The sequence below is a fragment of the Eretmochelys imbricata genome, chromosome 2 (genome assembly GCF_965152235.1).
Source record: "Eretmochelys imbricata isolate rEreImb1 chromosome 2, rEreImb1.hap1, whole genome shotgun sequence".
NCBI classification, from domain to species: domain Eukaryota; kingdom Metazoa; phylum Chordata; order Testudines; family Cheloniidae; genus Eretmochelys; species Eretmochelys imbricata.
The window spans coordinates 145,066,572-145,210,750 of NC_135573.1; the positions used below are offsets into that span (position 1 = coordinate 145,066,572).

The 144,179-nt window shown below is 43.5% G+C and overlaps 1 protein-coding gene across 5 annotated transcripts; it reads right to left on the reverse strand.

Annotated features, from left to right (window-relative positions):
* Positions 1-13,999: 13,999 nt before the first annotated feature.
* On the reverse strand, positions 14,000-110,736 carry TENT4A (terminal nucleotidyltransferase 4A). Of its 5 annotated transcripts, none has more exons than XM_077810813.1 (13): positions 110,538-110,736; positions 91,354-91,477; positions 88,533-88,579; positions 87,307-87,427; positions 84,373-84,480; positions 58,567-58,695; positions 56,611-56,824; positions 54,431-54,557; positions 46,124-46,224; positions 45,371-45,540; positions 32,538-32,696; positions 26,201-26,365; positions 14,000-16,258 (listed from the first exon to the last, which is right to left on the reverse strand). In XM_077810813.1, exons 2-13 carry the CDS (start codon positions 91,441-91,443, stop codon positions 16,073-16,075), a joined length of 1,617 nt encoding a protein of 538 aa, XP_077666939.1. In that variant the 5' UTR covers positions 91,444-91,477; positions 110,538-110,736; the 3' UTR covers positions 14,000-16,072. The 5 variants fall into 5 exon arrangements, with proteins under 5 accessions (XP_077666939.1, XP_077666936.1, XP_077666935.1 ...); XM_077810810.1 differs by having other exon boundaries at positions 14,000-16,255; positions 109,736-110,674; XM_077810809.1 differs by having other exon boundaries at positions 109,736-110,674.
* Positions 110,737-144,179: the final 33,443 nt, after the last annotated feature.

A 144,179-nucleotide genomic window follows, 5' to 3' on the forward strand; every position in this document is an offset into this window, starting at 1 on the left:
CGTAGCAGTGAGCGGACTTCCTCCTCTAGGAGATGCTCGTGAGAGGGGTCTTTGAAGAGGGAAGGGGGGGGTGGAGGCAAACTGCAGCGAGTACCCATTCCGCACCGTGCGTAAGACCCAACGGTCCGACATAATGGTGGACCACGCACAGGAGAAACGGGACAGGTGGTTCATGAAACAAAGGGATGGATCCAGTGACTGGTCTGGTATGCTGTCCCCAAGTGCATCTTCAAAAGCCTGGCTTAGTGCCCAGATGGGGTTTGTGCTGGCGTTGGTTCTGGCCCGGCGCATTATTGCTATTGTTGTTGCCCCGTCGCCTGTTATCCCTGCCTTGCCTATGGTAAGGCTTATGCCTATGGTGAGGCTGGTACTGGCGTTGAGGGGGAGGGTGCAGCTTAAAGGGCTTCCTCTGGGTCGCTGGGGTGTGCATACCCAGCGACTTGAGCATAGCCCGCGAGTCTTTGAGGCTATGCAGCCTCGTGTCTGTCTGATCCGAGAAGAGTGTGGACCCTTCGAAGAGGAGGTCCTGGAGCGTATTCTGGACCTCGGGGGACAGGCCTGACTCCTGTAGCCATGCCAAGCACCTCATGACCACCCCTGACACGATTGTTCTAGCCGCCGCATCTGCCGAATCCAAGGAGGCCTGGAGAGAGGTCTTGGCTACTGCCTTGCCCTCGTCCACCAGGGCCATGAACTCCTGTTGGGAACCTTGAGGGAGGTTGTCCTTAAACTTCCCCACCGCTGCCCAGGAGTTGAAATTGTGCCTGTTGAGGATGGCCTGCTGGTTAGCAATCCTCAACTGAAGGCCCCCAGATGAGTACACCTTTCTACCAAAAAGGTCCAGGCGTTTTGCCTCCTTGGCCTTAGGGGCCGGGGCCTGCTATCCATGGCGCTCCCTTTCATTCACCACCAAAACCATTAGGGAGCATGGACTCAGGTGGCAGAATAGGAACTCATAGCCCTTAGATGGGTCAAAGTATTTACGCTCCACTCCTTTAGCTGTTGGAATGCTGAAGGCCGGGGTCTGCCATATAGTCTTATAGTTAGACTGAATAGTCTTAATAAGCGGGAGCGTATTCTGGATGGCCCTTCGGGGCTCAAAATGTCCACCATGGGGTCCTCCTGCTCAACAGTCTCCTCGGCCTGCAAGCCCAAATTTTGGGCAACTCTGCACAGCAGTTCCTGGTGGGCTCTATGGTCTATTGGCAAAGGGCCGGATACCTCTGTACCCGCCACCGCCTCATCGGGGGAAGAGGAGGAGGTTAGCTGCTGCTTGACCCCCTCTGGTTGGTCCTCCTGCTCCCCATCTCCTGTGGCCGGGACGGGACGGGAGTCCATGGGATGGCACCAGACTCGGTGCCGGACTCTCCAGTCTAAGCTGGAGAGATGCTGGAGGCCTGGATACTGTTGCCTCTGGCACCATCTGGCGTTGGTGCAGGGACCGGGACCGCTGCACCGAGTAACTTGCCCTGGAAAGGGCCCCTTGGTGCTCCTGATAGGCCCAGAGGGTCTAGAAGGGCCAATGGCCTGGCAGCCCCCATTGAGGTTGCCAGCTCCACTGAAGGTCCCTACTGTCCAGGCCCCGGTGCAGGTAGCTATAGTGGCCGGAGCTGGCGCCGGACTGTGGCCAAGCCGATCACGAAGGCTATGGCAGTGCCAATGATCTGCGCTGGCGGGAGAATGAGCGGCTCCTAGCTGAGTGGGACCGGGAGCAGTACCGGAACCCCTGGGACTGGGACCGGGATCAGCTTTCCCTGGACCGGGACCATCTGCGGGAGACCTCTGGTGAGGGCCGTCTCAACTCCTCCCGGTGCTGGTCTCTGGGCAGTGCCAGAGAGGGGTGTGCCCTTCCTGGCGCTTCTTCACATTGACCCGCTGCTGGTGCCGCAACCTCCTTCTGGGCCGCTGGCAAGTGCGAGTCTGTGGAGTCGGAGCTCGAACGGGACCAACTCTGGGAGCGGTGCCGGGACGGTGTCTTCAAGCAGCACACCATTGTCGGCTTACCCATTGACGGCGCCCAAGGCATGGGTGCCGGAGGGCTCTCCCCATACAGGAGGGGGCTTGCCGCCGACAGCTCAATGAGGTCCTTTGCGGCCTCAAATGTGCCAGGTGTAGAGGGCTGATCTGTTATGCCCTCAAGCCCATCGTCCGCACTGAGCTCACTTAGGTCTGGGCTCAGTGGGGCTTGTGCCGCTGGGACTGCCTGTGTCAGCACCGGTACCGTGGCCTTCCCGCTCTTGTCGTTGCTTGGTGCCTTGGGAGGCGCCAGCCTCCTGTGTGGGGAACAACGACACCTTCCCTTAGGCTGCACCGGGGGCCGCACCGGGGAGGACGATCAGTGCCGGGGCCTCGCCTAGTGCTCCGGGGCCAACAGTTTACAGTGCTTCGCCAGTGCTGGGTCTGCCGATGGCTCCAGGGCACTACACACCAAGGTAACCTGAGCTGGCATTGGACGCTCCGGGCCCAGTGGCTGCAATGCGGCCTCCATCAACTGTTGCTTTAGGCAAAAGTCTTTCTCTCATTGTCCTTGGCTTGAACACCTTGCAAATCCTACACTTTTCAGTTTGATGTCCATCCCCCAGGCAACGTAGACACAAGTCGTGGGAGTCACTAACTGTCATAGGTTTGCGGCACATGGCGCAAGCCTTGAAGCTGTGGGCCTGCAGCATGCCCCGCGGCCCGGGGCCGGTGCTGGAGGCCTCCAAGGACTTAATCACTTAAGTGTTCACAATCTATATGTAAACGAACTGATAACAGCTACTCTAAGGCTAAGGGACTGCTCTTCTACGAGAGAGAGAGAGAGAGTTGTTCCAACGCTGCCACGGACGGTAAGAAGGAACTGGAGTGGGTCAGACTGGTGGGGGTATATATGTAGGGCACAGTGGCGCCATTCGGCGGGCCCGCCAGGAACTGCTAAGGGAAAAAGTTTCCGACACTCGTGTACATGGCGCGCGCACAGCTAAAGTGGAATGGAAGAGAACAAGCACTCAAAGAAGAAAACTAGGTTGAGGTCCAACTGGGGAACCAGATCCCAGACCAGCGGAAAAAGCCTTTCAAGGCCCTTAAGAAACCAGATAGTCAGTCATGTCATGCGAGAATGGCATTGTCTGATGGCAAACAGGTCCACTTGAGGAGTATCCCACCTCTTGAAGATCATTCTGACGACGTCCGAGTGAAGGGACTACTCGTGGTGAAAAAAGAATGACCTGCTGAGGCAATCCACCACCGTGTTTCGGATGCTGGGGAGATGTAGGGTTTCGATGTGTGTGGCGTGCCGGACACTGAAGTCCCACAGTCAGAAGGCTTTTTGACAGAGGGCCGAGGACTGTGCTCCTCATCTGTTCAAATGGAACATGGAGGTTGTACAGTCCAACACCTGTACCACCTGATGGGATAGTTGCAGAAGGAACACTACGCAGGCCAAATGAATGGCTCTGTGCTCCCTGATGTTGATGTGAAGTGCCAGCTCTTTCTGGGACCACAGCCTCTGGGTCTTGAGTGATCAGAGCTGGGCTCCCCATCCCAGGTCAGACATGTGACATTAGAACCATTGTGGGTTTTGGGATCACAGAAGGTATTCCTTTGAGCATACTGGGTTGGACCACCATTCCAGAGTGATAAGTACTTGCGGCAGAATTGTGAGGACTCTGCCTGGCTAGGGTATAGACCGACACCAGCCACATCTGTAGGGGCCTGAGATGTAGTCATGCATATTGAACTACATAAGTGCACACCGCCATATGCCCTAGCAGCCTGAAGCATACTCTGGCTGTGGTGACAGAATGGTGGGTGAGTTGGGCAATGAGACCTGCCATTGCTTTGAATCTGGGTCCTGGGAAAAAGGCCCTAGCTCAGGTAGAGTCCAGAACTGCCCCCGATGAACTCTGCTAGGACCGTGGATTTTTGTTCGTTTATCAAAAAACCCAGTGCTTGACGTGTAGTTTGCACCAACCAGATACTGCACGGGACTTGTGTCCACAAACGACTCGATGAGCCAAACGTCTAGGTCTGGTTAGATTTGAACACCCTGACACTTCAGGCAGGCTGCGACCCCTGCCATGCATTTCATGAATACCCTTGGCGCTGTAGCCAAGCCGAATGGAAGCACTGCGAACTGGAAGTGGGTTTGTCCCACTACAAGTGCAGGAACTTTGTGTGTCTATGGAAAATGGAAATATTAAAATATGCGTCCTTCTACTTGAGAACGGCATACCAGTCTCCAGGGAAGGGATAATGGAGGCCTGGGAGACCATACGGGACTTCAACTTCTTGAGATATTTGTTGAGGCCTCACAGGTCCAATATGGGGTGCAGACCACTCTTGCTATTCGGTATCAAAGTACCAAGAGTAAAATCCTTTCCCCTTTAGATAGAATCATAGAACTGGAAGGAACCTCAAGAGGTCATCTTGTTCAGTCCCCTGCACTCAAGACAGGACTAACTATGATCTGGATCATCCCTTGCAGGTGTTTGTCCAACCTGCTCTTAAAAATCCCCAATGATGGAGATTCCACAGCCTCTCTAAGCAATTTATTCCAGTGCATAACCACTCTGACATTTAGGAAGTTTTTCCTAATGTCCAATCTAAACCGCCCTTGCTGCGACATAAGCCCATTGCTTCTTGTCCTAACTTCAGAGGTCAAGAAGCACAATTTATCTTCCTTGCAACAACCTTTTACGTACTTAAACAGTTATGTCCCCTCTCAGTCTTCTCTTCTCCACACTAAACAAACCCATTTTTTTTCAAATCTTTCTTCATAGGTCATGTTTTTTTAGACCGCTAATCATTTTTGTTTGCTCTTCTCTGGACTTTCTCCAATTTGTCCACATCTTTCCTGAAATATGGCACCCAGAACTGGACACAATACTTCAGCTGAGGCCTAATCAGCATGGAGTAGAGCAGAAGAATTACTTCTCATGCTGTCTTACAATACTCCTGCTAATACATCCCAGAATGTTTGCTTTTTTGCAACAGTGTTACACTGTTGACTCATATTTAGCTTGTGATCCACTATGATCACCAGATCCCTTTCCACACTAATCCTTCATAGGCAGCCATTTCCCATTTTGAATGTGTGCAACTGATTGTTCCTTCCTAAGTGGAGTACTTTGTATTTGTCCTTATTGAATTTCATCCTATTTACTTCAGGCCATTTCTCCAGTTTGTCCAGATCATTCAGAATTCTAATCCTGTCCTCCGAAGCACTTGAAACCCCTCCCAGCTTGCTATCGTCCGCAAACTTTATAAGTGTACTCTCTACGCCATTATCTAATGTATGGGAGACTTCCTGTACGGCCCTTACTCGCAGGAAGGCTTGCACCTGTTGGGTGAGAAGTTGCTTGTGAGAAGGGTCCCTGTAGAGCAGAGGTATGTAGAAAATGTAGGGATAAAGTGAGACAGGCTAAAAGCCAAGTAGAGTTGGACCTTGCAAAGGGAATTAAAACCAATAGTAAAGGCTTCTATAGCCATATAAATAAGAAGAAAACAAAGAAAGAAGAAATGGGACCACTAAACACTGAGGATGGAGTGGAGGTTAAGGATAATCTAAGCATGGCCCAAGATCTAAACAAATACTTTGCCTCAGTCTTTAATAAGGCTAATGAGGATCTTAAGGATAATGGTAGCATGACAAATGGGAATGAGGATATGGAGGTAGATATTACCATATCTGAGGTAGAAGCGAAACTCAAACAGCTTAATGGGACTAAATCTGGGGGGGTGGGGCAGTTAACCTTCATCCAAGAATATTAAAGGAATTGGCACATGAAATTGCAAGCCCATCAGCAAGAATTTTTAATGAATCAGTGAACTCAGGGATTGTACCGTATGACTGGAGAATTGCTAACATAGTTCCTATTTTTAAGAAACGGAAAAAAAGTGATCCGGGTAACTACAGGCCTGTTAGTTTGACATCTGTAGTATGCAAGGTCTTGGAAAAAATTTTGAAGGAGAAAGTAGTGAAGGACACCGAGGTCAATGGTAAATGGGACAAAATACAACATGGTTTTACAAAAGGTAGATCATGCCAAACCAACCTGATCTCCTTCTTTGAGAAAGTAACAGATTTTTTAGACAAAGGAAATGCAGTGGATCTAATTTACCTAGATTTCAGTAAGCGTTTGATACCGTGCCACACGGGGAATTATTAGTTAAGTTTGAAAAGATGGTGATCAGTATGAAAATTGAAAAGTGGATAAGGAATTGGTTAAAAGGGAGACTACAGCAGGTCATACTGAAAGGTGAACTGTCAGACTGGAGGGAGATTACCAGTGGAGTTCCTCAGGGATCAGTTTGGGGACCAATCTTATTTATTCTTTTTATTACTGACCTCGGCACAAAAAGTGGGAGTGTGCTAATAAAGTTTGCAGATGATACAAAGCTGGGAGGTATTGCCAATTTAGAGAAGGACTGGGATATCAGACAGGAGGATCTGGATGACCTTGTAAACTGGAGTAATAGTAATAGGATGAAATTTAATAGTGAGAAGTGCAAGGTCATGCATTTAGGCATTAATAACAAGAATTTTAGTTATAAACTGGGGACGCATCAATTAGAAGTAACAGAGGAGGAGAAGGACCTTGGAGTATTGGTTGACCACAGGATGACTATGAGCCACCAATGTGATATGGCCGTGAAAAAAGCTAATGCGGTCTTGGGATGCATCAGGAGAGGTATTTTCAGTTGAGATAAGGAGGTGTTAGTACCGTTATACAAGGCACTGGTGAGACATCACCTGGAATACTGTGTGCAGTTCTGGTCCCCCATGTTTAAGAAGGATGAATTCAAACTGGAACAGGTACAGAGAAGGGCTACTAGGATGATCCGAGGAATGGAAAACCTGTCTTATGAAAGGAGACTCAAGGAGCTTGGCTTGTTTAGCCTAACCAAAAGAAGGTTGAGGGGAGATATGATTGCTCTCTATAAATGTGTCAGAGGGATAAATACCAGAGAGGGAGAGGAATTATTTAAGCTCAGTACCAATGTGGACACAAGAACAAATGGATATAAACTGGCCATTGGGAAGTTTAGACTTGAAATTAGACGAAGGTTTCTAACCATCAGAGGAGTAAAGTTCTGGAATAGCCTTCCAAGGAAAGCAGTGGGGGCAAACAAGACAGGTCTGGCTTCAAGATTAAACTGAGTAAGTTTATGGAGATGGTATGATGGGACAATATGATTTTGGCAATTAATTGATCTTTAAATATTCAAGGTAAATAGGCCCAATGGCCTGTGATGGGATGTTAGATGGGGTGGGATCTGAGTTACTACAGAGAATTCTTTCCTGGGTATCTGGCTGGTGACTCTTGCCCACATGCTCAGGGTTCAGCTGATTGCCATATTTGGGGTTGGGAAGGAATTTTCCTCCAGGGCAGATTGGAAGAGGCCCTGGGGGTTTTTCGCCTTCCTCTGTAGCATGGGGCACAGGTCACTTGCTGGAGGATTCTCTGCACCTTGATGTCTTTAAACCATGATTTGAGGACTTCGGTAGCTCAGACTAAGTGATAGGTTTATTGCAGGAGTGGATGGGTGAGATTCTGTGGCCTCCATTGCGCAGGAGGTCAGACTAGATGATCATAATTGTCCCTTCTGACCTTAATATCTATGAATCTAGGTAGGCAAACTACAGTCCGTGGGCCCTATCTGCTCCATGGGACCGTCCTGTCCGGCTCTTGAGCTCCCAACTGGGGAGGCTAGCCCCCGGCCCCTCCCCTACTGTCCCTCCTCCCCTGCAGCCTCAGCTTGCCTTGCCGACAGCGCTCTGGGTAGCACGGCTCTGTCCTGCTGCTCTGAGCTGCATGGGAAGGGGCAAGGGAGCAGGGGGATTGGATAAGGGGCAGGGAGTCCCAGGGGGCAGTCGGGGTGGTTGGATGGGGCAGAGGTTTTGGGGGGGCACGGTCTGGGGATAGGGAACAGGGGATGTTGGATAGGCGTGGGAGTCCCAGGGGGCCTGTCAGGGGACGGGGGCAGTTCGATAGGTGTGGGAGTCCTGGGGGGCCTATTGAGGAGCAGTGGTGTGGATGGGGTCAGGGGGGTTTGGATAGGGGGTGGGGTCCTGGGGGAGGCAGTTAGGAGCGGGGTTTCCCGGGAAGGGGTGGTCAGGGGACAAGGAGTAGGGGTGGTGTCCCATGAGGGGGCAGTCAGGGGACAAGGAGCGGGGGGAGGGAGGTGTTTTTTTTTTTTTTTTTTTTTGATAGGTTGGGAGTTCTGAGGGGGGCAGTCGGGGGCAGGCTGTTTGGGCAGGCACAGCCTTCCCTACCCAGCCCTCCATATAGTTTGGGAACCCTGATGTGGCCCTCAGGCCAAAAAGTTTGCCCACCCCTGCTGTAGAGGGACAGGGAAGGCGGGGTCGGGGGGGGGGCAAAGAAATAAACTGCAGGATATAGCAGCCCAAGTAGGGAGGAAAGCAAAAAGGCGGTTTGAAAACAAGAGGCGTGCAGGGTCCTGGCTGCAGATTGGGAGGTCACCCTTTGGTGCATCCTCAAAATGCCTAGTTGTTCCCAGGAGGGTAGTGAGAAGATCCCAAGTAGGAAGAAAGTAGGAAAGCAGACTTCGACTCCCTCAGGGAACGGATGGCCAGGAGCCCTTGGGGGACTAACTTGAAGGGGAAAGGAGTCCAGGAGAGCTGGCTGTATTTCAAGGAATCCCTGTTAAGGTTACAGGGACAAACCATCCCAATGAGTCGAAAGAATAGTAAATATGGCAGGCGACCAGCTTGGCTTAATGGTGAAATCCTAGCAGATCTTAAACATAAAAAAGAAGCTTACAAGAAGTGGAAGGTTGGACATATGACCAGGGAAGAGTATAAAAATATTGCTCGGGCATGTAGGAATGATATCAGGAGGGCCAAATCGCACCTGGAGTTGCAGCTAGCAAGAGATGTCAAGAGTAACAAGAAGGGTTTCTTCAGGTATGTTGGCAACAAGAAGAAAGCCAAGGAAAGTGTGGGCCCCTTACTGAATGAGGGAGGCAACCTAGTGACAGAGGATGTGGAAAAAGCTAATGTACTCAATGCTTTTTTTGCCTCTATTTTCACTAACAAGGTCAGCTCCCGGACTGCTGCGCTGGGCATCACAAAATGGGGAAGAGATGGCCAGCCCTCTGTGGAGATAGAGGTGGTTAGGGACTATTTAGAAAAGCTGGACGTGCACAAGTCCATGGGGCCGGACGAGTTGCATCCGAGAGTGCTGAAGGAATTGGCGGCTGTGATTGCAGAGCCATTGGCCATTATCTTTGAAAACTCGTGGCGAACCGGGGAAGTCCTGGATGACTGGAAAAAGGCTAATGTAGTGCCAATCTTTAAAAAAGGGAAGAAGGAGGATCCTGGAAACTACAGGCCAGTCAGCCTCACCTCAGTCCCTGGAAAAATCATGGAGCAGCTCCTCAAAGAATCAATCCTGAAGCACTTGCATGAGAGGAAAGTGATCAGGAACAGCCAGCATGGATTCACCAAGGGAAGGTCATGCCTGACTAATCTAATCGCCTTTTATGATGAGATTACTGGTTCTGTGGATGAAGGGAAAGCAGTGGATGTATTGTTTCTTGACTTTAGCAAGGCTTTTGACACGATCTCCCACAGTATTCTTGTCAGCAAATTAAGGAAGTATGGGCTGGATGAATGCACTATAAGGTGGGTAGAAAGCTGGCTAGATTGTCGGGCTCAACGGGTAGTGATCAATGGCTCCATGTCTAGTTGGCAGCCGGTATCAAGTGGAGTGCCCCAAGGGTCGGTCCTGGGGTCGGTTTTGTTCAATATCTTCATAAATGATCTGGAGGATGGTGTGGATTGCACTCTCAGCAAATTTGCGGATGATACTAAACTGGGAGGAGTGGTAGATACGCTGGAGGGGAGGGATAGGATACAGAAGGACCTAGACAAATTGGAGGATTGGGCCAAAAGAAATCTGATGAGGTTCAATAAGGATAAGTGCAGGGTCCTGCACTTAGGATGGAAGAATCCAATGCACCGCTACAGACTAGGGACCGAATGGCTAGGCAGCAGTTCTGCGGAAAAGGACCTAGGGGTGACAGTGGACGAGAAGCTGGATATGAGTCAGCAGTGTGCCCTTGTTGCCAAGAAGGCCAATGGCATTTTGGGATGTATAAGAAGGGGCATAGCGAGCAGATCGAGGGACGTGATCGTTCCCCTCTATTCGACATTGGTGAGGCCTCATCTGGAGTACTGTGTCCAGTTTTGGGCCCCACACTACAAGAAGGATGTGGAGAAATTGGAGAGAGTCCAGCGAAGGGCAAGAAAAATGATTAGGGGTCTAGAACATATGACTTATGAGGAGAGGCTGAGGGAGCTGGGATTGTTTAGCCTGGAGAAGAGAAGAATGAGGGGGGATTTGATAGCTGCTTTCAACTACCTGAAAGGGGGTTCCAAAGAGGACGGCTCTAGACTGTTCTCAATGGTAGCAGATGACAGAACGAGGAGTAATGGTCTCAAGTTGCAGTGGGGGAGGTTTAGATTGGATATTAGGAAAAACTTTTTCACTAAGAGGGTGGTGAAACACTGGAATGCGTTACCTAGAGAGGTGGTAGAATCTCCTTCCTTAGAGGTTTTTAAGGTCAGGCTTGACAAAGCCCTGGCTGGGATGATTTAACTGGGAATTGGTCCTGTTTCGAGCAGGGGGTTGGACTAGATGGCCTTCTGGGGTCCCTTCCAACCCTGATATTCTATGATTCTAAGAAGGGGCTGGTTGTTGGTCTTTATGGTGCTGATAGCCCTTGCCCTTCTTGTGGTAGGACTTTGGTCACACCTGACTGCTTGGTCTTTGATGTTGCTGCAGCTTGACCCTCCTTCTAGGAGGCGCGGGTGTATAGAGACCCCAAGGACTGAGAGTCCTTAAGCCCATGTAACCTTGTGTATGTTTGTTCTGCAAACAGGGCTGGGCCATCGAAGGGGAGGACCTGGATTGATTGTTGAGCCTCTGACAGCCAGAAAGACAGCAGCCACAATGCTCGCCTCATTGACACGGCCGTAGCAATGGATCTGGTTGCTGAGTCTGCTGTGTTGGAGGCGGCCTGAAGGGAGGCCCTTGCCACGTTTGTCCTTTCATCTAAAACAGCCAGGAACTCTTGCCTGGAATCCTCTGTCAGCGAGTCCACGAACTTGCCCACAGACTGCCACACGTTGAAATCATACCTCTTGAGTAAGGCCTGATGGTTTGCCACTCAATAGTTGGAAGCTGTCAGATGAATAATTGACAAATCAACTTTTTTGCTAAATAAATCTAGTCTCTTTCCATCTTTGTTTTTGGGAGTTGGGCTGGGTGGCCCCTGCCCATCCCTCTCGTTGGCCACAGAGACCACTGAAGAGTTTGTGGCTGGGTGGGAATATAAATATTCAAACCCCTTTGCCAGGATGTAATACTTCCTCTCTGCACACTTGGAAACAGGTGGGAGAGAGGACAGTGTCTGCCATAAGGCTTTCACCAGCTTTACTAATCCTTAGTGTACCGGGAGCACCACTCTAGACGGGGCCACTGTGGCCAGAATGTCAAATAGCGTCAGAGGGTTCTACCAACTCCAATCCTAGGTGTGCCGCCACCCGCTTTAGCATCACACACATCACATCACACACATCCTGGTGTGCCTTAGCATCGTCCTGTGGCACTGTCTGGGATGGTCCCACTACTGCCTCATTAGGTGAGGACGACGAGGAGATGAGGGCGGGGGAGGGTCTGGCTCAGCATCCCCCGCGTATGGGAGACCTCCACTGAGGCCGGAGGGTACTCTTGGGCACCTTGCTCAGACCCCTCCTCTGAGTCCGGAGCGGGATGGGAGTCTCTTGCCTGACGGCCCTGACACTAAACACTGCACCTGGCTATTCAATACCTGGGGGAACCCCCATGGGTTCCAAAAGTGCCATGGTGTAGGCCACTGGCCCTGGGGCCATGCTCTGCCTGATGGCCCTGGAGGAGCCCCTCCAGATCTGGTTGGGTGTGCCTGACCTGAGGGACCCACTATATCCTCAGCCTCAGAGACAGAGGAGGAAAATTCCTGCCTTGAGGACCACTGTGGTGCCAATGTTACGTCCATATCCCCTCCACGCCTACCATCCCGGAGTCTGCGGCTTGGCTCGGCTGGGGCTCGGGGTCCTGGTGCTGCTTGTCCAGGGACTGGGGGTGGAGCTCAGCGGATCAGCGACAGTACACCAGCGATTGACACCTAGAGCTCTGGGAATGGTGCTGGAACTCTGGCAACTGAATGAGATGGCAGAGAACACTGCCTCGACCCTGGGGATCGGTGCTGTGAGTCCAGCGATCTACGTCTTGGCATTAGGGACTGACCCGTCTCAACGTCCTCAGGATCCTGGTGAACCTCATTGCCCCGAGGAGCGATGCCTGCATTGACAACCGGTGCTATGATTCTGGAGACTGGTGGCGTACTATGGCTTTGCGCTGACCACTGGGTGAGCGATGCCATGCCACAGGGGACCAGTGCTAAGAGTCCGGCGAATGGTGCTGGGAACTCTGGTTGGTATGGGGCAGGTTGGAAGCACATCCCTGGAGATCACTGCTTCAGCGTTGACCACCGCGGTTCGAGGGAGCAATGCTGCACAGACGGAGAGCATTGCATGGGCCCCAGTGCTGGCTTCCCTCTGGAGATGACTACGTCTTGATGGTGCATCGGTAGATAGCTTAGCTGGCGATGCAGGTGCCTGGCTGGGCTCCAGAGACATGCTGCCCAGCACGGGCCTATGCTCCTCTTTGGACTTTCCTTTTCCAATATGGGATGTCAGGGAACGCCCTTTCTTGGTGTGGTTCCTCTGCTTCTTAGCAGGTACCAGGGACCGGGACCAGCATCAGGAGGGCAGTGCTGGCAGCGCACTTTGCACCAATGCTACTGTGCTCCTTGCGTAGTCTGATCTCAGCGGCTCGGAGACTGGTGGGAGGGCCAACTCCATGAGGATCACTCTTAGTCTTATGTCCAGCTCCTTTTCTATTTCTTGGCTTTAAGCTCTTGCAGATACAACACATATAGCTAACATGGGTTTCCCCCAAATACTTCAAGCAGCTTTGATGAGGGTTGCTGATCAGCATAGGCTTTTTGCAGCAATCATAATGCTTGAAGCCTAAGGATCGGGGCATGCCCCACCCCTGGGCTAAATCTCTTAGGGGACTATCTACAGTACTATTAGAAAACTATTAAGAGAACAGAAAAGCAATGTCCAAGTAGAACTGACAACTTACTTAGAAAAGAGTGTATGGCAACAAACTGACATATGGCAGGAAGAATTAACTCGAACTGCCATCATAGCTATCACTGATGCTACCACCACAAGATGGGTTGATGAGATTTACTATTACATTGTTTTCCTCCTCTCAAAAAGCATTTTCATCTGAACAGGTGATGTGATAAACTACAGCAACACCATCTCCATTAGATCAGTGGAATCTTAAGTTAACACTTTGGATGAGAAACCAAGATACCTTCCATACTTCTTCCCTAGGTGTTTCATCCTTACCTTAAGCATGCAACCTCTCTTTGACGTTTATTTTAGCCTGCCAGGACAACCCTACCCTTGCACCAGTTGCTGAGAGCAAAATGGCAAGCTAAAAAACCCCTATATGTTAGCAAGGTATTTTTCCTTCAAAATAATTCTATGCAAATGAAGTGGGACAAAGAAAACAGAGCTGAAATTTAACTGAAGATTTACTGAACAGTTTGCCAAAGTTATAATATATGGTTGCTTTAATGAAAAACCATTGTCACTACAGACACTGAAATACAACTAAGTGTTCAATGCTGTAACACACCTGTGCTAGTACATTTCAGCACCTTTGAGCCAGATCTTCCCTTCCTACTGTTCTTGGAAGGTGTATGACTTTTAAGAGACATTTAAAAGACAATAGATGTATTGTTTTATAGGAACATTTTGAAGCAGATGTTTGAAATAAAGGTTAAAATGTGGGGTTAAGAGTGAATTAAACTCTTCCATTAGATTTCTTGTGAATATCTACCTAGCTATACACACACACACAAAAACAACAACTGGTCTCCAAAGTTTATTAAAAATCAAAGAATAGAAAATTTTACATAAAAATATGTCAATTTTAGCTTCCACATTGTTGTCCACACAAAAAAAATCTAAACATGATTTTTTTTAAACCTGTAGCACATAACCACAGCAGTAGCCAGGCCAATTTATTTGGTACACCATGACTGACATGGAACATGATACCTGTTTCCTTTTAAATGTATTTTGCTTTAAAACGAACGCTAGTTAAGACACCAACTAAAGCCTCTGAAGTTTCCGTAATGTAGGTTTATGCTCAATATTGCTAGTGTGTAAAGATTAGTAGTACAGGCCTACGTATCAGCCCTTAAATATTGGTTAATGAATATGTTCACAATTTTTTAAAAATAATTTGTGGTAAATCTGGATCATTAAGTACTGCAGACAAATGTGCTACTCTACTTTGGAATGTTGCCCCCTCTTGTCTCAAGGAGATCTGTTTGCAACTGAGAGATGTAGTAACAATATGGTTTAGTCCTGCTTCAAAGGCAAACTGCACTTTATAAAGCTTCATCATGTTAGACGCCTCATTTTTATCTTAACATTCAGATATCAGTTTTAAAATATTCCACTTCTATACATTTGGATGTCATGGTAATAGAATTTTTTCAGCTTTCCCCACTAACTAGAGTTTAGATAACTAACCTGTAGTGTTCAGCAGGATTAAGAACCCTCATTTTAAAAATGGGAAGTCAGAGGGCATGTGAGATGCAACTAACCCCCAGGACAACTGTGGTGCTCTAAAAACTCAGGGTCAGGCAGGATGCATATTTCCTTGTTCAAAAAAGTTAACAAAGACAGTGGTTGTCATGGCAATACACACTTGCATAGTATACCTGTATGCATCTGTAAATTAAGTGCCAGCCACAGATTGTGTCCAACACTGGGCTGTGCTCTCCTCCAATACATTAAAAGATGCTTCTTGCAATGCTTAGAGCAGCTGAAGTACTTTATATATTTGCTCTTAACAGAACGAATGCATACTGCTATACAGATTCCTTAATGGAATCAACATATTTCCTTTCTCCACATTCTTCAAGCTGGGTACCTTTGTTTAATAATGATGTTCAGCCCCAACCATTAATGGGTTACATTACTAAATCCGACAGAAGCATATAGTTCACAATTCTTAAATTTCATGTCAGGACTTAACCCCTTTTCAACCTCAAGAGGTTACATTTCTGGCACTTTAAATGCTGGATTTGTTGTCTATTACAAGGAATAAATTAAAACCCACTGGTCAGAGCAAGACAACTGATAGAGGCCAGACAATGAGCTAAAATGCATGGTCAAAACACTTTGGAGCTTAATACCTTCATAAAACCATATGCCAAATCAGCACTTTCATTGTGAATCAAGAAGCCTCAAATAGTACCAAAAATGATGTCATGTTCGCAACACTGCTCAGACAAACTGCCAAACTATGAACCCAACTTAGATAATACAACCTGGGAAAGGATCTGTAAATTAAACAAAAAAAACCCACCTCCTCCCTTTAGATACAACTTATGTGACAAAATGAAATTAAATTAAAAATTCTGAGTTATTGCACAAATTATACTTTTTCAATATTTACAGAGCAAAAAAGTTCTGAAATTTGAAATTAAAACAGGAGGGGCAGCAAAACTATTTTATCATCAATAAAAAAAATGTCAAGGCCTGAAGCTCCTTTGCTCCTCAAACAAAAGAGCAAAACAAAATCCCCACAAAGGAACAGATGTAGCTACAGAAAAAACGCTACAGTATTTATAATGTCCTTGCAGTTCTAAGGCCAGAGCTGCTTCAGCACTGTCTGAGTATTAATGGGAAGGCAAAAAAACCAAAACAAAACAAAAAACCCCTTCCACATTTAATAAGGCTTCACAAATAAGCACAACTACTTTAAGATGGACTTCACCACCACATGAAGAAACATGCAAAAAGTCAGTTGCAGATATTTGGCAACACCCACAAACTGATGTGCTGAATGCTGGTCTCCATTCCCTCGTCTAGTATCGTTCACTCAGCTTCAGTTTGTAAAATGGGGGAAGATCATCCTGGCATTAGCCATTATCTGCTGAGACTAATAGGCAAACTGTCTCTGTGTTTTTTTCTTCGCCAGATGTTACGATTATATTGGTGGTGTCCTCTGTTGCCAACTGGCTGCCTCACACCTCCACTGCTGACTGGACTGTAGCCATTCCCTTGGTTAGGATTATGAGCTCCTTTCATAGAGAATTTCATTCCACTGTGCTGCTAAAAATACAGAAGTGTTCAGTTTAGTACTATAGTCAGCTGAAACAAAGTGCATCAATTCTCTAACCAGCTGTACTTTCTCAATGTGCTACTCATTGTCAGAACATGTATCAAAACAAGTAACAATATCTTTCTCCAATGGGGTGTTTCTTGTATATTTTAGTCAAATGTGGAAACTAGCTTGCACTACCACCATTACGGAAGGGAGTGTATTCTGAAGTATACTCCTCAAATGTAAAGGTACTAGGTCAAAGGCAAGTGTCCTAAGCACCCTTTAGTTTTGCATTAAATATACAGTTCATCTAAATATATTGACTAGCGATGTGATTAATTGGTTTCACATTTAGTTAGTTTTTTGTAGAGACTTAGTACGAATATAAATAAATGTTAAATATAGGATCAGTTACTGCTGGTGAAATGTTTACTTTTTACTAGCAGTTACCACACTGGTATCTGAGATACCACACAAAGTCCCTGTGCCTGGGATAGGTGTTAACTATGTTCTCAGATACCATGGCATAGTAACTGCTGGCAAAAGTTTTAATGGCAGCCAGTGTAAATCTGCTACCATCTCGGGTGACATGGGTATAGTCTATTCACCTATAGTAAGTTAACTGTGAACAGGTGTCCACGTTAAGTGAGATATTGCTTGAATAAGGAGGCCTTGAAACAAAATAAGGTATTACTTTTGATAATACCGTCAGCTCAAGTCAGTTTATCACAAGGCCTTGGAAATAAGTATGCTATGAAGCATGACCAGAGGCTCCTTTTCATGCAGACAAATAATTTTATAGTGCATTTGGATATCTTCAAAAGGAGGACGCTATCAATCTAAGTTATCAAATCTATTCATTACCTTTTATTACCACCTATTTTAGTTTAAGAAAATCTTCACAACAGGCTTTCATAATTGCAGAGAATTTTAACTACCAGTATAAATCACCTGCATACATGTGTGTACAGGATCTACAAGACTTAGTCCATTACTTTCTTAGAATAATTAAGTTTCTTCAACTAATTGACGACATATTTCCACATCAGTCCGAAGTAACAGCAATTGTGTAAATCTTAGAAACGGTGTCTATTTGTACAACTAAGCCTACATCAAGTTTATCTAGCTCATATTTTATTATTCAAACACCATATTAAAATAGATGAGAGGCCAACATGACTGCATCTAGTAGAAAAAGATGAAAAAAGTGAACTTACAAACCTAAGGGGAAATTAACGAGCTGCAGTTTAAAATGAGCTGCAGGGTGGCAAGAAAGCAACTGTAGCAGGAAGTACAGAGCTCATTCCATCTCCTGTTGAGGTCAATAGTAAATGGGAAGACTCCTTCAATGAGTGCACGATAGGGCTCATTAATAATGCCAACAGAAAACACATTTTTACCTAATCTAAACTAACTCATTTGGAACTAGTGTAGGACTATGGTGCAGTATGTATATTCCTGCCTTTATCCAGAAGTAGTCATTCAGACCACCGGCCTAGGTGCTATGATAATACAAAGAATAAGTCTGTGTGTCATGAAAAATTCAGGATATAAAAAAAGCGAGTCAACCTAATCAGGCAGCTAGAAAGCTTTGTTCTTGGATTTGAGACTTGGTGCTTGATATTACCATATTAGTCTCAGCCTAAGTTAGCCAAATAAAGCCTGACCTTGATAATACACCCATTATTATTTGCACAAGACATCCTGGCAATCCAGAGACTAGAAATGGTTATACTTTATTTAAAAAAATCAGGAAAGACAGGGAGATGAGACAGAACTCCTGAAGCACCAACTCTGGAGAAGACTGGAGTGTCCAAATGTTTACCCAAATATACGATCACCAAAAGATCAAGCATTTGCCAAAAGTATTACTTCATCAATCTAAGGACTGTGGCTCAAACACTGAACTTTACTAACGTACCATGTGAATTTTAGGGTTTTTTTTTTTTTTTTTTTTTAAACAGACAGCTTCTGAGACACTAAATTTTTAGTGGTTTGCTTTTGAAGCAAGAAGTCATGCTGTTCAGTGGTGTTCTCATTAGTAGCAAACTCAAGGTAATGTTTATTAGGAATTAAGCCAAAGCTCTTGGCTCCTACACAGTATATTTTCTGTTCTAAAAAAGTTTGTAAATAAATGAATCCGTTTCTTTTGTTAGTAAAGTTGCCCTCTAGACAGATCCTCAAGAAGAGAGCAGAAAGTTCATCCTGGCTCTTTAGGAAATACTTCTGATAATGAAGCACCAAGACTTGAGGCTGAAGGAAAAACCCAAAGTATATACCATAAACATAGCAATTCTGTTAGCTGGAGAGTGGAAAAATCCTACAAAAAGTTAAGACGACAACTTCTAGCTGCACTTCTTGGCCTCACTTGTACAAAGTTTGCTGCATTTACATAATGAGCTATAGATGCAAATAGATTAAAAATAGCAGTGTTTGGAGAGATCCAAGGCAGGCACAATTGTCCTTCTCACAGCATTTCCAAGATCTATATAAAACACTAGAAATCTTATCATGGATAGATGCAAAGTTAATCTAGATTTTCTGTCATAAAGAGTAATTGTATTGGGCTCTTAATCACAAAGAGCTTGCTGTCTTCAGTCAGCCTGAAGAGTAGCTTCTTACCCCTAAAAAGCAAGCCTCCTAGTGTCACAAGAGGGGCTGAAGAGTGATGGAAAACGTTAAGACTCATGTGATTAGGTACTGGCTACAGAGTGACCAGAAGTCAGGAAGTAAGTCCCTTCTTTGTAGCTTGATAAAGACAAAATATCAATTTTATCTGTAATTTTGGCATCTTTAGATTCATCGCCCTGGACAGAAATATTCATTCATGTTCACTTATCCAGTCTAATTGAGTGGAAGCAGAATTTCTCTTCTTTTAAATTAAAAGCCTGTTGGCAATATGCATGAACTGGCCACTCTCTTCCCCAGACTAATACAGCCAAAACTAAAGAGAAAACTAGAACACAATTTGAGACATTATGATAGTGCGGCATTTTAACTTCAGGCTCCATCCCCTCTTGCCACAGCTGGAAGATAATCAAATCCCATGTTAAACCAGACTTAGTATTTCATATCCTGTATGTATACATACGTCTGTCTAGTACAGTAGATTCATATGGGAGTAATCAAAATTACAGGCAAACTGTTTGTTGTTCTCCCATGATAAACTCACTGCTCTGTACAGAAGTTCATACTCATGGGAAATAGTAAACAGTAACCATAGCACACTAATCATTTAGGGACGGTAACAGTGAACATATGGTCATTACAAACAAAACAAACACCATGCATCTGACAAAGTGGGTATTCACCCATGAAAGCTTATGCTCCAATACATCTGTTAGTCTATAAGGTGCCACAGGACTCTTTGCCACAACAACAATGGCATTTATCACCAAGAAAGTTGCTATCCAGTTTCCACCAAAGAGAAACTGCAAATTGAGGAAGCGAATATAAGGCATGAATGAATGCATCAGGTCGGAGTAAGGCCCGGTCTACAGTACGTGGTTATTTTGGAATTAGCCGAGTTACTTCAAAATAAAACTGATTCCGTCCACATCACCAAACCAGTTTTTTCGATTTAAAGGGCTCTTTATTCTGATTTCTGTACTCCACCTCGACAAGTGGAGTAGCGCTAAAATAGAGATCACAGTTCCGGATTACAGGTACTGTGGACGCAATTAGACGTAATTGGCCTCCGGGAGCTCTCCCAGAATACTCCTCTGTGACTGCTCTGGACAACACTCTCAACCAACCAACCAACTATGCACTAGCCAGGTAGCCAGTAAAAGCCCCGAAAACTTTTGAATTTCCTGTTTGGTCACCATCAGCACAGGCGACCATGCAGAGTCCACCATCACAGGCGACCACACAGTCCCAGATTCGCAGATGAGCTCCAGCATGGTCCGAGCGGGAGGTACTGGATTTCATTGCATGTGGGACGGATGAATCTGTTATGGCAGAACTACGTTCCAAAAAAGAAACGCAAATACGTATGCTAAAGTCTCCAGGGCCATGACGGAAAGAGGCTACTCCAGAGACACAGAGCAGTGTCGTACAAAAATCAAAGAGCTCAGGCAAGCGTATCAAAAAGCCAGGGAGGCGGATGGGCTCTCTGGGTCACAGCCTCATACAGGCCACTTCTACCATGAGCTGCATGCAATTATGGGGGGTGACACCACCACTACCCCACCACTGTCCGTGAACACCTGCAAGGGGGGAGTAGCACAGAGAGAGGATGATGAGTTTTTGGAGGAGGAGGACGATGACAGTGCACAGGTGGCAAGTGGGGAAGCTGTTTCCCGCCCTAGCCAGGAACTATGCTTAACACTGGAGCCAATAGCCTCCCTCCACTCCCAAGGCATGCTCCCGAACCATGACCCTGGAGAAGGCACTTCTGGTGAGTGATAGCTTAATCGGAGGCATTCGGTGGGGGGAAACCCAGCCGCGCTGCGCTGTTCGTGTTTAGTTTAAAGGACTCATCCCTGCTCAGAGCCTCATCGGAGTCACGTGGTGGGTGGGTGTATGTGTTGGGAGGGTGGGGGGGGAAGGGAGAGGAGGGTGTTGTGTGAAGTGATCATCCCAGAGAGCCCACAGGCCCTCCTTTTATATGGCAAACCCACCAGGCATTGCTTGCTACGGGAAAGGGGCCGGGCAGTTTGAAAGCACTGAAATGAATGCGGAAGAAGCAGAACCCCGCATGCCCCTAGGGCTTACCATAGCTGCCTGCAAGCTGAATTCTGTTGCCCAGCTGCATGTGATGGCTTACTCACACCAAAGTGGCAAGCACTTCAGTATAAGAGGCAAAATGAGACCTTGTCCAGAAAGAACATGTGCTGTGTACTATGAATTGCCTGTTTCACTGAGAAAGAGTGTCCCCTTTGTTCTCTAAAATGTATCTTTTAAAATACTACCCTCCCTTTTTCTCCTCCCGCAGCAGGTGCAAATGTTTCAACGCGGCTCCTATCTACTCCGTGCCAGAGGCTGGTCCAGATTAGAAGGCAGAAAAAACGAACTCGGGACGACATGTTTGCTGAGCTCATGTAGTCCTCCCACATGGATAGGGCCCAGCTGAATGCGCGGTGGCAAACAATTGCGGGGTCGCGTAAACCATTACATGAATACGAAGAGAGGAGAGATGTGCATGATGAGAGCAGGCAGGATGCTATGGTCAAGCTCATGGGGGAGCAAACTGACGTGCTCCGCTGTATGGTGGATCTAATGCGGGAAAAGCAGCAAGACCACAGACTGCCGCTGCAGCCCCTGTATAACCGCCCTCCCTCCTCCCCAAGTTCCACAGCTTCCTCAACCAGACGCCCAAGAACACAAGGGTGGGGTGAGGTGGGGGGGAGAGGCTACGGGGACGCACACAGTCAACCCCAGAGGATTGCACAAGCAGCAGAAAGCTGACATATCCTAAATTTTGATTTGGTTTCTGGACCTGTCCTTCCCTCCTCCTCCACCCCCTAACACAATACCCCCCCCCCCATCTAGCTTCTGATTTTCCTCAATCTTTTGTGCAACAAATAATAAAGAACGTTTTTTGTGACAATTGTGACTTTATTTCCTTTCATATATATATAGGGGGCGGGTAACTTTAAGAGAAACAAACACAACTCTCACACCGTACCCTGGCCAGTCATGAAACTGGCTTTCAAAGTTTCTCTGATGTGCAGCGTGCCCTACTGTGCTCTTCTAATGGCCCTGTTGTCTGGCTGTGCGAAACTGACCACCAGGCGAGTTGCCTAAACCTCCCACCCCACCATAAATGTCTCCCCCTTACTCTCACAGATATTGTGGAGCACACAACAAGCAGCAATTACAATTGGAATATTGGTTATGCAGAGATCTAACCAAGTCAGTAAACTGCGCCAGCGCGCTTTCAAACATCCAAAAGCACATTCTACCACCATTCTGCACTTGCTCAGCCTATAGGTGAACTGCTCCTTACTACTGTCCAGGGTGCCTGCATACGGCTTCATGAGCCATGGCATTAAGGGGTAGGCTGGGTCCCCGAGGATAACTATAGGCATTTCAGCATCCCCAACGGTAATTTTCTGGTCTGGGAAGTAAGTTCCTTCCTGCAGCTGTTCAAACAGACCAGAGTTTCTGAAGATACCAGTGTCATGCACCTTTCCCGGCCATCCCACGTTGATGCCGGTGAAATGTCCGTTCTGATTCATCAGTGCTTGCAGCACCATGGAAAAGTACCCCTTGTGGTTTATGTACTGGCCACCCCGGTGTTCCGGGGCCAAGATAGGGATATGCGTTCTATTGCCCTGCCGCAGTTAGGGAACCCCAGCGCATTAAAGCCATCCACAATGGTCTGCACATTTCCCAAAGTCACTACCCTTGATAGCAGCTGGTGAATGATTGCATTGGCTACTTGCAGCACAGCAGCCCCCACAGTAGATTTGCCCACTCCAAACTGATTCCTGACTGATCGGTAGTTGTCGGGCGTTGCAAGCTTCCACAGGGCTATGGCCACTCGCTTCTCAACTGTGAGGGCTGCTCTCATTTTGGTGTCTTTGCGCTTCAGGGCAGGGGACAGCAAGTCACAAAGTTCCATGAAAGTGGCCCTACGCATACGAAAGTTTCTCAGCCACTGGGAATCATCCCATACCTGCAACACTACGCAGTCCCACCAATCTGTGCTTGTTTCCCGGGGCCAGAATCAGCATTCCACGGCATGAACCTGGCCCAACACCACCATCTGCACGCCAAAACGGCTTCCGGAAATTCGAATAGAATAATTTCTAAATAATTTCGCACTGTAGACGTACCCTAAGATTATGACATATTACATTGTTTTTCAAACTGGGGTCCGCAGACCCACAGGAGTACACTCGGTCCCCTAACATGCAGGAGGTGTTGGGAAGGAGGGGGAGGAGTGGGGACAGGGTGCGCTCGGGGGAGGGGAAGGACAGGGGTGGGAAGAGTTGGGGTGGGGCCTTGGGGATCTGCGAAAAATTTAAAATAAAAATGGGGGTCCTCTAGTTGCTGAAGTTTGAGAACTGCTGCCATATTAGATGGCATTTAAGACACTGGATGCCCTTGAAACTCTGATATGTTTTTACATCTTTTCCCCTTCCCTTCTGTTCTCCATGTCAGCAAAATGTAAAAGCTACTATATTAGAGTATTTGGAAAGCACCTGTCTGAAGAGGGAGAAAAACTCAGAATTAGAGTTTAAAAAATGATTTACGGAATCCCAAACCAGAAGATTCATCTTGCATTTAACAAGGTCGCCTATCAATTCAGAGTCTTTTGTAGGTCAAAGTGAAACCCTGCATTCACATGAACAAGGTGGCTGAAGGACATTGTCCTGACAAGGTATAGGAAAGTAAAGGAAACTCTAAATACTGTACAGAGGCATTTCATCCCAGATGGATGAGTGGACTAAGTTAGAAATCATATACATCTTGGTGGGCTCTGAGAGGTCTGTCTTTGCCCAACAACTTAATACCCTTGAAGAAAAAAACAAGAGTACTTCTTGACTGATGTTCACTTATTTATAAATAGGAATTCTGAAGTACTGCATGCTTTTCCAACATCTTTAAGGACAGGTATGGCCTCAACTCTCTTGGTCTTTTCAAAGGTGATGTTTTGTACAGTAGCCCACAAAACAGTCTTGACAAACATTTAACATGTCTACACCATTTGAAGAGAACGTTTTTACATGTATTCAATCCTAACCCAGATTTTAGGCCCCAATTCAAACCTATCTTCTCTGGTATCTTTGTAGGATTTTTTTTTTTTTTTAAACTCTTGTTGGGAGAAGCCCAAGAAAGACTGATGGCAATGTCCACTAAAACCTGCCTTAAGAATGGAAGAGATTGGTAAAAGTAATTCTTCTCATCCGCTTCAGACTTTATTGAACTGTTCCAGAATCATTTTATTTTATTTGGTCAGTCCTGATTTTTACTGCCAGAGTTTATCCTAGGAAAAAGCAGCAATATCACTGCTGGGCTGATGGTATGAGTAACTAGCACAATGAAGCACTGGCAGATGCCAGACAAGGCCAGAATAAATTATATGAAGAAATCAATCTGTAGTTGGTCTGCAATTATAAAAACAATTCAATTAATTACTTCAGAATCAAGCTTAAGGTATCAATTCCTCTCCCATTTTCCTTTCTTAGAGGAGGGCTCAATCAAAAGACATACTAGCAAAGTCCTTTCAAGTTTGTCTTTTCACATCATTGTATTTGGAAAGACTGAGGCAGGCCAGATGTGAATATGACAAAAATTAAGAGTTAGAGTTTTCTAATAGTCCTGCTTCCTTTCACGGTACTTTGAGTCTAAGATTTAGAAGGGACCTGTTGCTTTAAGGAAACCATGGAATCCTAGCTCACATCCAAGCACAGTCAGACAGATTCCTCCCATCTCCTCTCCTGACTAGATTAAAACTAGTCAGTAAGCTGTTGATTCAGGACAGAGCACATAGAAGGCAAGTGTATCTTGCCCTGGGGAGAGAAGGGAAATGGGCAGGAGCTGGGAATATGAGTTGTACTTGACATTGTGGTGACAACTGAGGGAGTTTTCCTCCCCTGATCTGAACATGCTTGCAGGATTTTTGCTCTGATACAGATTCCATCAGGTGATCAGAAAGACAATGTTGCTTCAGAGGCCAGTCTGCTGCTGTCCCCAACTGCACCTCCAAACTGTTTTCCAGCGAAGTGAAAGAATTAGTTGCAATAGAGGCATGACTGTGTTCCTGAGAGTGAGGTAGGCCTATGTCAGGAATAAAGCTGCCTTGCTAAATCCTTGGCATGACCCCAATCTACAAACAACAAAGCAGGAGTAGTTATGCCCCTGGTTATAAGAGGAAGTTCACCAAGGTTTTTCCAAGAGGGGGCAAATGAGACAAAAGCTCTGGTGCCAAGAAAATCTGCCCCAAGGGCAGCTGTCTTCCATTCCAAGTGCAAAGTTTCTTTTGAGTACAGGAACAGTAAACCTTTGCTGCTGCTGGAGCTTATCTACTGACAAGAGCTGGGAATCTACCCTGGGGCTTTGGTGAAGACCCTCTCCTCTACAGATGGAGGCCAAGCTATACTGAGTGGGAGAAAACTGCTGGGGGAACCCCCAAAAAATAAAGGAGTCATTTTCCACAGGAAGTATCCTTTAAAAAAAGACTCATAGAACACGAGCAAACATCTGTAGAGACATTCCCAAGTTAGTCAGTCTATATAGCTCTGAGTATCTGCGATTAATAGTCCTTGGTCACAGGTGAAAAACTGTGAATGCAAATTATTGCAGGAAATCCTTCAGATCTCAACAGAATCTAGGTAACAACTGCCCTCAAACTTCTCAATAAAGAAAAAAAAAGGCACAAAAAGTAGTCTCAGGATTTTATTGTCTGAACTGTTTCCTTATAATTAAGGCGCAAGGAGAAATTACAGATGGTTTTGAGGGGATAGCCTCATGAATACCTGAATTACTGGAAGACACTGAGGTAACTATTCATAAAATTTACAATTGTTCTTTGCAGTCTTGCACAAAATCCTCCAAGTATTTGGTAACTGAAAGATGAACTCTTGTACCCACATTTATACCACTAACTGCTCCTTTGGAAACTGGATTCAGATTTATATCCTCTGCTGGCGAGGTTAAGATGTTAATCTACTTTTATCAAAAAGAATGGTTAGGAAAAAGGCCGGCTGGATTGCAGTTTATGTATTAACCAGAATGGGCTACTTAAAATAGCTCATTTTATTTTTTTTTTATAAATAATTTACTTGATATGATCACAGGTCTTACTTTGCAGTATGGGTTATCAATTATATAGTCTAATTAAAAAGCAAAATACTTATTACATTCTTGTTAAGATATGAAGAATTCACCATCAGGAAAGTTGTTTACACAGGCTAGGACCAACACCAGATACAGCGGAGGATAGTTTAAGGAAAGAATTCATGGAATCAAATTAAAATTAAAGTAAAACAAAAACGTACCTTCTGATACAAGTGGGGGCTTGGCAGAGGATTGGGGGATGCAGAGGGAACAGCAGGAGAGGGCATGTGGTGAACAGCTTTCAGAGATGGTGCCCCTTCACTGTCAACCTGTCTGCAGGGAAGTGGAGGACCAGCGATGGTAGGTGGAGGGACAGTAAACCTTGTCTAAGTGAAAGAGGGGTGAAAAATATGTCAGTGAAGTGGCCAGAATACACTATACAGGAACTCAATGCACAGATTCTATTTAAAAAAGTATGGCATACTATATGTAATTACCCAATACTACTACTAACTACATCTCGCATTTAAACACACACATTTCTTGGCATTCATTCACAATTTCCTTTAAGGTTTCCAGTGTCTAAAGCAGGGGTAGGCAACCTATAGCACGCGTGCCAAAGGCGGAATGCGAGCTGATTTTCAGTGACACTCACACTGCCTGGGTCCTGGCTACCGGTCCAGGGGGCTCTGCATTTTAAATTTAATTTTAAATGAAGCTTCTTAAACATTTTAAAAACCTTATTTACGTTACATACAACAATAGTTTAGTTATATATTAAAGACTTATAGAAAGAGACCTTCTAAAATCATTAAAATGTATTACTGGCATGCGAAACCTTAAATTAGAGTGAATAAATGAAGACTCGGCACACCACTTCTGAAAGGTTGCCAACACCTGATCTACAGGGTTGTATGTTTCTATTTTTCAATTTGCAGAAGTGCGGACATTAGAGTTTCTGGACACATTACTAGTGAGCTTTATAACAGTCAAATTGACAGAAACAAACCTGAAAAGAGAGTTGTCCCTTAAGCTAAATACAAAACCAAAATACTCAAGCAGTCCTCCTCAAACTGAAACCAAAACAAGCCTTGCATCACACTCAGAAAATGGAGGTTACTCACCTTACACAGTAACTGTCTTTCTTCAAGATACATGTGAATCTCAAGCCCTTGATTGGAGATTTTACACTAGCCGTGTCCATTTGGACTGTGCATGTGCTCTATACAACCTCATGCTGTGCACCGAAGCTACAGGTGGTTGCATGGGCAAATTGCCTTCAGATCCTTTATCTGAATATGCAACAAAAAGCAATTCAAAGCAGAAGGCAAGGAGGGCAGGTAGTGGAGCATCCATAGGGGGACACATCTTAAAGAATCACAGTTCCTGCACAAAAGGAGTAACCTCCTCTTCTTCAAGTAGCTTCCCAATGGGTGCTCTACGTCAAGTAGCTCCCAAGCAGTACCCCAACAGGGAGGAGGGAGCTTCGGAATCAAGTCCAAGATTGAGTAAGCAGAACCAAATGCTGCATAAGATCTGATAGCATGAACCAAGGTATAGTGCTTTAGAAACAGTATGCACTACGGGCCACGTAGCAACTCTGCATCTCTTAGATATTGGAATGTTTTTGAACAAAGATGTGGAAGTGTGCTATTATCCTTTGGGAAGGTAAAACACTAGCTGCATTGTAGCAAGGAAATAACCTTTCCAACCCTTCGGGCAGACAAAATTGCTACTAGAAAGGCCTTCTTCACAGATAAGTGAAGCAAGGAGCAGGTTGCCACAGGCTCAAATGGAAGTCCCATTTAAGTACAAGGTTGAAATCCCAAGTTGGAGTAAGATCCTCAACCTGGGGAAAAAGGTTCCCAAATTAATTAATAAATCTAGATGACACAAGATAAGCAAATATAGAAAACCCCTCTAAAAGGGAATTAATTGCGGATATTGCTGCCAGATGAACCTTGAGAAATTCAGAGTTATCAGATAGCTCTGAATTTCATCAAGTTCAGCAGATAACCCAAGATATCCAAGAACGGAGACTGTTCAGGCACAAGGCGATGACAATGACGACACCAGTGGTTGAACCTTTTCCGTTTCTGAAGGTAAGCAATTAGAGCCGACTCCCTTCTACTGTTTAGTAATACCTGTTGTAAACCTGCCAAGCAGGCAGAATCTAATCCCATGGTTAGTGGTGTTGGAAGGAATACGTAGAACAGGCTCTTCATCCAAGGAAAGAAGAAAACATCTCCCAAAGAGTGATGACCTACGCTTTCTGTTGATCAGAATAAGGGATATTTCTTGTTGCTGAATGTGGCAAATAGGTCCACCTCTGGAAGTCCTCACCTTTGGAACATCCCGTGAAAAATTTGACAGTCCAAATCCTATTTGTTGTCCTGAGAGAAGCACCTGCTGAGCATATCAGATGAGACATTCTGGACTCCAGGAAGGTAAACAGCTGAGATCTGAATCTGATGGGCTATACACCAGTCCCACAATTTCATAGCTTTACCACACAGGAAGGGGTATCTTGCTTCTCCCTGTTTCATGATATAAAACATGCAAGTCATATTGTCTGTGATGATCTTGATTGATTTGCCCCTGCTAAGTGATAGGAACTGAAGGCATGTGTTCCTGACTGAGTTCCAACAGGGTAACATGGAAACAGACTTCCTGAGGTGACCATCTGCCCTGAGTTGTGAGGGTTTTGAGGTGTGCTCCACACCCCAACAGTGACATGTCCATTCTTACAGATATTTTTGGAACTAGATAGATGAAATCAACACCTGCACGGAGAGTTGATTTTTACACCAATCTAAGGAGCTCTTCATCAGAAAGGGAACTGTTTGTCCAAACTCTCTCTGGTTGAGAAATAGATCCTTCTGAACCAGTGGAGGTAGAGTGTTGCATGCTTGGTCATGAAGATGTAAGCTGCCATATGAACCAGGAGCTGCAATCACTTCCTTACTGAAGTATGAGGGATTCCCTTTAATTGTCCCCCACCAGATTCACTGAAGTTATGAATCTGTCTGTGGAAAGGAATGAAAGTCCTGGCTGCCAATTAATCCATTTATGCCCCTATTAATTGTATTCTCCGTACAGGGGACAGTGAAATCTGGTCTCCCCCCATTAAATCTGGTCTTTTGTGTGATTTTACCCTATACTATACAGATTTCACAGGGGACACCAACGTTTCTCAAATTGGGGGTCCTGATCCAAAAGGAAGGTGTGGGGGGGAGGGAGGGGGGAGGGTTTGCAAGGTTATTTTAGGCAGTTGCGATATTGCCACCTTTACTTCTAAGCTGCCTTAAGAGCTGGGTGGCTGGAGAGTGGTGGCTGTTGGCTGGACGCCCAGCTCAGAAGGAGATGCCATACCAGCAGCAGCACAGAAGTAAGGGTAACAATCCCATACCATTACATTCTTACTTCTGTGCTGCTGCTGGCGGTGGCGCCGTCTTCAGATCTGGGATCCCAGGCAGCAGGCACTGCTCTCCAGCTGCCCAGCTCTGAAGGCAGCGCCGCTGTCAGCAGCAGTGCAGAAGTAAGGGTAGCAGTATCGCAAACCCCCGCTACAAATCCTTTTTGGGTCAGGACCACTACAATTACAACACTGGCATTTCAGATTTAAATAGCTGAAAACATGAAATTTACAATTTCTTAAATCCTATGACTGTGAAATTAACAAAAATGGACAGTGAATTTGGTGGGGCCCTACTCATCTCACACGGAAGTGTCTCTGGAGTTGCAGAATTCCTGCGGTACTAAGCAGGTTGATACTAACTCAGCAGTTGAAGTAAATGGTACTACTGATCTGGAGCGCGTATGTGCCAGGTATGAAGGTATCTGGCACTTCAATTTTGCTGGTATTGACGGAGACAAGTGGAAGCAAAGGCACTGATAAGTCTGATTTAGATGTTGCCTTTCTAGAGGAGTGTATGTCCTAGGCTTTCCTGTCCTTCACAGACATCACTGGGGGTCTGCTGGAACTGTGCTTCTCTGAAATACTCCGGGATCTTTGCTGGTACCGGAAGAAGAGTCCTTCATCTCCATGGTAGCAAGTTGCCAGATCGAGGCCTCCAACATCATAGACTTGGAGGGAGATCAGGATATTTTTAGAGGCAGTTCCTTGTGGTAGGAGACTGAGCTCCTCTTCTCTGGAGCCTTCTGTAGTCCTCCCCATCTTAAGGGAGTCCTTTGCTGAGGTCGAAAGGGCACTGGATCAGCCAACAGCCAGATGTACTGACAGGTCTCCTAACCTAGCTGGTCAAAGTGAGCACTCCATCATCAGAAGCTTCAATTTGGTCTCCTGATTCTTCCATGCCCTAGATTTGAGAGCCAGGCAAAAAAAGTTACACTTTTGGGAGATATGGGCCCTCCCAAGCAACAGATACACAGTGTGTCCACTGCTGACCAGGTTAGCCTTCTGAAAAGAGAGGCAGCATTTGAAGATTGGCAAGCCAGGCATGCCCAGCCAGGCCAAATAAGCTCCCTAGGAAAAAGGGGAGGAAAAAGGAAGAAGGAAAAATCCCAAACCTCTCACTACTATCTAACTAATTCTATACTAACAACCAACACTAACTAAAAACACTGAACTAATTACAGAACAACTGCAAAACATGCTAAGGCATGCACAAGGCTGACATGATAGAGCTCCACCTCAAGCGAAGGTGGTAGAGAAGGAACAGAGCGATTTGCCCTAACAGCCCTCTACACACTCGGTGTGCAGCACAAGATTGTATAGAGCACATGCATGAACCGAACTGACACTGCTAATGGAAAGTCTCTGATCAAGGGCTAGAGAGGTGAATGCACACATGAAGTGGAGCGCCTACAGGGACACCACTCGAAGAATGTGATCTAATTACTGCCACGTGAGACCAAAAAGCAAAAGTCATTTAATTGAGAATGCCTTGACTCTGGAATGACCAAGAGTTAAAGTCTAGGGACTGCCAGCAGAATCTTTCAAGAAATGACAAAAACAAGCTCAAGAAAAGATGGTAGTTTGGCAGTTGTTCAATCTGGAACGTGTTTGAGAGAAACTGGATCACTGCATTTACTTTGGGAAATGTGCAACTATGCACAACTCTCACATTTGAGCTATGAGGGCAATGATTCATTTCACAAAGATATCTACAGCGGTCTAATCTACAGAGTACTTTCTATAGACATCACTGCCAAGCAGGTGTACTCATTAGGTCACCCGCCATTTGAAGGAAATGGTTTCAGTGTAGTTACTACAGACTTGTTATGCTCCTTCATATCTCCAAGCGACCACAGTGATATCAGCCCTGTCACCATGTGATTGCCACTGAAGAGCCATAAACATCACATAACATGTGGCATAACTGGGTGCACAAGTAGACTTGAAAGCATAACACATAGGCCATCTTCCCACCCGAGTCATACCAGACCAAGATATATTACACACCAGGGCCATGAAATACAAACCTGAACTGTCAAGATGAATCCAATTATGTCCTCAACCCTGATATAAAGTTATCCTCCGACCATAAAAATCCCACAGACAGCAGACCTCTCATCCCTGCTAGAGAGTCAAGAAACACTATCTGATGTGGTCCTGTAACTGGGACCAGGCTTCAGAGTCTAACAAAAACCAAGGGGAAAAAAACCACAAAATCCCTTCTTCCCTGAAAAGGTAACTACACAGCCAAATATACTATCCCTGAAGTTCACCACTCTGCAACAGTTTCAGATTCCTCTCTCTCAACCACTCAACCAGCTTTCAATACAACCCATAAAACTGTAAAATGTCAACTAGCCCATAACTGCAAGCATTAGAAGGGCAGTCTTCATTTCAGCTTATTAGCTCTTACTCCTTACTAGAGGGCACTGGGCTGTAGGGGAGAAATAGTATGTTTTCACATATTGTGATCGTCTGCTTGTCAGTACAACATTTTTGGCATAGATTTAATACAAACAAGAAACCGATAAGGGTTCTACCCAGAATGTGTTTTACAAATAACCCCCTGAAGAAAGAACAGTTGACAAGCATACAACTTTGCAGTCATCTTCCAAAACTTAGTATAGAAAATATGAAGTTTTTGTAGTGACCCAAAATTCTCAGGAACACCACTCAAGTCCTGGATAGAACAAGACACCAAGACTCATAGTTCTTAAGATAAGCCAAATACTAGTTTAGAAAGGTGGTATGGAGGAAGAATTGCAATTTTTAAAAACAGGAAGTTAATAAGCCTTGAAAATTTGGAGAGCTCACAGGTAATCCCAGATCTTGCAAAAAGCAATAAGAAGTTTGACACTTTCCATTTTAGTCTTATTCTTATGAAAGTCAAAGAGCATGTTGTAAGATGGGCCACACGTATTGGGACGCATCTTAAAATAATTCATTTCTTTTCATTTTGCTGTTAGAAATGCACTTTTTTGTTAACACCTTCAGCAAGCCCAACGAGTCTTTTTATGAAATGCTTCTACAGTGTTCAGAGTTCTTTAAAATCAGACTAGTACAGCACAGTGCAAATGGCCTATACTTGTGGTTTGAATACTACCTCATTAAAAAAGTTACTCCAATTAGTTGGCTCATACCTGATTACTGGCGGCCATTATCAAGGTTCTCGTAGGTGCAGACTGAGGTTTACCACTTGGCATAGGCAATGCTGGTGGTAAACTGGCCATAAGCTGAGTCGGTGCTTGCAGATTGAACTGGTAAACATTAGGAGCTGTGCAAGGTGGCGTATCAGAATCCTTTTGGCAAAGAAAAAGGGGAAAAGAAAAGCAACTTTACAGAAAGTACAGTATACACAGACTATGCATCTGTAAATGCAATGATTCAATAACTGATAGTGTAAATACTGTAAGATCTGGGTTAAAGCCAGTGTGAAATTAAATACACGCTGGCACTATATTTACTTTATGTAGCAGTTTTAAGAGTTAACTCTAAAAATCTGCATTGAGAAAAACAGTTTAACAATATCAGTGGTGATCTCAGATCAATTTCCTCTCAGCTCAGACTACAGCCATATGTGAAATTAAATTCTCTACTCTCCCAAGTTAAAAGTCATGGGGACAAAGGTAGGAAAGAAGAAAACAAGGAGAGCAGCACTGGTAGATACACAGGACCTGGAATTTTAATCGTTGGTATAGGATCAGAACTTTGAGCAGTTTGCTGATAATTCAAGTTATTTGTACTTATCTGTACAGAGAAGTTACTCACTGGTAATTGTTATAGTCTTCTCCCATCCTACCCAGCAACAGCAAAGTTAGGGCTCCACCTACCAAGAAACAAGGAGACAGACGATCTGCCAGTCATGACTAAAATACAAGAACCAAATCATCCACTTCCTTTCTGGTTAAAGTTCTCTAATCTTATCTACTACTTTCCTTTGGAAGACAATGACACTGTACTAGGGGAAGAGAGAAGCATTAAGGTTGATAGAAAGGAATACTATGACAATTACCTGTCAGTAATTTGCTTTCCATATGCCCTCTTCTCCCATCATGACCAACATCAATTACAGACAAGTGGTGAGCCAGAGGCGGTGGTCTTACTACTATGGTGCTTGGAGCACTTAACTGCCAACAAAATAAGCAGACAAGCACAGTTCCACCTATTAATATCAGATGAAGATGTGAGGAGACAGCCAGGTAGCTGTCTCAAATATTAATGATTGATTCTTCTACTTTGAGTCCAAGAAACTGTCATGCATCTTACAGAAGATTTTAGTCATTTGGACATAAAAGACTATCTTTAATCCACTGATGTCTTGACAAATGTTAAAAAGAATGAACAGGTAGTTTTTCTAAAATTGTTAATGTAAGACGGTTTAATTCAGGGCTTACTTGACATCCAGGGGAAAAAAAATCTTCCTCCATTTCAAAAGAGAAAACAAATATAGGTGCATCAGATACACCAGACTAAGTGAACAAGGCAGTGGACTCCCTCTTAACATGGGTCACTATCCAGCTGTAAACTCACATGGATGTTGTAAGAACTGAAAGGTTCCCAGACTGAAGAATCAGTCTTATAATCAGATGCTCCAGGAGTATAATGCTAACACATTTTTCTTGGAGTGAGGAGAGGATTAGCCAGAGACTCTTGGCTGACAGACATGCTTACTAAAGTGAAGACTGGTGTGTGATGATTTGCTAGGAGGCAAAAATTCCCCAGTAGTCTGTTTAAAAAGAATTCCCAACTGGAAAGTTATCAAGCGGGTCAGAGATGTATCTTCTCCAAATGATGAGAATTCCATAATCCAGATAGTGACGAATCCTCTCCTTTGATTTCTGCAGTAGAGAGGTCTGAATGACAATGCTGTCCACATAAGAATTAAGCAGTATGCTGATCCCCTTCTGACAGAGAATGGAACAAAGTTTACAGAACTAAATCAAGCATATCCCAGGGCAATATAAAGTACTGCCAATGAGCTGGGTGGACTGGGATATAAAAATAGACCTTCAAAACCCAATGTTGGGTGGCGTGGAAATAAAGATGAGAAGCCTATCAACATCCAGAACAAGAGTACAGTCATATCTTTATGAGAATGTATTGAACAAAGCACTTATCTACAAGAATGGGCTGCCACAGAAAAAGGAGTGGAAAATAGAGACACTCCCCAAGCACCTCTAAGCAGTGGGAAGAAGTTACTGTTGCAGACTTCTGAAGGCACAGAAAACCGCTATATCTTCAGGTCTGTTTGCATCTTGAGGCAAAGTGGCAGAAGGAATTCACTCATTGAAGAAAGATCTTTGCATTCCACAGGGAGATAGTTTAGTGATAAGTCAGTGCACAGATGGCTATCTACCAGATCACAGACATGGTAATGGATACCTGTCATGCAACAAATGCAGTCTGAAATTCTCAGGCAGTTTTGAACATGCAACCTATGTGATGTAGCACTATAATCCTAACGGGTAAAACAGCTAGACTATATGGATGGGTAGATGAAATTTCACACTCCCCTCTCCCCGACAATGCGTAGCTTTGGTGTTGCATTAGAGGCGGTGTGTGTGTGTGTTGGGGAGTGGAAGAATTTCAATGGACAATAAGTCCAAGCAAGGACCAGAAGCTACCATAAATCACACTAATTTAGGTAGGGAGGCAGAAGCAGCAGGTGGGAGGATGGATACTGTTGGACCTGCAACCCTTAAAAGATATGCAGAGTTTGAACTCTGTGCTATTGCAGGTTCTAGTTGCAGGCAGTGCCAGATCATTCCAAAGGGAGGACCTGAAACAAAACTCCAGGGCAGTCAACCCATCAAGTAGGAATAGTGGTGGACAGAAATAGCAGCCTGTCTCAGGACTAGAACACTCCTTTGAAATCCTTTTGAAGTCAGACAACCTCTGAGGGATGAGAGAGAGAGAGAGGAGCCAGTAGCAATGCAGGAATGCCTACTAAAAGGATACGTAGTTCCATGGCCAAAAGGGAAGTTTCCCAAATTTTGGCAGCTGTTTGGCTTACAGGAATCCAAAAAGATTGCCCCACTCTCCTGAGAGAGGCAAAAGAGACTGCAGACAACATACAGAAGAGAAGGAATATATGGAAACACAAAGCTTCCAAAAACAGAGCCACTACAGTGGGTCTTACTGGTGGCTAATGGTGGCCAAGACTCAAATCTATAGGCTCCAGAGGGGTCTAGCCAGATGAAGAGCTCTCAAGCTATCATAGCATGTTACATAGACATAAACCAGACAACGCAGAAAGATGAGGCCAAGACTCTGGAACAGTACTTTATGAATGAGAGAAGACTGATTCTGAGCAGTCAGTTTAGAGCCCAACAGGGGTTGGGGGAAGTGGAAAATAAGTATTTCCCCTTTGGTATTTGCAGGAAGGCACAGACTAAGTGTTTCAAATTGGAGGAGAGATCAGTTCAGAGGCCATTCAGAATTATCCATGGGATTCTGGGACCTGCTCACATCACTTTCAACCTCTGTGCTGAAAATAGTTATTCCAAAGCTGTATGGAAATTGTTTTAAAAGACACTGGCAACTTAACTAAATACATGGGCTGAGATCTGTAAGTTTCCTGAAGCACTTAATCTGGGTGAGACAGACTGGAGGAGAGATTGGTTCCAGGAATGAAAATTTGTCATCCCGTTTTCTTTGATCCTGACTTCTCTCCCAAACCAACATATTTGGGATGTAATAAAAGAAAGATTAGTAGGCAGAGAGAGACCAGGAGGTAAAAAGTACCCAAGCAACAAATCATCAGGCTTTAGTCATGACCACTGCTTAAAGCACCTTACTGCTCAGGATGCTTCTGCAAGGAATTAAAGTAAAGTCTGTAGCACTTTATTAGGGATTAGTGGATGACCATATAGTAGTTTAATAGGATTTCCACTGTGGCGTCCAGGCCCTTTCTGCTCAGAAGGCTGCAGTTAAGTTTGTTGAATGAGGTCTTATGGCATTTGGAATCAGTTTATCTGCAGCTGAAAAGGCTTGTGACACAGCACTTGACTCAGCGAGCTATGGAAGACTGGATATTTTCAAGCCCAGATACGCTGAACGGAAATAAAGATGTTTTAATAAAATATAGCTCTCTCATAAGACATATTTTCACTGCTTCTCATATATAGCAAGTAACATAACAGTGTGGATGTTAATTTGAACAAAAACAAGAATATTCCACATTAAGTATAGAAGCAAGAGAATCTACCTTTCACAAAGGATTCTGAAGAAGAACTACCCTGTGCTCATGAAAGATGTAGGAGGGCTTAAGTCTTCTATTGTCTAAAAAGACTGACTTCACCTTAAGATGCTAGAGTTACTCTTGAGATTCCCTTCTGGCCTTATTCTGAGATCTGGGTTCAATTCCCAGCTTTATCAGACTTCCTGTGTGACCTTGGGCAAGTCACTTTGCTTAAGCTCCTCATCTGTAAAATGGGACTATACTAAAGCTCACATAGTTGTGAAGATAAACCCATTAGTGTCAGAAGCACTCAGATATTAGGATGAAGGGCAAGAACCTAGACTGGAAGCAGAAATTTTGGGAATTCTTGCTAAAACAACTGTGACCAGGAACCATATCCTTATGCAAAGGAAGTACAGGGAGTTAGCTGACCAATTTGAAGGGAAGAGTTCTCAAACTTGTAGCACTATAGGCAGATCCAAACCAACACACTACCCTACCAGAGGCTACCACCACATGACCTACAAGGCACCTAAACAGGCCTGCACTTTTGACTCAGTTTAACAAAGGGACATAAAAAATAGTTGTGACGTGTTGTAATCCCAAGATTAGGTGATTCAGTAAGAATCTATGCTAAGAATCTAGAAGAGCTGGAGCACCCGCTTTCTAATCAATGAGCTTTTTATCTTTAAACAGAAGATGAGAAAACCCAAGCAGCAGATAGACATGTGAGCCAAAGCATCTGTTCCTTGGGGAAAAAGAATCTCACTTTTGTGGATGCAAGAATATCTGAGGTAGCCTAGCTCTGCAGGTATCTGCTAAAACAGTTAATCTTTCAAGGGCCGCTTCAAGTTTTCAGCTAAATGCAAAAAAAGTCTGGCCAAACAATGTCCCCATCCTTATATGATTGTGTTGACTATCAGCCCATGAGAAAAAAAACTCTATTGGTTCAATGTTTAAACTTCAACTTCTTGTGACCCCTTGGTGATTTATGTAAGACATGCTCATATTGTGTGATTGAATTCCCTCTCAGTTGATCCTGAGTGCCAACCTGACTACTCATCTCTAACAGAAGCTGGTCCAATGAAAGATATTACCTCATCCACCTTGTCTCTGTACTCATCACTACGAAGTTGATGTGCTGGATCCTACAGCACTGACTGCATTCCCTAGGTACTGTGTTACTTCAATTGTCTTCCTCAATCTGAAAGGCTGACATTTGTGGTCAGACTACTGGGAACTGGATTGTAGAGGGAGGATCCTATTGCATGGGCTGTCACCATTAATTGAGGGATTGAAGCTCTGAATGGTATATTCTCTTTTGTTTTACAACTCCAGCTGGGAACAGTTCTAGACACAAGCAAAATCCCTGAAGCTTTCATGTGCCATCTTGACTTGACACTAGACTAGTGTAAATAGCCTATGAGCTGCAGGTAAAGATATATGGATAATATTGTGTTGACACGTCAAATCAATGCCTAGATCTTGTCAAACCATTCCTGTGCCTGGAAGACACTGGCTCTCAAGCTTAAGTGGAGAAAAAAACCTGAGGAACTCAGTCTAACACAACTTGTGTTCCTGAAGCATGGAGAGGAGCCTTTTAAGTTGCTACTTGCAAGTTTTTTCTTGCACATCATTTGCTGTGATGAATGCAGTGTAAAAACAGGTATATACATGAGTCCCTAAACCCTCAGTCAGTTTATTAAAAAATAACACATTTATGAACACTGGTAGTCCAGAAAGTATAAAACACTACTATTTAGTCTGAGTTTTTTTTGTTGGTGAACAGAAGTTGCCAGGGACTGGGCCTGACCAGAATAGATGGATAAAACTTCTGTCAGATGGTCTACTGCAATATTAGAGTAGTTTCAGCCTGAATTTCACCTTTCATCAACCAGTTCAGCCACTTATGACTAAGCACAGGGCCCTAAGCACTTATCATCTGGAGGGACAAGTTCTATTTTGCTCTTGGCTCAAGGAAGTGTGATCTCTGATTTTTATTACTCTTGCAGTTGGAGGAAGGATCATGGAGCTCCAGAATGTATTTATTCTTAAAATGTGGTATCACTTGTCCTTGTGTCTGGACAAAGGCAAACCCTTTGTTATAGTCATACTAACTACTTTGACTAGATGGAGGGCTGAACCCTTTCCATGACAGACTTCCCTCATGTTCCAGATCTTTCCTTTATGGAAAGAGTCCCTTATCTGTAACAAGGAACAAAAAGGAGCATCTTCCCTTAAAAAAGAGTAGGGAAGACAATCTGGCTTGTCTTATCTGATATGACTGTGTCAAACTTCTTCCAGACAGGATCCCACCTGAATTCTGAGGCACATCGGATTTTCTGGAACTGGTGCCTGGCTACTGAGTTAGCTAACAGGTCTTGCAACCAGCCTCAGGAGTCCTGCTTTGACTGGCAGAAAAAGAAGGTTTTCAATTATATTAGTTTTTCAATTGTGTTAAGCTCTTGATGTTTAAGATGTAGGCTAACATGATTTTAAAAAAAGCACACTTTTCTGCCTGGTGAGATGTGGCCATGTAGTCCATAGATTCGTCCTCCACCGCCACAGTAATTAGGAAAAAAGTTTGTCCTGGTTTTGGGAGTGTAGGCATTTTAGTTTTTTTTACTGGGACCTTGCAGCTGTGCAAGTACACTGGCAGACCAAAGCAGCTTTAAAGCCCCTTCTCAGGTGCTTTTTGCATACAGCCTTCTGGGAAGGAATGCCCTCAACGGGAATTACCATGTCTCTGAAAGGGATACCACTACTACAACCACCTTGGGTAGGACAAGAAAGTTATTTGACCTAGTACCCTGCAAGACTTATGGGCTTGAGTAAGCCATCTTCTTTGGTGGGAGTGTCTCACCCTCCTGAGTAAATTCTTCAAAAGATAAATGAAGGGAGGATGGCAACTTCCGCTTCAATTTTGGATGATAGATATTTGCCTTTTGTGTTAGTCTGTTCAGCCATTCCCATCTTCTGCTAGGCTCTCAGTGGCAATCATCCACTTCCCCTCCATGGTTTAAAACAGAGAAATAGTGTCTCCTGTTTCCTTGTCTCAGTATTATGACCCAAATTTGAATGGTTTAATTTTTTCAGAGTAGCCGCCAGAACTTGGTGAAATTTTTAGCTTTTGGAGATCTTTATTCCCTTGTCTTTCAAGGGCGGGGGGGGGAGGGAAGGGGGGCTGTCTTCAGCAGAAGACTAACTTACTATCTAAAATCTGCTTTTGGGTTTTAGCCAATAGCCTAGTGAAGGGGTCCTGAATCCCAGCATTCCTCATCTAATATTTGGAGAAAAAGTTAAGAAAAACACCTGTTAAGAGCTTCAGAGGTCTTCCTGTTGAGAATGAGAGAAAGAAAGGATGCTTGAGTACTTGAAACATGATTAGAATACCCACTTAAGCCTGAAATGAGATGCTCGACCTTTAAAAGGTAGACTAGACAAATAGTTTTGAACCCAATCCTGAGAAGTCTTCAAATTGTCACGGAAAATTCTGTTTGTTGAGTCCCAAAAGATGAGGATAAATTACCATCTTGTGAAGTATCAGATGGTGTAGAAGAATACAAAATCCCCAGGAAGCTATGCAGACCAAACCTGTTCCCCTCAATATTGTGGATTTTTGTGGTCAAGAAGTTATAGCAACACTCCCCGCTTCCACAGTTCCTGAAAGGGACTCCTTGCAGATGAACTGACCTTTAGCTTGCTTTATTTCCCAAAAGGACTAAGATCTGTAAATTTTGGTCACTTAAAAGGAACTGGAGATTTCATGTGTTGCTGCTCCAAAAAAAAAATCAGCTGTAAGAGCTAACACTGCAATGTATAAAACCAGGAGTGCTGAACTGCCAAGCTGCTTGTGCTGCCAGAGGAAAATAATCTGGACTGAGGGTGAAAGGAGTATGGTCAAGCCCTTGAGTCCTGTGGACTAGATGGGACTGCCTGTTTTCAGGAAAAGGGTACAGCTCATGTGTGCACTTCAGGGAGAAGTCAGGATCCAGAAAAGAAGATATACTGGGGAAAATGGAATTTTCCTATTGATTCCCTGTAGGCCCTTTTTAGAGGCTGAATAGGTAGGAGGTCTCTGTACCAAAGGATTTTTCCTTGTTGCCCTTCTCCATTCTTTCCCCATTGCCCACATTACCCTGTGAACTGGAATTTTTCCCTCCCTCCCTCTTCCCTTATTTACAGGAGTGATAAGTAGCCAGAGAGGCCAAGTGGGAGCTAATTGAGGCATAGGGCTGCACTTCATGCTACCAGCCCAGAAAGGGGGAGGAAAAAAAAATGGAAAGAAAGCAAGCACACTGGTGTTTATATGTTAATACTTGGTTATTACATAGCATTTTTCATATCAAGAGCTCAGAGTGCTTGATAGAGGAAGGTAAGTATCACAAGGCAGCAATGTGCAGTTTTGGGCAATTTACTTCACAAGAGTTCACTGACAAGCAGGAATAGAACCTTGGTGGCCTCACTCCTAGTTCAGTGCACTAGCCACTGCATTGGATTTCTCCTTCAGATATGCTTTGAGGGATCATTTCTATGAGATATACAGGATCATCATGTCTCTTTCCTTCTTGGTAAGTGGAGCCATAACACTGTCTAATCACCACTGGAGCAAAGTGGGAAGGAGAGATACCCAAGAAAGCTTTTCTATCCACAGTAAGTTATGAGGTGTGGATTTTATGAACATATGCTATCATTAATGTTGTATGGTTTTCATTATAAATGCTTTTTAAAAAAATAAAAACAAAAACAACAACCCCCCGATTTTACAAAGCCTTCATATTTAGGACTGCAACTGTAGGTAAATTCTCTGCCTGTAGGTAAATTTCTGACAAATGGACAAGATTTTGGTCATTTTTTAAATTATGGGAAGGACCATTGTAAGAAAAAAGTACTTTGAAAAGTAGCAGGACTGGAGCAAGAGTTGGGGACTGAAATTGGTCAGTCATTGAGGATTAGTGCCTTTACTTTGTTTTTTGGTGGGTTTTTTTGGGGGGGTGGGGTGGGGGGGATTATTAAGAAGACTAAACTGAAAGTTTACTGAATATACCAAGTTGGCCACTACTAAGATTTTAAAAATATGCATAATACTCCTTTAATTTCACTGCACACTCTTCTGTCAGTTCTGAATGTGGGCTGTTAAGCTCATCTGCTGTTTTGTTGACATTCAACATATGTGAACAACCTTAATATTAGGAAAAGGAAAGATCTGCAGGCATGGAAAACAGTGCACCTCAATTTAAGGATTTCTGCAATTTGTTGCATTACACAATATTCTGTAAATATTATGCTTTAATTCAAGTAAATTATGTTTCATTGTGAAGACAGAGCCCAGAACAAACCAACAGAAAATGAATAAAGATGCCATATTCCAATATCACAGCTGTACAATTGAACTCAATTAGTTAAGTTTACAACAGGTGTTGCATGTATCACATTCTCCTTTTTCCGTTCAAGTGTTAACTTCTCAGACTCTAAGGTCAGAAGGGACCATCGTGTTCATCTAGTATCCCTCTCCTGCAAATTGCAGGCCACTGAACCTTACCCACTCCTGAAATAGATCCCTAACTTCTGGCTGAGTTAATGAAGTTCTCAAATCATGGTTTAAAGACTTCAAGTTACAGAGAATTCACCTCTACCTCCTGAATGCAAGCTTAATATTGTTTTAATGTAATGTATTTAGGTGTACATTTAGTGCAGATGCTTGCCCACCCTGAAATGGATGGTGTCCTTCTCATGTGTCCTTAATACAGGGTGGAAAAGAAGGTAGTTCTGGCATTCAGATTACCTCAAAGACACGAAGACGTCTTATAAATTAGTGAGCTCTTCACTGCAATGGTGTTGCAATAGCCCAGGATAATTCTGCTTGTTGATTAACATCCCCAGACGACAAGTGTGGTTCCCCCAACCCCTCTCCAAACCATGACTATTATTGAGTACTCAAGGTGGTTATTAGCTCAACTCCTATGGCCAGCCACATTCTTGATCTATAGTGATTGGGATGGGATTGAGGTGAGGCACTTGGATTTCTTCCATGGCCTGAAGTGGTCACTACCTTTTATTTTGAAGCTAGGTCACATCTGTGTCAGGGCAGTAAACCTATTGGAGAGTCTGCCCTCAGAGCACTCTAAAAATGCTATGGTTTAATCACCAACAGGGAGAGAGAGTTCTTTTGACAATCAATTATTTAGGTGGGCTTATAAAAAAACCCTTTTGTTCTCCATCCCCAGGAGCGCTCTTCTCAGGCTCAGTCATCACAGGTCATCTTGGATGACAAATTAATCTGCAACCAAGGAAGCTGAAGGGAAGGTGGGTGGAGCCAGGGTAGCAGAACTGTTTGAATCTGATCACAGACTTGCAGATAAGGCCAGAGATGACTGATCATACAGGAGGTCAGACTACATAAGAGGCTACAGGACTTCCCCCAAGTTAATTCCTGTGCAAAACAGAGCATGTCTTTTAGAAAAAAATCCAATTTTGATGTGAAAATATCCAGTGATCAATTGTTTAAAAGTTCTTTAAAATTCCTGTGGTTTTTTGGAAGACAAAGAGAAATATTTTGCCTTTCACCACAGCTTCTGTCAGATCTTAAAACAGATATATCTCAGGTGAACAGCTTGGTTCATTGTGGATGCCCCTGCTCATTAGCAGATTACATTACCTCCTATTTTGAAGAAAATGCCTATTATTTTGCAGAGAAAAAAAACTGATTGGGTTCAACCAGACTGTCCATGAGAAGACGAAACAAATTCTTCATTGATTTTAGTTCCAGCCAGCAGTGCTCCACAGGATTGAGGAAGTTTGGTGCTACCACCTGGATCCACAACTTTCCTGGCTGGTGTATTGCTTAGCCCATTTCTAGTGGAAACTGTCAGTGCATCCAATAATGGCAGGCTGCCAACTTCTTAAGTACATCCTATGCTGCTGCGGAATTACCTGTTTACTTGTGAATCATGTTATTTGGGGTTTTTTAAATCTCATGATCTTCTGAAGCCTTGTGAATTTTTGTTCTTATTTAAAAATGGGCTCTGACTTCAGTCTCACATTTAAAGTAACAGACTGCACTCAGGCAAGGTAAGGGAAAAGGGAAATGTGGGAGGAAACTGCAGAGGCGAGGTGAGGAGTAGGAAACTGAGGGGAAGAAGTGACTATGAAGTCATAAGGCAAGAGAATGAGAGAAAGATAGGTATAGCCCCTTCCCCAAACCCAAAATGAAAGGAATATTCCAAGCGGCCAGAGTAGGGAGATACATGTTGTGTATAAATTTAAGGTTGAATTTTGAACCTGAAATGAACACAAATCTGGGATGGGCTATTTACGCTTGAGATGAAAAAAAATGTAAAACCATGTATTAACTTTTTGAAGTTTGATTTTTTGGCATCTGCTTCTGAATGCTTGTGGTTGGCACTACTGCTGAAGGGAGCCATCCATTTGATGACAACCTGACTAACTTGCTGTGTGCTTAATCTTTCCTGTGTGATTAAGATTGATGACTGTGACAAGACAGCTGTCTTAGATGCCTTAATTTCCTTGATCTGTGTTAATCCGGACAGGATACAGAAACTACTTTAGTCTCCTAACAACATATGAAGATCAAGTATCTGCTGATATGTAGATCAGTTGCCTTTTATACAGTTGGTGACAAGGTGATGTACCTCAAGGCAGAAGGATGGTGCTGCCCTTTGTGGCTCTTACCATCTCAGAATGCCTTCTAGAATTTCTGTTTGGCAATGGTGACAAGAAGATATAGTGAAGTTAGATGAACCTCTGAGAAGTGGGGTTTGTCTGCTAGGTGTTAATTTCTTTTGCAACTTGGGAGTCTCACTAAATTCCAAATTTGTTTTAGCAGCTTTTAGGGGTAGTCAGAATAGGTGCTCTTCATTTGCTTCTGGCCAGGAGGTTGAATCATCTCTCTAGCTACAGATCTACAATGGTTCATGGTTTTGACACTTCAAGACTAGATTACTGCAATGTGTTCTATTTAAGCACTACATCTTTAATCCATTCAAAATCTGTACCTCGCCCAGAATGCTGCAGTGGGCTTGAGCGAAGCATCTCACTATGAGCATATTACAATATTGCTTTATAAGCTATACTGTCCACCTGTGGGTTTTGGTGTGGAGTTTATAGGCCGTTATTGACCTAAAGAGTCATAAAAGGATGAGGGGCTATCTAATGACAAACCATCTCTTTTCATGTCATACTGTTGCAGTTAAGTTCAGCAGCTGCACAAAATCTCCATATGAGAAGGTGCAGATAGCATGGCTATATTCATGAGGGCCCCTTGGCTTTGGAATTTACACCCCACCCCTTGGTCCAAAAATAGTAAGTTTATTCACTTTCATGGCATGCTGTGAGGCTCATCTCCTCATGTGGGGTTTTATGAGGAAGATATTGCTTGATGGGCAACATCAGGAAGTGGTACTTTCCCCACACTTTTTTGCTTTACAGTTTACTGATGGATTTGGGGTTTTATATCTGCTGACATTTTAAAGAAAACTGCAAAGAGTGCCTAGAGCTTCAGATAGTCTGTTTAATTCTTAGTTACAAAAGGGGGGAAAACAGCTTGTTACTGACTACTAGTTTATGTTTTAGTAAGTTTGATGAAGTCACAAGAACACAAATGAATATCAACTTCTTATGGCAGGTTAGAATGATATATTGAAACTTTACTTTAAAAAAAATAAAGTAGTGCACTAAGTGCTGCCATTTTAGCTAATAGACCACTGTAGCTTTGTAGAGGAACTTTCTGGTAATTTAATCTATTAAGGAAGAAAAAAAACCCAAACAACTTACAATATCACTGCCAGAGAGTGATGATACAGAAGAGGCAGACGAACCAGAGGACAACTGTTGGGTACTAGTTAATGACAAAGCCAAGTGTTGGTTGAAGGGTGATTCAGAGCCTCTGTTCTGTTGTTCTGCACTGCACGGCGTTATGTGCTCTCTTACTTTCATTCTATTGTCTGTTGATAAAAACAGGATCATCATTTAGAAGCACATGAAACCCCATCACCTTGTAGTTTAGAAAAAAGTATCTCGCAAAGTTTCATTAACTAGCTAATGTTAAAAGTTTTCAACAGCAAGAGTCTCAGGCTACGTCTATGATGCCCTGTAGTTTGGACTACATGGGAGTGAATAACTGTGCGCACAAAAGTGCTATGATAACTTCCATATGAAGACACTAAGGGAATGAACTAAAAGGTTCCTAGTTCGCATTACCACAGTCACCTTTAACAAAGGCTACAATAATGAGAACTGGAAACCTTTTAATTCATGCCTGCAGCATCCACACAGGGGAGTTTCAGTGCAGCACTGTGGTGCGCATGGCTATTCAAACCCCCATAGTCCAAATATACATAGCCACATACACAAGCTCTCCATCTTGAAATAAAATTCTGTAGTAAGGTCTCATGCACCTGAATTTCATGAATAGCTCAGTACAGAAAACATATTTACAATTGGATCAGTCTAAGAAAGTTCTTGTTCTGTGTTTCTTGGAAAGTATTTTAGTAATTTGAAGCTTCTGAGATCAACTCCTGTACTTACCAATATCAGGTGACAGACTACTTTTGCCTCCCCATGTCTTTTTAATCCATGCTCTGTAATCAATCACTTCCTGTGTCACTTTGATGATTCTACCTAATGTACTAGAAACAAAGTTATACTTGTAGACCAAAAAAAAAAAATTAGTGTGGAAATAAAGAGGTTAGATATTCAAAAACTCTATTCTACATGTACAACTACTCAAGTGAACTAGATTGATTTAAGATTTAAAGAAATAACCAAGGCATTATCTTAACTTCCATGACTTAGTTTGCTTATTATTCAGTTTAAGCACTGGAAATGCAGACTTGCTATTAAGTGAAATTTGTTGCACTTTCTACCTTTACTAGTGTTAGTGACACTATAGTTGAAATGGACTCTGTCAGAAGCACAAGTTTCAACCAAACTTGTCCGTAGTAACACCTTTAATAATTAAAATAATTGTACTAGATAATAAGAGCACCTCAGAGGTTACAAGCATTCCCTAGGGAAACTACATAATCATGGCTTCCTTTTATCCTTCACGGACTCTCAATTACACTATAAGGAATTCATGGAATAGAAACCTCAAAGTTAATACACATCTTGGTCTCAGACTGGTTTTGACACTGAAAGACCCTCAATCTTTTGCTGTAGATTTAAAAAATGGGGGAATTAAAAGATATTCAATCCCTACAAAAAATGCACAATGTTCAGCATACAGTTGCTTGGAGACATCAGGAATAGAGGAAAAAATGGTACAAGTGGTGTGGGATTGCCTGGCTACTGAACTCCAAGAAGCAGAATTATATTTCTGGCAACTATACTATTTACATTTATTAGAACGAATCTTAAATCTTTGAGATTCAGACTGCAGAGATAACATGTACAAGCTTCTCTGATGACCACGGGGATACACCAGGACCAGGACTACTTAAAGACTGAGCCCAAGGAGGGCTAGAGAGACACCACCAGAGGAGTACTGAGACCCTGGTGGACTGTATATCCCCGAAGAGGCCTGTTCTGGTTCACATGAAGACAGTGTGAGACACTCTTTTGGAGGGCTGAGTCCCTGAAAAAAACCACCTGAAAACTACTGAAAGGGGTCACCAGACCTGAAAGAATGCAGATACACTCAACCAGACGGGGCGCTCAGGAGAGGTGAGTGCCGACCCTGTTACATTTGGTACCAGCAGTGGGATTCTTCGGACCAACCCCTGATTAACAAGGGGCATGATCATGGAGTAGGTGATCCTCTTGTTGGTACAGACCAACAGACTACAGATAGCTGCAATGCAACAGCAGCAAGAACAGCAGCAGTGCACCCAGACCCTGCTGATGCATCTGATCGAGCACCTGCAGAGGCAAAGAAGGCCAAGTTTGCAACACAACAGCAGTGGTGTGAGATCCACACCAAGAAGCAGGAATGGAAAGAGAGACTTCAGCCACGTCACATCTGGTAACTTAGTGGGTTTAGCAGGCAAGAGGCCTGAAGCCCAGCCACTGAGATGTTAGGGTGTGGACAGTTGGGGAATTTAAGAAGGGCTTGCCCTGGCAGGAACTGCAAAGTTTAACTGCTTTTGTGGAGAGTTGGGCCACATAAAAAGATTTTGCCCTTTAAAGAGCTGGGCTCAATGCAAGGGGAAAGGCAAGAACCCCAGTGACAGACCAGATGAAAAGGGGATGCTGGGTGCAAATCCCTATGAGTTAGCAGTAGGTGCTCCAGAACTGACAGGGGAACCAGGCAAGGGTGACTCTGGGCAGCAGGACAGTAGGGCTATTGCAAGGGCCCCAAGAAATACACACCCCATGGCCAAAGCAAGGGAAAAGGCAGTGTGTTTTGCCTGCAGGATAGCAGGGCATTTAAAGAGATATTGCCCTCTTAGAGAAAGGAGGGGCAACAAGGGAAAAGAAGGATATCCAAGGTTGAGGCAAGACTGAGACAGTCAAAAGAGAAACTGGGTGGGTTTCTCAGCCCTCATGCAGGAGAGGCCAAGATGGCAGCCTAGGATCAGAAGGGTTTGGAACCAACTAAGTAAGGAGGCAGAGGAGCTGAGAACCAGAGGAAGAATGGCAAAAGGGGTTCAGACGGAGCCTCAAGTACAGGATAACATAGGGACCCAGACAGATTCTCAGGAACAACAGGATACAGTTGGGACCCCAACGGATTGTCAAGGTCACCAGTTATGGTGGGAACCCAAGCTGGGACCTCACAGTGAACAGTTTAGCATAGGGTCTCAGACAGGGTCGCCCCAAGGGAAAAAGGTAGAGCAGGCCAGTTCTACGAATTCCCTCCTAGGTGTTGACGAGCTAACCAAATGGCTGGAGTCAACAGGGAGTGAAATAGAGGATCTTAAGTGCCAAAGGGAGCAGCTGGCCATGGATCTCCAGTTCGCTAAGGAGGAGGAAAAGCACCTGCTCCACTTGGTATACGACCTCGAGACAGCTCGGCACACAGGGATGGACAAGCTGTGGCGTGCAGAGACCCCGAAGTCCAGGAGGCAAAGGTGAACTGAAAGGATTCTTAAATGCTCTCAGGTAAGAGAGACCTGGGAGAGTAGACCCTGACTAAAGGGGGCAAAAGGACACACAAAAACACTCTCTAGATAGAGAGGTCAGGAAGAGAGAAGACCCTGATAAAGTGGGGCAAGAGACTAGTACAACTGCCACCCAAATCCTACTGGGGAGGGGAGGGGTGAGATGGAGTAGACTAGACCAAAGGCTCCCTGCTGGAGGCCTCATGGTTCTGCCATACCCATCCCAGCAAAGGAGCAGTGGAGAAGTCCTCCAAGCAGCCTAGAGTGGTTGCAAGGAAGCAACCAATCAGAGGGGCTTCTGCAACAGCCAATCAGGGGCCAGGAGGGTCATATAAAAGGAGCAGCAGAACAGAGCAGCAGTTACTAGTTGCTGCTTGGAGCCGGAGAAGAAAGGACTGAGTGCCTGGCTGGAAGAGCAGCAGGACCACAGACAGCTAAATTGGGGCAAGGACTGGGGAAGTGAGAGGCTCCTACCTGGCTGCTAGGACTGAGCCAAAGACAATTTGCTGGCAGGGGTTGGGGGAGCAATGAAGGAGCTCCTGGCAAGCTGCTGGGACTAAGCAGGGACAGAGCATGGGGAGGGCCGCAGGAAGATAGTGTCTCTGGGGAGGAAGCCCTAGGGATATGGCCCCATACCAGGACTGTGACTACTTAAAGACTGAGCCCAGGGAGGGCTAGAGAGACACCACCAGAGGGGTGCTGAGATAGGCCCTGGTGGACTGTATACCCTGGAAGAGGCCTGATCTGGTTCTCATGCAGACAGTGTGGGAGAGACTCGGCTGGAAAGCTGAGATGCTGCAGGGGGGAAGCCACTTGAGAACCACCGAAAGGGGTCGTCACAACTGAAAGAACGCAGACACACCCAACCAGAGGGGTGCTCACAAGAGGTGGACTCTGACCCTATTACAGTAAGACTTCTATAGTAGGGGTCTGTGGGCCACAAGTTGAATTTCTAAAGGAGAGTGGATCTATTTGAAATTTTGTAGTGGTCAGCAAATAAAAAAGGTTGAAAAACCACTGTACTATACAAGAGGCTTGTCCTCCCTACTTCACACCTGCCCTCTATCCTCATACCTTTTTGTGGTAGCTTTTTCTTTTAAGTTTAGAGAAAAGGGGGAAAAATACATCTGAGTAAACAATTTTACTAAGAAGATTCAGTTACCAGCAGTCCACAGTCACTTAGCCCTCTAATTTAGAAGACTGAACAGTATTTTAGAAAAACAGACTCAAAGCATGATCTACAGCAGAACCCAAAGACAAATCTTTCCTCTAGCACTGACTCCATGTGTTGCACTGGGCAAGTCTATTCCTAAGGCTGTGTCGATGAAGTGAGCTGTAGCTCACGAAAGCTTATGCTCAAATAAATTTGTTAGTCTCTAAGGTGTCACAAGTACTCCTTTTCTTTTTCTGGATACAGATTAACATGGCTGCTACTCAGAAATCTTCAAAATTATGTTAACCTAACTTACATCAGCATACAGCCCATGCAGTTATAAAATTGTTGTGTGTGCAGACTTGGCTCCTTGTTTCTGTGATGCACGTCCTCACCAAGAGCGCTTGTATCAAGTGTATGGTCAGTGTGGGCATTGTGGGACTGCTCCTGAAAGCTAGTAACTGTTAATGTAAAAACCAGTGTATGCACTGATACCGCATAGATGTAGTTACATCAACTGTAACTCTATGCTGCTTGGGGAGGTGGTGTTACTAAAATGACAGAGGCATTTACATGGTGGGAGCCAAATTTAAAGTGAAGACATTTCCACAGCTAGGTCAATGCAAGGCATCTTATGTCAACCTAACCACGCAGTGTAGAGTAGGTCTTAGTTTCCTCATCATTAAAATAGGGATCAGGCCTACATCAGGTGATCCATTAGTGTTTTTAAAGTGATTAGATGGAGTGTTAAAGTACTACTTTTAAATTTTGAAACATTTACAGCACGGTGTGGTCATTGAAAAATGGAACCCTGTTTGTTTCCTTAAGTGTTTATGAAGGAATAGAATATAGTTTTTAAAACCCTACTATTTATGCCTAGACCCTAGTGTGTCATTTCCAACACTGAAACAATTGATGGATTAGATGTCATTATTGAACAAGAGCTGTTCTTTAGTACCAATCTGTGGCAGCTCTGAAGATTTTTTCCAAAGGGAATAGAGCTTAGACTAGACCTTCAATACATCTCAAATAATGCTTCCAGAGAATTCAACATGTAAAGCTAAGCAAATAAAACAGATAGCAGCAAGTAACCTCAGAATGGATATAGGTTCGTGACAAATTAAGACAAGAGTAGGAAGTCCAATTTTCTATTCACCTAAATTTTCATGGTGGCCCAAAATAATGGGGGGAGGGTCAGACAACAGAGACAGATTCAAAAAGTAAACGCTGTATAACTATTAAAACACAAACAGTCATGTCCAAACAGAAAAAATAAATAGCCTTAAATCAAACTCAAATAAGTTCTCAAGCAGCATTTTCTTTCTTTGCCTACGTGTAAATTTTGATCATCGATGGAAATATTTATCAGTTTGTGTATGGCGAAATCGACAGTTATCCAGATTTAGATATAAATAAATCTAATCCTTCCAAGCTTAGATGTAATTAAACATTATGCTTGTATAACCCAAACTCTTAAACAACAAATAGCAGCCTATCTTGTAATGACTGGGGAAAGCCTAGGAACACCAGTGTTACTGGCATACAAATACAGGGGATGTTGGTTCTACTACCCATCAAGTTAACATAGAATAAACTGCAAGTTCTCACATCAGAGGAACGCTTTTGCAAGCCTCTATTACAATCTCCTCTCCTCAAATGGTCATCTTGAAGAATCTGTTCTCCTTCATAGCCTCTGTACTGAAGATCTTATTTCTCCCAAGACTGGTATATCCTCAGATGATGATTGCCCTTGGAGGGGGAGCAACTGAGTCTCAGCCATGCACAAAGGAATGTAATGTCCTTTTAACAAATGAGACCCTGAGGGCAGATATGACCACCAAAGATATTTCCTTATAGGTAACAAAGGAAACCATACCTAGTCATTTGAAAGGTAAAGTCAGTGTTTGAAAAACCAGGTTCACAGATCCTGTTCACGAAGACTTCTTTTAAAAAAGCAGAATACATGAAGATTCCTGCCTCCTGAAAAGATAGTGTTCCCACTGCTGGTAACTTTACTCAGGATGTTGTGACTAAGGTCTTTCTGGAATTTAAGAACAAGGATAGGCTACCTAATGTGTGCAATTTTGAGATCCACTCTCCTTGCATGAGACATTATCCAGACCTACTTGTATGTAGTAACAGAATTACTAACATTGGAGTGTCTATCAACCAAGGAATTACCTGAAGTATACTAAATTCACTCTTCTGCACTCAGTTCTACATGTAAGAATCATCCTGGGATATAAAACAAGACTGGACTCCACACTAGGTGACACAGAGACACTTTTCATACACAAGCTGTGGTAAAACCAACAAGTTGGCTAGGCATACCTTGTTTGGTATGTCAAAGCACAATAAATTTTTCGCTCCACCATGGCCCAGAGAAGAGAGGTGAAGGCATACCAAGATGTCCGACAATAAAAAACTTATTTATCTTATCCAAATATCTGAAGAGATCTAGTTGTCTGGTAGAGTCTGCCTAGCTTCAGAATCTGGTCCAACTTTTGAGTCTCACTCCCAAGTCTGCTCAGACATTAAGCTTCCCTTCTATATAAATGGTTGACCATTTGTCCTTCAATATCGAACATAGTAAGTAAGTTTAGTTCTCTGGTTGTTAATGTTGGCAAATTTTGCAAGCTTGAGTGTTAATCAAACTGGGACGATAATATGTGCAGGAGTATAGGGGATGGAGAGTGGCCTGAATTAAGAGAACTATTGAGATAGATTTGGAAAGGGAAAGAGATAGAGCATATACCATAAACAGGGGGGAAGATAAGGCAAGAGAGCGAGGAACACACTAAAAACAATGCAGGAAAAGCCATACTGATACTCTGTCCTAGGAAAGAAAACTGGATGAAGCCTTAAGGAATGGAAGTTAGGGATAGGGAAACTGAGCTACCCCCTTGTTTTTAACAGATGATCTTATGGACTTGAGGCTTTAGAGTTTGGTCCCATAATCAAAGCCTTATAGGTCTTGTTTGAGTTTGGAGAGCCTTCATGTGCTTCCCAAATCCGAGACTTCTGCATTCAAAGAAGTTACCCCTTCCTCAGAAATGTCAGTTCTTTGTTTGAGAGGGATGGGTTGTGTGATTTGTTCTCTCCAGCTAGGAGTTGAAAGGACCAAGAAATACAAAATGATATCTAAAGCTTCCTTGTCTAGAGTGCCTCTATCATGTATGCCTAAATGCACTGGCAAAGTAAGAGATTACCGGCAAGAGCTTGCAGCACAAGAACAGAACGCAACTCCCTACATGACCACACAAAGGCCTAACAAACCTCAAGGACCCCTCAACTGCTCCATCCCTTGCTACCGAAGCAGAGGGAGTGAGAGATTGCTGGATGCAGAGTCTTTGATAGCTAGTTCCCAGAATTACCTCGAAATACAAAGGGGTTAACTTTGTATAGCTGTGTATGCACTACTCTTGTTACCTTCCCCTCCTTGACAGACTCTGCCTTAGTGATAAGGGGAAAGTCTAATCTGAGTACCAGCTGGGTCAGTCTAGCAGCAAGTGAGCAGGGAGGTCATGACTGCACATCAGATGACAGAAAAGAAAGCCTGGAGATCCACAGTCACCATGTTAAAAGCAAGAATTAGGCCACTTGCAGTAGGCCCAGAAATGTGAAAGACTGAATCCACTTTGTGGTAGAGAGCAGAGATGCTAAGACTTTCTGCCGAAAGCAAAACAGTAGAGGCATTTTGCCACGTCTAGCCTTTCAGAGCATACCAACACTGCAATCAAGAAGCTTAACTACATGGGGAAATTTTCCACCATGATTCCACTTGTTATACAGGGGTAACTCCCCATATAGACACTTATTCCATAACTAGTGGTATAATTATACTCATAATTATGCCAACAAGTTTCCCCATATAGGTAAGCCTTAAGCAAGACTCTTCAGCAGAGCTGCTTCCAATCTGGCCTAAGGGATTTACTTCAACACATTAACACATACAAGGTCCATCTGGAGTTGCAAATGCAGAGAGCTTAGACGAATCATCAGCACTTTGCTGTAAAATGCTATATAGGTTACATGCATTATAAATATCAAAGCTTAAAAATGAGTACATGTAAACTTATGGCCATTTGAAAATTACGTATACAGCATGAATAGTGTTATCTTAGTGATTTATTAAAGCAATATCTAAAAACTGCGTAAACACTAGCCTGGCTTTGTTCAGGTGGTCTGTTTTAGCCATCACTCCTCATTCTTTGCATCTTATAGCTACACATGCACAAATATGCCACTGAACTTAAGAAAGCAGTGCACACTGTTGAGTAATATTTAAAATAGATTGCTTGAGGAAAAGAAGAGGATGTATCCAGAACAGAGACCAGCATACCTACTAGATTCCATCCATGCTGAGGAAAGGGAGATAAAGGAATAAAAGCCCCCACCTCCCACCAGATTTGTTAGGCAGTCTGCTACATTTCCCTAAACAGACACTTCAAGTCATGTGCACCAAAACATGCATTCTTACAACACAAAGTTAGTATGAATAAATCTGTGCAAATTTCAATAGAATGGTAGTATACAACAAATAAATACCCCTTCTTATATTTGAGAAGATTTTAAAAAGTATTTTTAGATATTCCTATCTGATTACATAAACATATGCATATTTAAGAAGTGGACTATTACCTCTCAGAATCTCTATTTGGATATGATCTTGCAAGCGGAGATACTGCATGACTAAGAACAATGTAGGCATAATCAAAAACTTGTTTCACTTGCATGGCACCGTAAGAACTTCTGCCAACGTCATTTCCTGTAACAATGTGACAATTATCGATTAACACATTTTTAAACTAGTAACCAGAAAATCCTGTCAGCCTGATATTGGCACAACTTTACTTTGTGTTCCAAGACTCATTAAAAGTCAACTTTAATGAACAAGAGACTCCTCTGACAGCTCTTTTAAAACTCTTGGATGCAACTCTTGGATGTGGAGCAGTTAGTTTTAAGATGTCTAACTTTTCTAGCTACTGTTTAACATTCTTCCAAGTTACTGTTCAAATAAAAGTGTACCCTCAATATTGTCATACAAATATATCTCGCTTTTTCCCCAAATTGAATCATTCTGCCTTTTCTGCATTATTGACAATTCTACCATTTCCACTGAGTAACAGGACTGTTAAGATTCTTTTCAGTTCCTGATATTATCCTCAGCTCTGTTGGCAGATTTGTGTTCTTTTTGCTTCCCTTCTAACTTTCCTACAATTCGTAGCTACCAATTTATTTATTACTATCCATTTCCTTTTGCTTCAATTTGTTATATATGTTTAAATTTTTATAGCTGCATTCACTTCCCCTCCAACCCATGTTGGTTTTTAACTAGCATGGCCTTCTTTTGACAGACCTGCTAGGCATTTAGTGAAATACTCTAGAACAGTTGCTAATAAATCATTACTAATTGTACATTTAAATCCTCTCACCTGGTTTGGCTCAATCATTTACCGCTCTGTGAAACTGGCCCCTTTGTACATACATAACTGGTTTGGACTTTATTCTGTTTGCATAAAGAATGAATCATAGAATATAAGGGTTGGAAGGGACCTCAGGAGGTCATCTAGTCCAACCCCCTGCTCAAAGCAGGACCAATCCCCAACTAAATCATCCCAGCAGGGCTTTGTCAAGCCTGATCTTAAAAACCTCAAAGGAAGGAGATTCCACCACCTCCCTAGGTAATCCATTCCAGTGCTTCACCACCCTCCTAGTGAAAACGTTTTTCCTAATATCCAACCTAAACTTCCCGCACTGCAACTTGAGACCATTATTCCTTGTTCTGTCATCTGCTACCACTGAGAACAGTCGAGATCCATCCTCTTTGGAACCCCCTTTAGGTAGTTGAAAGCAGCTCTCAAATCCCCCCTCATTCTTCTCTTCTGCAGACTAAGTAATGTAGTGATGACATGTAATGAAGTCATGATCATTTGTACCTAAACTACCACTATTTAATTTTGTGATTAATTCCTATTTATCTGTCAAGCACGGTCTGATATAAAATTCCCCCACCCAAGTTGGATGCAAAATTTTCTGAGTTAGGAAACTGTCATCTTTAATATTTAGAAATGTCAACGATGTTTAGCACTGGCAGCACAAGATCTCCAGCAGGTGTCACTCAGATTGAAGTCCCCCATAATCTTTTTTTCCTACATATTACAGATAGGGGCTTAAGGAACCAGTCATCATCTTCTCTAGTGTGATCTGGTGGTATGTAGCGTACTCCCAAAAAGACTATCTTGTGCTTTTTTTAGGACATTGATCCATAAACATTCAGTCATTTTCTGATTTGTCAGTGACTCAGAAACAGGTAAACTGAATAGACAAATACAATAACCAAACGGATGAAGCTACAATTCAGGTAAAATTCATACACAGGTAAATATTCTAAATTGTAAGCTCATTTCTTCACATATACCAGCATAATTCTGAATGTTACATATCATATATAATTTTTTTCTTGTGTGCGCTTTTAGTCTAGCACTTTGTAAACTTAACTGAATACAAGGTATAGAAGCATACAATCTCAGGGTTGGAAGGGAGCTCAGGAGGTCATCTAGTCCAACCCCCTGCTCAAAGCAGGGCCAATCCCCAATTTTTGCCCCAGATCCCTAAATGACCCCCTCAAAGATTGAACTCACAACCCTGGGTTTAGCAGGCCAATACTCAAACCACTGAGCTATTCCCTCCCCCCATGGACATCTTAAAGCAACACAATGTAGTTCCTTCACATAACAAAGAACAACTTTGATCTTTTTATCATACTCTACATTTCTGATTTTAAAAAAAAGTATTTAAAAAAAGTTATGTAATCTTACCAGGGAGGAGAGGATCTTCTATGCACAACATGGATGGTCTATATCCATTGGTCATGGCTTTCATGATTTCTTCTTTGGCAATATAGGCACCTCCATTTTTTATTCTAATACCAGTTTTCAAGTAATTAAAATTTCTTCCATACAGTTCAAAAAATTCTACTAGAAGCATTCCAAGGTTTTCATCAGCTCTCCTGGCATCAATTCTTGGATGCAACTGTAAAGAAGAATGTCTGATACTTACTAAAAGAGTGAGGGTAGATGATAGGCATATACTAGCAAACTGACAAGCCATGTACTAACGGTGAGACATAAAACTGGTCCATTACAGCCACTTCATTAAAAAGCTCAGAATGAACCTAAAAGTTGAAATTCTATTACCTTTCCCAACTAAATTCTCCTAAGCTTTCCTTAAACTTCGCTTCACTAATGTAACCAACAGTGGGCAGCACTTGAATACTATATGGAACCTATAGGTATTTAACCGAATCTTTCTGCTTAGTCTAGTTTTCTAGTCCAAAAGCAACAGAGAAGAATTGCCACTTAGATTTGATGCGTAGTTAATGAAGGAATATCGGTTTAAGTTTTCATAAGGATTCTGCAGTGGTGGCAGTTTTCAGAAGGTGGACAGAAAATAGAACTCCGTGTTTCCCCTGCAAATGCTTATGCATTCTAGAGCAGATACGCAATGCTGGCCTCTCACCATCATCCCCATGTTTTACCACATGTACACACTTAAAGACACCTCACACAGCAGACAACTAGCCAATAACTAAACTTCAAAGCTACCCATAAAGAATGCCTATGCTGGAGCATATGCCTAGATCAGAGTGAGGCCCTGTTTTTAATCTGAGTTAACTGACTGCCAACTCACTGTAGTTAGTCTTTATAATAATCCAGAAACTCTGCAAACATTTACAAATGGGCCATATGGAAAAAGTATGTAATTAAAGACTATCATAGTGCATCCACACAAAGGGACTGAATTATGATTGTATTTCTCCATAGCTTTTTTCTAAGAAACTGCTTAAATCATTTTAGCTGAAATTTGCAATGAGCCAGTCTGAAGGAAACCCCTAAAATGGAAAAGTTTCAGCCCAATCAAAGCTATAAGCAACTGAAAACTAGGTCTTATAATGGAAAGTGTTTGGCAACCAGACTCACCTATAATATAGTGAACACAAGTTTCACACATAAAATTTACCTTTTTAACAAGGTATCAAAATTCTGTGTGTGCTCCATAAACATACATCTTTGTATGTCAGAAGTAGCCTTTATCACAACAGGCATTTGGGTGAGAGAACAGCCAGGCCCAGCTGTCCTGGTTCCAACCCTACTCCCATTAGCATAGCAGGAGGTCTGCTGACAAGGGAAGCAAGAAAGCAAAGGATGCAGAGAAGATTCCAAAGGAATTCAGGGGCATGCAAGGACCCTCAGGGAAACCCCTCCATCCATCCTCGATCTGGTAACAGGGAGGAAAGAGTAACAAAGAGATCAGGGAGGAGAAGTCGTGGAGAACTCAGTGAGGCTCTCTAATATTACCATAATTTGACTACAGTTTGTTTCCAGTGTTTCTAGCGAAATGACTACCATGTTGGGTGGCCTGCTGGCTTGCAGCCCAACCAGATAGGGGGTGGGGCAGACGACTGGCAGCCTCTGCCAGAAGAAGGGACAGTTCTAGGCAGCAGGTTCGACAAAAAGGACATGTAGAGAGGGCCATTATGCCACTCTTCACATTGATCATATCATATAATATTTTCAGAGGCCTCTGCTGCTGTTCTCATCCATACTCTGAGGAGAGCTCTCAGAGCTACGAGAGGCAGCCTGCAGGGAATGGAGATCACAAAGCCTTAACAAAGGGAGAGCTGTGTGTCACTAAAAGCCAATTGAAAATTGGGGAATTCACTGCAGAGACTAAAATTTAAGAACAGCGTAACTAAAACAAAATAGAGAACTTACCTGCAGGAAACTAATTGCCATTAAAATTAGGCTGTAAGAGCTAATTCCACCAGTAAAAACTTCATTCAAATCCCTCTGAAGAAGGAACTGTTTTAATACTAAAATCAAGTAAGGCAGCAATGAATATTTCTGTAAATAAGAAAAATAGGTCTGTTATAATCTATTACAAATTCTATAAAGATTTTAAGATGCATTAACATGTCAAATTCTATCCTCAAAAGCATGACTATAGGACTTTTTAATCAGGCTATTTAAAAGTCTTTTTACTAGCCCTTTACCCAAAGGAACAGTTAACGCTTTATTTTATTCTATTCACGTTTTATTTCTGTGTAAGTACGGTATTTAATTTGGCATATTGTATCTTCCTAACATAACAGAGAAAGCTACTTTTTTAAACTCCTTTATCAGCCAAGACATTATTATCCAAAGTGATCATCAAATTATATTGCAGGAGGGATATAAACAGCAATAACTACTACAACAGCTCATTTAGTAATAGTTAGATGACAGCTAACGCTTTGCTGTATAGGTATAACTAATAATCCAAACCAGATCAAAAATATAAACATTTCACTAAAGTTGGTTAGTTATTATGCATCGTAACAAAGTTGTGAAGAAACAACGCATTAAAGTATACCAGCTTCACATTTATTTAAGCTCTCCAGGAAAACAGTTCAGTTCATGGAGTATAAAAGCTCCTAAGGACTTGTGTTGACACCATACAAAGGAGGGCTATATTAAGGTAGGAGCGGCAAAGAATCCTGTGGCACCTTATAGACAGACTAACAGATTATGCTCCAATACATCTGTTAGTCTATAAGGTGCCACAGGACTCTTTGCCACCTTTACAGATCCAGACTAACATGGCTACCCTTCTGATACCATATTAAGGTAGAGACTTTAAAGCAGCATGCTAGCACACTGAAGGTGCACCGCAGTGGGCACACTGCTGAATTCTTTAACAGACAAAGGAAGAGTACCTAGCATGCAAAAAAGTTGCTTTTCAGCACGAAAGAACTGCCTTTCAGTCCTCACATATTTCATATACAGAAGCTATTCACTTCTGTAAAAGCTAGGCTTTTTGCATGTCATTCATGGAAAGGTGGGAAATAAAGTATTAATGTTCAGAATGATGGTAATCTTTACTGTGCAACATGCTTAATTTAGCTAATAGTTTCTTAAGCAGCATATTATGTGGAGCCTTGCCTCACTTAAGACTAACTTCAGTGCAGCGCACTTCAATTCTGGGTGAAACACCCATCCCATTTATTTAAATGACAAACAAACAAACAAACAACAAAAATCCTGAGCTATAGTTTCTATCCTAGCACACCTTTTAAGTTCTTCGGAATTTTATCAAATTCATTTTGGGCTGACAGTTTCCAAGCTTGCTCTCAAGCTACAAGCAATTGCTAGTTTTGAATAGACAGCTCAGCTGTTTGAGTTTTGAATGCATTAAAAACCCTAATTTGGTTTTGGTAGTTTTAACTAGAGCTGGTTGGGAAATGTTTCCCCTTCTTGGGAAAAATTCAACAGAAATAAAAAATGGTTTTCTAGAAACTGTTCTACAAATTTGAAAGGCTTATCAAAAAACAAAAATTCATCAGAAACTGAACACATGAAAATTTATTTTGACAAAAAACTCAATTTTTGACTGAAATATTAAACCAAAAATGTCATCAAACTAACTTTTATCAAAGAAATTTGCAATCAATATTTTATATTAACCTAAAAACCTACAGGAGTTTGGAATACTGGAGCACTGAAGATTTAGAGACAAAACACTAAGGGTACGTCTAAATAGCCCATGGCAGCAAACCTCCCACCCTGGGGCAACAGACTCAGGCTACTGAAGGTCATCCTAGTGCTCTAAAAGTATCCGTGTGGACAACTCTTCCAAGGTTCAGCTCAGGCTCTGAAGCCTAAAGAGGTGGGTGTAAATCAGCACCCCTGGTTAAGTCAGGGGACATCACAATTCAGATCATCAATGAAGAAAAAAGTGAAAGCCTGATATTGTTGATATTTCAAATCTTAAAGTTAAGGCACCTTCAAAGACAGTGTGACTTCAAACTGGATTGTGAAAAGTTCTGGGTCAGAAATGTTTAACTTAAAAGCTACTGCCGTTTTCTACAAGTTCAGATTCTTGGGGAGGTTTTTTTTGGGGGGTGGGGGGGGTGGGGGGGAGGGTCTGTTTATTTTTAAAGTTTTAATGAAAACTTAAGCCAAATTCAAAGATATTATGTACTGCACTGTAAGTTACTGTATATTATTAAGAAATTTTTATTTGCATAATTTGGCAAATATGTAGTACAAAGACCATATTTTAAGGCATCAGCAGAAGAGGTCACAAAGATTTAATAAACTGACACAAATTTGTCCTTCACCTTTCCAAATTACACTTCTGTATGGAACTGAGATAATGTCCATGTTTAAATTTTTCAAACATTGGAAATGAACAGTTTATTACAGTGTTTCCTCCAAACAAACTTGGCTAAGCACACACGAGTACTATATATGCAAAATTTCAACAAGTGAGACTTCTTGCTACACTTGTTACTCAACCATCTAAATGCCATTTTAAAGCAGACCTTTTCAAACAAACAATTCTCCTTGCAGAAGAACATAAGAATGGCCATACTGGGTCAGACCAAAGGTCCAGCTACCCAGTATCCAGTCTGCCGACAGTGGCCAATACCAGGTGCTCCAGAGGGAATGAACAGAACAGATACTCATCAAGCGATCCATCCCATCACCCATTCCGAGCGTCTGACTAATGGAGGCTAGGGATACCATCCCTGCCTATCCTAGCTAATAGCCATTGATGGGCAGAGCCTCCACTAACTTATCTAGTTCTTTTTTGAACCCTGTTATAGTCTTTGACTTCACAACAAAAAGTTTTGCCTCTGGCAAAAAGTTCCACACACTGACTGTGTGTTGTGTGAAAAAATACTTCCTTTTGTTTATTTTCAACCTGCTGCCTATTAATTTCATTGGGCGACCCGTAGTTCTTGTGTTATGAGAAGGAATAAATAACACGTCCTTATTTACTTTCTCCACATAAGTCATGATTTTATAGACCTCTATCATATCCCCCCTTAGTCATCTCTTTTCCACTTATTCTCTCCTCATACGGAAGCTGTTCGATATTCCTAATAATTTTTGTTGCCTTTTTCTGAATCTTTTCTGCACGCAGTATTCAAGATGTAGGCATACCATGGATTCATATATAGAGGCAATATGATATTCTCTCTTATTATCTATCCCTTAATGATTCCCAATATTCTGTTTGCTTTTTTGACTACCGCTGCACATTGAGTGGATGTTTTTAGAGAACTATCCAAAATGACTCTTTCTTGAGTGGTATGTGTATAGTTGGGATTATGTTTTCCAATGTGCATTACTTTGCATTTATCAAAATTGAAATTCATCTGCCATTTTATTGCCCAGTCACCCAGTTTTGAGAGATCCTTTTGTAACTCTTCGCAATCTGCCTGTGACTTAACAATCTTGAGCAACATCTGCAAATTTTGCCACCTCACTGCTTACCTCTTTTTCCACACCATTTATGAATATATTGAATAAGACTGGGCCCCATACAGACCTGCAGGGGACACCACTATTTACCTCTCTCCTTTCTGAAAATTGACATTTATTCCTACCCTTTGTTTTCTATCTTTTAACCAGTTACCAATCCAGGAGAGGACCTTCCCTCTTATCCCATGACAGCTTACTTTGCTTAAGAGCCTTTGGTGAGGGACCTTGTCAAACATTTTCTGAAAATCTAGAGTATACTATATCCACTGGATCCCCCTTGTCCACTTGCTTGTTGATCCCCTCAAAGAATTCTAGTAGATTTGGTGAGGCATGATTTCCCTCTATAAAAACTACATTGACTCTTCCCCAACAAATTATCTTCATCTACGTGTCTGACAATTTTGTTCTTTACTATAGTTTCAACCAGTTTGCCTGATACTGAAGTCAGGCTTACTGGCCTGTAATTGCCAAGGTCACTTCTGGAGCCCTTTTTAAAATTGGCGTTACATTACCTATCCTCCAGTCATTTGGTACAGAAGCTGATCTAAATGATAGGTTACAGACTACAGTTAGGTTTCAGAGTAACAGCCGTTTTAGTCTGTATTCGCAAAAAGAAAAGGAGGACTTGTGGCACCTTAGAGACTAACCAATTTATTTGGGCTTTCGTGAGCTACAGCTCATTTCATTGGATGCATACTGTGGAAAATACATAAGATGTTTTTATACACACAAACCATGAAAAAATGGGTGTTTATCACTACAAAAGGTTTTCTCTCCCACCACCCTACTCTCCTGCTGGTAACAGCTTATCTAAAGTGATCACTCTCCTTACAGTGTGTATGATAATCAAGGTGGGCCATTTCCAGCACAAATCCAGGGTTTAACAAGAACGCCTGAGGAACAGTGGGGGTGTGGGGGGGAAGGAATAAACAAGGGGAAATAGGTTACTTTTTATAATAACTCAACCATTCCCAGTCTCTATTCAAGCCTAAGTTAATTGTATCCAATTTGCAAATGAATTCCAATTCAGCAGTCTCTCGTTGGAGTCTGTTTTCGAAGTTTTTTTGTTGAAGGATAGTCACTTTGAGATCAGAAATCGAGTGACCAGAGAGATTGAAGTGTTCTCCGACTGGTTTTTGAACGTTATAATTCTTGACATCTGATTTGTGTCCATTTATTCTTTTAAGTAGAGACTGTCCAGTTTGACCAATGTACATGGCAGAGGGGCACTGCTGGCACATGATGGCATATATCACATTGGTGGATGTGCAGGTGAACGAGCCTTTGATAGTGTGGCTGATGTTATTAGGCCCTGTGATGGTGTCCCCTGAATAGATATGTGGGCACTGTTGGCAACGGGCTTTGTTGCAAGGATAGGTTCCTGGGTTAGGGTTCCTTGTCCTATAGGCAAGACAGCCCCCCAACCTTTTGTAGTGATAAACACCCATTTTTTCATGGTTTGTGTGTATAAAAACATCTTCTGTATTTTCCACAGTCTGGTCCTCGTGACTTATTATTGTTATCAATTTGTTCCAAAACCTCCTCTGACACCTCAATCTGGGACAGTTCCTCAGATTTGTCACCTAAAAAGAATGGCACAGATTTGGGAATCTCCCTCATCCTCAGCCGTGAAGACTGATGCAAAGAATTCATTTAGTTTCTCCGCAATAGCCTTGTCCTTGAGGGCTCCTTTAGCATTTCGATTGTCCAGTGGCCCCATTGGCTGTTTAGCAGGCTTCCTGCTTCTGGAGTACTTAAAAATTTGTTGCTATTACTTTGAACAGCTAGCTGTTCTTCAAATTCTTTTTTGGCGTTCCTAATTATATTTTTACACTTCATTTGCCAGAGTTTATGCTCCTTTCTATTTTCCTCACTAGGAATTAACTTACATTTTTTTAAAAGGATGCCTTTTTGCCTCTCACTGCTTCTTTTACTTTGTTGTTTAGCCACAGTGGCACTTTTTTGGTTCTCTTATTATGTTTTATAATTTGGGGTATACGTTTCAGTTGAGCCTCATTATGGAGTCTTTAAAAAGTTTCCGTGCAGCTTGCAAGGATTTCACTTTTGGCACTGTAACTTTTAATTTCCAGTTAACTAATGTCTTCATTTTTGTGTAGTTCTCCTTCTTGAAATTAAATGATACACAGTGTTGGGCTGCTGTGGTGTTTTCCCCGCCACAGGGCCTTTAATTTTAATTATATTATGGTCACTATTACCAAGTAGTCCAGCTATATTCACCTCTCGGACCAGATCCTGTGCTCCACTAAGGACTAAATCAAGAATTGCCTCTCTTCTTGGGGGTTCCAGGACTAGCTGCTCCAAGAAGCAGTCATTTAAGGTGTAAAGAAACTCTCTCTGCATCCCGTCCTGAGGTGACATGTACCCAGTCAATATGGGGAGAGCTGAAATCCCCTATTTTCTTATTTTTATAGCCTCTCTAATCTCCCTGAGCATTTCACAGTCACTATCACCATCCTGGTCAGGTGGTTGGTAGTATATCCCGACTGCTATATTCTTCTTATTAGAGCATGGAATTACCATCCACAGAGATTCTATGGTACAGTTTGGTTCAGTTAAGATTTTTACTTCATTTGATGCTACGCTTTCTTTCACATATAGCGCCAATCCCTAACCAGCATGACCTATTCTATTCTTCAGATATATTTTGTTCCCTGGTATTACTGTGTCCCATTGATTATCCTCACTCCACCAAGTTTCTGTGATCCCTATTATATCAATATCCTCATTTAATACAAGACACTCTAGAGTTCACACATCTTATTAATTAGACTTCTCGCATTTATATATAAGCACTTTAAAAACTTGTCACTTTTTAGCTGCGTTCCATTACATGATGTAATTGAATGGGACTTTTTTCATTTGACTGTTACTCATCAGATCCTACCCGTATTTTATCATCTTCCATCCTCTCCTCCTCACTAAGGCATAGGGAAACTCCATTAATAGATCCTCCCTTAAGGGATGTCTCTGTCCAAACCATGTGATCCTCTGCACCTGTCGGCTTTCCCCCAGCCCTTAAAATTAAGAAGGTCACAGAACAGTTTTTAAACTAAGTTCCAGCAATCTGGTTCCATTTTGGTTTAGATGGAGCCCATCTTTCCTGTATAGGCTCCCCCTTTGCCAAAAGTTTCCCCAGTTCCTAATAAATCTAAACTCCTCCCTACACCATCGTCTCATCCACACATTGAGACCCTGCTCTTCTGCCTGTAATGCCCCTGCGCATGGAACTGGAGGTATTTCAGAGAATGCTACCACAGAGGTCCTGGACTTCAATCTTTTACCTAGCAGCCTCTATTTGGCCTTCAGGACCCCTCTACAGGCTGGTAAAAGTCCCTAATAGCTGCTAGGTGGACCCTGAGCTTAGAGATAATCCAGACCGTTTTAGGGTAAAGCACAGTCTAGGATATGTGGAAGAGTCACAGATTCTGGGGAGATTTGTTGAGACGTGCCTCACCTGGAGTGTTGTCCCATCTCCTCTGTAGAGCTGTAGCGTGGACACTTCTTGTTCAGGCGAGCAGTGAACAGATCTGCAGACTGTGTCATCTGAATAGGTTGTGAGTACTGACGGGTGTATCTCCCACTTGCAGTTGTGAGAGAATTTCTGACTGAGACTGTCTACTTTTAAGTTGTGTGTACCTGAGAGGTACACCGCAGACAGTGTAACGTTGTGGGAGATTGCACCAATTCCATAATCTCATCACTTCTGCTTAAAGGGAGGGCAATCTGGCTCCCCCCTCTGACTAATGTAAACACAAGCAATGCGGTCTGTCAGGATCGTTGTATGTGATCCTGTGTCAGCAGGAGGAGAGGCGCAGGCATTCCTGACCATTCTCAGCTCAAGGAGACAGATGTGGAGGAATATCTCCACAGGCAACCATTTGCCTTATGTCACGAGGATGTTTAGGTGCACGCCTCACCCTATGAGTGATGTGTCAGTTGTGAGGAGCAATGACTGATGTTTGCAAGAAGGGGATCCCTTTACAAACATTGGCTGGGTCCTTCCACCAGTTTAAGGAGTTTATCCTGGTGGGTAGTGACAGAATTGTCCAACCTATCCTTGCTCAGTCTGTAAACTGAGCCAGACTACATCTGGAGGCATCACACATAGAGCCTGGCATGAAGTAGCACCACCATGCCCACTGCCATATGTCCCAATAGTTGGAGGCAAAGCCTGGCTGGTACTTGTGGGCTACTCTGAACGGTGTCTGAGTGTGACTAAGGATAGCAACCTGTGAGGTACTAGGGCTTTGGCTTATGATGCATTGAGGTTGGCCCCTATGAATTCCAGGCATTGCACTGGAGTGAGAGTTGACTTCTGGGCATTGACCTGTAGATCCAGTTCTGTAAACAAATGTATCATAGTATTGGTTACTTGGTGAGCCTCCCAGAGAGATCGGGCTCTGAGGAGAAAAATCATCCAGATATGGGTAAATCATTATCCCTTGAGAGAGTCAATGAGCAGCCACCACTGAGAGAACCTTGGAAAATACCCTGAGGGCTGATGTTAGCCTGAAGGGGAGCACTCTGCATTGGTATTGGTCATGTCCCAGAGTGAACCTGAGAAACAGTCTGAGCTGGTAGCATCAAGATGTGAAAATAGGCATCCTGGAGGTCAAGGGTGGAAAACCAGTCTCCCTGTTCCAGTGCTGCAATGATCATTGATAAGGTAACCATCTAGAATTTTGAGCCTTGACAAACTTGTTGAGAGCTCCAAGGTCTAGTATGGGTCTCCATCCTCCCTTCCTTTTAGGTATTAGGAAGTAACAAGAATAGAACCCCTTGCCTCATAGATATTGAGGTACTGGTTTTATGGCTCCCAGCTTGAGGAGGCAATCCACCTGGTCTCATAATAAAGTCTCATGAGAAAGACCCCACAAAAGGGATTGGGAAGGGTGCTGTGCAGGAAGTAGGGAGGCAAAACTGAATGGAATACTGGGTTCGGACAATCTCTAGGACCCATTGGTCCGATGTTATGCATTCCCAGACACTGCGGAACACTGCCAAATCAGTGGCCAAATGGATGTGGTATGATGGTCAGCCATGTCAGTCAGGGGGAGTGGTCTAACGACACCTTGACCTGCCCGACAAAAGTGGTGTTTAGATACAGACAAAGATTGTGGGCGAGATGGTTTTAATTTAGGGAGTTTCCCTCTCTTTGTGGCTTGTAGTGGTGCTGAGGTTGGTACTGAGATCCATGTGATCTATTCTGGAGTTGGGGACTAGTCTTTGCCCTGGTGTATAAATACCCAGTGACACAGAGGGTAGCCCTAGAAACCTTCAGGGTGTGAAGAGAGGTGTCAGTCTTCTCGGCGAAGAGTTTTGTTCCATCAAAGGGAAAGTCCTCAATCGCGGACTGCACCTTTTTCGGGAATCCCGACAAATGAAGCCATGATATTGTAGCATCACCACAGCCGTGGAGATGGACCTAGCAGCCATGTTGAGGGCAAATTGTAGCAATGTCTTCACTTTGAATGACTCACGATGTACTTCTGGCATCTTTTCAATCAAGTCATTCAGCTTTGAGTCGTTTTATAGAATAGTATTTAGCCATGAGGGACTAGTAGTTGGCAATACAAACTTGCAGAGTGGCTGAGGAGTAAGCTTTTCTGCTGAACAGATCAAGGTACTTCCAATCCCTGTTGTAGGAGAAATCCTTGACTGATATGGGCCGCAAAAGTTGACAGCTTCCACCATGATGGCGTTTAAGTGGCGGGTGGGAGAATAGAAATTCATATTCTTTTGCAGGGACATAGTATTTTTTATCTACCCGCTTGCAGGTCAGGGCCACTAATGCCAGGGTTTGCCACGCGGTCTTTGCCAGGTCTAAAATGGCCTCATTAATCAGGAGGGTGATCTTTGAGGAGGTAGAAGAATGGAAGATATTAAGGAGTTGATGATGGGTATCCCCAAAGATGATGGAGAATGGCAACTTCGTCTGGAGGAAGACAATATGGTCCTCGAAGTCACTCCCTCATTGGTACTGGCTTCCTGATCCTTTAAGTCTCAAGGCAGTCCCAAAGCCCTGGATGGTGTGGCCAAGGGAGTGTGCCTCCCCGCGGTGGCGCCCATGGGTGGACATACCAGGATGGTGGTGGTTGGGCCATCTGCAGGTATATCCTTGGGCTCTGTTGGTAGCGCGCACCATATGGAGCTTGGGAGGAGTACAGCAACACTACCTCTTCAAGCTCACTGTCTGAACTCTCACTAAAGAGCGGAGGGGTAGGACATGGCAACAGGGATATTTCCTGTGTTTGGTAATGGTTTGGTGCAGAGGTCTCTGTACCAAGAGGAGGGGACTCCAGTGCATCTGGCATGCTGAGGTCTCTTGAATGGCAGAGTTCCACCTCTAGAGATCGTCCCAGCATTGGTGGCGGTGCCAGGGGGACAGGAATCTGATACGTACCAGTCACTCTTGCGCCGGTTGAGCCACCGCTGGAGGTAATGATGCAGGCTTGCATACCGGGAATGTCTTTTTAGAAAAGTGCTTACTCCTGTTCTTTGGCGCCGAACTTGGTGCCTATCAGGTTCATATGCAAATCAGTGGTATCGGTTACTGTCAGTTTCTGTAAACCATGGGTGCCGGACTGAGATGGCCTCAGTGCCGAAGATTCCAAGTGAGATTGTGACTGCTTGCAGCTATCTTGGGTCTCACTATGGGAGATTCCCGCTCTCTTCTGAGAAGATTTGTGTGAGAGGGATCTGCAGCCTGCTTCTTCTACGTCTAAGGATTGTGGGTTGAAGGCGGTGGGGAAGATTCGTGTCTACCAGGCAACTGGGGTTGAAGAGCTGCCTCCATTAAGATAATCTTCTAGCAGAGCTCTCTGTCGTTGCGGGATCTTGGACGGAGCTGTGGGCAAAGACCACACTTCTGTTGTATGCGGCCTTCCCCAAAGCAGCAAATGCACTGAGTGCTTATCCACAATCAGGATTGCCTTTTTACAATTGAGGCACTTCTTGAAGCCCAGAAACCGAGCATACCCCATTGGGGGAAAGGGTCCCTGATGGGGGGAGAAAAAGGCAGGAAGAAAAAAAAAGTTGTTTATTTTATCATTAAAAACAAAAAAAAGGCAGGGAGGGGGGGCGGACTACAACTATAACTCGGAGGCTAACTATAGGTAAATAGATTAAGACGATACTCTTAACAGACTGCTAATGGTTCAGTCTCTAGCCAGGGTGGTTCAGAAGGAACTGAGGACAGTTTGGCACAGCACGAGGAGACAGCACACGTACAGGCCCAATGGACTCTGCTACCAAAGTTCTCTGAACAACAGTGCAGGGACGCAAGAGGTTACTTACTGTAACTGGAAGTTCTTTAAGATGTGTGGTCCCTATCTGGATTCCAATCATGAGTGCACATGCACGCCATATGCCGGAGCCAGAACTGTTCACAGTAACGTCTGTTGACCTGTACACGTGTTGACTGTGTGGCACGTCCAAGGATCTAAGAAGCTGTGCAAATTGACAATGCTCCAACTCCCTCCCACCCAGAAGCAAGGGGAGCCCAGAATAGAAGAGATGGAAGGTTGGATTGAAATCCAGATAGGGACCATACATCTCGAAGAATCTCCACTTATAGTAAGTTCTTCTCCTTCAAGTGCTGGTCCCCATGTGGACTCCAAAGGTGGGAGAGTAGCAGTGAGAAGGTGGAAGCAGGGGCTCACGAGAAGAGACAGTCTGTAGGACAGCATGACAAACTGCCACATCCGTTGCAGTGTCAGGGACGATAGCATAATGGGCAGAAAAGATGTGGATGGAGGTCCAGGTGGCTGCCCTACAAATCTTATGCCATGGGACATCTGCAAGGAAGGCAGACATAGCAACATATGCCCACACTGAGTGGGTCGTGACCCCCCTGGGGATAATGGGGGAGGAGAGCGCCTAGCAATTGGCAAATCACTAGGTGATCCATTTAGAGCAGGGCAGTCAATAGGTGGATGCTGGGCCAAATCTGGACCACCAGATGCTTCTGAATGGACCCCAGAATCTTTTTATTTTATTCTCTGGTGTCTAGACCTTAGCTATACCTTGACCAAGAAATTTGGACCTGGACAAAGTATAATTGACTACCCCTATTTAGAGAGAGTCACTGTGAAGAGAATGGCAGGTACACTGAAGATAAAAGGCTAGTGCCCGCCAAACATCAAGAGTCTGGAGCGCATGTTCGAGGGGGACATGCGGTTTGGGGTAGAAGGTCGGGAGGCATACGCACTAATTAAGGTAGAATGACTAGACCACTTTGGGCAAAAATTTGGGATGGAGGCATAGGGAGACCTTGGCTTGTGGAAGACAGTGAAAGGTGTATCTGCTATCGTTGCAGTCTGTTAGTTAATGCGTCTCATGGATGTGATGGCCACCAAAAAGATCACCTTCCTGGAAAGATGAGCAAGGAAGCAGGGGGCAAGTGGTTCAAAGAGCGGCTTGGTGAGCTGCAAAGGGTGAGGTTAAGGTGCCAGGAAGGAGTAGGCTTCTGGACGGCAGGGAAAGCATTGAGAAAGCCACAAAGGAAGCAGGAGCTAGTAGTGTGGGTGAAGATGGAAAACCCATCCAAAGGTGGAAGGAAGGCACTAAGCACGGCCAGGTGGATGTGGATGGGAGTGGATGAGGCCTGATCTCCGGAGAGAGAGCAGGTAGTTGAGGATGACGGGAATGCAGGTGGTGTCAGCGGTGCTGCACCCAGATGGGAAAGCGGAGCCATTTGGCTCAGTAACACATGAGTGGACGGGCACAGGCTATGGGTAAGGATGTCGTGGACAGGGGAGGAGCACGCAATATCTATGCATGAGCCCCATCCAAATACCAGGCTGCGAGCTGGAGAGGGCCCAGATTGGGGTATCATAGCTAGGCGCTAGCTTGCGTAAGAAGATCCAGGAGACGGAGCAGAAAGCAAGCGGAGAGATGTAGGGGATCTGTGTACCAGTACCGGCGAGGCCAGGTGATGGCAATGAGGAGAAGAGTCACGTGGTCACCTGGGGAAGCAGGGGAATGGGCGGGCATACATAGTGGAGGTCGGTGGTCCAGGACAAGAGGCGAGAGTAGCCCTGGAAGCCCCAGCTTCTGGTTCTCCAGAGTGGCAAAAGAATTGCCAGCACAGTGTGCCCCAGAGACAGAAGAGAATCCAGAGAATGGGACTGTGGAGTTCCCATTCGTGGTTGGCATGGAAGGAGCGAATGAGCATGTCCACCAGGGACTTGCTGGTGCATGGAAGGTGAACGGCATGTACTGTAATGTTGCGTTGGAGCCACCAGTTCCAAAGGAGGATGGCCTCTGTACAAAAAGAGGGATGGAGCACTGCTTTGTTTATACAAATGACTGCCACCATGTTGTAGGACAGCAGCTGGACGTGGTAAGAGTGGAGAAAGGGTAGAAAGCGTTGGCAGATAACTTCCTGGAACTGTTGGCTGTCTGCCTTGATGGTCATCCCCGGATGACCAGAGGCTTTGAGCTGTGTGGCCGTCCAGATGAGCTCCCCAGCCGATGAGGGAGGCGACTTTCGTGAGGCTGCTGTAAGACAGGTTGCGTCACCAGGTGAGAGGGGCAAGGACAGTCGGGGGTGAAAAGAACCAGCTTGCTGACTTGGTCTGACTGGGTTGTTAACAGAGCGGAGCCACAACTGGAGGCAGAGCACATGGAAGTGGGCATACAGCAAAACTGAGGTGCATGCTGTAATATGACCCAGAAAAGAAAGGCACTGATGCATGCGCGGGCAGCAGCGGAGCAATGAGTGTGGTGAGAGCAGTACGAAGGAAGACAGGTGCCGCGACAGAGTCCAGACAAGCTCCTATGAAGGTAAGAAGGCGGGTAGGGATGAGGACAGATTTGTCCTCATTGATCAGGATTCCTAGGGCATCGAGGAGGGAACATAGGGTTTGAATGGTAGTCAGAAGGCCAGTTCAGGATGGTGCTAAAAGGAGCCAATCGTCCAGATAAGGAAACGAGTGACTCAGTCAACACATGTATGCTGCCACAACAGCAAAGACCTTTGTGAACATGCAGGGGGCAGTACTGATCCCGAAGGGGAGGACCCAGAAGGAGAGTGAGAATGACCCACTGTGAATCGAAGGAATGCTGCACATGGCATGGGTCTGAAGGACAACTGTTGTTGGTGGTAAGCTGTGGGGGAGTTTAGTAGAGAGCCACAAACCAGGCTCCACGGTGGGGAGAATGAGGGGAAAAATGACCATCCAGAAATGGAATCTGCAGATAAATTTGTTCAAGATTTTGAGGTCCAGAATAGGGTGTAGGTCATCCCCTCTCTTTGGTACCAGAAAATAGAAGCCCCATCCCCAATAGCGGTGCAATACGAGTTCCATGGAGTCTTTCCGCAGGAGGGTATCCGCTTCCTCTCTGAAAAGGTGGCACTACAAGGGAGTGTCCAGGCAATGCTGGGGTAGGGTAGCGGGACAGAAAGGAGAAGTATTCAATAATATAGCCTTGCTGGATAATGTCCAACAGCAAGCGGTCGGTGGTACTCTGGCCCCAAATGCATGCTAAGGGGGCAAGGTGATCCTCCACCCCTCCTAGTACAGGTGGTTTTGGGGGAAGGTTCGCAGCTCTTGAGTAAAGAGTCAAAAGGGTTGCTTGGGAGGACAATGCGGGAAGATAGATGTGGAAGAAGTAGCTGTGGTGGAGGAGCGTGGCCGTTGTGAATATGGGCAATGGCGGGAAGAGTCAGGCAGGCGCTGGGGGTAATGCTGCACATGGCATGGGTCTGAAGGACAACTGTTGTTGGTGGTAAGCTGTGGGGGGTGGGGGAATTTAGTAGAGGCCCAGGGACTGGAGAGGGGCAAGAATCCTTGAAGAATGCATTTAATCCATTTTGTCACTGAACAGATTATTATTCTCGAAGGGAAGGTCCTCCAGAGTAGATTGGACCTCCTTCGGAAAGTCGCTGAACTAGAGCCAGCTGACGACGACCCCAAATGCCAAGGAGCAGGAGGTGGTGTCGGCGGCATAAACCGCGGCCTAGAAAGACACTTTAGCTACCAGCCTGCCCTCATCCACAAGATATTGGAAGTCCTGCTGTTCTTCCAGGGAAAGCAAGGCATGAAAGTCTGCCAGCTTAGAGTACGAAAGGAATTCGTACTTCGCCAGGATGGCCCGGTAGCTGGCAATACGAAATTAGAGGCTTAGCAGATGAGTAGACCTTGCAGCCCACAGGCCCAGCTTCTTCGCAGCCTGGTCAGGCAGCATAGAGCGGAAATGTTGTTGGCAGGAGCACTCGGTCACAGCTTGCAAGACCAGCAAGTTCGGGGGAAAAGGGTTGTAAACAAAGTCTGTGCCCTTAGAGAAGATGAAATAATGGTGCTCTGCCAGTTTAGGGATAGGGGAACAAGATGCTGGGCTAGGACGAATAGCTTGGGCTGGCTGCATGAGGGCACCATGAACAGGGAAGGCGGTATAGGAGAGTCCAGGGGGTTGCAGGATGTCCAGGAATTGGTTTTCTGGATCATGGACATCTTCGACAGGCAAGTTGAGGGCTGTAGCCATGTGTTAAAGCAAGTCCTGGTGCTGCATGTAGTCGCTGGGAGGAGAGTGGGCAGGATAAGATACATCTTGAGTTTAGCAAAGCTTTTGATACGGTCTCCCACAGCATTCTTGCCAGCAAGTTAAAAAAGTATGGATTGGATGAATGGACTATAAGGTGGATAGAAAGCTGGCTAGATTGTTGGGCTCAATGGGTAGTGTTCAAAACCTCGATGTCTAGCTGGCAGCCAGTATAAAGTGGAGTGCCCCGGGGGTCGGTCCTGGGACCAGTTTTCTTCAACATCTTTATTAATAATCTGGATGATGGGATTAACTGCACCCTCAGAAAATTTGCAGAAGACACTAAGATGGGGGGAGAGGTAAATATGCTGGAGGGTAGGGATAGGGTCCAGAGTGACCTAGACAAATTGGAGGATTGGGCCAAAAGAAATCTGATGAGGTTCAACAAGGACAAGTGCAGAGTCCTGCACTTAGGAAGGAAGAGTCCCATGCACTGCTACAGGCTGGGGATCGACTGGCTAAGCAGCAGTTCTCCAGAAAAAGACCTGGAGATCACAGTGGACGAGAAGCTGCATATGAGTCAGCAGTGTGCCCTTGTTGCCAAGAAGGCTAATGGCATATTGGGCTGTATTAGTAGGAGCATTGCCAGCAGAGCAAGGGAAGTGATTATTCACCTCTATTCGGCACTGGTGAGACCACACCAGGAGTACTGTGTCCAGTTTTGGTCCCCCCACTGCAGAATGGATGTGGACAAATTGGAGAGAGCCCAACGAAGAGCAACGAAAATGATTAGAGAGCTGGGGCACATGACTTACGAGGAGAGGCTGAGGGAACTGGGATTATTTAGTCTGCAGAAGAGAAGAGTGAGGGGGGATTTAATAGCAGCCTTCAAGTACCTGAACGGGGGTACCAAAAGAGGATGGAGCTAGGCTGTTCTCAGTGGTGGCAGATGACAGAATAAGAAGCAATGGTCTCAAGTTGCTGTGGGGGAGGTCGAGGTTAGATATTAGGAAACACTATTTCACTAGGAGAGTGGTGAAACACTGGAATGGGTTACCTAGGGAGGTGGTGAATCTCCATCCTTAGAGGTTTTTAAGGCCCGGCTTGACAAAGCCCTGGCTGGGATGATTTAGTTGGTGTTCATCCTGTTTTGAGCAGGAGATTGGACTAGATAACCTCCTGAGGTCTCTTACAACCCTAATATTCTATGATTAGGGAGCAGGGAGCACTGGAAGTCCTGGCACAGTCAAGGAATTGTGATGTGATTGGAATAACAGAGACTTGGTGAGATAACTCACATGACTTGAGTATTGTCATGGATGGATATAAACTGTTCAGGAAGGACAGGCAGGGCAGAAAAGGTGGGGGAGTTGCATTGTATGTAAGGGAGCAGTATGACTGCTCAGAGCTCAAGTATGAAACTGCAGAAAAACCTGAGAGTCTCTGGATTAAGTTTAGAAGCGTGAGCAACAAGGTGATGTCATGGTGGGAGTCTGCTATAGACCACCAGACCAGAGGGATGAGGTGGACGAGGCTTTCTTCCAGCAACTCGCAGAAGTTACTAGATCACAGGCCCTGGTTCTCATGGGAGACTTCAATCACCGTGATATCTGCTGGGAGAGCAATACAGCAGTGCACAGACAATCCAGGAAGTTTTTGGAAAATGTAGGGGACAATTTCCTGGTGCAAGTGCTGGAGGAACCAAATAGGGGCAGAGCTCTTCTTGACCTGCTGCTCACAAACTGGGAAGAATTAGTAGGGGAAGCAAAAGTGGATGGGAACCTGGGAGGCAGTGACCATGAGATGGTCGAGTTCAGGATCCTGACACAGGGAAGAAAGGGGAGCAGCAGAATACGGACCCTGGACTTCAGAAAAGCAGACTGATTCCCTCAGGGAACTGATGGGCAGGATCTCCTGGGAGAATAACATGAGGGGAAAAGAAGTCCAGGAGATCCTGCTGTATTTTAAAGAATCCTTATTGAGGTTACAGGGACAAACCATCCTGATGTGTAGAAAGAATAGTAAATATGGCAGGTGACCAGCTTGGCTTAACAGTGAAATCCTTACTGATCTTAAACACAAAAAAGAAGCTTACAAGAAGTAGAAGATTGGACAAATGACCAGGGAAGAATATAAAAATATTGCTCGGGCATGCAGGAGTGAAATCTGGAAGGCCAAATCACACCTGGAGTTGCAGCTAGCAAGAGATGTTAAGAGTAACAAGAAGGGTTTCTTCAGGTACGTTAGCAACAAGAAGAAAGTCAAGGAAAGTGTGGGCCCCTTACTGAATGAGGGAGGCAACCTAGTGACAGAGGATGTGGAGAAAGCTAATGTACTCAATGCTTTTTTTGCCTCTGTCTTCACAAACAAGGTCAGCTCCCAGACGACTGCACTAGGCAGCACAGCATGGGGAGGAGGTGACTAGCCCTCTGTGGTGAAAGAAGTGGTTCGGGATTATTTAGAAAAGCTGGACAAGCACAAGTCCATGGGGCTGGATGTGCTGCATCCGAGAGTGCTAAAGGAGTTGGCGGATGTGATTGCAGAGCCATTGGCCATTATCTTTGAAAACTCATGGCGATCGGGAGAAGTCCCGGATGACGGGCAAAAGGCTAATGTAGTGCCCATCTTTAAGAAAGGGAAGGAGGAGGATCCTGGGAACTACAGGCCAGTCAGCCTCACCTCAGTCCCTGGAAAAATCATGGAGCAGGTCCTCAAGGAATCAATTCTGAAGCACTTAGAGGAGAGGAAAGTGATCAGGAACAGTCAGCATGGATTCACCAAGGGCAAGTCACGCCTGACTAATCTAATTGCCTTCTATGACAAGATAACTGGCTCTGTGGATGAGGGGAAAGCGGTGGAAGTGTTGTTCCTTGCCTTTAGCAAAGCTTTCGGCCTCGGTCTCCCACAGTATTCTTGTCAGCAAGTTAAAGAAGTATGGGCTGAATGAATGGACTATAAGGTGGATAGAAAGCTGGCTAGATTGTCGGGCTCAACGGGCAGTGATCAATGGCTCCATGTCTAGTTGGCAGCCGGTATCAAGTGGAGTGCTCCAAGGGTCGGTCCTGGGGCCGGTTTTGTTCAATATCTTCATTAATGATCTGGATGATGGTATGGATTGCACCCTCAGCAAGTTTGCAGATGACAGTAAACTGGGAGGAGAGGTAGATACACTGGAGGGTAGGGATAGGATACAGAGGGACCTAGACAAATTAGAGGATTGGGCCAAAAGAAATCTGATGAGGTTCAACAAGGACAAGTGCAGAGTCCTGCACTTAGGACGGAAGAATCCCATGCACCGCTACAGACTAGGGACCGAATAGCTCGGCCGCAGTTCTGCAGAAAAGGACCTAGGGGTTACAGTGGATGAGAAGCTGGATGTGAGTCAACAGTGTGCCCTTGTTGCCAAGAGGGCCAATGGCATTTTGGGATGTATAAGTAGGGGCACATTGCCAGCAGATCAAGGGACATGATCGTTCCCCTCTATTCGATATTGGTGAGGCCTCATCTGGAGTACTGTGTCCAGTTTTGGGCCCCACACTACAAGAAGGATGTGGAAAAATTGGAAAGCGTTCAGCGGAGGGCAACAAAAATGATTAGGGGACTGGAACACATGACTTACGAGGAGAGGCTGAGGGAACTGGATTGTTTACTCTGCGGAAGAGAAGAATGAGGGGGGATTTGATAGCTGCTTTCAACTACCTGAAAGGGGTTCCAAAGAGGATGGATCTAGACTGTTCTCAGTGGTAGCAGATGACAGAACAAGGAGCAATGGTCTTAAGTTGCAGTACGGGAGGTTTAGGTTGGATATTAGGAAAAAGTTTTTCACTGGGAGGGTGGTGAAACACTGGAGTGGGTTACCTAGGGAGGTGGTGGAATCTCCTTCCTTAGAAGTTTTTAAGGTCAGGCTTGACAAAGCCCTGGCTGGGATGATTTAGTTGGGGATTGATCCTGCTTTGAGCAGGGGGTTGGACTAGATGACCTGCTAAGGTCCCTTCCAACCCTGATATTCGATGATTCTATGATTTTAAGCTCATCAGGGGACAGATGTGCCTATATGGATTGGAGGAGACGATGGCGCTGTTGGTACCACCGGTGCGAAAGGAGTGGGAATGGTCAGGGTGGGAAGAGTGGTATGCATTAGAGAAGGGTGGGAAGAAGTGGTATGCATTAGAGAAAGGCGACGATAAGGGTGGAGGGATGGAATGCAGGAATGGTAGGGGTCCCAAGTGACCCAGTAGGCACTGACAGAGCTCGCGGGTAGTGGAACCATGGATCAGCCGGCAGAGCATATATTGGAGGATACGGTTGGTGCTGGGGATTTGGGCTGTATGAGTACGCTGGCCTGAAGGTAGTGTCCGGTTTAGAGGCCTGAAGACTGGTCAGGTAAGGGTGGGGCTGTGTGACCCAGTGGTACCATCAGTGCAGCGAAGGATCAGCCGGCAGAGCATATATTGGAGGATACGGTTGGTGCTGGGGATTTGGGCTGTATGAGTACGCTGGCCTGAAGGTAGTGTCCGGTTTAGAGGTCTGAAGACTGGTCAGGTAAGGGTGGGGCTGTCTGACCCAGTGGTACCATCAGTGCAGCGAAGGACGCACAGTCCAAGAGAAGCCAGGGTGCATCTGAGGGCAACTGTGGAGAAAGGTGGAACAGAGCTAGATCAGGAGCGTCATCCTCGGAAGACAGCAGACAAAAGACACCTGAAGGACAGAGACATGGAGGTGCCCTAGCTTATGGCAGCATGAACTCAGCTGTGGGCCTAAGAGGGGAAAGATTGCCTGGCGTAGGCAGAGCTGTAAGTCCCAATGGTTCTGGCGGTGGATCAGTCACCAAGGCCAGCGGTGGCACCGATGGGGCATAGTGCTTGGACTTGTGCTCCATGCGAGGCTTCTTCGGAGCAGGAGCATCTGGATCAATGCACAATTTCTCATCCAACCTGGCATGGCTCAAGATGGCAATACTGTGCTTAAAGGTAGTCACCATCAGGGAGCTGCCTTTTTGCCCATGAGCATGCTTCTCGTGCACACAGTTGGCTTTGGCTAGATGGGCCAGTGTCACCAAAGCCGGGCAGCAAAGGCCTGGGGAGGCACTTGACTGCCAGTACCGGGCGTCGCTGACAGATCCATGGTTGCAAGATCCGATTGTGCACATGGGTGCAATTCCAATAAGGAATTTGCAGAGGTGAAGTTCTCTGACTTCCCAGGTATGTGGCGGGAACGAGCGACAGATGATCAGCAGGCGGAAATGTGATTCTCACCAAGACAGTAGATTCAGTGCTGGTGCTAGTCACTCACAGAGATGGAGCATGGACAGGAAACACAGTATTTAAAACCGGCTTACTGGGGCACAGTCCCTGAGCTGGGGAAAGGTCCCCGGAAGGGAAAAGTCCAACAGAAACCTAAGAACTAAGGGGTACAACTAACAGACAACTAAGAACTATGGGGAAAACTATATACAACAAAAAGAGTAGTTCTCTTAGCGAGCTAAGAGCACTAAGGGACAGTGGTTCCAACTCCGGCCATTCAGCAGGAAGAAGGAACTAGAGCGGTGCCGACCTGCACAGCCTCTTAAAGCCATGCGGGTCAACGGACATGTGACATTGCACCCCATAATGCTTTACAGAAATACAGAATCTCAGGGTTGGAAGGGAGCTCAGGAGATCATCTAGTCCAACCCCCTGCTCAAAGCAGGGCCAATCCCCAATTTTTGCCCCAGATCCCTAAATGGCCCCCTCAAGGATTGAACTCACAACCCTGGGTGTAGCAGGCCAGTGCTCAAACCACTGAGCTATCTGTAAATGTAACATAACTGGAATGTTTTATGCTACATATGCCACGTAACGAATCTTTGCAAAAGTTATGTTCTACTGAATGTATTCATCCTATTCATATGCATGTATCATTTTTTATATCTGAAGTTATGAGTATTGGCTCTATGCTTGTATTTCAAGTGTTTGCTGTAGAAAGTACCTACAGCAGACTTGTTCAACATAGCGTGAAGGGGTTATTCAAGTAACTGGGAGTACGTGGCCAACAATGGACCTTGATACACGCCAATCCACATCTGAGCCTTCCTGGGAATGTTCGGGCTAACATGGCGTCAGCCTGTAAAGAACTGAGTCATGCATGGACATGTGACTTGCCCATGTGACTCCAAAACTCCATCTTGGAGCTGTAATTCTACAGAGGGGGAGAGAGGGGTTTCCACCCACAAGAGGGAGGCTATATAAGCCCCTGGGAAACCCCTCCATTTTGTCTTCAGCTGGCTCAAGAGATATCCTTTGGGGGTGGAGAGGCTGCCTGAAAGAAACTGGAACAAAGGACAGTAACTACAGGGGAGTGAGTGATTGCTGGACCCAGACTAGAAGGAGGCTAATCTGTCAGAGAAGCTTATTGGAACATCTGAGGGTGAGATTTACCTGCATTTAGTTTCCCACGGCATTAGGCTTAGATTTGTGTGTTTTATTTTATTTTGTTTGGTAATTTACTTTGTTCTGTCTGTTATTACTTAGAACTACTTAAATCCTACTTTCTGCATTTAATAAAATCACTTTTTCCTTATTAATTAACCCAGAGTAAGTATTAATACCTGGGGGGGCAAACAGCTGCTCATATCTCTATCAGTGTTATAGAGGGCGAGCAATTTACAAGTTTACCCTGTATAAGCTTTATACAGGTAAAACGGATTTATTTAGGGTTTGGACCCCATTGGGAGCTGGGTATCTGAATGCTGGAGACAGAAGCTCTTCTTAAGTCGTTTTCAGTTAAGTCTGCAGCTTGTGGGGGATGTGGTTCAGACTTGGACCTCTGTTTGCAACAGGAAAGCGTGTCTGGCTTAAACAAGGCAAGGTACTGAAGTCCCAAGCTGGCAGGGAAAACGGGCTCAGATGTAGTCTAGGCACATCAGATGGCAGTCCCAAAGGGGTTTCTGTGATCCAACCCGTCAGAGGACACTACTACGAACAGTTCCAGCTGTGGCGCACAGCACTCAAGCGTACCCATATTTGGAATCCACATAGGGAACAGCACTCAAAGACGCACACCTACAGTGGAGCACCCATGGGGACGCTACTTGAAGAAAATATGGTTTGGCAAGGAAGTACTTTCTTAACCTTCACTGGGAATGCTATTACAATAATATTCTAATATGTGATTTTAGAATCTAAGATATAATAGTCAAGTATTTTAGTGAGATTCAAGTTCTCTAATGTTTTTAAACAAAGTAAAAAAAGACTGCAGATCAAAATGTGACCATGCAAATCTCTTCAGTGTACGTATTTTCCCTCTAGCTAACCTAATACCTCCCATCATTAACATTCAAGTTGGCACAGTCCCTTCAAATTACCAGTTTAAAAAAAAAAATCTGATTTCTGATAAGATGGTATAAAGTGTTCACCTTTCGTTTTGAAAAGTTTGGGTTTTTTTGTTTGTTTTTTTAAAGAAACAGTGGAGCAGAAAGGCTTTATGTTTAAGGGTTCTTCTGCAACAGAGACATTGACTACACATGAGCAAATAACCGACTAAACAAGAAGTGCTGTCAAAGCACAGCAAAACAGAATGGGAAAGATATTTCATTTTCTTTTTATAGTATCCTTACATGTTACATGTAACCATAGGGGACACAAAACTTTCAGGTAAGTATAATATTCAAGTTGGCTATTTTTTCACTGTGATAGAAGTCTTATTCTACTATACTGAAACTTTCTGATAAGATTAAGGTAGCTCTTACAAGCCAATTAGGACATCTTATTTTAAAGTTATAGTTGTGTAACAAGATTCCACTATAAAGGAGCTGGCTTGATAGTCTTACATCAGGGTCTTGTGCTTCTACATTATATGAAGAATGAATGTTTGTGGACAGTCCTCCCAGCCCCTGGCAGTAAAAGAAGGCCCCCTCATGGATCAGTAAGTAGTTCAAAAATAGGAAACAAAGGGTCAGAATAAATGGTCAGTTTTGTACTAGGACCTGTGCTGTTCAACACATTCATAATTGATCTGGAAAGGGGGGTAAACAGCAAGGTGGCAAAGTCTGCACACTATACAAAATTACTTAATATATTAAGTCCAAAACAGACTGCAAAGAGTTACAAAGGAATCTCACAAAACTGGGTGACTGGTTAACAAAATGGCAGATGAAATTCAATGTTGATAAGTGCAAAGTAATGCACATTGCAAAACAATCTCAACTACCTATAAAAATGATGGGTTCTAATTAGCTCTGCCACTCAAAGATATCTTGGAGTCAATATGGATAATTCTCTGGAAATGTCTACTCAACATGCAGCAATAATCAAAAAAGCTAACGCTAGGCATCATTAGGAAAGAGAAGACATAAAATATCATAATGCTACTATATAAATATGATGGTCTGAGCCTGTGCTAATGATTCATTCGCCTATTATTGGTACATCGTTGAAGATTCTTCTAGTATCTGTCAATACATAATCAATCTGATTCAGTGAGACTCCATCCCAGCTTTTCCATGTCCACTGCCTTTGTTCTTTTTGAAACATGTTCATTACATGGAGATGGTTTGCCTCTGCGAACGCAACCAGAGATGCTCCGCGATCATTTCTTACTCCACTGTTCTGCCAGCAATGATATATGGAGCAAAAAGGTGGTCAACGACAAAAGGGGAGGGAGAAAAATTGATGGTCACCCAGAGAGCAATGGAAAGGCAAATGTGCAAGACATTGCTCCATGATCATACAACAAATGAGGAGATCAGAAGGCATACAGAGGTGATCAGTGAGATGGGTGGGTCATGTAGTCCACAGGCAAGACAACAGGTGAACAACCTGCATCAGTGACTGGATCTCCAGAGACCACAAGCGACCGCTGGGCAGAACGAAAACGAGTTGGGCGGATCACATGGCAAAACTCTTTGGCCAAAAATGGAAAGAACATGCTCACAACAAAATGGAATGGTGTAGCATCGACTTGCGTTCGTGGAAGGATGGATGAGGACAAGGCAGAGGATATAAATCCATGGTATGCCCACATTTTAAATACTGTGCACAGCTCTGGTCACTCCATCTCAAAAAAGATATATTAGAATGGGGAAAGGTACAGAGAAGGGTAACAAAAAGGATTAGGGGTATGGAGCAGTGTGCATACGAGGAGAGATTAAAAAGACTGGGACTGTTCATCTTAGAGAAGAGATGATTAAGGATGGGGGATATGACAGGTCTATAAAATCATGAATGGTATAGAGAAAGTGAATCGGGAAGTGTTATGTGAAGGGGTAAGTAACACAAGGTCACCCAATGACATTAATAGACAGCAGGTTGAAACTAACCTAAGGAAGTACTTCTTCACACAATGCACAATCAACCTGTGGAACTTGTTGCAGGGTAATGTTATGAAGGCCAAAAGTAAAACTGGGTTCAAAAAATAATTAGATAAGTTCTTGGAGGAGAGGTCCATCAATGGCTATTAGCCATGATGGTCAGACATCCAAACCCATGCTCTGGATGTCCCTAAACCTCCAACTGCCAGAAGCTAGGACTGGACAACAGGGGATAAATCACTCAATAATTGGCCTGTTCTGTTCATTCTCTCTGAAGCATCTGGCACTGGTCACTGTTGAAAGATGGGATACTGGGCTAGATGGTCCATTGGTCTGACACAGTGTTCCCTCTCATTTTTACCACCCGTGTGTGGACTGAATTTTGTTATATGCACCAATATGGAGGTGACGTGTGACACATCACCTTCATATCGGTGCACATAACAAAATGCATGTGTGGGGTGGGGGAGGCACCAAGGGGTTCGGAGTGTAGGAGTGGGCTCAGGACTGGGGCAGAAGGTTAGAGTGCAGGGATGTGAGGGCTCCGAGTAGGGGTTCAGGCTCTGGGGTGGGGCCATGGATAAAGGGTTCAGGGTTGGGGCAGAGGATTGGGGTGCAGGGTCCAGGGTGGGGGAGGGGATGAGGGGCTCAGGCAGAGGGTTGGGGTGCAGGGGAGTGCTCCAGGGCTACAACAGGGAGAGAGGACTTCTCCCAGCTCTCTCCCCGCAGCAGCACCTGGGCTGGGTGGGAGAAGTGCCTCTCCCTGCCGTGGCAGCTCCAGGGCTGGGGCGTGGGATAAGCGCCCCGGCAGGTCTGGGGAAGGGGCGCTCCGGCCTCAACAGGTCCAGGCCAGGGCTGAATTCAAGCCACCCCTCCCCCAGCCGCAGCAGGTCCAGGGCTGAGTAGGGACTGGGCACCCCAGGCATAGCAGGTCCGGGCTAGGGCTCAGTTCAGGCCACCCTTTCCCCAGCTACAGCAGGTTAGGGGCCGGGGTAGGTCCCAGCAGGGGGAGTGGCACCTCTCCCCCGGCCGCAGCAGGTCCCGGCCGGGTGGGTTCACTGAGCACCTGTGCAGAACTAAATAGGCTGCTGCATAGCTGCAGAGCTTACAGGGAACTTAGGTCTGACAGTATGGATATTCTTATGTTCTTAACCACCTCTGGCAAATGCTTAGAACAACACAGCCAGAAAACTAAAGCCAACAGTTTCTAGTCCAATTTTATTAGGGCCCCTTCATAAAACTCATTGCCCTTTAAAAGTTTAACTGTTTCCACAGCTGATCTCCAATCTATAAAACACAAGACTGGTTAAAGTTAATGGAATTTAATGTTATTCTCTTCCAGGTAGAGACCCATAACATTTCCCTGTGTTTAAATATTTTAGAGTTCTTAAGACACAAATTTACATGCCCTAGAGTAAAGTAAAGGACAAAACAGTATACTGATGTTTATTGATTAGTAGCATCAATTATGCAGTTTGTACCTTCATGTACTCCTTGATAAATCGAGCTGCCTTCACACCAGTTTCCACATTAAAACTTATGTCAACTTTCACTTCTGTCTCCTGGTCTGTAAGTTTTATTATTGGTACCTGCAAATATTTGTAGAAGAGAGACATTTTATACATCCCAAACACTAGGCTGACACTTTTCTATATTTGATTAGTTACACATTTCCTTAATTTACAACATTCAGACACAACAGGCCTAAACAGACACTACGTTACTGAACATCAGGTGGAGGTCTGCCAGGGGCTGATTGAGGGTATGAATGCAGCACATGTAAAAATTACAAAGACAGTTTTGATCTAGCTAGCTCAAGCAGAAACAGTGAAACCCTGGCAGCACAGGCTGTACAACTCCACCTGGTTCCCTGGGTACCCAGTGCTAACTCAAGACGTGGCAGCTTCACTACTATTGTGATTCAAACTGGCTATACTGAGTATATCTACATCTCCTAGTCCCACCTCTGACTGCAGTGCAGACACACCCATAAAGAACTATTATCTTAAATTAAAGTGGACAATTACTTCTTGAAGTGACTGGATTAGAAGACCAACTAAATCCAGACTAACAAAACATTCCTATGCTAAAATGAATTTTTTTTTTGCATGTGTTCATTTTCAATTAGAGGTTTATCATTTTCCAGTTTTCAATTATAACCTCATTAATCCACACTAATAGTGGAAGGAAGTAATTAAGGAAGGGCTCATGCAGATTAGAGTGGCTTCTAGATTACTAAATGCCAAGCAGTGGTGGAGCTTTAGCACCTCTAACCAGCAAAAGGAGTCCTAACAGTTTCCAAAGTGTTTCAAAATACTAAGATAACATGCCACAACCTCAGTGGGCTACACTAGCTCTGCTATCACAGTACAGTAATAACACCTTTCTGGGCATTTGCTTTTGACACTGCCAACTCATTTATTTTCAGAGGGGATTTAGGAGTTCACATTTTATCCCCTGAAGAATTAATCTATACTTTTGTACAGTATTTCCCTAAAGTCAGTCCAATCATGCAATTACATAATTTCCATCAGAAAGTCTCTCTGCATGCATGACACCTGATTCGTCAGGGTTATAAGAACAGTGTGAGACACATGCCTTGTAAACGGCTGGCTGCTAGAAATTATCATGCACTGAAATGCTAAACCATCACTATGGAACACCTGTCTATTCCATAGGTATTAGGAAGCATTCTGAAAAATAAGTTGTTGATTTTAGTGTTTTCACCTGGAATTACAAGATTGCTAAGTGTCCTTGCTTAAGGCCACTCTGTAGTCCTGCATAAATAGCAAAGACACAACAACCACTGCATCTAAAACTGAGTGGCTTCAAATCTGCTACACAGAATCTAAACAAATAGTATTAGACGTTTAGGTGTTTTCCAGTAAGTTTATATCTCCTGAAAGGCACTAGATACAGAAGCCCCGTAGACCAGAGATGGGCAAACTACGGCCCGCGGGCTGTGTCCGGCCCATCAGAACTTTTAATCCGGCCCTTGAGCTCCCTCCGGGAAGCAGAGTTGGGGGCTTTCCGCACAGCTCCCGGAAGCAGCGGCATGTCCCCCTTCCGGCTCCTATGCAGAGGCACGGCCAGGGAGTTCTGCATGGTGCCCCCGCAGCTCCCCGCAGCCAGGAACCACAGCCAATGGGAGGTGCAGGGGCAGCACCTGCAGACGTGGCAGCACGTAGAGCTACCTGGCCGCGCCTCCGCGTAGGAGTCAGAGGGGGGACATGCCCACCTGACTCCCTGCTCTGATCCCCCTCTCACCCTCCAAACCCCTTGGTCCCAGCCCGGAGCACCCGCCTACACCCCAACCCCTCATGCCCAGCCCCACTCCAGAGCCCACACCCCCAGCCAGAGCCCTCATACCCCCTCCCCCTGCACCCCAACCCTCAATTTCATGGCCTGCCATACACTTTTTATACTTGGATGTGGCCGAAGGGCCACAAAATTTGCCCACCCATGTTGTAGACCATACCACTATCCACAAACAGGGAACATTTGAGAGGCAACTAGTTAAGTTTCTCAAATCAGTTCAAGAAATAACATTCCATGCCAGAATAACTGTACCAAAGATTCCATCTTAAGCTTAACTCACTCTTGTGAAAGCTTTCAAAACTTAGGCAATGAAGAACTAGTGTTTAGAGATGTTTGCAGAGCCAAAAAGTTGGTCTGGTAAGAGATATTATCTCACCTTCTGTGTCTCTCTGGTTTGCAAGAGACAACTATACTAAAACCAAACTACATTGGAAAAGAAGTGAGCCTATGGTTATCCATCCCCAAGGTACTCTCTGAGTTGCTTACCACACTAAGTGCTACACAACCAATGTAGTAGTGCTAAAAAGGTTTAATCAGCACCTAGAACCATTATCACATTTCTCTTGGTCCAGTTTCCCCTCTGCCCACAAAGTCAAGGTTGTACAGTCTATAGGATCACAGTTCTCTGAATTCTAGAGGACTTTGCAGATTAGTTAGCCAAGTAGTTATGACCAGAGACAAGGTGGTTGCTGAAGTAAAAGAGCATTGTGCCATCACTACACAATGGTCCACCTTCAGAGACAGGGAGTTTAACAAGGGCAACATGATAGCAAGCCAAGCTGCCAAGCAGTAATTGAGGAAGTCCTTTAACAACTTTCAAGCACTGTAAATAAAATTCCTAAGAAGCTAGATCTCTGGAACAGTGGTTATGAATGTCATTATTAGCTGGATTCTGTCAAACACATACTCTACAAAAGCATTATCCAGAAAACAGGAAAACATGGGATAAATGAACACAGCAAGTCAATATGCAGGAAGCACCAAAATAGGTACATGTGCCATCTTTAACAAGTTTTTTTCTTTATGTTGTATTTATGTCACCTTATCATCAAAGCAGTTTATTTTTCCAAATAGGAATTTTGTTTCTCATTACTCACCGTAGCTTTGTCAAGTACTTTAATGGAATATGGCTCAGCCACATTGTGTTTCCTTAGTGCTTGTTCCAGCAGTTGTAGAGGTGGGCGTTCCCATTTCCCAAAAACAACTAAATCAATATCACTATAGACAGGAAACAAAATATAACAATAAAGTCCACTGAAATGAGAGAGTCATATTCCCCTGTAGATAAATGGCAACACTAACCTTCTGCACAATACTTTGAAAGAGCTCCCAAAAAGCTCAAATCTTTAAGTATGGTAGTTCTGCAATACTTTCTAGCATACTGCAACTTAAGTGGATATAAGAATGGTCAATTAAGTCTATAAAAATAATTAAGTCAATTTCTCCAATGGTTTCCTACTGAAGCCTACTTGAAAACAAGAAACAATACAGTTCTGTAAAAATGATATGGTTCATTACTGCTGCGGACACAGGTTTAATTATGCTGTTAAGCAAGCAGTTTACAGAATTGTGGAGTCCAAAATGTTTTCAAGAACTAATGTGACTTTATAAAAAATAATATGAAATGAATATAAAGGTTTTAAACAAACACTAGAAGCAGCAGCTTTGGAAGTATGCACGAGCCTGGAATATTGTAAATAAAGATACAAGTGCATGGTGCTAGTGACTCGAGTGAAACTAGCTAGACAATTTTAAACACTGAGTTGACTGAATTGCAAAAGATAAATGGCATAATTTCTACAAACTAAATTTCAGTTTTAAAAAGATTTATATATTGGTAAGAGGTAGGGAAATTAATTTTCAATGATTGTCTGTTTAATGATTAATGTTCAACGATTACCTCAGTTATTATATGGCTTAGACAGTAAATATTAGCTATCCCACCAAGTATGAAATATTTCACAATACTGCTCAATTTGTATGGGTAAGTGACATGAATTATCACAAAGGATAACAAGTGTTATCCCAGAGTGCATCTAGGAGAAGCTTTTTCAATCAAGAGTCAGCAATCAGCGGAGGGTATGGATACTGGCACAAAGAATATTAAAATGCTTATGTACTTCCCAAAGTTCATAGTATGTTCAGTGGTTTTTCCCTGGTTAGGTGGGACATTAGATACAAACTTTGAGTAATGTTTGTTACACTTTCACATTCTGGTTTGCAAATATTTGAAAATAAACCAATTCTCTTCTAGAGGTTTATCACCACTTTCATAAGACAGACCAAAAAGGTTATGTATGTACCAAAGTAACTTGTTACTTACCTAGTTGGAAGGTAAAGCCCTGTACTAAAGCTGCCAAATATCTGAACCTGAAAGGAAAAGTTAAATACTAAAACACATCCTGCAATGATTAATATTAAAGCAAAATGCAGCCAAACAAGTCTTACTGTTAATAGGTCCAGAAAAACATGAGTTTACTTAAACTATTCCTTGAGACTCCATCTGACCAATGTAAACAAATGTTAACCCACCCCAGTTCAAGTTCTCTCAAGTTTAGATTAATACATCATAAAGGAAGAGGTGGTGTGGAGTTAGCCTCACTCTGTCCCCCACCTAACCCACTCAAGTGTTGAGAGAAGTTTGCAGTTTAATACAGTACGTCTAAAAATGTTAATTTTGATATTATCTTTAGACTTAAAAGTAAGGAGACTTAACAGGAAAGCGTGGTCACTTCTGTTCAGGAAAACCATGCCTAGCACCATAAGCAGCAGAACAAAGACTAGTGCAACCAAGGCCATGCCTACTCCAGAAGCACTTTATGGTATAGGTATACCAGTATACTACACCAGCAAAGCCCTCCTAGTGTGCTTACAGCTATACTGGCAAAGTTGTACTTTGTACCACTACAGTAAAGCCACCCATTACATGCAAAGTAAGCTATACTTGTAAAAGTGTGGCTTTGCCAGTATTACTGTAAAAACAGTAGCAACTACTGCTATAACAGCTACATCAGACAGAGGTGACTTCTTCACGCCCCTGAGAAACACCATGCCAGCAGAAATCTGTAGTGTAGACCTGGCCTAAGTTATTTATCACATTAACTCTCAACCCCACCTAGAGAGGTTTATGCTAATGAAGAACAATCCCTTCCTTTTAGAAAAGCATAATTGGAGAGTCAGAGGAAAACAGGTCTCAGGGATAGCTTTACTTTTAAATCAGTGATGCTAGAATCTGAAGACAGTAGTAATGAATTTTAAAGACAAAACAAGAGAAGAAGCCAGTCTTGGAATAGATATTTAAAATACCTTGAGCAAAGTAAATACACTAATTCTATAGCCAGTGAACTGTAGAAAGACTTCAAACATCCACATTATAGCTCCATATTTATTGGTTGAAATATGCAAGCCACCCCACTAGAATCTCGACCAAGGCAAGACTAGATTAGGTGGACCACCGATCTGCTATGGCAATTCCTGGGGTTGAACTAATCAACTGGATATGTTACCGGTTATTTTTGGTAAATGGGGTTACTTCAAATGGGCTTTAAGTGAAACCAATGAAGAACATAGTATCCAAGACCTAACTTTCACCAGGATCTCTTTTGAAACTACTCTAAGGATCATATTTCTTCTGTGTAAAGCTAATTCAGAATGCTGTAGACATGCTGAAAACACAACCAATTTAAACAGACATTAAAAACAAGTTCTTGTCTAATAAGTAGTTGTGTCTAAGTTTTATGCATACACATGAGTATTAAGTAGGAAACACAATACATGAATACTAACAGTTTAAAAGAAACAAAATAAATCACCTATAACGTAAGACTGACTTAGCAAATTCAACTGTTGCATGAAATGTAGTTGTATCTGTGTCAGTCCCAGGATATTAGAAACACAAGGTGTATGGGTAATGTCTCACTCACCAACAGAAGTTGGTCCAATTAAAGATATTACCTTGCCCACCTTGTCATATCAAATTCAGAAGAGTCAACAACAGTTAAATTTTCTCCATCTGTTTAGAGGGATAATTAACTTAGACAAACAGTAGATGTGTAATACCATTTCTGAGACAAACTTCTCTCAGACATATGCCACTTAACTTTTCCTGCATTCCCTGCCATTACACTAATGTACTTTATATAAAAATGTCTCTCTGCTTCATGTTTGGTCATTTCAGCGGACCATCACAGCTGCAAATAAATCTGATTAAAGGCTGCCTCCTATAAGGCTCACTGATAGTAGGCAAAAGTAACAGCAAAAGGAACTACAAAAAGTAAGAACAGTCTTCCAGAAAGGGCTTGTAAAAATGTTACTATTTAAGCTATTGAAAAGCAAAAGAAAGGGACTAGAATTTTGTCCAAAACATGGCCTCAAGCAATTGAGCATCTCAGCTTGGTGTTACTAATTTCCTTCTTTAGACTTCTTGGTAGAGGTTATACATTGTGATTTAGTTCCTCTGACCTCCTTTTCCCTCAATAATCCTTAAGCATATTTTAGTCATACTTTTGTATCACATTTTCCCCACAGGATATTGATATCCTACTGCTCCCATAATGTAGGAAGATCTGTAGGGATCTTCAAGACATAGTGTATAAAAATTATCTGCCTATCAGTGCTTGGTTTTACATGTTTCTTTTATAGTTTACAATACCAATCCTGCAAAAATTAAAAAGTTCTAAAAAACAAATGTCCAACATTTAGTTAGTGTTGCGAAAGCAAGTCTACACTCTAATACCAGGAATTAAGTTCATATGTCGGTAACCAACTTAATCATAAGCTATTACTCAAGAAATGATACACACAAGAATTTCTTATTTGGATGTAATTTTGCTTTAGTCAGTTTGGCTATTGTTGAAGATTTAGAGAGCAAGATAACTACTAGGCTTCAGCAACCTGAAGCCTAGGTTTGAAATTCTTGTATTAAGCTTCTAACTCCTTTGATTGTGTCAATTAAGAGTAGCTTGTTGTGAGCGCCAGCAATGGTTATTACATTGTAATACAAGAGTTGTGACAAGTTCATCTTTAAAAAGTTAAATGGAGAGAGAACTCAAAAAAGGTTGCATTAGGAAGACAAAATGTAACTTAAATGAACTCTGTTCTACAGCATACTAGTAAATTTGATTTGAAACTTGAGATATACTCACATCAGCTGTAGGCCAAAGATCTTTGATGACAGTCTCTATTCTTTTCACCACTTCTCTTCTCATTGTTGCTTCTTCAGGACGAGGGGACATGAAGTCATAAAAGTCAATTATTTCTTCATGGAGCCTAAAGGTGAGGGTGGGGAATAAAACAGTAGCATCAGCAATGACAGTGGTGACAGAACTTCTCTATCCAATACAAATAAACAAAATGGTTTATACCCTAACACCACATACTTGTATGCATTTTTGTTTTTAAGTCAATTACCTTTCAACCAAAAATCATTTTTAGGAATTAAGTTTTATGATACTACTCTCCAAAAAAAGACCCCTTGTTTCAAAAATAGTTTATTTAAGTTGATGTGTATTTTATCACCTTAATTATGTACGCTAACAGTCTAGACACAAGGTATTGGTACCTTATAGTTTATATAGCCTCCATACATTCAGAACAGAAACATGTATAAGTTTAACAGAAGCAAGTTACAACAAATACTTTTGTTGGTAGACATTCCTATTTCTATTCCCGTTAGCTCACTAATTTAAGCCTGATCAACTTTGGCTAGTTATTTATTTCAAAATAATGAGGGGGAAATGGCAAGATGCATAAAATCCTGGGTATTACACAATGGGGTTCTTAAATGGTGAGCTCCACAGAGTTTAAGCTAGTTTTAGTCTTACAGAGATTCTAATTTGTGCATGGGAAATGTAAATTTCTCTTGTACTTGCCTTGTAAATTCGGCTTCTCTAAAGGCATCTAGCAGGATTCTCACCAGGGTGGAAAAGATCAATTATTTACAAATTTTTTTTTTTTAAATCAGATTTTTTTTAATTTAAATATGATTTTTTTTTTGCTGAAAAGCTTTTTGAGGAAAAAAGCCTAAAGTTTTAATTAACTTACATTATAGCTCAAAGATATCTCATCATGGAATAGGGATTATAAATTCTAATTCTATACCATGAGACAATATATTCATATAATGTTTAAGAAAAGTTTTGTAAATGAGTTCCAATAGTTCATGGATTAGGGACCCAATCTTGTAGGTTCCAGGGGCTACTGTATAGATTATTTAGGTTAATCTTTCTATCTATCCAATGGGATTCAGTGCTCAGTCTAGAAGATACTATCGGGGTGCTTAGTTTTGCAGTTCTCAAACTGTTGATTTGTGTCGCCAGAGATAACATGCTTGTAAACAGCGAAAATGTTTTAAAATAAATAATAAATAATATATAGAGGAGAGAAATAACAGACCTCAACCCTATTGTCCCTCTGCAAATTTGAGTACACAGAGTCAATCCCTTACCTCTCTCTAGAAGTGCAAAGCTTCAAAAAGTTAAATAAATAGATGATTGTTGGGGGCGGAATAGATCTGGACACGGAGAAGAAGTCTGGAGATAAATGTGAGAAGGGAGAAACAGGCAGTAGAAACAAAAGTGAAACTGTTTGAGCAGCATATTCCAGAAGTCTTGAGGTCTTTCTGACTGTAGCCTTCATTGATTTGAGATCTACCATACCAGTCTCTCACTAGAAGGGAAAACCTACAATGGCAGTAGGCCGTAAGAGAGACCCAGTTGAGAATATTTTAATGAAGTTCCTCTACCTGTGGGTTAGACAGGCATGAGAGCAAAATGAAAACAGTGCAACAAAGAAATGCAAGGCCTGGTTTCCCGAATGAAACAACATCATGAGAAGTGTTCCTTCTGAGGAGGAAGCTGTGTTGAAGATGATGAAAGGAACATGTCTGAACATGCAGGATCTTCAGGTTGGTAAACTTTTATTTTATACTTCTTTCTTAATGACTGCCTGTCTTCCTTCTGGACTATTCTTGAATTCTCATGTTTGAGCAAAAAATATAGTTGTTACTCTATGGTACTATCATTTTAGATGCAGTTGTGATAAAAAAATAAATAGCTGAAATAGGCAGATCTTCCTTTTATAATTTCACCTTTAAAGTAGTACTCAGTGGCAGTGAATGCAATGAACAATATTAAATGAGCAGTATGGTAATAATAATTAAATAACTGCACTGACTTATTTTATTTAGGAGAATCCATCCTCAACATACAGGATTCTGAAGACTATCCACCTTCAAGATCACTATCATTTTCTATAGTTTCAGAGTTATCAGCCAACGATAGTGTTTCAGTCACATCATGTATGTCACATAGCCACAGTATATCACCTGTGGCAAAAAGAAAAAAAAAACTCCATCATTCGGAAACAACCATAGGTAAGTTTGTGTGATAAGAACCAGCAGATTACAAAAAGAGGTAATTGATGGAAAAATTGTCCAGTTTGTTTATGCAACAAACTCTCCTTTTTGTATGATTGAGAACCCACACTTCATTAACATGGTTCAGTCATTAAGACCAGGATACAGACCACCCAACAGAGCAGATGTCGCAGGCAAATTCCTGGATAAAGTGTATGAAAGAGAAATTGAGCAGTGTGAAAAAGGTCTAGAGGATAAAATTGTTAACCTGAGTCTTGATCGGTGGAGCAATGTCCACAACGATCCTGTTGTATGTGCTTGTGTGACAACAGAAGGAAATGTCTTCCTTACAGAAACAACTGATACACCAGGAAATGCACACACAGCAGAATACTTACAAGAAGTACCAGTAAAAGCTATAACAAACTGTGGAAAAAAAATTCAAATGTCTAGTACGCAGCTTTGTCACAGACAACACTGCAAATGTATTCAAGATGAGAAGAAATTATTTAGAAGAGAGTCCCAAGCTAATAACATATGGTTGCAGTGCTCATTTGATGCATCTCCTAGCCAAAGACTTCAGTGTTCCAGAACTAAAGGCTAATGTTCAAATTGCAAAATATTTCGGTCATAACCACTTTGCAGCAGCTGCTCTGAAAAAAGTGGGAGGAACCAAGCTAACTCTCCCACAAGACGTGCAATGGAACTCAGTAGTGGACGGTTTTGAGCACTATATCAAGAACTGGCCTAATCGGATGACAGTTTGAACAAAATCCTGAAAAATAGATGGCACTGGCACAGCCAAAGTTCTCAACATTGGGCTTAAGAGAAATGTTGAACACATGCCGAATACACCCTGAAGCCTATTTCTGTAGCCTTGAACAAAATGCAGGGAAAAAGCAGTTTTATTGCTGACACTGTTGAAATTTGGAAGGAACTGAGTGAGATCCTAAAGAGAGAAATATGCAATGACAGAGTTAAATTACAAGCATTAAAAAAATGAATAGGACAAGCACTACCCCCAGCTCATTTTCTTGCAAATATTCTGAATACTCGGTAGCAAGGTTAAACCTTAACTGCTAAAGAAGAAGAGTTGGCTATGACATGGACATCCAGCAATCATCCTTCCATAATGCCAACTATAATAAACTTCAGAGCTAAGTGTGAACCATTCAAGAAATATGTTTGTTTGCTGATGATATTTTAAAGAAAGTCACACCAGTGAACTGGTGGAAGTCACTTAAGCACTTGGATTCAGAGACTGTTGAAGTGATAATCTCACTTTTAACAGCAGTAGCTTCTTCTGCTGGTGTGGAAAGACTGTTTTCTTCCTTTGGACTAATTCATTCCAAACTGAGAAATCGTTTGGGACCTGAAAAAGCAGGAAAGCTTGTTTTTCTTTTCCAGATTATGAGCAAACAGGAAAATGAAGGTGAAGACGACTGAGTTAGCTGCAGAAGCCAGTATTTTAAGTTCCTCATGTTGACCTGGCTGACACAGTCTATTTAATTTTTGGTTTTTTTAAAAAAAATATTTTAACTATTTTAGTTAAACAATTTTAACAAAAATAAACCTGATTTTAAAAACTTTAATCTTTAACTAAATTCAAAAATTCATATGCTTGTTTTATTAAAATATTATATGTTTGCTGTTGAAGAAAAAAAATCCAGAATACATAACATTGTTGTTTTAGTTAAATAAAACACTTTAAATGTCTGTCTGGTGACGTTCTCCTCCTAATACAGCATGGCAAAAAAATCCTCCAAATATTGATGATTAACCTGTTGAATTGGAGATAGTTCAGCTCCCAATGACTTCATAAATATCTGCTTCAATTACCTTTGGTAAATGAAATAACCAAACAATCATTCATTTTCTAATATAGCTGTAAAACTAATCTGAAAAGTTTTCAAAACAAATCACTTTAAAAATGTATAGTGTGTACCTTCTAAAAATGAAACCTACATCTATCTCCAAGTTGTGAAGAATATGTATTACGGTTATAAACAACAAGAATGTACTTTTATGTAGAAATCCATTATTAAATTGAGTCTTCCTGGCTAGTGATTTAAATCAAATCCACCCTGATAACAATTTAGCACCAGGTTAATACACCACAAAATGGATAATATGCTTCCATTTAAGATCTTCCTATGTGTTTGTATACTATGCCTTATATAATGGGTCCCTGATTGCAGCTGTTAAGCTCTATTGCAATGCTTATGAAAAAAAGATCATGGCTCTACTGCAAAAAGAGGTGTACACCAATAATTCAACATACCCAAAAACTGAGCTCTTCATCTTACTGCACCCTCTACCACCACACCCTCCTTTCTCCATAACCAACTAGAACATGGCCTCAGTGACTAGGAAGATATTTCTTCACCCAGGCATTTTCTATGACTTTGCCCTCCCTAAACACTCATTCCAAACAAGCATTTTTCCTGTCCACACACCTACAACTCCCCCAAGTCCCCCTCGTTTCATGTTCTTGACTACTGCATCTTCTTTTACAGTCTTTACTATGACCACCAAGTTATTTCTCTCAAGTCTATCCAAAATGCTGCTGCTAACATCTTCTTCCTGGTTCATAGCTCAGACTGCATCAGTCCTCTCTCGGCCCCTACATGGGCTGCCCCTTCACTTCTGCAAATACAAGTTTGGCTAGGTAAGAATGACAGTAAAGAACCTAATGAGTTACCACCAAATCAAATGCTATCTTTGCTCTACCAGTGTTCCCAGCCTTTCCTACCTACTAATCAGTTTCCCCCTCAGACAGTGTGTGCTTTTTCCCATACCACCTTTTCCCACACACCTGGGAAAGACTCAGACAAAATCTGTTCAGCCACTAACTCGGCACACCTCCTCCAAGTCCCTCTTTAAAATTCACCTCTGTCAAGGCACCTACAAAAAAACAAAAACAAAAAACTTACCTGCTGATCCTGACAAGGGATGTGGCTAGCTGTGACTGTCCCTTCTTTGCCTTCCTTCCTTCCCCTACTTCATCACTTACTAATTATCCCATTCTCATCGTGTTTCTACCCCCCAAATAATGCATAAGCCAACAAAATATATAACAAGGCTGTACTAACTCTTCACCATATTCAATAACTCACACTATATCCCCATTTCCAACCCCGTTTGCCTTTAAGGGCTATGTCTACACTACCACTTATGTCAACAAACCTTACCTTGCTCAGAGGTGTGAATATTCCACCCTCCCTGAGCAACATACGTTACACCGACATAAGCGCTAATGTGCACAGAGCTATGACGGCGCGAGAGCTTCTCCCACTGACAGTTTCTACCACTCAAAAAGATGGTTTTGCAGACAGAAAAGCTACCACATTGGCATAGAGAGTCTTCACCACATACGCTGCAGCAGCACAGCTGTATCAGTACAGCTCACAACTGCAGCACTGCAAGTATAGACATGCCCCTAGACTAGGGCCTAAAAGCATAGGGACTCTGTATAACACAACAGGACCTCACTCCTCATTGGTGTGTCAACATTATCATAACAATGAAGCCATCATGTTAATGAACTGTTGTCCATAGAGTTATTTCTGATTATTCACACTTGTGGAATACACACAACTGTGCTGTTGAGCTCCAGGAAAAGTGCCCTTTGGAATTAAAGTACCCTCTTAAGGCACTGAATGTTCAGCAGATGTTAAACAGATCACGCAGACCCAAAACTTGAAATTCCTTCAACCAAACCCCAGAGTCCTATGAAAGCAAAATTGAGGCAGAGGGGAAGCTAAGGTAATATGAATATGCAAAAGAAACACCTCAAGAACCAGGGCTGCTGTTAAGTAGCTTCTCTTTAAAGTAGCCTCTACAAGTAAGAATATGCAAACAGTACAATTAGATCAAGGAGGATATATCCCTTACTTAGGTGGCACAGAAGTTGGCACCACTGGCATTGCAAAGGAGAGTAGCAAAGTAATAGATGTAGGTTGATAAGTAGGGAAGGATAGAGTTAGGCTGGATCTTGAAAGCAGGAACATAAAGCAAAGAAATGGATATGGTAGAAAAGAAGGAAATAGAGAATTTTAAACAGAGTGAAATGGTTAAAGTAACCACGTAGGAAAATGATCTGGACCCAGATCCACGACAGGACTTAGGTGTTACTACACCTAACTTTTAGGTCACTTGCCACAAAATGGAATCTACATCCTGATTTAGGCACTCGGGATCCCTATGTAGTGCTTGGAGATAGGTGCCTAAGAATGGGATCCACAAAAGCCAGCATGCTAAATGGGGAGTCACCTAAGACAGCCAATAGAAAAAGCCAAGGAGAAGGGTAAAGCCTAAGCTCCACCCCTCTTAGGGAGTTAAGTACCTAAATCCAAGCAGAAGGGAGGTGCCTACCTCTGCTTGGTATTCTTAGCCATGGAACCTCTCCTGGAGTTCAGCATCCAAGCCATTTTTTTGCAATAAACGCAGGGGGGAAGGGAGGAGATGGTGATAGCTTCTCTCAACTTTTAGCACTGTGCTCACTGGCATGCAGGAAACCTGGATTCATTTTCCCCACTGATTATGTGGAGAAGGGATTTTACCTTGGTTTTCCAACTCATGGGAGTACCCAAACCACTGGGCTATTGGATATTCTTGTGTGGGTTTCTCGCTCTACAGCTGAAGCTGTTCCACACTGTATAATTAACTAAACATGCATTGGGCCAGAGAGAAATGACTATAGTCCAATGAGTTAGGGAACTCACCTGAGAGGTAGGACACGCAAGTTCAAATCCCTTCTCCACATTAGGCAGAGTGGGGAACAGTACCCAGGTATCCCACATCCTGAATACTCTAATCAGTGGGCTAAAGCTTCCTGGGGAGCAACTCCCTACCCCCATCCACCCTGCTATCATGGGGGGTTAGGCACGCTCTAACAACACCTACCATAATCAGGCCCTGCAGGCAAAATAAGCAGGGAGACCCTAGTGTGAGGATGCCCCTGGGGCTGAAGTGGAGACTGAGGTGGTTGCACATGTGCTCGCTGGCAAGAACACAAGCATCTAGGGATTTTTGGCACTTCTAGGGTTGGGCGGCAGCTGAGCAAAGGTTTTGGGGATTTCACAAGCGCCTAAAGATTGGACATAGACATCTTAAATGGCAAGTAAGCACTTAAGTCCTTCTATGGATCTGGCCCCTTAGCAATTGTGCCTCAAGCAAACTGGAGAGATGTCAGGGAAGCCAAGATGAGGTCAGAGTAATCAAAATAGGAAATTAAGGTCTGACACAAATTTCAACAGTATAAAAATGGAGAGAACGGTAGTCATCTTGGAAGTGGGAATGTGTGGGGAGAGGAAGGAACCTAATAACTCCTGGGTTACTAAACTAAGTGACAGCAGAGATGGTATGTTCCAACACTGGCAGAACTGGGTTTAGAGAGAAAAGAGGTTTTGGGAAGAAGATTAAATAATAATAAATTAAAAAAGCCATAAGGTTTTAGCTTAATATGTCATATGAGACAAGGTGGGTGAGATAATCTTTTATTTGGCCAACTTCAGCTGATGACAGATACAAGCTTTTGAGCTATACAGAGCTCTGAAGAAGCAACTGAAGAGCTCTGTGTAGCTCAAAAGCTTGTCTTATGCCAATAGAAGTTGGCCCAATAAAAGATTGCCTCACGCACCTTGCCACATTAAAAGGTTGTCAAAGACAGACTGAAATGTGGGATGAATTGGAAGGAGATAAATTGAAGTGCAAAGATAGATTTGAGTGCTCAGACATGGACTTCTAGTCTAATTCAAATGACTAGAGCATAATGTAAATTTAGTTTCTGGAGGAATTAAGTAGTAAATTAAAGTCAGAGTTAGAGTTTAAAAGAACCTTAGTTCTTTGTTCGCTTAAATTTAAACTAAACACTTATATTTACTATTGGATTGTGTAAACAGCATTAAATCTTTAAAATCCACACCTACTAAAATCAGTTCACCATTCAGAAGACAGGGACTCTGAAAAGCAAATTGATTTATTCATTCAAGTTTACTCTTTCTTGCAGCAGATACCATCAAAGTCTGGCACTAAAATTATTAATAAGGAAACAATGAGCCAATTTGTTAACATGTTACAAGAGAATCGTTCTAACTGGGACATCTTGTGGAGAGCGTATCATCCTACTTTCACTTCTAGATAAAGCGAAAAGACCATTTTAAATCTCTACAGACACTTTAAAGATTAAATTCTGTGAACTGTCAACATATTTTATCTATTAATGCATTAGAATACAAGATCTTAAGATTCAACAGCTGTTTAAACATTACATAACCCTTTGGCACTGGCCAAGTGTGTCCTATGAAAGTGAAGTTTTTGCGACTACTGTCCTGAGCATATCTTAATGGTATTAAAAGGCAGAATTGCCCTTGGGCACATCCCAATAAAATGATTCTCAGTTAGGCATTTCTCTATTAAGTGGCATATATTGTATTGTTTCTCCACAATTGTAGTAACGGCTGAAAGTAACAATATCAAATATGAAGGCACATGGGAAACTGTGTAAAGAATTCTTCCGCTATTGCCATATGAGTCAGTTGAAGATCTGGAATTAGAAAGATATGCTTCCATCCTTCTCCTCACCCCACCCCATCCTGACACACTCTGGACACCGAACCACTCTGGAAAAGGGAGAAGGCAAACACTGATCAACCTCAGGCAAAGGATATCAGTATCTTAAATCAGAAAGCTGTTTTTAAGTAGAAATGAATTAGTGAAAAAAAAAGTTGAACCTTGATCTAAAATGGATAGGAGACAACGCTCCATACTGGTTTGTTACATCAATTGCTTTTAATCCTATTAGAGCATATTGTACCAACTGCTTGGATAGGATTGCTTTAGAGTAGTTAGTATGTGTAGATTCCAGTCAGGTGGTGCAGAACTGATGCTCTTGGGCCTCCCGCCCAAAAGGGTGCTAGAGCCTGGGCTCTAGCCCCAGTCCAGAAGTCTACACAACAATGAAACTGCCCACAGCCTGAGCCCAGCAAGTCCAAGTCAGCTGGAAGGGGACAGCCGTGGGTTTTTCTTTGTTGTGCAGACATATCCTGAAGAGCAACACATCCTTAGGAATGAAGTTAGGCCATAATCTGACAGAACTTAAATATGTGCATAACATGCAGCACCTGAGTATCCCCACTGAAACTAATGCTTTGCCAGAATGGGACCTTAGTGAATGACATGGCTAAGTATAGGTTTCAGAGTAACAGCCGTGTTAGTCTGTATTCGCAAAAAGAAAAGGAGTACTTGTGGCACCTTAGCGACTAACCAATTTATTTGAGCATGAGCTTTAAAGCTCATGCTCAAATAAATTGGTTAGTCTCTAAGGTGCCGCAAGTACTCCTTTTCTTTATGGCTAAGTATATGACACTGTATAGTCACCTGACTAGAGCTGAAATTATTACAGACAGTAGATCAGAAGGGCAATGGGAGTGGAGGCTCCAGCATGGTAATGGGGATCCACTGGCAGCACAGAGGTGGAGGAGGGTGGGGATCACCCTGCAGCCCCCTTCCCCTCCCCCAGGACACAGGCTTGGCAGTGCGGCTGCACCCAACCCTGACACAGCACAAGGGCCGGGCCTACCCCAGAAACATCCCAGGGCCCTGCCCCTCCACATAGGGTGCACCACAATAGCGAGGACAGAGTCTTCCACCCCTGCCCCCCACACTCCAATCCAGGTGTGCCGCAAGTGTGGGGTAAGAAAGTTCTGTGGGGGGCAATCTGGGTGTGGGCAAGTCAGTGGGGGAGCAGGAATCTGAATACGCAGGGGTTTGTTGGAAGGTTCTGGGTACAGGGGAATGGGACTCTGCAGGGGGAAGGGGAAGGAAAAGGGGTGTCCAGGTGAAGGTGGCTGGGGCTCAGAGGGAGCGTCTGGGTGCAAAATGTTGGGGCTTAGCGGGGTTGGGGCTCGAGTGCAGGGCTCAGTGCACTCCCCATACAGTGACCCCTCTCCCTACAGCTGGGGATCAATGGGGGCAGGAAGTGGGGGGGTGGAGCTTACTGCAGTCGGGGGAGGTTTCTGGGGGTGGGTCTGACCCAGCCAGGACTAGCAGCTGGAGCCTGGCACACTTTAGGAGCTACCGGCCAGGGCACCCCTAGCACACCGCAATAGCGAGCCAAAGGGACAGTCTCTCACATGCACACCCAGCCAGCCCTGCCTCCCAAAGCAGTGATTTACATTTCCTCTGGCTGCTCCTGACACCAGAAGCAGACACATGCTTCGGACCACTGCCCAGGAGGGGCATGTGAATCATTTGTTCTGCGGGGATTGAGTAAAATAAGCAGGGAACATTAATTCTACACTTATGCAGAATTCTTCCAGGACTAATACTGGTTGAGAAAATTGTTAATAGGTTTGAGGGAAAGCACTGGTGGTTCTTGTCTATTCAGTAGCTGCTTTCCATTTACTAAAGCAAAGCCTATAAAAGCAGACAGTAACTTAGTGCCTGTTTTAAACTACAAGCCAAAATATGTAGGCTTAGGCTTCAAAAGTGGTCCAAAGCAGCTTTTTCTCAGCTCCAAAGTTGCAGCTTTTGTTTCTAGGCACCATGGTGATCCTTGTTTTCATGACTTCTAGGCTAGACTACCACCACAGCCTCTACCAGGGGCTTCAATTATCTACGTTTTATAACGTTAAATAAAATGACTTGAAAACTAGTTGTAGATTGTTACCATTGCATTGTGCAAAAGCTGAGTTTCTCACATGCTTATGAAGGGCAGGACTCGGTGATTCTGAACTTAACTGGTTACCTTCAATGCACTAGACAGGTTTTCAAACTTTTTTTCTGGCAATCCAGTTGAAGAAAATTGTTGATGCCCATGACCAAACGGAGCTGAGGATGAGGGGTTTGGGATGTTGGAGGGAGCCCTGCCTGGGCTGGGGCAGGGTGTGGGAGGGGGTCAGGGCTCTGGGTGGGGCTGAGAGGTTTGGGGTGCAGGAGGGGGCTCCAGGTTTGGGGGTACTCAGGCCTGGGGCAGTGGTGCAGGAGGAGGTCAAGACTCTGGGCTGGGGGTGCAGGCTCTGGGATGGGGCCAGGGATGAGGGGGCTGGGGTGCAAGAAGGGGCTCCATGGGATTGGGGCACGGGGTTACCACCAGCAGCTCCCGGTCAGCAGTGCAGCCAGGGTGCAGTGGCAGGCTTCCTGCCTGTCCTGGCACCGCGAACTGCGCTGCATTCCAGAAGCAGCCAGCAAGCCCAGATCCTAGCTGGAGGGGTGGAGACGTGCACGCAGTTCCACACAGCTCTTGCCCGCAGGCACCAACATCCCCAGCTCCCCTAGAGTGTGGAGCCAGTGCTCAGGGCGGGGACAGCGCATGGAGCCCCTGGCCCCCCTGCCTACAAGCTGGGCGTGCCACTGTCTGCTTCCGGGTAGGGACTACTAGTTTTACTACTATTTTTTACTGCCCGGCCACCAGGGTCCCTGGGTGCTGGGCAAGGCGACTCAGTGCCTTGCATTCTGTGACCCAGTACTGGGTTGCGACCCAAACCTTGAAAACCACTGCACTAGAGGCCTCATAATGCCTTAAACAGTAGGAAACTAACCTATGTAAGGAATCACCTTCCTCCTGTCAATAGTATTTGGACAATTTGATCATCCTCACAGAAGGTACCAAGGCAGACTCTTCAGTGGAAGGCCTCATGACTCTGGAGTGTACTCAAAAGAAAAGGAATATTGGGACACCTTCTGCATGATGCTGAAGATTTTCTTTTTGAATTTATATGTTTGAGGGGTAAGTAAATAGACTTTTAGGCCCTATCTTTTTTTTAATTTTTTAACTTTTCTGATTAACTTAATTCCCTTAACTTAATTAAGTTAACGCCTCTAGGCCTTGCCATGTAATATTTTAAGTTAACGCTGAAACATCCAAGTTGTCTGACTAGAACACTGCAATCTGAGAAATGCAACTGAATATTTTTACAAGCTTTAGTTAGGCCAATTTACTGTAAACTTTATATGAGTTCTCTTTAAAACACAAGTTTGATAAATGGCACAAGTAAATCCTATTAAATGCAAACCAATGAAGTGTAAGAGTAGATGATTAAAATAGTAAAATAGAAAACCGGACACTTTCTCCATCACCAGAACTTCAATGTCATCAACAGAAGTTCTTACAATGTTACAAGTAAGTTTTCTGGAACTCTTACACTTAAATTCTGATCTTACTGGTTAACCAGCAATCCTTAAATGACCAATGACTACCATTATAAATAGGGCCCTACCAAATTCACAGTCCATTTTAGTCAATTTCACGGTCATAGGATTTTTAAAATGATAAATTTCATGATTTCAGCTATTTAAATCTGAAATTTCAGTGTTGTAACTGTAGGGGTCCTGACACAAAAATGAGTTGTGGGGCGGTGGCAAAGTTATTGGGAGAAGAGGGGGGGAGAAAGGGGCGGATTTGCGGTACTGCTTCCCTTACTTCTGTGCTGCTGCCTTCAGAGATGAAAAGCTGGAGAGGGGTGGCTGCTGACTGAGGGCCCAGCTCTGGAGGCAGCAGCGCAGAAGAAAAGGTGGCATGGCATGGTATTGCCATCTTTAATTCTGCATAGCTGCTAGCAGGGCGCCACCTTCAGATTTGGGAAACGCCCCCAATTTGAGAAAAGCTGGTCTCCCCTGTGAAATCTGTATTGTATAGGGTAAAAGCACACACAAAAAAACAGATTTCATGGGAGGAGACCAGATTTCACTGTCCGTGACACGTTTTTCATGGCCGTGAATTTGGTAAGGCCCTAATTATAAACAGTTAAAAATAATAATGTAGTGGCATCTGAATTAATAGAACCTTACCTAATGAGTCTTTCTTTCCAATAAGGAGTGGTAGAGTACGCTGAAAGGCTTTTTCTTGAAAAGAAAAGGAGTACTTGTGGCACCTTAGAGACTAACCAATTTATTTGAGCATAAGCTTTCGTGAGCTACAGCTCACTTCATCGGATGCATACTGTGGAAAGTATAGAAGATCTTTTTATACCCATTTTTTCATGCTTTGTGTGTATAAAAAGATCTTCTATACTTTCCACAGTATGCATCCGATGAAGTGAGCTATAGCTCACGAAAGCTTATGCTCAAATAAATTGGTTAATCTCTAAGATGCCACAAGTACTCCTTTTCTTTTTGCGAATACAGACTAACACGGCTGTTACTCTGAAACCTGGCTTTTTCTTGGGCAGTCTACTAGATCTTTTTCAGCCTGGTGAGAACATTATGCCTATCCTTATAAATGAAAGCATCAAATGTTAATTTTAAAAGAGCAACTATGAAATTGCAAGAATTGTTGCTAGGCATTTGCTACTTTTCAGTTACTAGTAATGAGATTATTCCAATTACAATACATGGACATAAATTCAAAATTTCAGACCATGTTTAAGTTACTTTAGTTTTCGTATTTAAATTTCATTGTATTGTTTCATAAATTGAATATAGTTGTGTACTGCTTTTCACCAGACTTGTGGCTGCATCACTTGCAGTGATTCCATTCTCCATTTATGAAAACAAACATGAACTAGGCAGATTGGATGTTCAATATTTATATAGTAAAATGCTATTATTCCCAAAATAGGTCCAGTCTATCACTGCAATGCTTTAAAGAGATTAAAGGACAAATTGTACCTTCAGATACTTAGAATGCAACACACACTGAATTCAATAGCTTTGTCTACACAGCAAATGTTAGTAACGGTCTTACAGCCTCTGTCACCAATGGTGCAGCTGCACCGATCTTGGCAACCGTGTAAACAACAATAGAGAAAGGGTTCAGATATTTTTTCACTTGGGCAGTATTTTTATTGTACTGGTAAAAATACTTGATTTCCATCTGCACTAGACTTTAGAACCAGCCCTAATCCACTCTTGCTGTAAGACAAATACAGTAAAAGCTCTTTTATCCAACACTTCAACCAGCAAGCTCTATAAACCAGCATTTCCGATCTGCACTAAAAGTCTGGTTTATAGTGCAGTTGGTGCGGGGCCAGCAGGGGGTTGGGGCGTGGGAGGAGCGGCACATCACGCTCTGGGAGGGAGCTTGGGGTAGAGGATTGGGGTGTAGGAGGGGCTCAGGGTGCCGGATGGTGGGGAGGGGCGCTCCAGCAGCTCCCCATACCAGCTGTTGCTGGCAGAGGCGCGGCCAGGAGGCTCTGCAGGCAAGCTGCCTCCATCCCACCTCCCTGAGCACAGACTCTGCGGCTCCCAGCCCATTGGCCGAGAACCGCAGCCAATGGGAGCTGCGGGCGGCGGTGCAGACAGAGGCAGCATGCCTGCTTGTAGAGCTGCCCAGCTGCGCCTCCGCCGAGAGCAACAGGGTCAGGGAGCCACCGAAGGTGAGCACTCCCCCCCCCCCGCACATCTGGCACCCCGAGCCCCCTCCCAGACCCAAACTCCCTCCTAGAGCCCATGACACACTGCCCGTGACCCACATCCCCCCACACGCTCCAAACTCCTCCCTCTGAGTTAACCCACATTTTTAATTTACCAGCACCCCCACTTGCCCCAGCATGCCAGTTAAAAAAAAAAAAAAAGCTTTTACTGTAGTGGTTTCTCTATTTACAAGGAGAGTTGATCGCCTGTCAAAGAACTATTCCTAGTTAAAAATTATGTTGATAGAAGTTAACAAGTTTTTATAGACATCCTATATTACATGAATATGACTGTTCAAATCTGTGGAATGCCTACTTACATGCACAGTATTCACAGTACTGGTAAGTCTGAAGAGACAGACACAAAGGATGTTACAATATATCTCACCCATCCTTTCAAGAATCAGTATCAACTTAACAAGGTTCTTCCAAAAAAACCACACACTCCCACCACAAGGAATAAAAGTGAATTACCCAGAAGAGAGGGAAAGAAGAGTATAAGGCAGTTAACACTAAGGCCTTGGCTACACTTACAGATGTACAGCGCTGTGAGTTAAACCCGCCTTCGCACAGCTGAATAGGGAAAGCGCTGCAGTCTGTCCACACTGACAGCTGAGAGCGCACTGTCGTGGCCACATATGCAGCTGCATTGGGAGCTGTGCATTATGGGCAGCTATCCCAGCATTCAAGTGGCTGCAACGTGCTTTTCAAATGGAGGGGTGGGGGGGTGGAGTGTGACAGGGAGCATGAGGGGAGAGAGACTGGGTTTTTGGGGTACCGAGTGTGTCAACACACTGTCTCGTAAGTACAGACATCCCCACACACACACACTCACTGAAAGCAAATGGCACAGATGAGATAAGCAGCCACTTTTTTTTGTCATAGATGAGATAAGCAGCCACTCCTGGAAACAAACCCCAATTCTTCCCCCTCCCCCCCCTCAAGTGAACATTAGCTGTCCCCTGACTGCCTCTCACACATTCAAAGCCAACAGTAGCTGTTTGATAAGCAGCCCCTGAAAGGAAGCTCTGAAAGGGCACTTCCGCATCGGGAGTTCACAAAACAAGACAGGACGCTTCAGTTAAAAGGATTATGGGGAGTTTCCGGAGGACAATCAGTGCATAATAACGTAACTCCCCATTTACACTGGAGCATCTCCACCAATGAGCAATAGCTGTTAATCCTCTCGGGAAGGTGGAGTACCAGGAGCACTCCAGCCAGGGAGTCAGAGCACTCTACCAGTGTGGACGGGAAGTAAGGTAGAGCACTCTGGGAGGCTTTATTGCGGTATAACGTGCAAGTGTAGCTAAAGCCTGAGGGTATGACTACAGTGCAAAAATTCTGCAAGTGTAAGTTTCACTGGTGTTAGGGAACCACTGAAAGTAAAGCGCTGGTTTGTGTACTCACTTAATTCCTCAAGCATCAGACTGTGTTTACATTAGCAGCACTTCCATCTGCTCTAGGTCAGCTATCCCACAGTGCAGCTCTCTCCATTTTGAGGATGGGTCTTGTGGAAAGTGGCGGTGATGGTGGTGTGGGGGGGGGGGAGATCATCATGGGGCATCGTGGTCCTTGCACAGCCTCCTCTCCCGGAACACTGATCAGCTCCAGTAGCTCAGCACTGCTCCAAGCAGGAGACCCTATGCTCAGTGGAGCAGGCATTGTCAACTGGCCAGATAAGTGAGCACTTGCCAAGAAAACAGGAAGGGGAGTTTCAAAGTTCCCGGGGCTTTATGGAGGAAGGAGTGAATGTCTGTTTACCTGGCATCAGAGCACCAGAACTGCTGGCCAGAGTGGTCACCTAGGCACTATGGGATATCCTCCAGCGGCTAAAAGCTATGTAAACAGGAAGGACATGTCTTCACTTGCACAGGAACACAAAATCATCACTGGTAAGAAGTGCACACCTCTCGTGGAAGTGGTTTTCTTTTTGTGGTGAAACTTCGGCGTTTCACCACAAAAAGTCATTGGCGAGTGTAGATGTTCCCACAGTTTTTCACAAAAAAGGACTTTTTCCGCTTTAAACGGCAAGTGTAGACATGCCCGAAGACAGAAAACATTTAAATGGTGAGACTGAGTAAAAAGAAATACTGAAATAGAAGCTAATTGCATTTTCAATGTGAAGAAAGTCTGAACTAAACCCAAAGCTCTAACACAGAACACAACTGAATACTTTCTGAAACGCCCTTATCTGTTTTCAGTGCATGCAATGAATTTTTATTTTTCAAGTGTCAGTGTGGGTGGTACAGAGGAAGAACATGTTTTAGTAACATTGATAAACATCATTCAGTAGAAATCTAAAATTGGCCCAGAAAATTAAATAAGTGAAACTATTTCAATTTAATTAAGTTGTATGGCTCTTCTCTAAAGTTACAAGAAATAACACTCCTAAGGTTGTCCTTTCACAATTTTTGACAAGCACTATAGCACTATGAGAACCTCCTACTTTGAGTCATAGTATCATCGGGTTAGAAGGAACCCTGAGCAATCTAGTCCAACCCCCTGCCAAGATGCATAATTTGTTGAGTCATTACACAACCAAGGAAATGTTATTCTTGCTGCTAGATTAATTTGATCTTGCTAACTTTACTAATGAGTAATCTTTTGTACCTCTAGAAATTGCATTCAGCCACCCCTTCCTTGTCTCTCATTGTATATTAACCACAATAAGAGACATTTATCTATTTTCTAAATCTTCTGTAAAAATGAATTGCATCTGTTACTTTTATCTACATTCAACAGCTCTGGATTTCATACATTCCAAAAGTAAGTTTATGAAAGACTATTCATTCCCTTTCTCCGAAGCTGATATGAAAAAAGTGTGTTCAGAAAAAATGTATGTATTTGTACAAAAAGTATTGATGGGAGAGAAGGAAAGCTGAGTAAATGAAGTGAAAGATTAATTTATGTGCATTGTATACTTGAATTCAACAGGTAACTGGGCTCAGTGCAAGGGTAACTAGGTGAAATTCTACAGCTAGTTATGCAGGAGCCCAGAAGATCGAATGGTCCCTTTCTTGCCTTAAAACCTATCAATGGCAATATCAACCTATTAAGAGAAATATGCATTATGGAGTAGTAGAGACTTCTCTAGCTAAAGTGTTTTCCTATTTTTGAAGGGGAAAAAAAAAGAGAACTCCATTCAAACATTCATCAATTCAACTGTTCAAGCAATATAAGGAATTACTTTATATAATCTACAATTGTTGTTCATAACTCAGAATAGCTTTTCAAATCATTCAGTACACTGCTGTTATTTCCTTACAATGCACCTTTAATCCAAAACTGGGTTTGACATGACATTTCAATCTCAACCTTTCCCTTCATGGATTTGGAAAACGGGGCCCAGCTTCTACTGTGACAGTTCTTCTGGTTGGCTGCCAATACGCAGGTTGGCTGCCAATGCCCACTCTACAATATTCAAGTCTGTGGCCAAAGAAGGCCATACAAATTTAATTCTGCCTCCTCTCAGGGGCTGTCCTGCCAGCATGGAGCTCCTCAAATCCATATAATCGCAATACAGGGCCCAAAACAGTAATTTATGTAAATGCTTTTTATAAGAGGTTCATTTAATCCTCCTGCCCTTTTACTATTTTTACAGCCGGCTCGGAGCCCGCTCCAGACTAGTTTGTGCCTCCCACTCCTACCCCTGGCAGGAGCCAACACTCTTCTCTCATCCCCCCGAATTGGTTACAACAGGGGAAGAGGCCATTTCCTACAGTTTATGGCGACAAGAGGCAGAGCCCCGTTTCTCCACCACTCCAGGCTCTCCCCTCCTAGGGGGGCTGATGATCCCCTCCCCCGGATGGGGGTACTCACCCCTGTACCCCCGAGCTGTATTGCCTGGTTTTCCAGGGTGTGCCGGGGCTCTGCGGCGCTGTCTGTGGCGGCTGCCGAAGCGCCTGCTGGCGGGGACAGTTATTCAGCGCAGCCCCCCGACTGCCGGATAGCAGGTAATTCATCCCATACGTGCTAGCTTTATTCTCCCGTTTCCTGCGGCCCGGGTGATACTGATGCTGCTGCTGCGGGGAGGCGGGCGGAGGCTGGTGCGGGCTGCTCGCCGCGGGCTGCGGGGGCTGGTGCGCGGGGCGCTGGCTACTCACTTTGCTCTCGTTGAAGTTAAAAAACTCCCCGGGTCCAGCCCCGCTACCGCGAGCCACGGCCCGGCCGCACGAGGAGCCGCTACTGCAGGAGCCCGAGGAGGAGAAGCCGGGGCTCTCGGTGCCCGATTCTACAGAGGAGCAAGAGGACGAGGAGGATACGGAGGGGGATTTCTGCAGCCGCCTCCCTCCCTCGCTGCTGCGCCCCGCGGAGCCGGCGGCGGGGACCAGCCCGGTCAGCAGGTCCGGGGGAGAGAGTGAGGGCGGCGGGGAGCAGCACAGGCCGCCGCCCCCGAGCGGCCCAAGCCTGGCGTGGCTGCAGGCGGTGGGCGGGGAGGCGACGGGGTCCAGCGCCGGGGAGTTGAGGCAGAGGTAGTGCGGGAAGCCACGGCCACCCGCGCCCTGCGAGGTCTCCCAGATCTGCATCCACAGCGCATTGGCGGGGCCTTTCTGCTCGGGCTGGATCCAGGCCACGCGGGGATCCATCCACCCCGCCCGCGCCCCCGGCCGGCCCCGCTCACCGCGGCTCCTCTGCCCGGCGCCGGGTCCGGAGCGGCGCTACACACGCGCCGCGGGCAGCGGCATTGGCAGGGGACGGGAGGGAGGCTCGGCAGGGAGAGCCCGGCTCTGGCGCCCCGTGCCCGGGAGAGGGGAGGCCGCGCGGAACGGCCCGGCCCGGCTTTGCCTGAAGCGCGGCGGTCGCTGTCCTAATGTGGCGTCCCCTCGCCGGAGCCAGAACCAGTAGTGCGCATGCGCAGCAGATTTTAAACCTTCACTGGATACGGCCGCCCTGGCAACCGACCATGCGCACTGGGAGCAGCGCTGCCTCGCTGAGGGAGGTGGCTCGGAACGTTCCTTCAGCATCTCCCCGCGCGCTCCCGGCGCGTGGAATTTTGGAACTGTTCAGAAAATCCGAGGGTCTTTGCCCCACTACGCTTGCGCACTGCCGCGTGGAACTTTATGTAGCTCCGGAGGGAGTCCGGCCTGTCGTGCTGCTGCTGCGGGGTTTCCTCTGCTCCAGCCGTGGGCTCCCCTGACTCCCTGAGGGGCAGCGGTGTGGCGCGCGCCTGCACAGCCAGCCCCTCCGCAGTGTTGAGCAAGGGCAGGCCCTAGCAGCAGCCTCAGCGTGGCTGGTCCATGCGCCCTACTCACGAGAGCCTTTCTGCAGCATCTCTACCAAGCGCTCTGCCTAACAGCCCCACTGTAGCCCGAGCTGCCAGGCCGGGCTGTCGGCGTTATACTGCACTTCCCACACGCAAGGACGGTTTTTCAGTCCGATCTGTTCAGTCACCTCCTGTGAGTAAAGGAAGGTGCATTGGCAATTTGGCTGGTATGTTGGAGAGAGCTCCCAGATTAACCCCACTCTGAGATTTGGATAAATAAGGGCGCACCCCCATCCCAGATAAAGCAGTTGCAAACATTCCTTTGGCTGTAAGGAAGCAGGATGGGTCCCTTTATTTGGTGAGATGCTTAAGTGGGAGGGAGGGAGGCTGCAACTGTCTGGAACAACCAGTTCCAGCCAGTTCTTTGTCTCGAACTTACCAAACCATGTGCTTATTTAGGCTGAAGTTTTTCAATGGCATAGTAGCTGTTTAAGCATCTAATGGAGTGCAGCTATACAGAGTTACTACTTTAAGTCAAAAAGAAAAGGAGTACTTGTGGCACCTTAGAGACTAACCAATTTATTTGAGCATGAGCTTTCGTGAGCTACAGCTCACTTCATCGGATGCATACCGTGGAAACTGCAGTAGACATTATATACACACAGAGACCGTCTCTGTGTGTATATAATGTCTACTGCAGTTTCCACGGTATGCATCCGATGAAGTGAGCTGTAGCTCACGAAAGCTCATGCTCAAATAAATTGGTTAGTCTCTAAGGTGCCACAAGTACTCCTTTTCTTTTTGCAAAGACAGACTAACACAGCTGTTACTCTGAAACCTGTCATAATTTAAGTCAAACAGCCTGTTAAGCTGCAGCCTGCAGACAGGGGCAATGACCCTTCAGCACCAGCTCTTGGAGGCACTGAGCCTCCCACAGTCACAACGGGCTGGTTTGCAGAGGTCTGCAGCAATTCTGAAAGGTAGGCTCAGTGTTTCCCCCAGTCCTCAGGGAGTTCAGATGCTGTACAAATCTCATAGGGGCAACATATAAGTGTATTCATGGCCCTGTTACCCCAAAATCTCTGAGTAGAATAATAAGGAGGTGACATATACAACAGGTTCAACTCCTACCAGCATCTATCAACTGGGAGAATTAGAAATCTGTGTGCTTCCTTCCCATGTTGCATTGAAATAAAGGATAGAGAGAATATAACCTTAAACAGAAAGAAGATTTATTAAAGGATAGATACAACTGGGGAAAGATTCACTGTGGGGAACACTACAAATACCCACAAATAGATTCCAGCAAGAAGGCATAAAGCCCAGACCCTTAAACTGTCCCTTGGTTGAACTAATAAATGCCCCAAAAATAATTACTGTCTCTCTTCTAGCTGCAGATGGAGGACAGCAGCAACGGATGGTCTGTCTCAGGATCTGTGGAACATCGGAGGATCTGGCTTTCTACTGCCAAAGCAGGAGATCAACAGATCTGGGCTGATAGCAAAGTCTTCACTGGATCCTTTGGTGGATTACAGGAGTCAGGTAAGTATTAGAGTCCTTAACAAATGTTCGTAGCCTAAGTCTTGATCCGATGCTGCACAAAGAACCTGGACATGGCTGCCTCGATGGTAGACAGCACCTGCATCACTACTGACAGTCCCTTATATGCTCTCTGTGGCACATATTCCTGAGGCACACTCTGACAGGCACTGCTCCCAACCAGTTCCAGCCAGTTCTCAGTCCCTCAAGTTCTGGCGGGAAACAGAGCTTTGGTAGGAAAATGCCATGAAGAAGGGTACCAAGATGGAGTTCAAACCCTTCCTATCATATGCGCCATCTTGAATTTCTAAACTCCATTTTGAATTGTATCAACATTCATAACAGAATATAACCATGTACCAAAAACACCTTACAGCCCCACGCCAGCTTTTGCTAGCTGAGGGGGGAGAAAGGCAGGGCCAGAGCCCCTGGAAGAGACTGGTGCATTAGCCAGGAGCAGGTTCCTCCTGCATTGCACCATACTAAGCATAAATGAGTCTTTCCTTTAAATCAGAAGTTGTAATTATGGTATCAGCCTAAATTTATATTTAAAACAATTTGCTGACCTAATGTCACAGTCCTTACTAATGCAGAACTTTTACGAACTTAAAGGGGCTAGCTAGACCATGGCTTATTCCATGGGGGACGGGGAAGCAATCTTTGCAGAGTGGTGACACACACAGTGTCATCTACTGCCTATCAACACCTAGAAATGGTGCAGTATCTGGGGTATTTTTATTTTAGGTTTACTTGTTTATTGGGCAAAGTGTTAACCCTGCAATGTTAACTATGTTGGTGAGGATGGTATAGGCCAGCTATAAACAAGTAAACCTAAAACAAGTAAACCTAAAATAAAACAAACCCAATAAACAAGTAAACCTAAAATAAAGTAAACACAGGTGGGTAAGAGGAGCCTTGACTTCATTCAGCCTTATTGAAATTCTGGGAGGCAGGCAGGTGCAAGCCCACCCGTGTCTAAAGGCCCCTCCCCCAGCCTTGAGGAAGGAGCCACTGGACCTAGGACTAAACTGATGATGGGGAACAAATAAGGAATAATAGGTTCAGGAGTGAGGGGTCATAGGTTCAAAACTAGGGATGCAAAGTGTTAATCCTGCAATGTTAACTATGTTGGTGAGGATGGTATAGGCCAGCTATACCTTGCAGCTAATTAGCAGGATCTTGGACCTTTATCCAGTATCTATCACCTGGGGGTTAGAAGGGAAAGATAGTGTGCCTCCCTATCCCATGATCAAATGGATAGAGAAGAGAGAAGAATAAAGTAAACAGATAACAACTTTTATTTAAACAGGTAACTTAATAAGAAACAACAGTGAGATGTGGTTTGACAGTTTGAGTTTAAAACCCAGGCCCAACCAAATAGGTTCCCTGGCAATAAACAAGTAAACCTAAAATAAAAATACCCCAGATACTGCACCATTTCTAGGTGTTGATAGGCAGTAGATGACACCGTTGTCACTAAACTGGGAGGAGAGGTAGATACGCTGGAGGGTAGGGATAGGATACAGAGAAGATTAGGATTGGAAGAGACCTCAGGAGGTCATCTAGTCCAACCCCCTGCTGAAAGCAGAACCAACACCAACTAAATCATCCCAGGCAGGGCTTTGTCAAGCCAGGCCTTAAAAACCTGTAAGAATGGAGATTCCACCACCTCCCCAGGTAATCCATTCCAGTGCTTCACCACCCTCCTAGTGAAATAGTGTTTCCTAATATCCAACCTAGACCTCCCCCACTGCAACTTGAGACTATTGCTTCTGGTTCTGTCATCTGCCACCACTGAGAACAGCTGAACTCCATCCTCTTTGGAACCCCCATTTTGGTAGTTGAAGGCTGCTATTAAATCCCCCCTCACTCTTCTCTTCTGCAGACTAAACAAGCCCAGTTCCCTCAGCCTCTCCTCATAAGTCATGTGCCCCAACCCCCTCATCATTTTTGTTGCCCTTTGCTGGACACTCTCCATTTGACCACATCCTTTCTGTAGTGGTGGGTCCAATGCAATAATCCAGATGTGGCTCACCAGTGCCGAATAGAGGGGAATAATCACTTCCCTCAATCTGCTGGCAATGATCCTATTAACGCAGCCCAATGTGCCGTTTGCCTTCTTGGCAACAAGGGCACACTGCTGACTCATATGCAGCTTCTCATCCACTGTGATCCCCAGGTCCTTTTCTGCAGAACTGCTGCTTAGCCAGTCGGTCCCCAGCCTGAATCTGATGGGATTCTTCCATCCTAAGTGCAGGACTCTGCACTTGTCCTTGTTGAACCTCATCAGATTTCTTTTGGCCCAATCCTCCAATTTGTCTAAGTCACTCTGGACCCTATCCCTACCCTTCAGCATATCTACCTATCCCCCCAGTTTAGTGTCATCTGTGAACTTGCTGAGGGTGCAATCCATCCCATCATCCAGATCATTAAAAAAGATGTTGAACAAAACCAGCCCCAGGACTGACCCTTGGGGCACTCTGCTTGATACTGGCTGCCAACTAGGCATCAAGCCATTGATCACTACCTGTTGAGTCCAACAATCTAGCCAGCTTTCTATCCACCTTATAGTCCATTCATCCAATCTGTACTTTTTTAACTTGCTTGTAAGAATACTGTGGGAGACCATACCAAAAGCCTTGCTAAAGTCAAGATATATCACATCCACTGCTTTCGCCATATCCACAGAGCCAGTTATCTCATGAGAGAAGGAAATCAGGTTGGTAAGGCATGACTTGCCCTTGGTGAATCCATGTTGACTGTTCCTGATCACCTTCCTCTCCTTCAAGTGCTTCAAAATGGATTCCTTGAGGACCTGATTCATGATTTTTCCAGGGACTGAGTTGAGGCTGGTCAATCTGTAGTTTCCCGGTTTCTCCTTCTTCCCTTTTTTAAGGATGGGCACTATATTTTCCTTTTTCCAATCGTCCGGGACCTCCCCCAATTGCCACGAGTTTTCAGAGATAATGGCCAATGGGTCTGCAATCACATCAGCCAACTCCCACAGCACCCTTGGATGCATTAGATCTGGACCCATGGACTTGTGCATGACCAGCTTTTCTAAATCGTTCTTAACCTGTTCTTTCACCACTGAGGGCTGCTCACCTCCTCCGCATACTGTATTTCCCAAGACAGCAGTGTGGGAGCTGACCTTGTCTGTGAAGACCAAGGCAAAAAAAGCATTGAGTACTTCAGCTTTTTCCACATCATCTGTCACTAGGTTGCCTCCCCCATTCAGTAAGGGTCCCATACTTTCCCTGACCTGTTTCTTGTTGGTAACATACCTGTAGAAACCCTTCTTGTTACCATTCACATCCCTTGCTAACTGCAACTGCAGTTGTGTTTTGGCCTTCCTGATTATACCCCTGCATGCTCAAGCAATATTTTTATATTCTGTAGTCATCTGTCCAAGTTTCCACTTCTTGTAAGCTTCCTTTTTGTGTTCAAGCTCACTGAAGATTTCACTGTTAAGCCATGCTGGTCGCCTGCCATATTTGCTATTCTTTCTGCACCTCGGGATGGTATGTTCCTGTGCTCCCAATAAGGCTTCTTTAAAATACAGCCAGTTTGTTAGTTCAACATGCTATGAGGGGTTGGACCCCCCTTTCAGGGTGCCACCTGATATGCTGGGGTCCCACTCAACCCGCCCGTTCCACCAGCCTGGGCTCCCTCACCGTGTCCTGCTGTGCCAGGCACACAGACACAGGTAGGGACACATCCAGTTGTAGAATCACACAGAGTCTGCAATCAGCTCTGTGTGGGAAGTCTGAGCTCGGGGATTGCCTAGCACTCAAGTGCACACACCCTTTGGAGTGTAAACCCAAAATTATATTGTCTTGCAGAGACCTATACAGCGTAACCTCATGAAGTTGGCTCCCTCCCTCACTGTGGAGGAAGATGTGCACAGCTTCCCCCGCCCCAACCCCCAGTTATGAATAGTACAAACTGGGTTTTAGAATAAACAAAAAAACAAGTTTATTAACTACAAAAGATATATTTTATGTGATTATAAGGGATAGCAAACAGATTAAAGCAGATTACTGAGCAAATAAAACAAACATGCAAACTAGCCTTAATAATTTAAAGAATTTGGCTATAAATATTAATTTCTAACCCTAAATGTTGTTTTATGCAGGTTGCAGAGTTTCTTGAAGGTAAACTGCACTGCTTGCAGCTTAAATCTCCAGGTATTCCCTTCACAGGCTGACCTTTCTTGCCTTGGCTCAGCCCCTGCCCTCACCCCCCACCAGCTTAGTTCCTTTGTTTCTTCATGTGTTTTCAGCAGTCTTCCATCTTGATGGGGAGGCAGTGGAGAAGAGCCTAGATTAACTCACTCCCCAGCCTTAAATAGGATTTACATGTGGCGGGAATCCTTTGTTTCCTAGTTTTACCCTCACCCCCGTCAGTGAAAAAATACCAGAAGTCCTAAATGATGTCCAGTACCAGGTGACATGATGACCTGACCCTGTTACAGCAGTATCCCAGGAAACTTCTTAGGAAGGAGGGAGATTAGCATCTTCAAAGTCCTATTGCCCTTCCTAATGGCCCATCCAGGCTGATTGCTTACACTCTGGTGGGCGTGCAAGCACTTTTGTAAATGATACATAGTCCATATTCATAACTTCAGATAAATAATGCATGCATACAAATAGTATAATCACAGTCAGTCAATCACAACCTTTCCAATGACATCTCACATGACCAATCTTGCATAGATCATATCTTAATTATCCCATATTCATATCATAACAATATTTCTATGAAGAATATGGAGCTATCACATGTGAATATTTTCTTTGGAGGGATTATTTTGTGTAGGCGTTCCCTTCTCTGAGAAGAGAACAAAGTGGATTTGGAGGAGGAGTTTGAAGAAGAGAATAGCTTGATGGGCTGCATTAAAAGAGAGGAAATCTTACATAGTCATTTACTTTGTTCACAGCAACCTATAGTTCTAGAAGGTTATGGGGAAGCGGAGAGATATTTATATGAGCTTTCCTCTCTAAGGAGCTTACCAACTCTGAGTCACCTACATTTTGGAGGGACAGGGAAACTAAGCATCAGGAAGACGTATTTCCTGAAAACATCTGCTTCCCCTTCCACAATTTCAGCAGCTATAAAGGTCATAGTGAAATTGTAGCCTCATTGAAGCCAAAGGCAAAACCCCCATTGACTTCAATAAGACAGCTGTACTCAGATTTCATTTCAGTAAGTGAAGAAATTCAGCTATAAAAGTTTACAGTCAATGTAATATTCAAGATTTTTATAGTCCTTTTTTCTACTCTGAATAATTTGTAGTTGTAGGCTTGATACAGTGATTTTCTTGTTGAAATATGTTTGGTCTGTTGTGTATTTATGTGCTAAGCTACATATACTGTTTTTTTTTTTGTGGGGGGAATGTGGGGGAACAGTATTGAATTATTTGTCTGAAGTAAAAATATATACAAAGATTCATACAGACTTTGCAAAAAACTAAAAAGATAGGTCAATTTTTCCTTTGAAATTTGTTCCATTTACTCATAAAGAGTTAATAATTCAGGAAACTCCTTATTAGATCCCATTTCTCTTTCCAAGAGAGAGATAAGGTGAGTGAGGTAATATCTTTTATTGGTGAGAGAGAGAAGCTTTCAAGCCACACAGAGCTGTTCTTCGGGACACTAAAATAATGAACTGACACTGGTTATGGCTTATTACAACAACCTGTAATCCACTAACCACCTCTTTTTGTCCTATGACTGCAGAGGGGTTAACAGGCCACTCTATCTTGAAAAGTCCCTTAGAATATGTACTACCTACTTATGATAAACAATCTGTTCCACCTTGCGTTTAGCTATGAGGCTCAAAGTACCTTTCCCAGACCTGAAGAAGAGTTCTGTGTATCAGACAAGCTTGTCTTTCTCACCAACAACAGTTGGTCCAATAAAAGATATTACCTCACCCACTTTGTGTCTCTAATATCCTGTCATTGGCCACTGTGAGAAGAGAGGATACTGGGCTAGATGGACTTTTAGTCTGAGCCAGTACGGCTATTCTTATGTTCTTATGACTGACTTGGCTGCAACTACGCTGAAGACAAATATGGTCGGTGTTTAATGAGTAACTGGGATTTACACCTGTGTATTCCCTTCCCTACTCAAAATTTATTTAATTTTATTACTTCAACACTAAATGGAATTCAGAGTCCTCCATCCCTCAGTCCTGAGGAGCTTTGCCTGCAGCTTGTCCATTTACTCAAGTTATCCTTTTAAAATAACTTTTATTCAAGGCTTTGCATACTTAATAGTGAGCTGGACCTATGTTTTGTTGCAAGCACCTTTGGTTTCTGCAGCATACAGAATGTTCTGTGGGGGTTTCATTTAAATTAAGAAATCTATACTTATTCAATTAAATATTAAATACAATTAATACTGTATTATTTATTTTGATAAAATTTTATTTTTATTTTTTATTCAATTTATTTTATGCTGTCCACACATTTTTTTAAAACTCTGCAGATTTTTGGGTTAACACACAGCTGCTGTATAGAAGCAGTTAGGATTGGAGCAACAATTAGAGGTTTTTACCTCTTGAGAAGTAATGTAGACAATTTGGGATTGTGGGATAAACACATTAGCTGGATGTTCCTGTTACAATCATCAGAACTTATAGTTAGCAATGTTGACATTTAAATTGATATCTTTAGGTTTCCCCATTGAAGAGACTAGGACAAGTCACTCCTCTCAGAGGACCCTTCTGTGGCAAAGGGTCAATTCTGACCAATTTCTGTGACTCTGATTTTATTAAACAAAATAAATCACTAGTCCTAATCCACAGCTCTTCCTATAAACAGTCTTGAAAACATACTCTAAGCATAAAGAAATTGAAGTCACCGTAGTCAGATACTTTATCATATATAATCATACACAGACATATCTGGTCCGATGCAAATGCGGTGGGTGGGTGGGTAGGAATTTTCAAAGATACTTAAATGGCAGTTGAAGCACCCAGCTCACATTGACTGGGAGCTGAACTGATTTTTGTGCCTTTGAAAAGTCTCCCCCAGAAATGGACTAGCAGGGATGGATGGATGCCCTCTGGTTCCACCTGCAGAAAGAAGACAGTGGTTTGTATCAGAGGTTGCACCTGCAAGTTAAGGAATATGAGGCTTTAAACCAGAATTATGAGCAACAGAAGCAAGCTTGAGGTTGAGGCTATAATGTTTTTTGTTGCTGGTCATTTTGTGGCACTAGATAAGTCAGCTTGTTTCTCATTAGGACTACATCAGTTTCCAAAGCATTGCTGATTCACGTGAACTATAACTAGAAGGAGAATACTGTAAAAAACAAACATACACTGAAAGAAAAGGAGTACTTGTGGCACCTTAGAGACTAGCCAATTTATTTGAGCATAAGCTTTCGTGAGCTACAGCTCATTTCAGCGGATGCATACTGTGGAAAGTGTAGAAGATCTTTGTATATACACACAAAGCATGAAAAAATACCTCCTCCCACCCCACTCTCCTGCTGGTAATAGCTTATCTAAAGTGATCACTCTCCTTACAATGTGTATGATAATCAAGTTCGGCCATTTCCAGCACAAATCCAGGTTTTCTCACTCCCCCCCTACACACAAACCCACTCTCCTGCTGGTAATAGCTTACCTAAAGTGACCACTCTCCTTACAATGTGTATGATAATCAAGGTGGGCCATTTCCAGCACAAATCCAGGGTTTAACAAGAACGTCTGGGGGGGGGGGGGAACAAGGGGAAATAGGTTACCTTGCATAATGACTTAGCCACTCCCAGTCTCTATTCAAGCCTAAGTTAATTGTATCCAATTTGCAAATGAATTCCAATTCAACAGTTTCTCGCTGGAGTCTGCATTTGAAGTTTTTTTGTTGTAATATAGCAACTTTCATGTCTGTAATCGCGTGACCAGAGAGATTGAAGTGTTCTCCGACTGGTTTATGAATGTTATAATTCTTGACGTCTGATTTGTGTCCATTTATTCTTTTACGTAGAGACTGTCCAGTTTGACCAATGTACATGGCAGAGGGGCATTGCTGGCACATGATGGCATATATCACATTGGTGGATGTGCAGGTGAACGAGCCCCTGATAGTGTGGCTGATGTTATTAGGCCCTATGATGGTGTCCCATGAATAAATATGTGGGCACAGTTGGCAACGGGCTTTGTTGCAAGGATAGGTTCCTGGGTTAGTGGTTCTACTGTGTGGTATGTGGTTGCTGGTGAGTATTTGCTTCAGGTTGGGGGGCTGTCTGTAGGCAAGGACTGGCCTGTCTCCCAAGATTTGTGAGAGTGTTGGGTCATCCTTCAGGATAGGTTGTAGATCCTTAATAATGCGTTGGAGGGGTTTTAGTTGGGGGCTGAAGGTGACGGCTAGTGGCGTTCTGTTATTTTCTTCGTAAGGCCTGTCCTGTAGTAGGTGACTTCTGGGTACTCTTCTGGCTGTGTCAATCTGTTTCTTCACTTCCACAGGTGGGTATTGTAGTTGTAAGAATGCTTGATAGAGATCTTGTAGGTGTTTGTCTCTTTCTGAGGGGTTGGAGCAAATGCGGTTGTATCGCAGAGCTTGGCTGTAGACGATGGATCGTGTGGTGTGGTCAGGGTGAAAGCTGAGGGCATGTAGGTAGGAATAGCGGTCAGTAGGTTTCCGGTATAGGGTGGTGTTTATGTGACCATCGTTTATTAGCACTGTAGTGTCCAGGAAATGGATCTCTTGTATGGACTGGACCAGGCTGAGGTTGATGGTGGGATGGAAATTATTGAAATCATGGTGGAATTACTCAAGAGCTTCTTTTCCATGGGTCCAGATGACGAAGATGTCATCAATATAGCGCAAGTAGAGTAGGGGCGTTAGGGGACGAGAGCAGAGGAAGCATTGTTCTAAGTCAGCCATAAAAATGTTGGCATACTGTGGGGCTATGCGGGTACCCATAGCAGTGCCGCTGATGTGAAGGTATACATTGTCCCCAAATGTAAAGTAGTTATGGGTAAGGACAAAGTCACAAAGTTCAGCCACCAGCTTAGCTGTGACATTATCGGGGATAATGTTCTTGATGGCTTGTAGTCCATCTTTGTGTGGAATGTTGGTGTAGAGGGCTTCTACATCCATAGTGGCCAGGATGGTGTTATCAGGAAGATCACCGATGGATTGTAGTTTCCTCAGGAAGTCAGTGGTGTCTCGAAGATAGTTGGGAGTGCTGGTAGCGTAGGGCCTGAGGAGGGAGTCTACATAGCCAGACGATCCTGCTGTCAGGGTACCAATGCCTGAGATGATGGGGCGTCCAGGATTTCCAGGTTTATGGATCTTAGGGTAGTAGATAGAATATCCCAGGTCGGGGTTCCAGGGGTGTGTCTGTGCGGATTTGATCTTGTGCTTTTTCAGGGAGTTTCTTGAGCAAATGCTGTAGTTTCTTTTGGTAACTCTCAGTGGGATCAGAGGGTTATGGCTTGTAGAAAGTGGTGTTGGAGAGCTGCCGAGCAGCCTCTTGTTCATATTCCGACCTATTCATGATGACAACAGCACCTCCTTTGTCAACCTTACATTATATGTAAGAGTATACACTAAACTAACCTCACCCTAGCCAAACCACATATGGAAACAGAGAGTAACCCAGCCTCTACATAGCTAAACCACATGTAAAATCATGCTGTAAGACAGCTTTAGTAATCAAACTGTTAAACAATAATAGAATACCATTTATTTAAATATTTTTGAATGTTTTCTACATTTTAAAATATATTGATTTCAATTACAATACAGAACACAAAATGTACAGTGCTCACTTTATATTTATTTTTATTACATATATTTGCGCTGTTAAAAACAAAATAAATTCTATTTTTTAATTCATCTAATACAAGTATGGTAGTGCAATCTCTTTGTCATGAAAGTTGAACTTACAAGTGTAGAATTATGTACCAAAAAAACTGCACTCAAAAATAAAACAATTTAAAACTTTAGAGCCTACAAGTCCACTCAGCTGTACTTCTTGTTCAGCCAATCGCTGAGACAAACAAGTTTGTTTACATTTGCAGGAGATAATGCTGTCCGCTTCTTGTTCACAATGTCACCGGAAAGTGAGAACAGGTGTTCGCATAACACTATTGTAGCCAATGCCACAAGATATTTACATGCCTGATGCACTAAAGGTTCATATGTACCTTCATGCTTCAACCACCATTCCAGAGGACATGCATCCATGCTGATGACGGGTTCTGCTCAAGAACAATCCAAAGCAGTGCGGACTGACGCATGTTCATTTTCATCATCTGAGTCAGATGCCACCAGCAGAAGATTGATTTTCTTTTTTGGTGGTTCAGGTTCTGTAATTTCCACATTGGAGTGTTGCTCTTTTAAGACTTCTGAAAGCATGCTCCTCACCTTATCCCTCTCAGATTTTGGAAGGCACTTCAGATTCTTAAACCTTGGGTCGAGTGCTGTAGCTATCTTTAGAAATCTCACATTAGTACCTTCTTTGTATTTTGCCAAATCTGCAGTGCAAGTGTTCTTAAAACGAACAACCTTCTGGGTCATCATCTGAGACGTCTATAATGTGAAATACATGGCAGAATGCAGGTAAAACAGAGCAGGAGACATACTATTCTCCCCCAATGAGTTCAGGCAAAATTTAATCAATGCATTATTTTTTTATCTTGCATCATCAGCACGGAAGCATGTCCTCTGGAATGGTGTCCGAAGCATAAAGGGGCATACGAATGTTTAGCATATTTGGCATGTAAATATCTTGCAATGTCAGCTACAAAAGTTCCATGCGAACGCCTGTTCTAATTTTAGGTGACATTTCAGGTAAATAAGGAACAGTCAGCATTATCTCCTGGAAATGTAAACAAACTTGTTTCTCTTAGCGATTGGCTGAATAAGAAGTAGGACTGAGTGGTCTTTTAGGCGCTAAAGGTTTACAATGTTTTGTTTATGAGTGCAGTTATGTAACAAAAAAACCCCTACATTTGCAAGTTGTCCTTTCATGATAAAGAGATTGCACTACAGTACTTGCATGAGATGAATTGAAAAATACTATTTCTTTTGTTTATCTTTTTAACAGTGCAAATATTTGTAATAAAAAATAATAATATAAAGTGAGCACTGGACACTTTGTATTCTGTGCTGTAACTGAAATCAATACATTTGAAAATGTAGAAAAACATCCAAAAATATTTAATAAATTTCAATTGGTATTCTATTGTTTAACAGTGCAATTAAAACTGCGATTAATCGTGATTAATTTTTTTGAGTTAATTGTGTGAGTTACTTGCAATTAGTCGACAGCCTTAATAAATATTAGACCCACTCAACTCTAATTCTAACATATTCTGACATCTTGTGGCAGGTCACTTAAGGGATGCTGCTTCAGTTTAAAATTTTAAAGTATGTTCTTACTTCGTTATACCAACTTTTGAATACAACAATTGAAACAATTGTAGAAAAATCTAGATTATTTTCTGTAATATAGGTTACTTACTTGTTGCAATTCACCAAACTTGGAATAAATCATTTAACTTTTGGAAACATCTTAATAGAGCAATGCCCCATGAGTTTATGCTGCACCTGCCTGTGGCTAGGAGACCATCTACACGTTTTTGGAAGGTGGCGGGTGCATTCCGCAGACCGAAAGGGAGCACATTAAATTCATACAGCCCGACATGTGTGATGAAGGCTGACCTTTCCTTGGCGGATTCATCTAGCGGTACCTGCCAGTACCCCTTGGTTAAGTCCAAGATAGAGATGAACTGGGCCCTTCCCAGTTTTTCCAATAGTTCATCTGTGCGTGGCATTGGATAGTTTTCTGGGCGAGTTACAGCATTTAGCTTACGGTAGTCCACACAAAAACGTATCTCCCCATTTGGTTTGGGAACTAAAACCACTGGAGATGCCCATGCACTGCCAGAGGGGCGGATTACACCCATCTGTAGCATATCCTGGGTCTCCTGTTCTATAGCAGTTTTAGCTTGAGGAGACACCCGATAAGGTTGGGCTCTAATTGGGTGAGCATTACCTTGTGTCAATGGAGTGGTATGCCCGTTCAGTCAGTCTTGGGGTGGCTGAGAACGTCGGCTCATAGCTAGTGCACAGCTCCTTGATCTGCTGTCGCTGCATACGCCCAAGGGTCATGGAGAGGTTCACCTCTTCCACGCCACCATCATTTTTCCCTTTGTAGTAGACACCTTCAGGCCACTCAGCATCATCTCCTCTCTGGACTGTAAACTGACAAACCTTTAATTCTCTGGAATAGAAGGGCTTAGAGAATTAATATGGTAAACCTTAGGCTTTCGGTTGGAGGTGGGGAATGCTATGAGATAATTAACAGCTCCCAGGCGCTCTTGGACCGTGAATGGCCCTTCCCACGAGGCTTCCATTTTATGGGCCTGGAGTGCCTTCAAGACCATGACCTGGTCTCCTACTTGAAAGGAACACTCTCTGGCATGTGTGCACAGTCTCTCAAAGGTGAGAAAATATTCAGCAATATCACTGGATTCATCATACTGTGGACATAGTCGCTCCCATTTGTGGATATCCAGTGATATTTGTGGATTGTTGGGGAAGGATTGTTAGGGTTATTCAGTATATTCTGCTGAGCCCTTGCCTTCTCTATCTCCAGGGCATGCTTCCTCTCTTTTTCCCTCTTCTCCATTTCTTTTGTCTCCATAGCTCTCCTGTGGGCAGCCTCTTGGGTAGCTTCCTCTGTCTTAGCCCTGGCTTTTTCTCTGTCCGTTTCTTTCTCCCCAGCAGCTTTTTCTTTGGCTGCTTCTGCCTCCCTAGCTGCTTTTTCTTTGGCTGCTTGTGCATCAATCTCCATCTGTCTGAGTTCTACCTGTCTTTCATATTCCTTCGGTCTTTCCTCAGCTTCAAATCTGGCTAATTCCAGTTTCTGTTGGACATTGCTTTCTGTCATCCTAGCCTCTCTGTGTTTAACCCCTAGCTGTACCCGAGAGTTAGAAAGAAAAAAAAAAAACCTGCTTGTGAATTCCTAATTCACTGTGCTGTAACCTGATACCTTTGCTTCTGATAGCTGTTCCCAGCCTACAGAAAAATCCTTTTGTTAAAAAACTAACACCTCTGCCTCCAGACAAAGAGACAGAAAACCCTCTAGCTGCTCTCAGTAAAAAAATAAAACCTCTTCAGGTCTGTTCTTTTGATTCAAAATGATCTCTGGTTCAAAATGATCCCAGCACTCTGCCACTTCATCAGGGTTCCCTCCCCACTCTGAACTGTAGGCAAAACCTTACGTTCAAAAAGACACAAAAGCAGGAATACACATTTCCTCTAGCACGGTGATTTCACAAGCCAAAACAAAGAAAACCTAATGCATTTTCTAGCTAGATTACTTACTAACTTTACAGTAGTTGGAGGGCTTGCATCCTTGATCTGTTCCCAGCAAAGGTATCACACAGACAGACAAGCCTTTTCCCCCCTCCAGATTTGAAAGTATCTTGTCCCCTCATTGGTCATTTTTGGTCATGTGCCAGACAGGTTACCTGAAGTTCTTAACCCTTTACAGGTAAGAGAACTTTGCCTCTGGCCAGGAGGGATTTTATAGCACTGTGTACGGAAAGGTGGTTACCCTTCCCTTTATATTTATGACATGGGCACACAATGCTCGATAGCGGACAGTCTCAGTCGCAAGTTCCCACATGATCACAAATATGAGATAAACCCAGCAGTACTTCACAACCTATTCAGATACTGGGTCACACCAACCACAGACCTGTTCACTACTTACCTGAACAAGAAATGTCCATGCTATTGCTCCAGAGCTGGGATTGGGCAACACTCCCTGGGCGATGATCTTCCCTGGGACAGGGGCTTTCTCTATGGCTTTCCTCTTGTTTCCCCTACTGTTGAAAGTCCTATTAAACAGAGAAGGCGTACACATCATACTGATTGTTCCCACTTGGCCGAGACAGACTTGGTACCATTACCTGTCACAATTTGTGAGGTGCCCACTGATCTCTCTCCTATCCACGTGATAACTACTCTCCCAGAATGAAGGATGCACTCTACATCCCAGCCCAGGGATTCTCTGCCTCAAAGCTTGGCTCCTTCATGGTTCGAGTGCATAGAAAGCATGAAGGAGGTACAAGAGGTATTACTACACTGTAGACAGTCCTCAACACATCATACTTACATACAAAAGTGGTCCAGGTTTCAGGTTTGATGTAATTCTCAACAAATTTATCAGATATCTGTGACTCTTCCAAAGATCCTAGACTAAGTCCTGATTTTTTAAGAGTCCATACAGTCTCTCAGTTCGCTCAGGGTCCACTAAGTAGCTATAACAGCCTTCCACCAATCAGTAGAGGGATACTCAGTGCTATCACACCCAATCACAAAACGATTCTTAAGGGGTATAGTAAACCTTTTTCCACAACCCTAACTTCCCATCCCTACATGGGACCTAACCTGGTGCTGAAAACCCTGACTAGACCTCCCTCTGAAACCATGGTGACTCTTACATACTTGTCAATGAAAAGAGCCTTCCTGGTGGTGATCACTTCGGCCAAGAGAATAGGGGAAATAGCATCTATGATGGTACATAACCCCTACACAGTATTCTTACAGGACAAAATCACACTCAGGCTACACTTGAAATTCACCCTCCTCTTTCACATGAACCAGCTGATACATCTTCTGAGCTTTTATCCCAAGGCTCACCATGATAGCAGGTTTCAGAGTAGCAGCTGTGTTAGTTTGTATTCGCAAAAAGAAAAGGAGTACTTGTGGCACCTTAGAGACTAACCAATTTAGTGTAAGCTTTCGTGAGCTACAGCTCACTTCATCGGCTGCATTCAGTGGAAAATACAGTGAGGAGATTTATATACACACAGAACATGAAAAAATGGGTGTTTATCATGCACACTGTAAGGAGAGTGATCACTTAAGATGAGCTATTACCAGCAGGAGAGTGGGGGGTGGGGGGGGCAGAGAAAACCCTTTGTAGTGATAATCAAGGTGGGCCATTTCCAGCAGTTAACAAGAACGTCTGAGGAAGTCAGATTCAAGACTCACAAAATTTGTCAGACCACTCTGTTTATTAGGAAAGCGCTTTGCCAATGCACCCAGATATGTGAGCCTCCTGCAAAAGCTCAAGCTAACTTATTTAAACAGATAAGGGAAAGCCAATTTAACATAAGAGACAAAAGGAAGCAGAAACTGACAAACATACATACATATCTTATTTGCATACTAACATTTACCAATGTCCTAGCTCAGTAGGAGCTCTAAGTTAATTAGTTTGAGGACCCATTGTCTCACACTCTTTAATGTTTCTCTTCCTGACAACTATATTTCAACAAACCCTTCAAGCAGCATTTCTTTAATGAATTATAATTTCAATATAATTCATTCTACTTTCACAATCCCTCCTTTTGGTCAAGCTACGCAATGACCAACAATTACTGGGTCCACATATCAATCGTTCTTTATCTCTTTGTTCATCAGTGATATTTAAAATCATCAAATTAGCACTCTGGTTACAAAGGGTTTTCTCCCCTCCTCCCCCCACTCTCCTGTTGGTAATAGCTCATCTTAAGTGATCACTCTCCTTACAGTGTGCATGATAAACACCCATTTTTTCATGTTCTGTGTGTATATAAATCTCCTCACTGTATTTTCCACTGAATGCATCCGATGAAGTGAGTTGTAGGTTACTCACGAAAGCTTATGCTCAAATAAATTGGTTAGTCTCTAAGGTGCCACAAGTACTCCTTTTCTTTTCATGATAGCAGGGAGGCTATTCCATACACAAGCGAGATGTTAGGAGATCCCTAGCCTTTTATCTAGACAGGAGAAAGGCTTTTAAGAAGTCCCCTAAGCAATATGAGCCCAGAGACTCTCCAGTGGGTCTCAAACTGCATTAGACAATGTTACCAGTTTCACAACATGACACCTCCAGATAGAGTGCGGGATACTGCTTGGGAGTCACATACAGTGGAGCACTTAAAGGGACACTGCTCAAAGAAAAAGAAGTCACCTTGTGCAGTAACGATGGTTCTTCAAGATGTGTGTCCCTGTGGGTGCTCCAAAACCCATCCTCCTCCCCTCTACTTTGGAAGTTCTTGTCTTTGGCTCTGTGGTAGAGAAGGAACTAAAGGGGGTTTCTCCACATGCACTGGTTAGCCTCATGGTGGAGCACAAGGAGAGACAGCACATGTGCAGGCCCATTGGACGCTGGGACCAAAGTTCTCCAATCTGTAGCACAGGGATGCAAGCACATTTACAGTGGAGCACCCATAGGGACACACATCTCAAAGAACCATCTCTGCTGCACAAGGTGAGTAACTTCTCAGACCACTATCTGGTGACTATGATGGCCTTGCTAACACCCTAGAGGCTGGGGTGGGCCTACTCGCATTTCAGTAACAGCCTGTTGGAGGATGTGGGCTTTGTGACATCCTTCCAGGTATTCTGGGTGGCCTGGCAGAGGTGGAGGTATGCTTTTCTTTCAGTGAGGTGGTGGTGAGACGTGGGGCAACTATGTGCCTGGTTCTTCTGCTGCAACTACACTGGGGGTGGGGGGTGGCTAGCTGAAGGAAGGACATGGTGATAGAGCAGTTGCAATGGGAGATTTTGGAGCTGGTCACTCACCTTGTGATCCATCCCTCTGCAGAGAGCATCAGGGGAAGTGGGATGAGCTCTGGGCCCTTCATGACCATTGGGCCCAGGGTGCCCACTCCTTAGGAGATGGATTGCAGGTCCTGCTTCTTCTATGCCATGAAGAAAAAGATGGGGTCCAAAAAGCACATCACCTACCAGAGGACCACCCTGCTCTCTCACGGATCCAGTGGAGATACAGGAAAGAGCCAGGACCTTCTATGACAGCCTCTTCTCCCTGGATCCAACCAACACCTGTGGGGCTCTGTGGGATGAACTCACTATGGTCCGTATGGGTGACGGGGACCAGCTAGATGAACCTTTCATTCTGGCCAAGTTCTTGGAAGACTTCCGTATGATGCCAACTAATAAATCTCTGGGCATCAATGGGCTGACCATGGAGTTCTACGGCATATTCTGGAACATCCTCAGCCTGTACCTTGCCATGTACAGGGCCGAGTCCATAGGGAGTTGTGCTGGTAGGCTGTGCTTGCTCTGCTGCCTAAGAAGGGGGACCTATGTGACTAAGGAATTGGCACCCAGTCTTGCTTGTCAGCATGGACTACAATGTCATAGTGAAAGCCATCTCACAGCATCTGGGGTCTGTGCTGGTGGATGTCATCTACCCCATCCAGACCTACATCATCCCAGATCAGACCATCTTTGATAACCTCTCTCCGGTCCAATACATACTCCTTCTAGCATGTAGGGATAGTCTGTTTCTCACCCTCCTCTCTCTGGACCAGAAGAAGGTGGTTTGACAGGATGGAGCATGGGTATCTCATGGGCACTCTGTGGGCTTTTGGCGTCAGGCCCTGTTCGTGGGCTTTCTCCAGGTTCTGTATGCCTCTGTGGGGTGTCTGGTCAAGCTCAACTGGGCCTTGAGCGAACTCGTCACTTTTGGTCGAGGGGTGCATTAGGGCTGTCTGCTGTCTGGCCAGCTCTGTACCATAACAAGGGAGCCCTTTCTCTATCTTTACTGTAAGAGGATGATGTGTTTGATGCTTTGAGAACTGGCTTGTGGGTGGTCCTGTTGGTGTATGCTGACAGTGTGCTCCTCATGGCCCAGGAGACCTGGTATGGATGGAGGCTTGCCAAACTATCTATTTGGTGGCCTCTTCCACCTGGGTCAACTGGTCAAAAGCTCTGGCCTGATGGTTGGGGATGGGTGACAGGTTAGCTCCCTCCCACCTGCACCAGGCCATCCAGTTGGATGCAGGTCCATTGCTCTATTTGAGCATCTACTTTTCTGCCGCCAGTCCTTCCTGGCTGGAGAACTGGAGTGATCTCGAGGCCAGGGTGGCTGACTGATTGTGAAGGAGGACAGGGATGCTCTGGTGCCTTTCCCAGCTGGTCCTGTCCGTGCTCTGGTACCTATCCAACACCCTGAGCCCATCCGTGGAAGCTCTGGCCAGTCTCCATAAAAAAATCCTGGAGTTTTTCTGGCCAGGAATGCACTGATTCTCTGTGGAGTTCCTGATTCTCCCCCTGGGTGGGAGGGCAAACAGGGCCTGGTCGCATCCGCAGCCAGGTCCAAGCCTTCTGCCTTCAGGCCCTTCAGTGGCTCCTTCACCCTGCAGGTAGTCTGGTGCTGAGTGTGCTGGTGCATGCCTTCCTCCACCACCTCCACGGGCTACAATATGACCAGCAGCAGTACCTATGTGTACTAGACAACCCGGACCCAACCTTCTCGGGCCCACTATACTGGGAAGTCTGGAACACTAATTGGAATAGGTGTAGTATGCCCGTACGAGAGAAGGTGCAGGGCATGGTACTACACAAGGGGCAGTGGGACAGATGGAGCATCGACACCTTCCACCTTGATGCCTGGCCCTATCAGGAAATGTGTCGCCATATGTCCTATGCTTTTCCAGGGATACCTGGGCAGGAGGATCCCAAAAGAAAAAGAAAAAGAAAAAAAAAGGGGTGGAGTGTTAGGATATAGATATTCAGGCCTGCCTGTAAAGGCCTGTACTTTAAGAATTTAGGTGTATTCTTATCACTTGGCTAGTTAGAGGTATAAAAGAAAGAATCAAAATCACTGTCTGCCAATGTAAGGTCCTTCCCTTACTGTGACAGTCTGGGGCCCTGTTCTTAGGCTAAGGCCTTTGGCTAAGCAGCAGAGGCAGCCATAAGCTGGGAAGCGACCGGTCACCTCCTCGCATTCCAACCTAGTCACATTGAAAAAAGGTGCTATTGGGCTGTTAGGCACTATCAGGACAGGATTGTATGCCTATCAGCTCCAGAGAAAGGGAAGTGCCTAGAAAATGTAAAAGAAAACTTAGTTTGATAGCATCCTGTCTGGCAAGAACTCACTTATCAATACTGGGATGTGAAATCCTCACTTCTGTATTGTCTTGCCATTATAGTTCCCACTTTGCTTTTGTTTGTCTGTATAATCTCTGTCTGGTTCTGTGATTGTTCCTGTCTGCTGTATAATTAATTTTGCTGGGTGTAAACTAATTAAGGTGGTGGGATATAATTGGTTACATAATCATGTTACAATATGTTAGGATTGGTTAGTTAAATTTTAGTAGAATGATTGGTTAAGGTATAGCTAAGAATATTACTATATAAATTAGGGGCAAACAGGAAGTAAGTTGGGATTCAGAAATAAGGAAAAGGAACTTGTATTTAAGCTTGCTGGAAGTTCACCCCAATAAACATTGAATTGTTTGCACCTTCGGACTTCGGGTATTGTTGCTCTCTGTTCATGTGAGAAGGACCAGGGAAGTGGGAGAGTGAAGGAATAAGCTCTCTAACAGATGGAATGAACAGAACAGGTAATCAAGTGATCTATCCCCTGTAGCCCATTCCCAGCTTCTGGGAAACAGAGGCTAGGGACACCATGCCTGCCCATCCTGGCTAATAGGCATTGGTGGACCTATCTTCCATTAACTTATCTAATTCTTTTTTGAACCCTGTTATAGTCTTGGCCTTCACAACATCCTCTGGCAAAAAGTTCCACAGACTGATTGTGTGTTCTGTGAAAACATACTTCCTTTTGTTTGTTTTAAACCTGCTGCCTATTAATTTCATTTGGTGACCCCTAGTTCTTGTGTTATGAGAAGGAGTAAATAACACTTCCTTATTTACTTTCTCCATACCAGTCATGATTGTATAGACCTCCATCATATCCTACCTTAGTCTTCTCTTTTTCAAGCTGAAAAGTCCCAGTCTTATTCATCTCTCCTCATATGGCAGCTGTTCCATTTTTGTTGCCCTTTTCTGAACTTTTTCCAATTCCCATATATCTTTTTTGAGATGGGGTGACCACATCTGGATGCAGTATTCAAGATGTTGGCATATCATGGATTTATATAGAGGCAATATGATATTTTCTGTATTATTATCTATCCCTTTCTAAATGGTTCCCAACATTCTGTTTGCTTTTTTGACTACCGCTGCACATTGAGTGGATGTTTTCAGAGAACTGTCCACAGTGACTCCAAGATCTCTTTCTTGAGTGGTAACAGCTAATTTAGACCCCATCATTTTATATGTATAGTTGGGATTATGTTTTCTAATGTGCATTACTTTGCATTTATTAACATTGAATTTCATCTGCCATTTTGTTGCCCAGTCACCCAGTTTTGAGAGACCCTTTTGTAGTTTTTCCCACTCTGCTTTGGACTTAACTATCTTGAATAGTTTTGTACCATCTGCAAATTTTGCCACCTCACTGTTTACCCCTTTTTCCAGATCATTTATGAATATGTTGAATAAGATTGGTCCCAGCACAGATCCCTGAGGGACACCACTATTTACCTCTCTCCATTCTGAAAACTGACCATTTATTCCTACCCTTCATTTCCTGTCTTTTAACCAGTTACCAATCCATGAGAGGACCTTCCCTCTTATCCTGTTACAGCTTACTTTGCTTAAGAGCCTTTGGTGAGGGACCTTGTCATAAATATACACAGGGAAGCTGTACTGAATTGCCTTACCTGTAAGGGGTTAATCAGTTCAATTAACTTAGTTGGTACCTGACCAGAAGGACCAATGGAGAAAGAAGATACTTTCAAATCTGGGATGGGGGAAGGTTTTGTTTGTGCTCTCTTTGTTTGTTCCCTCTCTGGACAGAGAGAGAGGGTCCAGGCAGGAAAAACATCTCCTAGAAACATACCTGAAATGAGCATCTAAGATTACAAAAATTGTAAGTAAGGCAAGGAAATGCATTAGATTAGCCTTTGTTTTAGCTTGTGAATTTTTCCTATGCTAAGAGTGAGTTTTGTTCCTGGTTTTTTTTTTGTTTGTTTGTTGTTGGTTTTTTTTGGTAACTTTGAAGCTGAGCCTAGAGGGGAATCCTCTATGTTTTAGATCTTTTTTATCACCCTGTAAAGTTACCCTCCATCCTGATTTTACAGAGGTGCTTCTTTTACTTTTTTCTTTATAATAAAGTTCTTCTTTTCAGAACCTGATTGATTTTAGTGCCTTAAGATAAAGGGTCTGGTCTGTACTTATATTAAAGCCAATTGGTTGGTATGTTATTCTCAAGCCTCCCCAGGCAAGGGTGTAAAGGGGTTTGGAGGGATATTTTGAGAAATACGGACTCCAAGTGGTCCTTTTCCTGAATTTTTGTTTAAATCACTTGGTGGTGGCAGCAATACTGTCCAAGGACAAGGAAAGGATTTTTGCCCTGGGGAAGTTTTTAATCTAAGCTGGTAGAAATAAGCTTAGGGGGTCTTTCATGCAGGTCCCCACATCTGTACCCTAGAGTTCAGAGTGGGGAGGGAACCCTGACAAACCTACTGAGAGTCTCTGGGTGAGGATAATGAGGGAAAAGAACAGTAACAATGTTACGGCTTTTTGTAGCTTATGGGTTTCTCTTCTCCGATTTATGCTGCGCCTGCCTTGTGTTTTAGGAAAGCCCACAAAAACAAACAAAAAAACAAACCAGTCATGAGACACAGACTGCATTTGGAACCACACAGGTGGGCACTACAGTACACACCCATTTACACGCCAATGTCAGGAGTCAAGCCGTCACAATCGCATGTTAACAGACTGCGGGTTAAGAGGTCCATGCTGAAAAAAGTATCTAAGATTCACTTAGAAAAAAACGCCATTATTTTCTGCTCTTTCTGGCTCACATTTTTTTTTTTCTTTCTTATGAAGTCTGTCATTCACCTCAGATGAAACGCGTTCACGGCCAATTCATCAGCTGATCGGCTTTCTCCAGAAATCGATACCTGTGCTATGCCATGATGCTTTTTAAAACGACTTATAAACCCCTTGCTGGCTTGGAATGATTCATCCCCCATTAAATTTCCAAATTTTGTCGTTTGTGCTTGAAGAATTGGCCCACTTAGCAGCATTCCTTTCAGCCTTTCCTGAGCAAACCACATGTGCATGGCTTTGTCTGTTGTGGGTTTTGCTGAATAGCGCACACGTTTTCACTTAAGCCCTGCAGCAGAATCAATATTTTGTACAAAGCCATTCAGTTTAGATTAATTTTTTAGCCATGCTTGCAGAGTAGATTCAGCAATCCCAGTATCTTTTGAAACTTTGGACTGGGTTTCTCTGCTATTTACTCAATCTATTGCAGCTAGCTTTTCTTCTACAGTATAGGAACACTGACACTTGCCCTCTGCCATTATATTAGGCCTATGGTTAAAATTTTCTAATGTAGTATATATATATATATTACTATATAACTACTGTATATTATACATCTCTCTAGCGTGACGATGACTAAGTGTGCATGATGCGTCTTTGCCAATATTGGTAAAGATGGACAACACGCTTCCACTCCACACTTCCTGTCGATTTCTATGTCAGTGAGTTAGTGAGCAAATTTGTAGCGCTACATAGCAAGTTCCTGTACCGCGTGTTAACAAGTCTCACTTTTTAAATAGGTAGCACTGGGAGGCATGGCGCTACCGTGTGTTAAGCAGATTCACGCGTAAATGGATCTCTACTGTACATCAAATTCTAAATTCGCAGGTGGCATTTTTCTTACTTTGCCTATCTCTAAATTTTGATTATTTATGGAAATATTTTTCATTGGTTTTTTTTACCGTGAAATCAACATTTACTGACACTTACTGATAAAGTCAAGTCCTTCAAAGCCTTCTTACAACGTTTTCTTTACCAGATGACATTTGTTTGGAAAATGATTGCAAGATGCATTCTATTGATACAAAGAAAAGGAGTACTTGTGGCACCTTAGAGACTAACCAATTTATTTGAGCATATGCTTTTGTGAGCTACAGCTCACTTCATCGGATGTCCGATGAAGACTTCATGTTAGTCTCTAAGGTGCCACTAGTACTCCTTTTCTTTTTGCGAATACAGACTAACACGGCTGCTACTGTGAAATCTATTGATACAGTTTTTAAAAACTTGTTGCATGTCTGAATTAATTACAACTCAAGATTGTCAAATAACAGGCTCAATTGGAATTGATAATCTTTGATTGAATAATCAGAGATTAGTACAGCATTATACAGAAATAATAGGTACATTACCACCCTTTGATGTGATGATGATAAAGAGCTGTGTCTGTGTCTCTCCTTCACTGAAGCTGGAAGGATGCAGCAGATCAATTTCCCAACTAAATTGCTATTCCAGTCTAATTATAGAGGGTTTCCAAACAAAGAAAAACTCTGTTGCCAAAGAAACCCAAGTTTTGATGTCGTTTCTATTTGTTTTCCATTTACCTGATTTATTTGTTAAAGCATAATTATTTACAGCTGAGAGGACTATCAAGATAATATATTTCAGTGGGTCTTTCTTGTCCCATAATTACTCTATCTGATGTAACAGATATCCCTTATCAGTTTCCCAGGTTTATATGCTTATGTAACCAATATATACATTAAAGGAATGGTTTCCCAGTCTATCTAGAGTTCTATGGACATAGAGATGCCCAAGATTGTTAAATACATTCTAACACATCGAATTCTTGAGTATGGTTACTTATTGGTCAAGGACCATGTTCTGGGCCTTAGAATTCAACATTTGTTCTTTGTTAATATCCTAAAGATTCTAAACAAGGATGAAAAGGGTTAATACTTACTAAATGATACTAACAAACTGATGTCATTGAAATATAGTCTTATATCAAAATTATGAAAGCTCTTCCTGTCTTCTTCTGCTGCTCCTCTCTATGTTGAGGGAGTAGGGTAAGGCTAGGCACCATGGGTGAAATCCTTTGGTCCCAATAGGTTTGGGGCAGAAAAGTGTGCTGGAAGGTCCTTATATCAACCACTGCAGATATAGTAATTGCAGGCTCTTGTGGAGAGAGTAGATTAAATTAAATGACAACACATAATACCATCAAATGAACATACAGACAATTTTCAAAATGGTAGTTCTCTACACCTCAACCACTAGATGTGTGCAGAGTTTTCCAGATGAAGTTTTGATTAGGAATGTTTATGGGTGTTTTTAATCAATTATCTGTTTTGCAAATTCACACAAATATATATATATATACCAGTGACAGTGAGGGCAGAAACTGAGGCAGATGGGAAACTAGCATTTTCAGAAGGGTTTGTGACAGTAGAGTAGTAGTGTTTCTCTAGGATTCTTATGAGAGCTGGTTGAATATTTTTTAAATGACTTTTTTTTTCCTGAGAGCAAATGTGGTTTTCCCGGGGGAAATGTCAATTTCAATAAACTTTTTCAATCTTCCTGTTGAGTGAATCAAAACAATCTCAAGTTTGAAATGTTGATTTCAAACAAGCACTTTATTCAAAGATGTTGAAATGTTCTGTTTCAAATTTCCATTTTGACATTTTCAGTTCAGTTTTTGTCATGTGAAAATTTAAAAATTTTGTTCTAATTTAGAATGGAAAGTAATTTTGAAATGTTGAATTTTACCATTAAATGATTTTTTTTAGAAAAGATCTACTTGTAATAAGTTGATGTTTAAGGTCCTAACTTTTTAATAATACTAATTCCAGAGTTAGGTGCCTAAATACCTTTACAGATCTGGTCCTACGTGACTTAAGAGCTTGCATTCCATTGAATTTTATGATCCTGAGTAATTTTCTGGCACTCTGGTTCTCTGTATGTGGGTGTGGGTTTTTCTGTTTTTCAGTTGTTTCCTGAATCCTTGACAGACACAACAAAATTAATGGTGCCTTTCATTATTTTATGTGGTTTGTTGCTAGAGTAGAAATGTTTATAGATAATTTTTCTCACAAATCTTATGGAAGAGCTGCAGAAAGTAACCTATCTCTGCTCTGGGATTAAGTACTTCTGTACAAAGGTGAGACTTAATTTATTAATATAAGCATAATCTTTACTGTATGACTTCATTGGCAGATGGAAGAGATGAGAGATGTAGACTCATAAAAATATAGGTCTGGAAGGGACTCAGTTGTCTAGTCCATTCGCCTGTTTTGAGGTGGGATTAAGTATATTTAGATCATTCCTGACAGGTGTTTATCTAACCTGTTCTTAAAAACCTCCACTGATGGACATTGCCCAACATCCCTAAGTAATTTGTTCCAGTGCTTAAATGCCCTTACCGTTAAGAAGCTTTTCGTAATCTCTAACCTAAATCTCCCTTCCTGCATATAAACATATAATTTTTCGTCCTGTCCTCAGTGGATAAGGAGAACAATTTATCACCATCATCTTTATAACAACTTTAAGACTGTTATCATGTCCCCTGTGTAGTTGTAGCCATGTGGGCCCCAGGACATTAGAAGGGCAGCGGGTGAGGTAATATCTTTTGTTGGACCAACTTCTGTTGGTGAAAGAGAGCTTTGTGTAGCTTGAATGCTTGTCTCTCTCACCCACTTGTGTCTCTACTATCATGTCCCTCCTCAGTCTTCTCTTCTCTAAACTATACAAACCCAGTTTTTTCAATCTTTCTCCATAGCTCATGTTTTATATACTTTTAATCAGTTTTGTTGCTCTTCTCTGGACTTTCTCCAGTTTGTCCACCTCTTTCTTGAAGTGTGGTGCCCAAAACTGAACACAGTACTCCACCTGAGATCTTATCAGTGCTGAGTAGAGTGGAAGAATTATTTCTTGTCTTGTTTACACCACTTCTGCTAGTACATCTCTGAAGGAGTGTATAAACACTTCACTGGGACAGGAAGGTGTTAAGGAGCAATTCTGGGCCAAGGAGGCCCTGCCTTTCTGCCCATGCCAAACATGCTAAAATTGGAGGTGGAGTTTAAAAGCCAGCCAGGCAGCTCAGTCAGGGGCTGGCAAGCCAGGGCATGCCCTGGGAGCTCCAGTGTAGAACATGAGTTGAGCCCATACTGAGCTGGGGAGCAGAGGAGCCAAGCACCCAGATATGGGACTGGAGCTGGAAACCCAAAGGCAATGCTCCCTAGGGATAAGCAGTCTCTAGAGGGGGTGCAGACCGATGCAGGAAGTGCCTCAAGGAAATTGACTTGAGGCTGTCAGACAAGGAGCCAAACCAGCGTTCCAGTGCCTTGGGTTGGAACCCAATGAAATGAGAGGGCCTGAGTTTCCCTACCCCACAACTAGGTGGAGTTGTGCCACCTGAACCACACCCATTAGCGGTGACCACTGCCATTTGTGCTAACCACTAGGTAGGAGACCCTGCCTCCTGACTACAACATCCCAGAATGATGATCTTTTTGTTTTGTTTTGTTTTTTTGCAACAGTATTACATTGACTCATTTAGTCTGTGATCCATTATAACGCCAGATCATTTCTGCAATACTCCTTTCTAGGCAGTCATTCACTATTTTGTATTTGTTCAATTGATTATTCCTTCCTAAGTATTGTATTTTTCATTTGTCCTTGAACTTCATCTTGTTGATTTCATACCATTTCTCCAGTTTTTCAAGATCCTTTTTGAATTATAATCCTGTCCTTCAAAGCATTTGCATCGCCTCCCAAATTGGTATCATCCACAAACTTTAGAAGTGTATTCTCTATGCCATTATTCAAGTGATTTGAGGATATTGGTTAAAACCAGCCCCAGGACAGATTCCTATGGGACCCCATTCAATATGCCCTTCCAGCTTCACTGTGAAGACTGTTGTCATGTCCCTCTTCTCTAGACTAAACATATCCAATTCTTTCAATCTTTATGTTGATGCATAGTATATGTCCATATGGACTAAAAGGCAACAGAAACCCTCACCTAATTCCCCCAGCAATCATCAATGTTCCCCCTGCCTCAAGAAGATGATCTTCAGTATATTTGTCCAAGTACTACAAAACATGCATTTGAGTTGTGCAAGTGAATAATAAGAGCTGATGTTACCACCAGCTGCGGAGGGCCATATCAGATAGGCAGAAAATACCAATCACAGACTGGGAATGTGAGCTTTCTTCTGGAGGATTGGCTTATGTGTGTGTCTGTGGGGAGAGGGGGATCTTTGCCACCAACAGTTTGGAGTAAACTCAAAGCATGGATTAATGTCTATTGGAAATAAATCATCAGCCATCAAAGCTGCACAGTAGTTGATTCGTTTGCCATCTTCTTTCTTTCATTCCCAATCTTCCTGCAACTGGCAGGGAAAAAAATACTAGCTTCACCTAAACAGCTGTCTGGACCTATACATGGATGCCGGCATGAGACCTATCCTGAGAAATACTCAGGGTTTCTGTTTACTCGGACATCTATAAAGTGACTGTGGTGAACTGAGCATTGATGAAATCCCCTTTCTCTATGTGGGTAGCTGTTGGACTGGAGACCTTTTGAGATGACTAAGGAAAAAGTCCCTGTGGTGTTACTGTGGCTTTAAGAGCTGGACTAGAATCTCCAGGGTGTGGGAGCTGACAGCTGGAGGATGCTCTTGGTTTTAGGTTAGATTGAGCAAGTTCAGATGTTCTGTATACGTGTTAATTACTTCTCTAATAAAGGTGGCTGTTAAGTTGCTAGCAATGAATTTTCGTTTGATTATTTGAATATAAAACAACAGTCCCCAAGTATCTCTTCAGAAAAATCTGGAAGGGGCTGGGGACACTGCCACAGACGACACCCCATCTCCATATATGAGGAATGAGAACTATTCAGCAGTATTTGGGCAATGCCTGATAGAGCGAGAGGCTGGGAAAAAGTGGAGTAAAGGTAAGAGGTGGCTGTATACCTGCTGGAGATTCCTTGGCTGGCCAATTAGATTTGCTTTATGGCCCCTATGGCAACAAAGCAGCTCAAAAAGCTGTGTCTTGAGCCATTATCTGGCCCTCCAGAACATACTTTAAAAGTAAATTATTATCAAATGTAAGGCCAAATTCTTCTTCAACTAGGTACCTGGCAACTCCCTTTGAATGCCTCATATAAACATTGCTGTCTTCTCCCACAGTAACATCCCTGCAGAAACATCACTTTGATTTTAAAAAGCATGATATCAACAACTTATTATAACTCTAGCAGCAGTAAAGCTTCATCTCTTCAGGGTTAAGCTATAGATTCAGTTAGGAGAACATGGAAAAATTATTTGAGAACATTTGGGTAACTTCTAAATTACATTTTGTTTTGATCATTTGCATGCCTCCTTTGATTTCCTTTTAATGAATATTCGTGTAGCCTTGGCTAGAACTGCAAACAAAGAGGGCAGCTAGCACAAATGCTCAAGTCTAATGGTGGGCACTTGTCAGCCTTCAGCCCACATCCAAGCAAACAAGCTCCTATCAGTGGCCACCATCAGATAATTTGGTTTATCTGAATGGTTGCAGGAAGTGAACTTTGTCCCTGAGATTCAAATAATCACTAACTGAAACACATTGTGACAAAATGAAATTCATTTTGGGTAAAAATATTTTTCATAGATTATAAGGCCGGAAGTGACCATTGGCCCAGATCCTCAAAAGTATTTACTCAGAGGATCTGGCCCACTGTGATCATACGTCCTCATGAGTAAAACATGCCATGGCAATTCCCTGAATTAATTCCTGTTTGAACTATATCTCTTAGAAAAACATCTATTCTTCACTTAAAGCTTGCCAATAATGAATAATCTGGGTTAGATTTTCCAGGGATGAAACAAAAATAATATTTTAGCTGATCAAGCACACAAAGTGACTTGCAAATATCAGATATTCGAAGGAATACTTGTAGCGAACAGTTTACAAGAAATCCATAAGCTAATTTTTGGAAAATATTTTCCAAATGTTATTTGCTGAATGCATGCAATTTGTAAACAATTTTTTTTAAAAAAACATAGTATGTTTAGAGATAATTTGTGAACAGAAATATACATTGTTTATTGCAAATTGTTAGCAGTGCACTAGATCCAGCATTTTGATGAGGATTGGAACCCTTGACTTGCTTGAAGAAAATTGATTTGAAACCACAAAGTTATGTGTTTACAAAATCAATACTGGGCCTGGCTAGTGACTAACTCATCATTAGGTTTTTAATTCAGATCCCCAATGCATATCTCTAGATATATGAAATCATAACATCAACATGTGAGAGGGAGAATGCTCAGACCCCAATACCAAATGTCACAAATCTGGGGACACTGGAGACTGAAGCTGAATTTACACTGCATTACATCCAGCTGGAGTCACTAATTAGCTCTAAGGCTGTTAGCTCATGGGAGAGGCTGAGGGATAGCTACTAAGTTATGGCCCAGGCTGAGCCCAGGTTGCCTCAAAGGGCCAGCAAGCCCATAACATGCAAATAACCATGATGGGTACCTAACAGACTTTGGGAATTGCTCTGACCCACGTCATCATAAATTCATTAGCAGCTATCCCTCAGCCTCTCCCATGAGCTGGCAGCCTTGGAGCTAATTAGTGACTCCAGCTGAGTGTAATGGGGCCTATTTAGAAACTAACACCATTTAGTCATGCTCTGTATCTGTCCATTAATTGCCTCCTGCTCAGAAGAGATGGAGCTATGCCTTAAATAGAGCTGAGAACTTAGCAGAAGGGAGGAGACCCTTTGGTGAAGCCTGAGGAAGACAGGTTGAGAAACTTTTAGGGAGCAGAGTAGGCTCCTGGGGGAAGCCTGGAGCTAGGGCCTAAAATGGGAAGAGACTGGAAGGTCAGCTGAGATGGGGCAGAATAGCTAGTAGTTATAAGAGAATCTTTACAGTAGGGAGAACACTAAGGAAAACAGTTAGAATCCCTGGGGAAGGGAGGTAGCAGGGGAATCCTACTGGAGAAGAAACAAGAGATTTTGGTGGAGCCACACAGGCAGAAGGACCATTAGTTTGGGGTATTTGGTTTTGGACTTTACATTAGACCTTTTAATTAACCCTGAAGAGTACTGAACTGTATGTGACTTGGCCAGGGGGCTGAGCTGCAGAAGACCCTGGCAGAGAGGCCAGAGGATGGCTGGGCCAGGGCTTATCCTTGAGACTGAATGTGTGGTCCGCAGAGGAAGCGGGGGTGGCAAGTGGCCAGCAGCCAGCAAAGCTGTCTCTGGGCACAGAGAGGTAGCCCAGAGGCAACGAGGTGTGCCTACATTGAAATAAAGACACACCCTGAGGCCTTCCTGATATGTGTAAAATTACTCTTATCAACCAGGTTTTTCTTCAGGCGTTTTTAAGGTAGGCTTAGAGGACAAATTTTTTTTATTGAAAGTGTAAATATCCTGCTTAATATTATATGATGGATGTGTTTTGGACTGACTTGGCTGAACATTATTTTTTTCTATCCCACTGACAAAATTGATGGGGAAAGGGTGATGATGATACCAAATAACTTCCTGTGACTTTTAAAATTTGATGATAGAATTAGTGCACATTGAAGATGGTGAGGTTTTATGTAGGCCCATCATGAATCTTTCTTAAATATATTAGCACCATGGCTTTATCTGAGTTTATGATTTAATCTGTTTTTTTTAAAGGGGATCACTTTCTGCTTTCCAGCAAACGAGACATTAATTTGAAATCCTCCCCCAGACTTCCCACAAACTAATTCAAAGACTGTTCTGCAGGACATGAAGATGGCTACAGTTTTTCGCCCTGAACTTAGATGAATCTCTGTGCCCAGATGGAGCAACACTGAAGTTAATGAGGTCACCACAAGTGCAAAGTTCTGCCTACACTGAACAACTTGCAGGATCAAGGCTTAAGTGCCTTATAAAAAATATAGATGTTACCTTCTTGCCAGAGCCATTGGTGGGAATCCTATACTCATAAGTCGATCCTGTATGATTAATGGCTTTCAGAATGTTTTAAAACACAAGTATAGACAGGATTCCACACTACTGAAAATGTGTTGGTGATCATGATTGACCCCCTTTTTTTTTTTTTTTTTTTTTTTAAAGTAGGGCTCCAGAAAAAGCCGAACAGAAGAGGAAGTCTTTCCTGGTACCTTTTTTCATGACAACATTAAATACAGAATGTTTAGTATCACTTGTTGTTTAATCTTCGCAATAAAAAAATGGTGAGGGCAAATGCTCAATGGGGTGAGTATAGTGAGGACTGCACTCAGACTTTTCCTTTCATGCAGAGCATCGACATGCCTAAAACAGACAACCCATCTGTAGTGTTTGACCAAATTCAGGATGTTACCAGACCTTAAATGATATTGCAGCATAGTAACAGTAAGCAAACTATTTATTTAAAAAAAAAAAAGCATAGCTTTATTATATCCTAGGGCCAGACTGGCAGAAGAGTTAGCATCTAAATTTTCTTGAGATGAGAGAGAAGATCAATAAGAGGGGTTGATTCAAGCTACAAAATGCCATGTAGAGTCCAAAATTCAGAGTCTGCATTTGCTTTGGTCTGGAGATTTAATTCAAGCCCATCTCTAATTAGCACCAAATCTATCTGGTAAAGTTGTTACAGTTCATATTGATAAAAATGAACACCACAGATTTGTTGTTCTTTGGTTCTTCAGTGTAAAGCAATCAAATCAGAGGATGAGGATCTAGTTGCAATGAAAATGTAATTGAAAAGTCTTGGAACAAAATGTTTATGCCTTGCTCTGTGGGCTCATAGTGAAGTCAGGATAAATATTACCATGTATGGAGGTCAAGCCTAAATACTCATTGGGCTAGCATGTTG

What these genes read in the sequence shown, in the direction of transcription:
- TENT4A (XM_077810809.1), bottom strand. Translation starts at nt 110,502, where the DNA reads ATGGATCCCCGCGTGGCCTGGATCCAGCCCGAGCAGAAAGGCCCCGCC. An exon ending in TAATGGCCGCCAGTAATCAG is followed by an intron (nt 26,366 to 32,537) that starts GTATGAGCCAAC and finishes TCTTTCACTTAG; the next exon opens with ACAAGGTTTACTGTCCCTCC. An exon ending in GCCCCCACTTGTATCAGAAG is followed by an intron (nt 16,259 to 26,200) that starts GTACGTTTTTGT and finishes CTGTATTTTTAG; the next exon opens with CAGCACAGTGGAATGAAATT.